Source organism: Monodelphis domestica, chromosome 6 (genome assembly GCF_027887165.1).
Source record: "Monodelphis domestica isolate mMonDom1 chromosome 6, mMonDom1.pri, whole genome shotgun sequence".
NCBI lineage: Eukaryota > Metazoa > Chordata > Mammalia > Didelphimorphia > Didelphidae > Monodelphis > Monodelphis domestica.
In genome coordinates this window covers 266,674,387-266,804,452 of record NC_077232.1, presented here as the reverse complement: position 1 = coordinate 266,804,452, position 130,066 = coordinate 266,674,387, and the positions used below count along the sequence as shown (strand labels likewise).

The 130,066-nt window shown below is 37.3% G+C and overlaps 1 protein-coding gene across 3 annotated transcripts; it reads right to left on the bottom strand.

Moving 5' to 3' along the window:
• Positions 1-9,760: 9,760 nt before the first annotated feature.
• Positions 9,761-95,744, bottom strand: KLHL8 (kelch like family member 8). 3 transcript variants are annotated; one of them, XM_007495925.3, is made up of 10 exons: positions 95,479-95,744; positions 52,557-52,917; positions 36,730-37,278; positions 33,710-33,896; positions 32,402-32,545; positions 31,028-31,139; positions 25,423-25,591; positions 24,831-24,990; positions 12,841-13,042; positions 9,761-11,737 (listed from the first exon to the last, which is right to left on the bottom strand). In XM_007495925.3, exons 2-10 carry the CDS (start codon positions 52,818-52,820, stop codon positions 11,614-11,616), a joined length of 1,911 nt encoding a protein of 636 aa, XP_007495987.2. In that variant the 5' UTR covers positions 52,821-52,917; positions 95,479-95,744; the 3' UTR covers positions 9,761-11,613. The 3 variants fall into 3 exon arrangements, with proteins under 3 accessions (XP_007495987.2, XP_007495988.2, XP_001370740.3); XM_007495926.3 differs by lacking the exon at positions 95,479-95,744 and adding an exon at positions 62,773-62,956; XM_001370703.5 differs by lacking the exon at positions 95,479-95,744 and adding an exon at positions 62,393-62,789.
• Between the last annotated feature and the right edge of the window lie 34,322 nt (positions 95,745-130,066).

The following is a 130,066-nucleotide window of genomic DNA, read 5'->3' as shown; positions in this document are numbered from 1 at the left end:
AAAATTTTAAAAATAAATGGAACAGAGTTCGATAAAGGAAACTCCATGACAGTTTTAACTGAATGTGAATAGAATGGAGATATCCATCCATCAAACAGAAGATAGCAAAATCAATCAGAAACCAAAAGTCCACACTATGGTATTTATAAGGAGCATTTGAAACAAAAAGATATACACAAAGGACTGGTGTAGAATATATTATGTTTCAGCTCAATAAAAAAGACAGGGGTAGCAAACATGATCTTAGACAAAACAAAAGCATTTATTACACATTTAGGGGCTATGTGCTGGGGATACAAATAAAAAAGTGGAAAATCTCATCTCAAAAACTTATATTCTGTAAGATTTAAATTAATATCCAACACTCCAAGAATTATATTTTATAGAGTTTATTAATAATCACTTCAAGTAGAAGAAACTAAAAGGAAATAGAAGTAAAAAAACTAATCTAACAAAATTAAAACCACGTGAGCAAGGTCTCCTGCCTCTCCCTCACTTCACCTCCACAGGGTGCTATCACCAAAAGAGAGAGAGAAGGCAAGGCTACACCAAACTTATATCTTGCCTATGTCAGCACATAATGTGAGAAGGAACATGGAATGCTGGGAATTGGACTTCTAGGTCCACTAGGACTTCTTAGGGTATAGAAAGTAATTACACAACCCCCCCCCTGTGATTCCCATGGGAAACAAGCATGTAGAAATCTCCCAGAATTCTATTCCTAGTTTCCCCATGGAATCAGTACACATAACCAACTTATGTCTCTAAAGATCTGTAACTAGAGGTATATATAATATTGCACTTTCTAAGGGGAAATTATAATAATTTGAGGATAAAAGGGAAATAAAAGAAAAAAGAACAAAACCAATGATTGCTAGTTGCGTTGACAAAAACCCAATTAGGGGCATTCCCCTTTAGCATAAGAGTGTACATAGAAAATAAATGTGTTCAACTCCCACAGTTCAATTTCACTACATCTCAAAGTTCATTCTGGATCTTTTGGTGCAGTGTGAGGTTTCCACAGGCATCTCTGTGGCACGTTCTCCAAACAGTTCACTTTCTGGATTAGAAGAAGTAGCAAGTTTCTTATCCTAAAATTACTCTCAAACAAGAAAATTTTTTATAAATCTAAAATTATATGACAATTATTCAATCCCACCCTGAGGAGGGTGTTGACCAACAGATGGATCACCCTGAGACATGGTTGAGTTAAGAGGTATGTGAATCAACTGTTAAAAGAAAGTAAAAATCATTTTAAAATTTAAATAATATATTAATATTAAATAGTATAATAAATTAATAGTATAAATTATTATATACTATTATAAATAATAGTATAAATTATAAAAAATAAATTAAATAGTATAATAATAAATTATTAATGCTAAATTATAATATACTAATATATAATAAAATGTGGTTATTATATATATATAATATATATATATTAATATATATATTATATATATATATAAATTAAATACTGTATAAAAATTCTGAGCAAGAATAAGCCCATAGCAGATCCTAGAATCAGGGCTCAATGAAGTGATTTATGTCCCATAAGCCTGTAGGACCATTGCAGCAATATGCACTTACCAAATCAGCAGCCAGGACTACACAAAATTGCCATACTATGAAAGATAGAAAAGGGACTAGATTTTAGCAGCAAATGGGAAATATCAATTCCTAGTCTGATTTTACTTTTGCTCTCAGGGATAACGGAGCCAAAATATCAGCTAGATTGAGTACTTTGTTTGAATCTGTCACAGGGAAATCCTGTGTCTGACATTGTCAAACAGCTGCTTCCTCAAACCCCAAAACAAATCCTCTATCTTGGCACAGATTCTCATCAATCCCACCAGGATTGATTGGTTTCCTTGACTTTGTGCTTCTTGGTTCTGTATAATGACTCTTTTGTGATCCCTTCTCCTGGAATTAGACACAATCATTAATCAAAGTCCCATTCTATTTACAATGAATGGCAGGTTTCCATGGTCTAAAGTTTTGGTTATGTTGTATTAGGTTATATTAGGGAATATTATAAAATATTATAAAATCAAAAAAACATTAATACTGGTAATATGTGCCTCAAGTACAAAAAATGAGAGAAAAAAGAAAACTCAAATATTCTATTGAATATACAAAGAAAAACAATAATGAAAATTTTTTTAAAAATCAAAAATATATAGTTTATAAACAGTGACACACTCTTACCTATGGAAAGGCAGAATACAAATGCTTCTCATTCAAAAATGTGATCAATTTCCTTTGTAACTTGGCTATGATCCACAGTGTGAGTGCAAATTATTTTTACCAAGTAACAGCTTTATAACAGTAGTATAACAGATAATGCACTTTGAAAGAAGTATCAAAATCCCCAAAAACCCAAGAGTCCATTTAATGACAATAGCAAACAAACCCATTATCATTAGGATTCACATGAGTTTCTATAGCCACTTGCTGGGTGACATTAAAAAACAACAACCAAAAAAACCTTTGAAGCTCATGGATACTTGTCACAAGTTCTTCAGATCTTTTTTTTTTCAACCTTGGCTGTGATATTTTTAATAAAGTCTATAACTGCCATCATTCCAAAATTTGGCAAATGAGCCCAGAAAAACACAAACCTCTGTACTGCTGATGAAAACCTTTTTGGGTCAAAAACATCATCAAGAATCTGGATCATTCTGGTGGAAGGGTAGAGTAAGCTGAAGAGTTACAAATATATTTTAAAAAAAAACCTGTCCAGGGGTAACCAAGACCCTTGGGAAATCCTCCCTCCTTTGGCATGAGACTGTAACCATCATAAAAGGCATGTCTTTATATGTCCCATCCATTGCAATTTTGAGGAAAGGAATACAATAGTGAATATCACTTCTGATGTCTCATCCATTATATTTTTATAAATGCAGAAGTGGGGAATACAACAGTACCAGTGAACTTAACTTCAACTACTAAATGAACCCTTACCTTTTGTTACAAGCAACTCAAAGGCAGGCAAATGATCAGTCAGAGGTAATGATGCTCCTAAATATCTAAAAAAGTCACTTCTGAAGATCCCTTAAAATCAATTAAAATTTTTAGGTCATTACATCCTCTAAAAGTTGTATATAGGTTGTAACCAGTTTGATGAAGTCCATTCATCATCATCTATGTGACAATTAACAAAGACAGAAAGGAACAAAAGGCCAGTTAAGCAACATGTGACCTCAATGGATCTGGTGACAAACCCAGCATTCATATCCATGGTTTTGCCATGGAAAATGGTTTATGCAAGTTGTTTATGGATTTTTAGAATTGTATTTTCTCTAGTCCAGTCATATGGGGAGGTACAAATAAAGACAATGTAACATAATATATAGCTAAATGGCCAAAACATAGGAGTTGAAAATGACATAGTGTACAGAAGATATTAGATCAATATGGGAACTTAAAAAACTGAATTAAATCATAAAACAATAAATGATTGGGGATATAGACTCTAAATGATCACCACCAACATGGAAATAGGTTCTGATCAAGGACACATGTAATACCCATTGAAATTGTGCATCGGCTGAAGGAAGGGTGGTGGGAGGGGAGGGAGGTAAATAATGTGATTCTTTTACCAAGGAATAATGTTCTAAATTGACTAAATAAATTTAAAAAAATAAAACGATTAGCAAATACAATATATGTGACAGGATACAGGCACTGATTCAAGAGTCTTTTTCTCCAATTCAAATAGCTGTGTTACAGAGACTTCACTATTTGGAGGAAAACAAACAAAAACAGCAATGGAGTCTGAAAATCTAAAAATCCATCTCCAGACTCTTTAAAATTCCTCCCTCTCCCCAGTATCCATCTAGATTCCTTTGGTCACACCTCTGGGGTTCTCCATACCTACACAGGATATAGTGTGGACAAATCTCATATTGGATGTGTTACAGAGACTGAGCAGGCCAAAATGGCAAGGGGGTATAAGGAGATGAATCTCCCCCCAGAATCTCAGGATTACTCTAATCTCAAGGACAAGTACACCCAGGAATGGTAGTAATAAAAGACACCCCAAAACTTTGAGATGTGCGAGCTCTATAATGCTCTTCCAGAATGGGAGCTGGTTGAGATAGGCAGGAAACTGGGCCATGCTTGCAATTCTACTTATTAAATTGGTTGCAAATCTACTTCCTTTTAGTAGGTAGCACTAGCCTAGGGTGTACTGGCTAAGAGTAAAGCCCTCACAAGGCTAGTAGATGGAGACACATCCCAATTGACCTTTAAATGGAGGGCATGCAAAAGGCTTTAGCCCAAGGCTGTTAGTGAAGGAAAACAAAAGCTTTCTATTTTAGGCATAGGGAAGGTAAAAACTCCTCAGAGCAGCTTAGCTGAGCTGGCCTGGGAGAGCAAAAAGGGTTTAAGCTACTACCATGCTTGAGACCCATGTGGGGGTTCAGGAAAGGCCTTAAAGAGAGAGCAAACATCTAGGAGTAAGATAAGGCTAAACTTTCTCAATTTATCCCACTGATTACTACCTTCTAATAACAAAAATAAATGAGCTGAAATTATTAACTTCCTCTACCACTCTGGGATTCTGAGCTGCAAGATGGTATCTTGTGGGGCGACAAGGTTGCTTCCCCCAGGTGAAAGGAGTCAGGAGGGTTAGAGGCTAATTGTTGCTAAAATAAAAACACACCTAGTTTACTAGGTTGCAGTAAGCAATGGCTATCCAGCTGTTAGTAATTAACTGTTAGTTACGTTAGTAATGTAAATTATAAATGGAGTTTCCTCCCCTGGCCAGTGTGCTCAAGAGAAATGGTGAGGACAGTGGCAGGCTCAGAAAGGATCCCCAGGCAGTGTCTGGTCAAACAGGGAGGCAGCAACAGCAGCAGTAGCAGCTGGAGCAGGAGCAGGAGCTCCTGAGAAGCCTGAGAAGCGGCTTATAAGTTTAATCACTATGTGAAGGGAGAAAAGAGGTTATTTTTTTTAAAGGTTTGTACTTGAATATTTAAGAGTAGTTGCCAGGAATTTAATTAATTCCAAAGAGATTTATTTACAAAATATAGAAAGAATGAAGAAGAAAATCAGAGAGAGGATAGGGTAAGATATCTAACCTAAGCACTAAGTAAATACTCCTGGCCCCTCCAGGCAGGGAGAATTAGTTTTAGCTGGCCTTGGCAAAGCTGAGGACCTGGGAAGTGTCTCTCAAGAGGATAGGTCTTTCCTGAAGCTGGTCTCTTCAGAGAAAAGCCAGCAGTTAAGAGTCAGCTTTTTCACTCACCATGTGTCAGTCCAGTCAGCAGATACTTCTGCCCCTCTTCACCAGCCTCAACTCAAAAGCATGAAGAATTGACTTCTCACATGAAGTAACTGCTCCTTTTAAAGACATTTTCTCTTGCATCACTTCCTGTGCCTTCCCCTAATTCTATGTCTACCAATCACAGTTGATGCTCTGCTCTAGGACTGCCCAGAAGGCAGTTGGTCAATTCTGATTTATCATCCACTATCGCACACATGGGTCACAAACCTCCTACTTCATGATTAAGTGGGATATTTGCACTTTTGGTGATTAGATCTAAATGGGCAGATCTTCATACTTAACTTTTAAGTACCGTGTTTACAGTTATGGGGATTAAATCTAAAAATAGTCAGGGGTTACAATTTAATTTTCATAATCAGGGGAGAGTTAAGTATTTTCATTGTTATAATCAATGCAGAATTAAATTTAATCTTCACAGCTATCTGATTCTTTTGAAAAACAGTAACTTATGTTTATTTATATCAAGGTAAAGAGAAATGAAGAGGACCAGGGAAAAGGAGTCCCTAAGCTTAATATTCTTGTTTCTCCACCCAAAAGCCTCTACAGGTCCTCATAGACTATCTTCATGGTTCTTTAGGCTACACTATCTCTACACTATCTCACTATACCAAACTAGCTAACTAACTACCCTGATCTATTTGTCCTTAAATTGTTGACAGACAAGTAAACAGTTTATCAGGATAAGATAGCTTTAACTCTGAAGAGTTCACCCTTGTAGGCCAGAGACCAAAGGCCAAGATAGCTGGGCTGTCCGCACTGGCATGTTTACTTGGTCTTGGCACCTCTCTCACACACTGACTGTGTAGTCAGGATCACTCAGGAACACAGAAGCTCACCAGATAAACAGGAGATGGGACCTGGAGACAGGGAAGGAAAGGATCTCAAAAAATCTCTGGATAGCAGGAAACACAGGAATCTCTAAGTTTCAGTGGGAAAAGGTAAGTCACTTTCTTCAGGAATAGACAAAATGGCCAATAAGAAGTAACCTCTCTGCTCTCCTTGGGTGTACAGGAACAATGGATATCCTACTCCCTTGGATTCTCCATTTTATCCTTTCCCCAGATTCTGAAACAGCTTTTTTCTCCCTTACAATGGAATTTTTTTCTTCTTTGGATTTTTGTGCCTCTTTTCCCAGTTGTCTAATTTTGCTTTTTTAATTTTATTTTTTTTTATTACTTTCTTTTGCCCATTTTTCTTTGGACTGTCTTATTTGATTTTTGAATTACTTTTTAAGTTTTTCCAGAGCTTGAGACCAATTCCCATTTTGGGGGAAGAAGTGGAGTTATATGGATCTCACTATCTCCTGTTGGTTCTTTGCTTTGCTCTTTGTCCCTATAGAAAATTTCGAAGGTTGTGTTTTTTTTTCCTGCTGTTTGCTCATTTTCCCAGTCTTCCTCCCCCTTCCCCCCCATGGAATTTTTTGAAAGTTGCTTACTACTTCTCTTCATCCACTGGTTTGCAAGGTTTTGCCCTGGAGCTAGGTCTTTAATGTGATAATGGAGGCTTGAAAGAGCCCAGTACTATGGACTTCTAGGTCTCACTGCAGACTGGTGCCAGGGCCTGGCATTCAAGGGGGTGAGTCTGAGATGCTCTTTTTCTGGTGTTGCCCTGTCCCAGGATCCCAAAGTTAGCCAATGCACAAAACCTAGCGAGGCAATTGGGGGTGTGGTGTATGCAGTTTTGTTTCCAGTTCCCCCTTATCCCATGAAAATCAACTCTCTGCCTACTTTTCAAATTGTGTTCAGCAAGAAAGCCCCCTCACCCCTTCTTTTTGTTAGTTTTTGAGTCCTGTAGTTTTGAAGTGCTTTTTAAGGATTGGTTTGGAAGTACAGTCAGACTGGTTTTGGCTTTAGCTACCACCAAGCTGCCATCTTGACTCCACCCCCATATCAGAGGTTTTAGCTGCAAGCAAGACCCATGTTCCTTATGGTACAAGAGTAAAAAAGATGGTAATGCATCTTCTTTAATGTGATTTCCATTAATAAAACCACATTCCTTTTGTATAATTGAAAATCTGTTACCCCAAAAAGAAAACTACATTTCCTGGGATCCCACTGACTTCCTGTCATTGCGTACTTCTTATAAACGGGATAAATTCTGTGGATGTGCCTGCTCTGGCCTCTCTCTTTGGCTTCCTGTCCCAAGCATGTGGTTTTAACTTGTATCCCTTTATTTCTAATGATCATTAAAAATCTCTTAAAATATAATATTTTATCATAGAGATTTAATTTTAATTTTTATACTTTCTGATGTTAAACCATTTTACTGTGTCAAGGACTCTAGTAGTGAGAACTTGCTTTTCTGAATCTTCAGTAGTGGTAGTTATAGTTGTAAAAGCAGTTTGCCAGGCAGCATCTTTCCAAGGATTGTTAACCTGGATAATAGTGAACAAGGGCTAAGCTAGAAATATGGCCAGTGGTCTGGGTGGCAGTGCTGTTTCCAGAGATCTCGGGCTCAGGATCTTGGGTACTCTGCTGGAATCTGAGTGAGGAGAATAATCAAAGTGGTGGTGACTGGCTTGACTCACCTGACCTCTGCTCTCTCCTGTCTCCTCTCAGGTGGCTTTGCCAGGTTAGCTAACTTGGTTTATCTCCTCTATTCTTATTCTACTTAATATTATTATTAGGATTTATTTTATGAGATGGCAAGGGTTTTTTGTGTCTTTCCTGGCATCCTGTAAAGGTTTGTTGAAGTATACTAAATATATCATTATTCCAGGGCTGTATAGCTCACTGGGGCAGGGTCAGGAGGTGAAAGGGGTGGAGGAATGACTGCTGAAACCAAAAAATGGAGACATGCTAATGCAGTGACTGCATCAGTACCTGAAAGGAATTCAACATCAGCAACATGGGTTTTTCCATTTGCTAGCTATGCACATAGATTGCCTCTAGAGGGCAGTGTTCTCCAGAACAAAACTACTGGGAAATCTAGACTTGACCAAGTGACAGTGATAAGTGTAACAAAAATGAGGAGAGTAAAGGAAAAGGGGGAGCACTAGGTTTGGGAGGTCACTATAAATAAAAATCACACGGGCCATAACTTCATTGTTTTGGCCTGAGGGCATTAGAAAACTTACAGAGGGGGCAGGTAGGTGGCTCAGGGGACTGAGAGTCAAGCCCAGAGATGGGAGGTCCTGGGTTCAAATGTGACCTCAGACACTTCCCAGCTGTGTGACCCTGGGCAAGTCACTTAACCCCCATTGCCTAGCCCTTACCACTCTTCTGCCTTGGATTTCAAGATGGAAGGTAAGAGTCTTAATAAAAAACAAAGCAAAACAAAAAACTACCAGAGCACAGAAAGGGTGTTTTGTTTTGTTTTTAAACCTTGTTTTTCATCAGAGCCAAATTCGTGTGACATTTTGCAGGGTTTCCCCCTTTGTGGAGCCGCTCTGAGCTATGCCAAATAGATGCTCCGATTCTTGGTGCTTTTCCACGGAGGGTGGACAATCTTGGATAATCCTGCGTTTGCCCTTGGACGTTTTTCTTGACCAACAGACTCATTGAACACTTCTTGGAGCCCCTCCAAAGGGCAAGGCCCCCGGGGGGTTCCGGAGGAACCGATGAAGATAGAGGAATAGCCCCCCCAGACCCTGCTCTCCAGGAGCTGACACTATAATGGGGGCTCCGGGTGAGTACCACTGGAGCTCCAAAGAGGGATGGATCACTCTGGGGGAGGCTCTAAGTCTGCGCTAGACTCTACAGGAAAGGGGGGACTTAGTTGACGTGGAGGAGGGGAGTCCATCCCGGGCACAGGGAGGGAGAAATCAAATGTATAAAAAGCACAAGCATAGCGAATCCAGGCTGTCTGAATGGAGAGGAGGAAAAGTTGGGGAATGTCTCCAGAAGGCGAGGGGCCTCATCAACTCAAAATTACATCGTTGACTATAAAAAGCACCATCTTGTAAGAGCATACCACCATCTAGCGTTTTACCTTCCATGTTCACATACTCTGAAAGACACTAAAATCTCCCCCCAACCTTTCCCTCCGCCTCACTTGCCCTATTCCTTTCATCGCCCTCCCCCCTCCATGCGTTCCCATCCTGGTCTCCTGGGGAGCCCATTCGCTCTGACACGGTCCCCTCCGGGCTGCTGCTCCCTCATCAGGGAGAGAAGCCGCTGCTTAAATGATGCTCTTGCAGCCCTTGCTTCACCGCTGGACTGCAGAATAGACTTCTCTACATTTAAGGGAAAGTGAACATCCCCATGCCCCTGGCTTCTGTCACTGTGACCTCATTCTGGGTCTTATGGATCATTCTATTGGTAATCTTCTGATCCTTGACAGGTACCACCGAGAACGGTCACATTCTTTGTTCTCTTCACAGGCATTCTATAGCACAGAGCTGTGGTGAAGGCACCCAAAGTTGGAGAGCAAAGGCTAGATCTCTTCTAGATAACTCGGTTAAAACCTGCAATTTACTGTTCATAACAATGGCTCCATACGCAACAAATCAAGCCAGCACGGACGTCAAAGGAAAGAACCATTGAAAATCAAGGTTTAATGAAAATTCACACATGCACACAGACAATTCGTTAGGACAGGTGGTTAGCAGTGCATCTGATAAGAAAAGAGCTACCAGACCGCATAATCCATGACAAATGAGTATCTGAAGGCAGATGAAGACCGCTGGGTGACAATCGGCTTCACAACAGCATGTCTAGATCCAGTTCTGGAAAGCCAGGCGGCCTGTGTTGGGACACCCGTTCAGGGCCTGCCTGTGAATGTCCTCTGAAAAGTCTTCCTGAGTACTGCTGTCTGTGCACGGGCGAGCAGAGACTTGCTCCAACTCTAGCTTTCCTCTTCCATGGCTATGGGGTCCCTGATACTCCTCAAAACTGGCCACACTGAGAAGCATGGAGTCATTTCTCCATGGCAAAGCGAAACTAGAAATCCCTTCAATCTATGACCTCTGGGAGAAATGACCTTTACCATACGCCACTGAAAATGGTGCTCTTTGGTGTTCTATTGCAATGAAAAGCTGAAGCTTCCACTTTAAGCTGAATGAGGAAAGTTGGAAACATTCCTCATAATATCTGGGGAAGCCTCTATGCTTAAGTAAAAGTGGGGTCTTTCCCCATAGCATCTAAATTTTATTAACCTGAAGATAGAAAATAGAATCTTTAATAAATATTTATGAACAAATAAATACATATTACTTAAGGGAGAAACCATCTTACAATGCAGGTTACTTTTATGAAAAGCTGTTAAGTCATTAGACATAATAGTTGGGCTCATGTTCTAGGTCAGTTCTTTATCACAAGAGCATGAAACATAACTGTCAGGAAAATGGTCAAACTCTTTACATTTATTAACATTTGTCTTATATTGGTTTCGTGATTATCCGCAAACTGGAGCTGGGGATGAAAGTTTGTTAAGAATGATTTCACTCCTTTAAGAACTAAAACCAGATATTATACCCAGGAAAGGGACCGTTCAACCAGCAGCCTGATGGACAGGAAATACTACACCTGAGTTTTTAGTCAAAAGTCTATCAAAAGGGACAGCAAAAAATGGCTTTCCTGGTTCTCTGCCTTTGGATATGATCTGAATGAGCTTCCTGGCTCATTCCTAAGATTTTCAACAGGATGTAATATCAAATAAGACAAATGTTCTCCTTACAATAAATGAGCTCCTTTTTTATTTACTGTAAAATAAATCCATTAAGCAGTAAAATTTTAAAATCAGAAGAGCAAAATCTTTAGCTTATTGTGACTGAGCTTTACACAACATTGCTACAAGTAAGCATTCTTTAAATGCAGTCTAGTGCACTTAGAATAGTGCAAAAATATTTTACTTTTGTAAACATTTGGGAGATTAAAACCATTCAGTAAAAAAAAAGGAAAGTAGAATTTTATTAGTGGAAATATCCTTCATTGAGAAAAAAATCACTACTGAAAGTATTCCAACTTTCTCTTTATAGACTGAAAAGTTGGGAGGATAAATCCATTGTCTAACTTTGAAAAAGAAATGATTGCAAATTACTCTGATATAACCTTAAAAATTACTTAGATTAAAAACAAGAGATCTCAGGCATTTTGGCACTTATTTTAAAATCATTTCTCTTCTGGAAACTTAAAGTTGGAACAATACCCCAATATTGCTCATAATTTTGTAAAAATGACAGTGTCAGCATCAGCCTAGTTGTGAAGATCCCTCCTGGAGCACATGTGAAGATGCATTTATTCAGAGCATCATCATCCAGTTAATATTTAAAGAAGCAGGTAGCTGTAGTTGTAGCCTATTCAAAGACGAGATGACACCAAAACTCTAGCTGGCTTTACTTTGGGGAAGGATAGAATTGTTGGTGGCTGGCATTCAAGTCACATACAGTCAACCACATTGCTGGATCCTTGGCCCACATCACGGATTTGAGAACTTAAACAGGAACACACAGCGACACCTGCTCCAGCCCTGCAATGAGACACTGATCCTACAAGCTCCCACCTGGAGATGTAAAGAAGAAATATTATCTTAACAAGCCTCATTTACCCCACTCTAAAGTAAGAATGATTTGATTACAGAAATCATAGGATTTAAAGATCATGTCATTCAACACCATCATTTTGGAGATTAAAAAACTCAGGTCTAAAAGAAATGGTAACTTTCCAAAGGTCTCGAACAATGTGAACTAGCGTCTTTTCCATCACACCAAAGAAAGAAGCCTTTAATGAGTGGCTAGTTTTGATCCATGATGAGCTCCAATACTTATAACTTCCATCCTTTCTGTCCCAACAACCCCTGGCTGGGGTTAACTTAACAGGCATTCTGAAGGGTTTCAGTTATAACGAATCATGAAGATATTTAAGATGTATTCAAAAGCTGACTCTAAGTAGCAAAGTGCTCATGGACCAGACTTATGGATATATTTCTAACATTTCACATGATTGATTTCTGAATCCTGAAGTTGGATTGGACTTACATTTTAAAAATTAGGCCTTGGTTATTGTGAAAAGCTGCAGTGAAGGGCAGACAAATTTTGAAAGGGTCTTTTGGAAACTCAAAGGCCTGACTTTCCATCTGAATAGGGCGGAGCCAAGGTTCCAGGTAGACAAAAGTTTTTTCCTTAGTCAGGATACATTTGCAAAATACTCTTCCTGAGCACCAGGCTGTACAACTGGACATTACTATTATGTTAATACTTGTTTGATTGACATCCCCAAACCCCAATCCTGAAGCCTATAATAAATCAGTGCAGTCTGCTCAGTCTCAGTCTCTCTGACTCTTCTCAGTGAGAAGAGATCTCTGTACCTCTGGCGTGTTTGTCTAACCTATGTCTCTCCTCCTTTCATCTTTAAACCCTTCACCCAGAGTCTCCCAGTTCTTGGCTTCCCTTCTAGGGATTAAAACCTACACGTGAACTTTTTGTGGGGGCGGGACCTCTACACATTCAAAAATACTTGTTAAACTATTGCTAGTGAAAGAAGAAGTTGTTTGAATGGGTTAGAAAGAATGCTTAAAACAAAAAACAAAAATCCTACAAATTTCAGATCACACACACACACACACACACACACACACACACACACACACACACAAATAAAAGTTACCTGTTCACCAATGGATCAAAGGCTTCCACAGTATTTAGGTATGCATTGCCATTATGACCACCAACTGCAAAAATTTTGCCCATCACTGTAGCAATCCCCACACCACCCCTAGGAGTAGTGAGCTCGGCTACATATTCCCATCTGTTGTTTCGAGGGTCAAACCGTTCAACTGAGCTGAGAGGAGAATTATCATCAAATCCGCCTATAAAGAGAAACATTCAAATGCTTTAACACGCTTGCTCATGATTAGAGCTGGATTCTGACTAGAGCCAATCAGTGCGGTTACACTGACAATTGCTAACACTGGCGAAAACGTACCGAGCATTTGCTCCGTGCTGGGCACCAAGCTGTGGGTATCAGTTATTACCTTACTCCATCCTCACAGCAACCCTGAGAGGCAGATGCTATTATTATCCTCCTTTTACAGATGAGGAAACTGAGTCAAAGAGTAAGTTAAGGGATCTGCCTGAGTGCATGAGGGAGGAAATGTGACCTCAGGTCTTCTCCACTGCAAGCCCTAAAACACCATTGAGATTAATAAGGAAAAACTCATGTCCTCCTATGAAACCAGTTAAATGAGGGGACACTACATTCTTATAGATTAGAGAATAATGGACTAGAAAGAGGTTACAGAATATTAGTCCAGGCTTTTGAAAAATTAAGGTTTCCCTCCTCTCTCAGGGATGCAATATTAAGATGAAGACTAAACGCAGTGAGAAGCCAGTGGCTTCTGAGTATCAGCCTGAAATCAGGAATACTAACGTTCGAAGTCAGAAGACCCTCGGATCTTTCTTCTAACATTTATTAGCTGTGTGACCATGGGTAAATACATTTCTTTGGGTCCTCATCTGTAAAATGGGACAACTATTGTATCTATTTTTTTCAACCTCACAGGATTGTGTTAATAAATGTAATGCACTCTGTAAACTTTAAACTGCGGTATGTCAGTTTAATTTTCTCTTAACACCAAAACCAAAATGGAGATAAAAAAAAACATATTTTGTTCTGTTCTGCATATCTTAGAAGAAAAATGTATAGCAGTTTTTACCCGAATACAAATACTAACATGGAAATGGGTTCGAATCAAGGACAGATGTGATACCCAGTGGAATCGTGCAAAAATGATCTTTGTTTCCAAGGAATAATGTTTGAAAATGACCAAATAAAATAATGTTCAAATTGAAAAAACAAAAAACAAAAAAATGTATAGCAGTTTTTTAAAGTCTAAGAAATTCCCACAAATTCATTTAAAAGTTAATAATTTAAGTTTCCTTCCTTAATCCTGAATAAGCTTGGTTGGTGAACATACCCATGATTAAATAAATGACAATTTTTGACCAGCCTGCAGTCTTTATACAACATATCCTGACGGATGGACAATTAATGGATGGACATTGCAAAGGGTGAAATGTTAGAAAACAGGAACAATTCTCTCCCCTTCCAACAAAAACAAATTTCCACATTCTTCTTTTTAAGCTCCATTTCAAAATGAAACCTAGTTCTCTTGTGACTAACTCTTCCCAGTAAATGATTTTTTCAGACTAGGAAAGTAGTAACACTATACAAAAATTGATAATTAACTTTTAGCAACAGTCAATTAATAGCTTTGGGCATAAATTTAATTATTACTTTTCAATTGTGTTTCATTAAGCACTTTTGGGGTTTACTTTTAATGTCTTTCTTGAGGTGACAAAGTTTAGTTTGGAAGCATAAATAACCTGACAATAATTAAGAGGACAGTGTGATAAAAAAGAAAGAACTCTGCCATTTCAGAATTTAGGCCATTCACATTTGAGGTTATAATTGTTAGGGTTGGGTTTTCCTCCATTTAATTCAATAATGTTTTCTTGTCTTGCTTCTTTTGTCAGGTATTTGGAACCACGATTTCTTATTGCTTATAGAATAAACTTGATCTCAGATTCTCTACTCTCTCTTGTTTTTCTTTGCTCTATCCCAAATCATGACTTGATTTCAGATAATCTTTTTTCTTTTACTTATTCATTCTTCCCTCACTGAAATAAAGATATAGTTTGGATTCCTTCTTGTCCCAGTCCCTCAATGCATCCTCTTAACATTCCTATGTGGTACCTTTTTTTTTTTTAAACCCTTACCCTGTCTTCATAGGAGAACAACAAGAGCAAGGCAAACAGGATTACATGACTTGTCCAGGGTCACACAGCTAGGAAGTGTATGAAGCCATTTTTGAACCCAGGACCTCTAGACTCCAGGCATGGCTCTCTATTTATTGTGTTCATTTAACTAATCCTTCAGGGTGTTTCTTTCCCATTCTAAACTGCTCTAAATCTAGCTTCCCATTCACAGAATTATGCATTCTAGAGAACAAAGGCCTGGTTGGCTCCATTCACTTGTTAACTTCTTTTGTTTTATATGTATTTTAAGGGCCTTTTTCTGGTAAGCCTGACTTCCTGAACTCAAACTTAATGAAGGAAGCAATGTCACCATGGAGACACTCCTTCCCCAAGTGAAAGGGCTTAGTCCTACTCCGTGCACTTACATTTAGTATTTGCTCATCATCAATATATGCTTCCTTTGGACTTGGGCTTCTAACTATCCTGGGGCCCAATCAACCCTCTCTAATAAGGCGTATGTATCCTATTTAGATGGAATACTATATTGTGTTGTAAAAAATAATGATGAAGTAAAAATTATGAAAGATATGGATAAACTTATAAGAAGTGAAGATTTATAAGATGTAAAGTGAGCAGAACCAGAAGAACAATTTATACTATAGCATCAATAGAATTAAAATAATTTTGAATATGCTTTTAAACTAATGAAAAAATATATGAACAGAATAATTTATGTAACAATACTATCAAAATCTGAAAGCTGTAAGAAGATCAATGATAATGCCATTCGTTAGAGAAACAACAGATTTAAAGGTATGGAATGAGATTATATAATTATACATTTTTGTGTATAAATTTACTGGGGGAATTTGTTTTGCTTAAATTACCTATCTGTTACCAAAAAAAAAAAATTTCCCCACTAGTTTTTTGGATTTGAAAAAAATAGATTTGTTCTTTTTTTTTTTAAGTAGAGATGAGGAAAGAGGTACTACAAAAGCAACATGTTGAATGAACTTTCTTTTCTTTTTTTAAAACCCTTATCTTCTACTGAGAATGGATACTCATCATAAGTTCTAAGGAAGAAGAGTGGTAAGGGCTAGGCAATGGGAGTTAAGGGACTTGCCCAGGGTGTTAGGAATTATTTGAGTTCAAATTTGAACCCAGGATCTCCTGTCTCTAGATCTGGCTCTCAATCCACTCAGCCACCCAGCTGCCCCTGCCCTCAATATATTTTAGATATGAGACTTCTATCTGAGAAACTGAGAAAGTTTCCTGAAAATTTCTGCTTTCTTTCTAATCCTGGCTACATTAGTTTTAGTTGTACAAACCCTTTTAATTTATCCATTTTACATTTCACAGTTCTTTCTCTTATTTATTCATCAATAGGTAATGTTATTTGTTCTAATTTGTTTATAATTTCTTTTATCCCTAAGACCTTTATTCAATCTGATCATACTTTGGTAAGTGGTGCAAGATATTGACTTATAGCTAGTTTCTGCAAAACTGCTTTCCCATTTTCTCAACAATTTTTACCAAATAATGAATTTTTATCCCAAAAGCTTAGTTCTTTACTTTTGTCAAATAAGGTTACTATAATCTTTTACTCCTGTTTGCTTTATGTTTTGCTTCACTGGTCAACCTATCTATTTCTTGAGCGATTACCAGATAGTTTTGACAATTACTGCCCTTCCATGAACAATTAATATTTCTCTGATTACTTAAATCTGACTATTTGTAGAAAAAGTGTTTTATAATCATATTCATGTAGTTCCTGGGTTTCTTAATTTTTTTTCTTAGAAAGCTCATTTATGGTCTATTTAATTTTTTTCTAAAATGGTTTTATTTAAATATTCTATTTTCTTCTGTTAGTCTAGGCAATATATATTTTAGTAAGTATTCTTCCATTTCACTTAAATGGTTAATTTTTTTGGCATATGATTGGGTAAAATAACAGTTTTACTTTGTTACAAAGGACCTCTATAAACAGCAATCTGTAAAAACAAATCAACAAAACTGAAAGGTTTTAAAAAAACTCTGTGGTGGTATCTTTCCCTAGAATTATTAGAACTGAATGCATTGTTTAGGGTTAAACTCATAGTTATATTTATTTATCTTTCCTATATTTCATTTTAAAATTAGATTTTATTTTCAATTAGATTAACAAGGAAAATATACTTTTTATTCATCTCCTTTCACCTCACTGAGAAAAACAAAATTCCTATTACAAATATAGTCAAGCAAAACAAATTCTTGCGCTGGCCAAACTTAAAACGATGTACATATATGTATACACACAGTGTACAATTTGTACACATTCATGCACACACACATATGTGTATGTATGTATCTTGTATGTATCGATCTCCACTTGGGGTGGTAGTGGTGACATGTTTCATGACTAGTCCTCAGGAATCTAAGTTGGTCATTACATTTCTCAGAGTAGGAAATGGCAAGCCAATCCAGTATCTTTGCCATAGAAACCCTAAATGAGGTCATAAGTCCGATATGACCGAAATAACTAAACAAGAGATCTAGGAAATTTTCATTTATATTTCTTAAAATAGTGTCAAGGCATTTTAAAAACAAAATCATGTTTTTTCCAGAGAGTCTAATGATTTAAAATGATTTCTCTTTGATCTGCTTTCTAGTCCAGCTGTTATATAGCATAAATCTTATACTTTCTTCAATTTTCTTCTATTTTTCCAATGTTTGTGGTTTTCTCAGTTATTGATTTCAGATTCCAGAGAAGCTCTTACTGCTTACTACTTTCTTTTCTATTTATCCTCTTTCCAATACTTTCCTTCAGAAGTTTAATTTTTTTTAAAAATCTCTTTCCTGTATTAATATGATCCTTTTAGGATTTTTTTTCTCCCCTTGGGAGTCCTTGTTTGTAATGAGGCAACTAGGTGGCAAAGCAGATGAAACTCTGGTCCTAAAGTCAGGAAGATAGGAGTTCAAATCCAAATTTAGATTGTATGGATTTGTTCCTTAATCTCTTTGCCTCAGTTGCCTCAACTGTGACCTGAAGATAATAATAATACCTACCTATCTCCCAGAGATATTGGGATGATCAAATGGGATATTTGCAAAGTAGCCACTATATAAATGACAAATTATTCTCCTTAGTGTTAGCATTGTAAAATGGAGATTTGAACCCTAGACTTCAATCTCCAGAAGTCTTTGGTATTTCCCTGAATTCCCTATAATCTCACCTCAGTCTCCACCTGGGCGAGATCACAATGAGTATTTAACTGGCTCTCTGTCTCACACGTGGCTGCTTGGCCATTTGCAAGATGTAGTAAGTTAGTTATGAATGAGCTAATCAGCCCATGGCATGTGTTTTTCTTATTTTTTATTTCTTTATTCCTTGATTTCTAATAATCTTTAATAAACCTCATAAAATAGAATACTTTTATTCCTAGAGACTAAATTTAATTTTTATAACATGAATAATATTAATAGGATTATTAATGTTAATAATCATTATATTAATAGTTTAATTAGTAATAATAACAATAATGATAATTGTCAGTTATTATCTCCTCCTAGTCTGGATTTTTAGGAATCTCTAGATCTACAACACTGTTTTCAAACTGGTCAATGTCTTCTTTGGATTATCCCTCTCATCTTTGGGTCCCTTTATTGGGACTTTGGGCCAGGTCCAAGTTCTACCCTCTGCTGCCCTTTGGGGTGTTCAGGTTAGCTCTGCTGAGTTTTGGCTTATGTCACCTCAGTTCCCTGTGCTGACCTCTATCTCCTGGGTTTAGGAGTCCCTGGATCTTTGAGGCTTTAAGGCCCTCCATGTCATCTCAGGACAGAGTGCTAGGGACCCTGGAGCCTCTAGGCAGCTGGGTTATCCAGCTCTGAGCACTGTGGTGCCATTCTGATAATTCCTACTGACTCTGTAGGTCTCTCTTCTGGATTTTCAACCACTATAAGTAAAGATTACAACACAACATGGTTTTTGCAAGAAAAAGCAAGAGAGGGAATTTTGAATGAACTGCCAATTAACCAGAGGGAGATAAGATTCCAATAGAATCTGGTCAGGAGGCAGTTGAGAAGCCCAGCAGATGGAACTGGGTCACTTCTTCCTTGCTGACAGTTGGGAAAAGGCTGATAGATAAACTTGCTCCTGATCCATGATTGCTTATTGACCGAATACTAAGATTTGGAGCTTAACTCTGAAGAACCGTTGTCAGTTTTGTTATCAATACCTCCTCATGGAGAAAATAACCTTATTTCCTGAACACCTTGTGAAAATCTTTCAATCAACAAGAACCCCTTAGAGATTAGGGAAACCTGATTCCCCTCTTACCTCCTCCATTTCCCTTATTTCCTCTAACTTAAGAATAAAACCCCTTTAGTAAAGACCTAAACTGTGAGACTAGTCCTTGGAGAAACTCTTAAATCTTACCAGACTGAGAAAATCCATTGAAATCAGTTGAGAAAGAGACAGGAAGTGGTGTGGGGGGAAGGAGTGCAAAGCCCAGCCTTTGTCCTAGCTGGCTTCCTGTGTCCCAGTCTTATTACTGTAAATTTTCTAGTAATAGCATCTATTACGCCACCTTGGAAGCTATATGGGGAACGGGTAGAAATTCTCTACTGTTGTTGTCGCCAGGCACTGAGCCTTACAGGCTGGGATATTTGTTTGCTGATGATGGTCCCTGATTTCCTTGCAGATTCCTTTCTTATATGCCTATGGACTTCCGTGTAGTTCTAGGGTGGAAGAAGCCACTACACTTTCTCATTTGATTTCTTGAGTAATATATAAACTATTCAGTTTGGTACAAATTTCAGATGGGTTCTGGGCAATCTAGTTCAGGCAGCTGTTGTGAGCCCCACAGACCAGCACCTCCCCCAGGATCCCTCGCCTGACTCTTTCCAGAATGCTGAGGCCAGTGACAATTCTCTGGGTCATTACTCTGGTTCTGAGTAACATATCCTTTTTATATACTGTTTTTATTTGCCATATCAAAATCACTATTCATACTTTTGCGTATTTTACTCTGTATGACTTATCCCTTGAATTATTCATAGTTTTGGGAAATAAAGTTTTGGCCAATAAGTAGTGAGTTTGCTGGGTCAAAGGGTATATAACAAGTTAAGTGCCTTTGTCTAGTCTAGTTCCCAATTATATTCCCCAAAGTTTGAAACAATTCACACCTCCACCCACAATCTATTAGGGTGCTTGTCTTCCCACAGATGCTACAAGCTAAAGACGCTCACCTAAAGTGTTTTAATAGCTTCCCAAAGCCCCTCTGCTTCAAGTGCCTCACCACTCCGGTCCATCCTAAATACTGCAATTTAATTAGTTTTTCTCACAAACAGACCTGACCACTTTACTCTCCTCAATCAACGCCAGGGACTTCCTACTGCCATTAAGGTAAAAAAAAGAAGCTCCTCTGTTTGGCTCTGAAAGACCGATACAACTTGGCTATCCTTCCAACCTCATTAGACATTACTCTCCCTCCATACTCTGTGATCCGAGGAAACTTCTTCACATAACACTTAACTTCTGTACATGTGCCTTTGTGCTGGCCATCCTGCATCCTTGGAATGCACCTGTCCTTAACCTCAGTTTTATAGAGTTCCCTCTTGAAGACAAAGGTTAAGGGGGCAGCTGGGTAGCTCAATGGATTGAGAGCCAGGCCTAGAGATGGGAGGTACTAGGTTCAAATATGACCTCAGACACTTCCCAGCTGTGTGACCCTGGGCAAGTCACTTAACCCCCATTGCCTAGCCCTTACTACTCTTCTGCTTTGGAACCAATACACAGTATTGATTCTAAGATGGAAGGTAAAGGTTTAAAAAAAAAAGACAAAGGTTGAAGGGGTAGCTAGAGTCAGACCTGGAAACGAAAGGTCCTGCATTCAAATCTGACCTCAGACACCTCCTGGCTATGTGATTCTGGGAAAATCACTTAACCTCATTGCCTGGCTCCTTTTTGCCCTTCTGTCTTAGAAGTGATATCGATTCTAAGAAATAAGAGTTAAAAAAAAAAAGACAGCTTAAACTCCATTTTTTACATAGTCTTTCCTACTAGTTAACCATTATCCACTTTGTATTTAACCACTTTGCATCTATTTTTGATTCTCTTACTATTTATACTATATATTTTTATATTTGTATTTCTCATCTCCATCAAAACATAAGCTCCTTGCAAATGTTTTATTGTTTGTACTCATAGCCCAAAGCCAGCACAGTATGCTTGAGTGACATATTCCCCCTCCAAAAAACCTTACATGTTTCAACAGAATGTAGGCTCACTGGAAAATGAGGGTGTGTCCCTCAGTTCGGGAATGGCTGAACAAATTGTGGTATATGATAGTGATGGGCTACTATTATGCTATAAGGAATGATGAATTGATGGATTTTAGGAACTAGACAGACCTTCACGAACTGATGTATAGTGAAATGAGTAGAACAGAGAACATTGTACACAGTAACTGAAATTCTGTGGGATGACTTAGCTACTAGCAGCAATGCAATGATCCAAGACAGTTCTGAGGGACTTATGAGAAATAACACTATCCACTCCGAGTGATTATATATAAAATGTGCATAACCCAGTAGAACTGCTTGTCTACTCCAGGAGGGTGGGAGGGAAAAGACATGAATTGTGTAACCATGGGGAAAAAAATTAAAAAGCAAGAAAGAATGTAAGCTCACAGCAGGCAGGTTGTTTCATTTCTTTGAATCCTAGCACCAAAAACTGTGCCTGGTGCCAAAAAGCCTGCTTTTTGTTTACCAACTCCTCATTGATCTTAGACATCAATGAGTTTCTTTCTACCTCAACCATTTCCCCTTTGCCCAACTGTATTGATTTTGTAAGTGAAATTATAATTGAAATTTTCTGCTTTGCTTTTTGTGAGCTCCTCTACCTTTGAGTTACAAGTTTTCCATCTAGTCATTTGTCAAAAGTTCTGCCTTCAAGTCTGATTTGCAGAATTAAAGTGGCATTCTATAATGCAGTCACATATTCTTTTGGGACTTGTGGTTGCACATAGTCTTAAACCAAGGTTCTGCCAAATTGCTTTCGTTTTCCAAGCTGTTCTTACCAGTTCAGGAGTCTCCTTTACTAAATTTCATGAGTTTATCAAACATGGCATTCTACTTTGTGATTGCTCTTTGTTTTTTCCTTTTAACTTGTACAAATAGTGTTGTGTAATGTTACTACTTTATGATATGGTAAGATCATTTTATTATTTTTTTTAAAACCTTTACTTTTTACCTTAGTAACAATACTAAATTTTCAGTGCCAAAGCAGAAAAGTGTTAAGGGCTAAGCAACAGGATTACAGTGATACAACAAGGAAGTATTTGAGGCTAGATTTGAACCCAGGATCTCTTGTCTCCAGGCCTTGGTGCTACTTATGTGTCCCATGTGATAATTGGATGGAATTATTTCCCTTGAAATCCTAGATTTTTTCATTTTCCAAACGTATTGCTATTTTGTCTAATTTGTAAAATATCACCCTGGTAATCTATTCTAGCATTAATCTTTTAATAAATTTAAGTAGTGTCGCTTTTCTCATACATGAGTAGTGACTCTCCTGATTATTTTCTTTTTTCTTTTAAAAAAATATTGAACACAAATGTTTATTTTGTGGATCTATTTAATAACCTATGACTTTATTACTTAAATTATTATTTATCTTGATTAGTTTCTTTATTGGCTTCATATTATTTGAAAATAGGGTTAATTTTGTCATCTTTTTAGGCCAATGTTTATACTTTTGATTTCTTTCACATTGTAATAGTGCCAGAACTATGTTTCTAGAGCTATGCTAAAAGTATCCAGGGGAGGAGCCATCCATTTATACTGAAAAGTGATTTTTTTTTTTTACTGCAAATAATTCTTGCTCTTTATTTTAGATAATCATCATGTTAAAGAAGTCTTTCATGCTGCTCTGTGACACAGACATCTTGTATATGTATTAATACAGTCATATTTTGTTTAAATGATTAGCTATACTCATTTTTCCCTAATGCTGAATCACCCTTGGAAATCTAATGTAAATTCCCTTTGGTCATAGAAGCTTTATTTCTACAGTACCTACTAGAGTATTTTTTTTTAAATTATAAATCTATATTTATGCTGGTCTAGAAATTCTGCTTTGACCTTTAGGTTAGGCATCAGAGTCATATTTATATCATTTTTTAGTAAGTCTGGCAGCATGACTTATTTATCAATTTTTAAAAATAATTTTTGAAAGCATAGGTTTTAACTTCTTTTAAAACCTCTATTAGAATTTACTTATATCTGTAGCATTTTTTTTTTTACTTTCACATTTAAATCTGGAGTTTTCTGATAGAATGGGGCATTTTGTTTTCTTTTAACATAAGGGTTTTCAGATCATTTACCCAACAAAATAACATTTCTTGGTTGTGCTGGGACTATTTCTAATCTTCTCACTGGCTGAGCCCTAAACTTTCCCTACCACCTTCTTGCCATCTTGTTCAGTCTTTCCTGATCAGTTTCCCTGATCAGAATGGATGAATAACAAGAAAACTGCTAAGAGCTGGGGATACCAAAAAACCCAACAACATACACTCCTCTTCTCAAGCTCACATTCTAATAGTAGAGACAAGACAGAACTGAAGCTTCAGCTGGAAAGGTCTCATGTTCCTTAAGAGAGCAACGGGCAAGACAGCCTACATGCAATATATCATCTTTAATGTTGTTTCCAGAGATATAACATATTGATTTATAATGTGAAACTACCTAAGAGTATGAAAGTTTTCTGGGTGGGCTGGGGTGGGACAGTCCCTGGGTAATTTGTAACAAAATTAAGACCCTGTAGGTCATTCCAGTTATTCACAAAAATAGTTCTAGCAGAGGATAGGCAACAAGGACAAGTTCTGAGGACATCTCAAGCTGAGTGAGCTGATGGTGGTTCTCTTGCCTTGTCTGTTCAGTGTTCACCAGCCCTTCTTCTTGAGTCTTTGGTGGTTGTGGGCATCATGCCAGCAGGGGCTTAACAGAAATCACGGGCACAGCTCTCTCCTTTGCATCTACCTCAGTGTTTTCTCTCTTCTAGAGCTAGGAAATTTCAGAGGGCAATTAGATTGGGTTTGTACCATCCTCCTGCCCCTTGGCATGGAAGCCTGGCTGTGTGGCACCAGGATGCTTCTTCTCTGCATGTTACAATTGGTCACCCCTTCCAGGAGACAGGTCAGGGGGATGCTTCTCTTCCTACCTTCCTGCCATTCAAGTGGTGAGTGCAGGAAATCCTCTTGGGTTGCCACTCAATCTAGAATGCTAATAGACACTCTAGCCAATGCTTGCAATGAAGGCTTCTATTGTCATCAGTTGGTCTTTCCCAAGGCCACTACTTTCTCAAAGTTTTTTACTTTTCATGGAATTATTTTCCATCTTTTCTTCTTGCTGCAATTTTAATTTGGGGAGGTAGAAAGGTGTGATAGAATGAATGACTTAGTCCCTCTGTCATGCTATAGGGTCTTTTGCCAATTCTAAAAGTCAATAATGTTTTATTTAGAGCTACAAGTTATATATACAACCACCAAATCAAGGAAAGCATGACTATATTTCTGTTAAGCTTGAAGTGGGTAAAAAGATGGTTCAGAAACATCATGTATGTAAAAATTCTATCTTCCTTAAGGCCCTCAACAGTTCTTTGGAAATGATTATCAGAAACCTAGGTCTTTGTATTTCTGAAATATTATTTGAATAAGGAAAATTGAATTTGTGTGATTACTATTTTTATGAAGAGAAAAAGCAAAGAAACAGTTCTAACTTGAAGGAAAAGAATAATCGAACCAACAGTTAGCTCCTCCCTATTTAGCTTAATAATATATACTGATAATTGTTTTGAAATATCATCATAACCCTTACTATGTGAAATTAAAATGTTAATTAGGAAAAGGATTCACTACTTACCTACAACATATAAGCAGCCATGAAGTTCACTAACACCATTGCCTGCTCTCCGCTGACCCATCTCTTTAACTTCTATCCATTTATCCAAATGGGGGTCATATCTCTCCACACTAGACAAAGAGGCCAGCCCATCATTGCCTCCCACAGCATAAACATAGTTCTAAATTTTAAAATAGAAATTAAGGCTAGCTTTTGAATTGATTCTACATATTGCCAATGATATACCTATGATGTATATTTAAGTAATTATTTTACAATATGGTATTATAAAGAGAAGACATGGCATTCAATATATAAGCACACAATCACTGATTTTATCTGACTGATTTGGAAAAACTGAAGAATTCCAAAGGACCAACAGGACAATGTACAAAATGCTTTTAACCTGGGAGAACAAGATCAAGCTTCTGGATCTAAAGGATTATCCAAGTTAACCATCTTAATGAGAAGTCCACTGCTACTAACATAACATATTTAATTGTAAATGCGTTAAAGACAAAATTTCATTTCAGTGCTTGTAATCATGAGATAAATTACTATTCAATTGGGCATAATGATAACAATTCAATAGAAAAGTCGAAAGATAACTTACTATTAGAGCTACTGAACCAACCCCTCCTCGTGGAGTATTCATTGGGGCCACTCCACTCCACTGATCAGATTCAATGTCATATCTCTCCACATTATTGAAGCATGTATTGTCATCTAACCCTCCTATTGCATAAATTGGACCTCCTAGAGAGGCTAAGGCAATTCCTCGCCTACAAAGGCAACAGAACATATCATAAGCACATGGGTATTTTCAGGAAGAAAGTAGAAAACAGTTTTTAAATAAGTGGTCAATGCATTAATTTTAAACATCCAGCTATTTTCCATCAATACTATTCCATTATTAATATTCAATATTAATATTTCATTATTAATGTCATCTCCATCATCATTTATAAACTCACTAATGCTACAAGATAGATGGTCATTCCAATATTAAACAATTTTTATTTAAGAGTTTTACTAAGATCATTACTTCCAATGACCATTTACTCCTATAAATGATGACATCTAAAACAAAGTAAGATAATGTTAAGAACCATTTAGATAGCACCTACTATCTATCTGCCAGGCACTGTGTTAAGTAGGCACTTTACAAATATTACCTCATCTCAGGCAACTAGGTAGGTAGGGAAATAGATGGGCCCCTGGTTGTCTAGGTAGATAAAGAGTATTAGGCCTAGAGTTTGGAGGCCATGGGTTCAAATCTGGCTCCAGACACTTTCTAGTTGTGTGACCTGGGCAAATTGTTTAACCCCAATTGCCCAACCTTTGCCACTCTTCTGTTTTAGAATTAATACTTAAGACAGAAGGTAAAGGTTTAAAACAAAAACAAAAAAATAAAAACCAGATATTACCTCATCGATTTCCCAACAATTCTACAAAGGTAAGTACTGTTATTATCCTCATTCTACAGTTAAGGAAACTGAGGCAAAGAAAATTTAAGCGACCTGCCCAAGGTCACATAGCTAGTAAGTGTCTAAATCTAGATTTGAATTCAGGTCTTCTTGACTTCAGGCCTAGTATTCTATCTATTTTTGCAATACCTAGCTTCCTAGAGTTCAATTCTAATAATAGAGGTTAAAGAAAAAAAAAAAGCTTTTAATTTTTGACTCTCAAAAGCATTAGAGAGCATATTATGAGATGAATAAGTCGAGAACATTTGTTAAGCACTTACTCTGCACCAGACACTGTGTAGAGTGCTGGGGATATAAACACAAGCAAACGAGGTAGACTCTGCCATCAAGGAGCTTACATTCTAATGAAGACAATACATAAAAGAGATTTGGAAGGGGAAGAATTACTTTGGAAGGGTGAATTACTTAAAAGATAATTAGGAAGTAAACTGGAAGCCTGGATCCAAGCAAATAAGGCAAAACGCTCATTTACCACATCAGGGTGGTTTCCAAGAGACCAAGTCCAAGTTTTTTCTGGGCTAATGGCTGGAGCACAAACAGCATGAAGATGGCCAGGAATTACAACAACCATCCTCTGCACAGTTCAAAACCTTTGTCAATGACTTCATGTGTATACTGATTTATTTAAATTAATCTCTAATTTGTCATGAAAGAATGACATGAAATCAATCAAAAAGATTCAAGGCACTGTGCTGTAATATATTTAGTTTACCTCAATTTTATTCCCTATTGAAGACTAACTATATTGGCATTTACCAACTTACGGCAATACTTTACCACCTGTGGAACCCAAACAATGCAGGGATATTGTGTCTAATTCTTGAACCCTTAAGAAAAACAACAATTGCCTATTACATTTATCACCCAGAAAATATGCAATACTATACTATGGAATAAGGAAGCATACTGGCTGTAAGTTGATGGGAGAGAAAGAAAGTGTGTGTGTGTGTACACTTACATATAAATACTTTTCTTTTGAGTTTGAAGAAACTAAAAAAAAAAAAACCCAAGTGAATGAAAAATGCCTGTTTGGCAGACTATGGCATGCAGTAAACAGACAACTTATAAAGCTCATTTCTCACTAAATAAAACTTTGTTAGACAATGAAAATGAACTAGTTGGGCCCAGGATTAAACAACAGTTGAAGGAAGACTGCCTTTAAGAAATTGCAAGATTTGTTTAATGACCTCCAATTCTCCCTGAATCAAAGGTACATTTTTAAAGCAATTCAATTAAATACATATTTATTGATTGCATATCATGGATCAAGTACTGTGTAAGTGTTTAGTGTACTTAATATCTGGGCCTTGTATAACCCAATTCAAATTGCTTGTAAGCTCCAGGAATGGGGAGGGAAGGGAAGGAAATAATTTGAATCATATAACTTTGGAAAACTTATGTGGAAATCTGTTATTACATGTAATTGGTAAAATAAAATATCTTTATGAATATAAAAATACAAAATATTGGGGCTTAAAATTTTTATATTATTTTTTAAGTTAATAACTTATTTTCTCTGCTTTAATGTATTGTACTTCATTCCTTGAAAGGAATGAAAAAAAGAAAACCAAAATCCTAGTAATAAATATTTGTAGGCAAGCAAAACAAATACCTTCATTGGTCCTCTGAAATTGTGGCTGGTTTTGGCATCAATCAAGCTTTCAAAATATTTGTTTTCATGATGTGGCTATTAATAAATGGTCAGTCTAGTTCCATCTATTTCACTTGTCTTCCTAGGTTTTTCTTAAACTTCCGTTGCCATTTCTGGAATAGCTTTGTCAATATTAGTCTATTACAGTAATAAACCATCATTTGCTCAGTTTTCCCTAGATCTTTTTAGTTTCTAGCTCTATGTTTATAAGAATAACTATAAATATTTTTGTACTTGTGGGTCCATTACTAATTTTCTTATTTCTTTTTGTTTCTTCATTAGTAATTGGTTTTCATGTTCCTTTCACAAATATAACATTAGCTATTTTACCGTTCAACAGTTTGGAAGGTTTTCTTTTGTTTGGATTTTTCCCCCTTGGAGTGTTGTTAATCTCTTTATTAGATTTTCTATTTTAATGCTTTAAAAAAATTGTCAGTTTTCTAGTTAGTTTTGCCTTTTTTTTTGTTATATACCAAAACAATATTGATCTGGACTGTTTCTCTCTCTTTTATTGATTGTTTGAGGTATACAATTCCCTCTAAGGACTACTTTGGTTGAATTCCACAAATTCAGATATGTTTTCTCATTGTTGTGCTTGTTTGTTTGTTTTTTTAAACCCTTACCTTTCATCTTGGAGTCAATACTGGAGTGGTAAGGGCTAGGCAATGGGGGTTAAGTGACTTGCCCAGGGTCACCCAGCTGGGAAGTGTCTGAGGCCAGATTTGAACCCAAGCCCTCCCTGTCTCTAGGCCTGCCTCTCAATCCACTGAGCCACCCAGCTGTCCCATGCTTAACCTTTAATAACAAAAGTGTCTATTGTTTCTATGATTTGTTATTTGATTCACCAGTTGTTGTTGTTTTTAACCCTGACCAAAGGCAGAAGAGTGGTAAGGACTAGGCAGTGGGGGTTAAGTGACTTGCCCAGGGTCACTCAGCTAGGAATTAGGCCAGATTTGAACCTAGGACTTCCCGTCTCTAGGCCTGGTTCTCAATCCACTGAGCTACGTAACTGCCCCTTGATTCACCAATTCTTTACAAATAAGTTATCCTTACTATTATAGTTTTACTATTTCTCCCTGTAACTTTTCCTTAAAGAGTTTTGATTCTATGCCATTTGGCACATGTATTGATAAATGATTTTAATTTATTGTCTATAGTACCATTCAACATTATCTCTTTCAATTAAGTCTAGTTTTACTATTGCCTTATTTAAGATTGTTTTTTGTTAAAAAAAAATGGGTGAGTTCATCTTATTCAGTTTTGAACTATAATTGTGGATTTCTCTTCAACCTATTCTCTTTATTTTTTTTATCTTTGCATTCTCTTCTTTAGGAAGAGGACAAGAGAAAAAGAGCAATATAATTTGTTTTTATTCTCCCTCTTACCCAAATCATAAATTCTTAACTTTCTTTTCCTGCAAATTCTCTTGTCCTGATTTTTCTCTGTTTTCTCACTCCATGAATATTAGGCCCATATTTGTCTTACTAGATGGGAGTGTGGTAGGACACTTTCTTTGAGCAAGTAATTTGTGTGATGTTGGAATTCATTGTTTTTTGAGGGTTTAGTGGAGTTACACTTATGAATCTATTTGGGTCTATAGTTCTTTTGGAGCTCATTTCATTTCTTTATCTGAGGTTTGAATTAGTTTTAATTTTGTTTCTTGTTCTGTTGATTTGGATATTTTGTATTTAATTTTCTTTTTAGTTTTTTGGTTTTGTTGGCAAAATATTTTCTAAAAATTTTTTATATCCTCTTCAAAACCCCCTTAAAATTTAGAAAAAACTTTGCCTTTCTTCTATTAATTATTTTCTATTTATTTTGAATATAGCTTGTTTGTACTTATTTATTTGTTTGTTATCTCCCCTCTTTGACTATGATGTACTTTAGGGCAGGAACTACCTATTTTGCCTTTGTATCACCAGCACTCAGCACAGTGTTTGATACATGGTAGATGCTTTAAATGCTTAATGACTCGAAGACCTAAAAGCTGTGATCAATGTAATGACCATAGAGATTTCTGGGAACTGAAGAAGCATACGAGTTAAGAATTCAATTGATTAAAAAAGCCAGTTTCAGAGGTATACCATCCCACAAACAATTTAATTCAATATTATTAGATGTTATGAGCTCTAATAATAAAAAGAGATAAGAGAATAAGCTATGGCATGGTTTTGGCCTTTCTCAAAGAACTGACAATCTTTTTTTTGGGAGGGGGGTGATGTGGAGGAGACATACCCACAAATAACTATGACACAAGGGAGAGTATGATAAATAGAAGGAATTGTCCACATGAAAAAGTAATGTCCCAAAGGATGTGGAAGAGGAGATAATTTTCATCTTAGAAGAAGAGAGGGCCCCTGAATAAGGCCTTGAAGAAAGAAAAGAACATGGAAGAGTACCTAAAAAATTTTGTGGGCAGTAGAGTTATTTTTCAATGGATGTTATGTGGAAAGATTTAAGAAATATCTCAAAATAAGGAAGAAAATAACAATTTTAAAGTGTTAGTATAAGAATAATAAATAATAAAATGTTGGTATAAGATAGTTGTACTGGATACCATTCTAACTACTTATCTAGTTGATATTGATGATCTAAACGCATATCTCTAGATAATTGCTTTTCTAAAAGACTTAAACATCTTTCCTTGGATTCATCAAGGTACCTTTAATGGTAGAGATACTGATGTTTCATAATGAAGATGGACATTGCAAAGGAGGACAACTCTACATACATTTTAAAACTGAGTTTAAAATTTTATTTTAAAAAGATAAATAAATAACCACAATAGGACTGGAATTTTATTCCATTTCTGGTTCTTAAAAAGAACTAAGAGGATATGACCAAGTACTACTTTGGTTTACCTACAAAGCATAGGAACGATGATTCATATTCTTTTTGTCTTCTCTTCAATAAAAGTAGTATAATACCAGATATTCAATAAATGATGACAGAATGTACTTAATAAGTTTTGCACATTTCTCAAAATAGAAAGGAACAAAAATATTTTTCCCTTTAGTAATATGAAGTAGATATATTATTTTTTTAATACCTTGTAGATCAAGAAATTCACATGAACCTACCTCTTAGTGTTCATTGATGCTTTCATAATCCACTTATTCGCAAGAGGATCAAACATCTCCATGCTGCCTAAATGTTCATTTCCATCATGTCCACCAACTGCATAGACTTTACCTATTAAGACAGAAATAGATTTCTTTGTGTTAATGAATTAATTTAACAAATGAGTTTTCACTTAACATTCTCGACACCAAAAAGTTGCCCAAAACAGTATTAGAGATAGAAATATTTTAACAACTGATAGCATCATTTTATCCATGATATTAGATGGTTAAGTACTAATGAAATATTATTCTAGTAAAACTTGGAGCATTTTCACTGGCTGTCCTCCCCATTTGGTAATCTCTTTCCTTATCTCTATAGCTCCTGACTTTCACTGAATATCAGCTAAAACTAACCTAAAAGAAGCTTTCCCAGCTTTCCTCAGCCTCAGTACCTTTCCTCTGAGATTATTCCCAATGTACCCTGTATAAAGCTTGTCAGAATAGATTTGCAAGTCTTCACTATCACACTTGAGAGAAGGGACCTTTTTTTTGCGTTCTTTGTATGCCTAGTATGTGCCTTGCACATAGTAGGTGCATAATAAAGTCTAGCTGACTGACTGAGAAATGAATAGACCATGGTGATTTATAGAAAAATATCAAAAAATGACTTGTAGGGGGCAGCTGGGTAGCTCAGTGGATTGAGAATCAGACCTAGAGACGGGAGGTCGTAGGTTCAAATCTGGCCTCAGACACTTCCCAGCTGTGTGACCCTGGGCAAGTCACTTAACCCCCATTGCCTAGCCCTTATCACTCTTCTGCCTATTGGCTCCAAGACAGAAGGTAAGGGTTTAAAAAAAAAATGACTTGTATTTTCTCCTTTTGTTACAATTCTGAAAAGAATTGTTAGCAACTAGGAAAAAAAAAAACCTTTCTAATCTTTGATGAATACAGAAGACACATTCACTACTCAAGTCTAATTTGTATTCATATTTAATGCTTTTCTAGAATCTATAAATAAACCAGAAGTATTTCACTTAGTTTTTAACTTAGGAATTGGCTTCATTTTTAGTGTAAAATACATCTCTGTACTATGGCTCTAATAACTGACTTTACTGAATATACATAGAGCACCTGGTGGTTCAAAGCACAATAATTTTTCATACTGATGAAGCTACCAGTTAGAAATTTTGCCTATTTACTGAGAAACCTCTAGTAATTACATGTATGCACACATTTATATGGGTATACATATATGTGCATACATAAAATGTATACTGTATACCTATATACATGTATGTAGTTGTCATTTTATATATCAATAGTTCTTATGGATCAAATATCTTCAGGTAGGATATAATAATGGAAAATTCTGATGTAAGCAATGTTACCAACCTCCCACTGATATTACACCCACATGCCGCCTCCGACTGTTCATTTCAGGTCCAAAGAACCAACTATTTTTGTTTATTGAATAGCATTCAATACTTCGAAATGGGTCACCTGATCCACCTCGACCACCTACACAGAAAAGTACACCTGAAAGAAGAGACAGATTAGTCATAGAATTGTCAAATAAGATAGAAATAGGTAAGGAAGGAGGATTTTAAAAAACTCTATCTCTGATAAAAATACAAGTTTTCAGAAAATTACGTGAAAAAAAGATCTTTCAGAATGTATTGAGTATAGTCACATTTGTAAAGCAAATGAAAAAGCAATCTAAGATTATTCTGGGCCTGAGTTACCACTTCCATTCAGACATCTAATTACAAGAATAAAACTAAGGATTTCATCAACAAAGCATAATTTACTCAGAGAGAAGTCAGTATTTTTAGCTATTTGGATCAACTTTTCAGACAGTAACTTTCATTCAAAAGTACCTACACTAAAAAGAAATATCCTCTACTTACTTAGCAAAAGTGATAGTATGCAATTTTTGGAGGCAATTGACAGTTCTTATCCATCCTAATTCCAAATGGGAAAGTTTTTTTAAAATAATACTTTGAGAGGAATGATGGCTATTTATAGAAGATTACTGATTTTATACTTTCCTTTACCAATATTGTTTATAATTTATGTTTAATTGAAACATTTTCAAAATGGTCATTCCATTAATTTGTTTTTAAATTCCCATTTAAAGTGATACCTAATGTAAGTAAAGCTTTTAATATTTTTTTATAATCTAGAAGACTACATTTTCAGTAATTTAAACTTTCCCATAGAGATCAGAGATTTAAAGCCTGAAAGACCTGTGGAGCTCATCTAACCCAACTCCCATTCACACTTTATGAATGTGGAAACAGAAAGAGATGATGTGCGTTTCCTAGATCACACAACTGGTAAATTGGAGATCTAGGACACAGATCCAGATTCCCTGACTTGAGGAGGGATGGAGGCTCTCCCAATTCTGCGTACTCCTCTGTAGAACACCTGCTGCCTTTATGTCTCAAGCTCCACATTCTAACTCTTTGTTCAACTGATAGAAGAGTTCTCAGGAAAATTCAGTCTAAACTTTATACAGAGAAGGCGGAGGATATGGTAAGTATTAATAGAAATATTTAGACATACTTAGTGGTGCTTAGATTAGGAAAATGTGTTCCAAATCATTTTGCAGAAAATTTAACACTACCAGCCCCGAAGTACATCAATGGCAATCACAGCCCTTCCATCAGCATTTGTTGATGTAAAGGGAAATTCAATTACCAGCAGTCTGCTTCCTCGGAGTGGTTCGAATGGAGTACTCAAAGTCAGGCACTGCCCTGCTGCTCAAGTGAAGGTGGTAATTTCTTGCTTCATCGAGTAAATCCCTACATTTTAGATTTTGCTTGACAATTTCTTCTTTTGCCACAACACCCATAAGAAAATCAATGGGCAACAATGGTAGTCGAACCTGATGGAATTGTGAATAGTTGCAGGTATTAAGTTGTTAAACTGATGTCAAATCCTAATTGGATAGCTGCGTCTACCTCAGAGTACCACCTCTAACTGCAATACTGAAACTACCTCTGCCACTGCCCCATTCCACTCGGACCCTGGGACTATCTGGTCTGCTGCCATTATTCCCTGAAATTTCTGAGGCCTTGCTCTCTGCTCCTGTATGAACCCAGTATCACCTGGCCTTTCCATTTGATATGAAACTGAACCCTCTCTTTAGGTGTTATCTTATCCATTTGGGATGCTCCCAATGGGAATGGGAGCTCCTTGAGAGCAGTCTCTATTTGTAACTCTATGTTTAGCACAGAGTAAACTACAAATACATGCCTTTCCATTTGTGGTGGATGGAAATTGTATCACCTATTTTTTATGCCTAAATTTGGGTGTCTCCTTGAGTCAAGTTGTCTGACATAGTTTATATCCCTTCTTAAAACTGATTTTAAAGTTGTTAGACCAATTGAAAATTTAAAGCTTGCTTTTTCCTTCTGCAAATTTATCTTAACTTAGTAAACATTTTTTGAGTACTATAAGTCAAAAGCTAATAGGTGGAGATAAGTTTGATAGGTAGAAAGATAGACAGATATGGGATAAAAGTGAAGATGATTGTTTTTAAGTGCTATGGAAGATAGGATAGGATAGAAGTCACTTTTTTCAAATGGAGAGATGCACACAAATAAGGGAAAGTCACTGGCATGCACCAGTGTATGAACAGGATCACAGAGGCTGAGTGGTAGCTAATTAAGTAGCAAAGACATATCGACTAGGTGGTACTGCCACTTCCTAAAGGCCACCTGATTAACTGCTATACTTTATGGTAGGGTTTTTTTTGTTTGTTTGTTTAGGTAAAAGTTTTAACCGTGAGTAGAAGGTAAACTTCTCACAAAACAGGGACAATCTCACTTTTCTATTTATATCTCCTATCTCCTCTGGCACAAATTTTTCCTGATCTCACTTCAAATGCTAATTCTCTCTTCCCTGGCTGCCTTGTATAAATTAGATATATATTTATTTGGTTCTACTGAAACACACATGCATGTTTATATCTATCTATGTATCTTCACAAGTTTTCTCCTCCTATTTCTTTGAAAGCAGGGATTACTTTATTTTGTCTTGATATCCTAGTGCCTAGCATATGGGTACTTAAAAGACTGCTAAATAACACACAGTAGGCACCTAATAAATGCTTACTGACAGATTTATTGCTATTAATGTGAATATGGAACAGCAAATCTAGTTTTTAAACCAACAAACCCAGAATTATAACAAAATATTTCCCTTCAAAGTTGACATACTAAAGGCTATATACTTATTCTTACCATTTGCTCAAAACACTTCTGGAATGTTTTCCAGATGTGGATTAATTTTATCACCTAATGGCATCCTTGTAAATATTCTTTGTTGTGGTAAATCTTTGTCTTTTTAAAACAATTGATTTTGAGAAATAGCAAAAAGACATTTAATGAAAAAAAGGTAAAAGGGGAGGGTTAAATACTTATATAGTACTTACTACATTATCAGGCATTGTGCTAAGCACTTTAAAGATATTATCTTGCCTGATCCTCACAATAATCCTTTTGGGTTGGGTGCTGTTATTTTTCAGTTGAAGTAACTGAGGCAAACAGAGATTAACTGACTTATTTGGAAGTGAGGGGTAATAGGATTAAGTGACTGAGGCCAAATTTAGACTCAGGTTTTAAATATAATAATAATAAGCTAGAAGACTGGAGTAGGTAATGCTATGTTTCATCCAAAAGAAAGTGACCAAAAAAGAAACTACTTTTCTTGAACAGGTTGTCCACTGACAGTGATGGCAATTCCAAAATAAGAGTTCCAGAAAATGTTTTAAGCATTGGGTTTAACTACATATCCTTTCTTTCTAAAATTACTAATTCACAGAACAAGTTTTACCTGAATGTATATTAGTTCATCTATCTATATTTTAAAATTAGTTCACAGCTTAAAAAAGAATAAACAGTAACAAAAAAGCTTGTCCATTTTTGTCTGCCCTAAAACTAGCTATATCTATCTTTCAAAAGTTCATAAAGACTATACATTTCCTTCCACTGGAATTTAAAAACCTTTTGAAAAATGTCATCTTGTACTAGAGAAATGGTATCCTGGAAGATAATTATCATCCATATGATAGCTAAATGCTTCTATTAAGAGCTCAAATGTTTAGGTGAGATGAGTGGTGCTTTAACACCACTTTAAAACATGCTTTAAAGTAGAATTTCTTATCTTACTAGGATCAACCAGAATTTTTTGTTGAGCAAAGCAATTCATCAAGATTTAGAAACTGCAATCATTATAACCATACTATAGTTCTATTAACTCAGAAAAGATTTGTGTTTTGTTATTTTAAATAGTTTTTATTTTTAGTTCTTTTAATTGCATTCAATCTGTGTAGATTCAATCTTCCAGACATGTAGGTTTTCATTCAAAACAACAGCCTTTTTTTTCCTATTAAAAGCTAAAAAAGTACATTTAGATTTTTAAAAATTAGTGGCTAGGATTTCTAGTCCTAGGCTTACAAGAACAGACTTCCATTTACAAATATATTAATTAGTAATGGCCACAGATGATGTGGAGAGATCCAATTTGTTGTAATATTTGTACATTTAGCAGTACACTAAATACTGCTAGTCAAAACCTTTTAAAGCATTATACTCTATCAATGACTATCAATATTTCTTCTCATAACATATTTTTTCCCCACCAGAGTAAATACACAACTATGCTTTCATAACTTTCTTCCTTCAATACAATCACATATCTCTGTTTCATCCTACCTGAGCAAGTATTTCATTCAACCACATCACATGATGCTGAGGATTGGCAAGAAGCCATTTGATGGCAGCACGGTAGACCTGCTTTTCATTCTCAATGTTTAGATCACTCGAGGACAAAAGTTTATAGAGATGCTGGGGTGAGACACTCACGAAATCTTCACACTCCACTACTTCAGCAAAATGTTCACAGGCATATCGGTCTGCCATGTCCATTAAGTCAATGCGGTTGTGACTCTCTGCAAAAGCTCGAACTGCCAGGCAATTGGAAGGGTGAAAATGTAACTTCATATATTCACAACAAGCTCTAGCCACCAGCTCTACCTGTAGAATACAGGCTGCATACAAAAGAGGCTGGACATTGTCAACTGTCAAAGTGAGCCGGGAAGAATAAACAAACTTCACCAAGTCTTCTATTGCATCACCATCAAAATCTCTGATCTCAATGAGTGACTGGTTGGATTCAGCCATTTCAGAAAGAAACATAGCTCTGAAGTAAGGAATAACACAAGCTAGTACCAGCTTATGGCAGGTGATCAGCTTTGAACCAACCTATTGGAAAAAAGGAAAAAAAATTAAAAAATAGTGTTAGTCTATGCTCCAGCTGGAACAAATACTGAATTTTGGGTATTTTCCTAAAGAGTAAATTACAGTTGTCCCTCACTATATCAGGGGTTGATATATATATAAATATAATTTTGCATTGTGGAATTTTCACTATATTGTGGGACTTTGTGGATTAATACTGTACTGTACACAATGGAATTTCAGTACACCAGGATTGCTTGCACAAGTTTGCTAAGGTGATGTTGTACACAGCACACTATTGGCTAATGAAATTAAAGGTGACCAACCACAGCATTGTATTCTGTATCCTGGGTGTTGATTGGCTCAGTGTTCATAAGAGTGTAAGAACAAGAGTGTGGAAAAGGTTTATAGGAGAGTGGGAAGGGTTTATAAAGCCTTTAAAAATATATAAATAACAAAATAAATATAATGCCTCTACTTTGCTGGTTTTTACCTACCGTGGAGGTTAGGTGAGGGATCATTGTATATGGTCCCTTACTTTAGAACGAAACCAATTGAAGACCAATTCTCACCCTCACCAAGTTTAGCCTCTTAGTAGCAAGAAATCAAGCAATTTTTTATCTTAAATGATGTTTTATTAACATTTCCAAATTGTTAATAAAACAGTAAAAAAAGAGCCCAGTTCCCATTTAGAGAATAAATTTTATTTTTTAATTTACATATAAAAAAATTGTGTGAATATGTTTTCTTCTGGTTAAGACTGCTTTCTAGTCCCCAAATGTATTTATTTATAAAGTTGTCTACTTCTTTCTCCTTGTGATTTATAACTATCATATAATTTTAAAAAACACAATCAAATGAGGGATTATTAAAGAATTTGAAGTTTGAAGAATAAATTGCATTTATTATTTTATAAAATAAAGTATTTCAATACATCTATGTGCTAGAATTTGGTCATTTCCCAGTTAATAGGTAGATTATTTTATTTTTCCTGCTGCTTTTAGTTCTGGGGGGAATTTTTTGTTACCACAAAAAGTGCTCCTATGAATATGGCTCCTATAAATTCTGGCATATGAGAGACCTTTCCATCTGACTTCTCTTGTATATCTGGTCAGCAGTGGAATCGAATTTCATAAATAGATCCTGCCACAACTGGACAACCTAGGATTTTAGATCTGAAAGGGACCTTATAGAGTAATCCAATTTAGCTCCTTTGTTCCACTGAGGCCCAGGGAGGTTATGAGGTCAAGGGTACTGCTTGTGTAATGTTTAGAAAGTAGACCTAAAATTACTGCTTATTGTGAAAGAGTAAAAACAAGTGAGAGCCCAATATTATTCACTATATTACATAATTACATAAACAAATATAAGATTTTGTATGTGGTATTATATTGCTTTCTAAGGGAACTGTGATTACAGTTCTTTCATGACCTATGTGATTTTAGGCAAGTCACTTCCCTTCTAAAGGCCTCTACTCCAGAGAAGAATCTGTGAAATGAAGGGGCTTGAGCAAAATGATTCCTAAGTATGGAACATAAAGGCATTTTGAAGTACCAGAAAATGTTGTATTCTATGCAGATCAGGAGGACAAACATAAAAGCTCAAGTACCCCCTCAAAAACCCTGTTAGAGATCTTGTCCTAGAAGTAGCAATGAGGAGCAGTCCTTATCAAAGGAAAGAAAAAATCTCCATCCCTTGATCTACTATGCTTCTCTACATCTCCAAACCTGTCCAAAGGTTGAAATGAAACTATTAGGGAAGTATACTTTTATAGAAGAGTATTTTATTAGCATTAATCATTTTGCTTAAGAATTTTTTGACATTAGTCTTTGGATATTTTTAACTTACAATATACTCAGTATTAAGAAAGAGGCAGTATTACTGCCATGACTCCTGCACCACTCTTGGGAGTTTGGAATGCCTGAATTCAAATTCTGCCTCTGATGTGTGCTTATGGGCAAATCAATGAAGTAGAGAGCCTCAGGTGACTCTAATAAAGCTTAATACATAGGTAACCCGTTCCGGTTAAGATGGCGGCTTAGAGAAAGCTGAAGTTCAGATCTCCGGAAAACCCTTCCCGACCGATCTCAAACTAGAAGCTCCTAAGGCGCCGAAATTCAAAACGATCAACAGCACAGACCCTGGGAACCCTCCTCCTGGACCTGGACCCGGTTCAAAAGGTACGGCTCCCCTTAAAAGCCAGAACCCGAGATCACTCGGACCTCAGGGGTAGGAGCGCAGAGTCCAAGGCTCCCGGAAGCGGCAGCTGTGCCGGGCTCAGAGAGCAGGGTCTGAGGAACAACAACCCTCAGGGTCTTCTACCCAAGTCCCAGTCCGGGTGAAAGTTACTGCCTGGGGCTTCCGCTGCAGAGAGCCTGTCGGTCCGGGTGAAAGTTACTGCCTGGGGCCTCCGCTGCAGAGAGCTGGTCAAAACAACAGCAACCCTCAGGGCGGGCAAGACAGCCTCACGGGCTGGATCCTGCTATCCAAGTCTCAGTGAAAGTCTGTGCTCTCGGAGCTTGGGGAAGCGGCAGCCCATCCCCCCGCAGGCCGACGAAACAGCCTCACGGCCAGGGATTCTGAAGGCAACTTCCGGAAATCGAGCCAGGGGGAGAGTGTGGCCTCGTGGTCCGACCCTTCCATTCCAGTTCCAGTGAGGCATATTCAGTTTAACCCAGGGAACGCTCATAGAACCAACATCTGCCCAGGACTAAAGCCTCTGATCACCAGACAAAGACAAGAAAAGCCAATCCTCCACGTTCAGAGATGACAAACTCCACAGAAGCACAGAAGCCCTAAAATACCAAGAAAAATAAGAAGAAAGGGGCGACTCTGGACACATTCTATGGAGCCAAAATACAAAATACAGAGCAGATAGAAGAAGATATACAAGAAAATTCTCCAAAATCTTCCAAAGGAAATAGAAACTCTCCACAAACACATGAAGAATTTGAATCAGAAAGGACCAAAAAGATGGAAGCCCTCTGGGAGGAAAAGTGGGAAATGATGCAAAAGAAATTCACGCATCTACAAAACCAGTTTGACCAAACTGTAAAAGAAAACCAGGCTTTAAAGCAAGAACTAATAAAGCAAAGCCAAAACACCAAGAAATTAGAAGAGAACATAAAATATCTCACCGACAAGGTGATAGATCTGGAAAACAGGGGGAGAAGAGAAAATTTAAGAATAATTGGACTCCCAAAAAAGCCAGAAATAAACACCAAACTGGACATGGTGATACAAGATATAATCAAAGAAAATTGCCCAGAGATTCTAGAACAAGGGGGCAATACAGCCACTGACAGAGCTCACAGAACACCTTCTACACTAAACCCCCAAAAGACAACTCCCAGGAATGTAATTGCCAAATTCCAAAGCTATCAAACAAAAGAAAAAATCCTACAGGAAGCCAGAAAAAGACAATTTAGATATAAAGGAATGCCAATCAGGGTCACACAAGACCTTGCAAGTTCTACGCTGAATGATCGTAAGGCATGGAACATGATCTTCAGAAAGGCAAGAGAGCTGGGTCTCCAACCAAGAATCAGCTACCCAGCAAAACTGACTATATACTTCCAAGGGAAAGTATGGGCATTCAACAAAATAGAAGACTTCCAACTTTTTGCAAAGAAAAGACCAGAGCTCTGTGGAAAGTTTGATACCGAAAATCAAAGAGCAAGGAATACCTGAAAAGGTAAATATTAAGGAAAGGGGAAAAATGTTATCTTCTTTTACTCAAACTCTCTTCTATAAGGACTACATTTATATCAACCTATGTATACTAATATGTGGGGAAAATGTAATGTATAAATAGGGGGTAAAGAAAGACCAAATAGAATAATGGTTCTCACACAAAGATTCACAGGGGAAGGGGAGGGGAAGAAAACTCCTATAAGAAGGAGAGGAAGAGGGGGGGGGGGGTTACTTAAACCTCAATCTCAGGGAAATCAACTCTGAGAGGGAAAAACATCCAGATCCATTGGGATCTTGAATTCTATCTTACCCAACAAGGGTAAGGAGAAGGGAAAACCAAGGGGGGGAGGGGGAGAGGGAGAACAAAAAGGGAGGGAAAGAGAGGGGGGAGGGGGAGGGAACAAAAAGGGAGGGACTAAAAAGGGAAACATCAAGGGAGGGGACAAGGGGGACTGATTCAAAGTAAATCACTGGACTAAAAGGTAGAGCCGAAGAAGAAAAGGTTAGAATTAGGGAAGGCAATCAAAATGCCAGGGAGTCCACAAATGACAATCATAACTTTGAACGTGAATGGGATGAACTCACCCATAAAACGTAGACGAATAGCTGAATGGATTAGAATCCAAAACCCTACCATATGTTGTCTTCAAGAAACACACATGAGGCGGGTTGACACCCACAAGGTCAAAATTAAAGGATGGAGTAAGACCTTCTGGGCCTCAACTGATAGAAAGAAGGCAGGAGTGGTAATCATGATATCTGATAAAGCCAATGCAAAAATAGACCTGATCAAAAGGGATAGGGAAGGTAATTATATTTTGTTAAAAGGGACTCTAGACAATGAGGAAATATCATTAATCAACATGTATGCACCAAATAATATAGCACCCAAATTTCTAATGGAGAAACTAGGAGAATTGAAGGAAGAAATAGACAATAAAACCATACTAGTGGGAGACTTAAACCAACCATTATCAAATTTAGATAAATCAAATCAAAAAATAAATAAGAAAGAGGTAAAAGAAGTGAATGAAATCTTAGAAAAATTAGAATTAATAGACATATGGAGAAAAATAAATAGGGATAAAAAGGAATACACCTTCTTCTCAGCACCACATGGCACATTCACAAAAATTGACCATACATTAGGTCACAGAAACATAGCACACAAATGCAAAAAAGCAGAAATAATGAATGCAGCCTTCTCAGATCACAAGGCAATAAAAATAATGATTAGTAATGGTACATGGAAAACCAAATCTAAAACCAATTGGAAATTAAACAATATGATACTCCAAAACCGTTTAGCTAAAGAAGAAATCATAGAAACAATTAATAATTTCATCAAGGAAAATGACAATGGCGAAACATCCTTTCAAACCTTTTGGGATGCAGCCAAAGCGGTAATCAGAGGCAAATTCATATCCCTGAAAGCTCATATTAACAAACAAGGGAGAGCAGAGATCAATCAATTGGAAATGCAATTGAAAAAACTCGAAAGCGATCAAATTAAAAACCCCCAGCAGAAAACCAAATTAGAAATCCTAAAAATTAAGGGAGAAATTAATAAAATCGAAAGTGATAGAACTATTGATTTAATAAATAAGACAAGAAGCTGGTACTTTGAAAAAACAAACAAAATAGACAAAGTACTGGTCAATCTAATTAAAAAAAGGAAGGAAGAAAAGCAAATTCACAGCATTAAAGATGAAAAGGGGGACAGCACCTCCAATGAGGAGGAAATTAAGGCAATCATTAGAAATTACTTTGCCCAATTATATGGCAATAAATACACCAATTTAGGAGAAATGGATGAATATATACAAAAATACAAACTGCCTAGACTAACAGAAGAGGAAATAGAATTCTTAAATAATCCCATATCAGAAATTGAAATCCATCAAGCCATCAAAGAACTTCCTAAGAAAAAATCCCCAGGGCCTGATGGATTCACCTGTGAATTCTATCAAACATTCAGAGAACAATTAACCCCAATACTATACAAACTATTTGACATAATAAGCAAAGAGGGAGTTCTACCAAACTCCTTTTACGACACAAACATGGTACTGATTCCAAAACCAGGCAGGTCAAAAACAGAGAAAGAAAACTATAGACCAATCTCCCTAATGAATATAGATGCAAAAATTTTAAATAGGATACTAGCAAAAAGACTCCAGCAAGTGATCAGAAGGATCATTCACCATGATCAAGTAGGATTCATACCAGGGATGCAGGGCTGGTTCAACATTAGGAAAACCATCCACATAATTGACCACATCAACAAGCAAACTAGCAAGAACCACATGATTATCTCAATAGATGCAGAAAAAGCCTTTGATAAAATACAACACCCATTCCTATTAAAAACACTAGAAAGCATAGGAATAGAAGGGTCATTCCTAAAAATAATAAACAGTATATATCTAAAACCAACAGCTAATATCATCTGCAATGGGGATAAACTAGATGCATTCCCAATAAGATCAGGAGTGAAACAAGGATGCCCATTATCACCTCTACTATTTGACATTGTACTAGAAACACTAGCAGTAGCAATTAGAGAAGATAAAGAAATTGAAGGCATCAGAATAGGCAAGGAGGAGACCAAGTTATCACTCTTTGCGGATGACATGATGGTCTACTTAAAGAATCCTAGAGATTCAACCAAAAAGCTAATTGAAATAATCAACAACTTTAGCAAAGTTGCAGGATACAAAATAAACCCACATAAATCATCAGCTTTTCTATATATCTCCAACACAGCTCAGCAGCAAGAACTAGAAAGAGAAATCCCATTCAAAATCACCTTAGACAAAATAAAATACCTAGGAATCTATCTCCCAAGACAAACACAGGAACTATATGAACACAACTACAAAACACTCGCCACACAACTAAAACTAGACTTGAACAATTGGAAAAACATTAACTGCTCATGGATAGGACGAGCCAATATAATAAAAATGACCATCCTACCCAAACTTATTTATCTATTTAGTGCCATACCCATTGAACTACCAAAATACTTCTTCACTGATTTAGAAAAAACCATAACAAAGTTCATTTGGAAGAACAAAAGATCAAGGATATCCAGGGAAATAATGAAAAAAAACACATATGATGGGGGCCTTGCAGTCCCAGACCTCAAACTATATTACAAAGCAGCAGTCATCAAAACAATTTGGTACTGGCTAAGAAACAGAAAGGAAGATCAGTGGAATAGACTGGGGGAAAACGACCTCAGCAAGACAGTATACGATAAACCCAAAGATCCCAGCTTTTGGGACAAAAATCCACTATTCGATAAAAACTGCTGGGAAAATTGGAAGACAGTGTGGGAGAGACTAGGAATAGATCAACACCTCACACCCTACACCAAGATAAATTCAAAATGGGTGAGTGACTTAAACATAAAGAAGGAAACCATAAGTAAATTGGGTAAACACAGAATAGTATACATGTCAGACCTTTGGGAGGGGAAAGGCTTTAAAACCAAGCAAGATATAGAAAGAATCACAAAATGTAAAATAAATAATTTTGACTACATCAAACTAAAAAGCTTTTGTACAAACAAAACCAATATAACTAAAATCAGAAGGGAAACAACAAATTGGGAAAAAATCTTCATAGAAACCTCTGACAAAGGTTTAATTACTCATATTTATAATGAGCTAAATCAATTGTACAAAAAATCAAGCCATTCTCCAATTGATAAATGGGCAAGGGAAATGGATAGGCATTTCTCAGATAAAGAAATCAAAACTATTAACAAGCACATGAAGAAGTGCTCCACATCTCTTATAATCAGAGAGATGCAAATCAAAACAACTCTGAGGTATCACCTCACACCTAGCAGATTGGCTAACATAACAGCAGAGGAAAGTAATGAATGCTGGAGGGGATGTGGCAAAGTAGGGACATTAATTCATTGCTGGTGGAGTTGTGAATTGGTCTAACCATTCTGTAGGGCAATTTGGAACTATGCCCAAAGGGCGACAAAAGAATATCTACCCTTTGACCCAGCCATAGCACTGCTGGGTCTGTATCCCAAAGAGATAATGGACACAAAGACTTGTACAAAAATATTCATAGCTGCGCTCTTTGTGGTGGCCCAAAACTGGAAAACGAGGGGATGCCCATCAATTGGGGAATGGCTGAACAAACTGTGGTATATGTTGGTGATGGAATACTATTGTGCTCAAAGGAATAATAAAGTGGAGAAGTTCCATGGAGACTGGAACAACCTCCAGGAAGTGATGCAGAGCGAGAGGAGCAGAACCAGGAGAACATTGTACACAGAGACTAATACACTGTGGTATAATCGAACGTAATGGACTTCTCCATTAGGGGCGGTGTAATGTCCCTGAACAACTTTCAGGGATCCAGGAGAAAAAAAAAACACCATTCATAAGCAAAGGATAAACTATGGGAGTGGAAACACCGAGAAAAAGCAACTGCCTGAATACAGAGGTTGAGGGGACATGACAGAGGATAGACTTTAAATGAACACTCTAATGCAAATACTATCAACAAAGCAATGGGTTCAAATCAAGAAAACATCTAATGCCCAGTGGACTTACGCGTCGGCTATGGGGGGTGGGGGGGAGGAAAAGAAAATGATCTATGTCTTTAACGAATAATGCTTGGAAATGATCAAATAAAATATATTAAAAAAAAAAAAAAAGAAACACAAACTGCAACAAGGAAAAAAAAATACATAGGTAACCCTGTACTAAATTAAAGACAGATTGTTGGTGTGGAAAAAAATCAGATCTATGATGAATGTTTCAAAGTGAATTTCTACATATATGTTTATAATAAAAACAGTAAAGAAACCAAAATAAGCCAAAAAAAATCAGCAACTGTGACAAAAATATTTTAAGGAAATTTCTTGGGATGGGGAGCAGGGGAAGGATTGAACTATCTACCTCCACAATTAAATGGTATGTGCTTAAAGCTCTCTGGCTACTGTAGAATCCCAGTTGACCCATTATATAGGTCTCCTTTTAGATACCATCTAAATCTCATATTGGTTTCAGGCCTGAGTGTTTTGATTGCTATCCACTTCCCTCCTTTAATCCAGGCATCAGGCCCTGAGGGGCTTCATATGGCTAGTTAAATATGGAATGAATTAAAGGTAGGGTGGTCCTTGCTAGTACATTCCTAAAGGAATTGATGCCTAGCATTAATTTGGCCAGAGATCACTAAACCTCAAGAGGATACAATGAAGGTAGGTGCAAGTAATGTTAAATTCAAAGTAATGAAAAAATATCAGAGGGTAAGAGAATCCCAGGATAAAAACTTCAAAAGAAGAGAATTAAGCATGTAGAATGCCAGAATATAAAACACATTTAACCAAAAGAAACCTGAAAATGGTTGGGAAGACCAATAAAAAAATCTAAAGAGATAACTGAATTTGAGAGGCAGCTAGGTGGTTCAGTGGATTGAGAGCCAAGACCTGAGATGGGAGATCCTGAATTCAAATCTAACTTCAGGAACTTCCTGGCTGTGTGACCCTTGGCAAGTCACTTAACCTTACAGCTCATCTGCCTTGGAACCAACACATAGCACTGATTCTAATATAGAAGATAAGGGCTTTTTTTTTTTAAAGATAAAGTGAATTTGGTGTTGTTTAGACCATTTGGTCTTGGCAAAGATCCTGGAGCAGTTTGCTATTTCCTTCTCCAGCTCATCTGAAAGATGAGGAAACTAAGACAAACATGGTTAAGAATTTGCAGTCACATAGCTGGCTAAGTGTTTTTTAGGCCAAATTTGATCCTACATCATCCTTACTCCAGAGTATTCACTTGTGCCATCTAGCTGCCCCACAAGTGAAATGAAAACTTCATGATTTAAAACTAAAATAGAAACTGTAATATAATTATAATAATAGGTTTACTCTTTAACTAGGTAAAATTTAAGAGAATAGTAAATATTTTGAAATATCAGCTATCAAAAAATAAAACAAAAAAAATAGCCAGACAAGGAAAACTGCATATAAAAAGACAATTTGAAAACAAAAAACTTGAATGCCATATTTTAAAGAATCATAACAAAAACTTGATAAGTAGTATTGGAATCAAATTTCAAGGTGAAAACTTAGAACCATAGGTCCTCAAAGAACCTCAAGTACCACCACCTATCTAACATACCTAGAAATATATTTTCAAGGTCTAAGTCTCAAAGAAATAATAAGTGGCCAGGAAGAGCTATCTTTTATTAAAGAACTGTAACCACTTAAGATTATTTATCAAATATTCAAAATGAAAGTAATAAAATGCAAACAAAGATAACCTACATTAGTAACTTACTCTGCAAACCTACAAGGAAAACAAAATGGAAGTTTAATAAAATTATGACTTCTAAATATCGCCACTGTTGAAAATGAATGTAGTATAGTTTTCAAAAAGTATATGCATTAGTGCATTCAAGGACTGAGTGAAAATCAGTCTTGGAATTAAGTCCCTCCTCAGATGCTTACTGTTTCTCTACTCAGCTTACTTTATCTCTCAGTCTCAGTTTCCTTATCTGTAAGACTGAGTTAATAATAGCACCAGTCTTATGGAATTGTTATGAAAACAAAATGAAATAATATTGTTAAAAAATCTTTTGCAAATCTTAAAGTGTGATATAAATGTTAGCATTATCATTATTAAATATTTACATTTTAAAAGAAGGAAAAAGAGACTGAATGGAATTCCATCAACTGAGGGTCAATGAGGAACAAAGAGTAGGAAAAAGCCATGCTTCCAAACTATTACACTATTCATATAACCTTTGATCCAAGAACACTGCTACTAGGCCTATGCTCCAAAGACACCAAAGAAAAAGGAAAAAGATCTACATTAAAAACAATATTTATAGCAGCTCTTCTTATGACAGTAAGGAACTGGAAATTGGGGAGAGACTCATCAGATAGGGAAATGTTGACCATGTTATGATATATGAATGTGATGTAATACGATTGTGCCATAAGAAATGAAGGAAATGGTTTGAAAACTTCTGGAAAGACTTATACAAACTGATAAAAGTGAAGTGAGTAGAACCAGAACAATTGACAACAATACTATAAAAGTAACAGCAATACTGTAAAGACAAAAGACTTAATAATTCTGATCTACACAATGACTCCACAGTTCCAAATAATCCATGATGAAAAATGTCTTACCTCTCCAGAAGGAAAAAAATACTTAGAAGGTAGGCTAAAAAGGTCTGTTTCCCCAGGGTGAGGGTGGAGCACAGAATAGATCTGTGATGGCAGCAGAGATCTCAGATGGCATGGGGGTATGACCAAGAATCACCTACCTAGCAAAACTGAAATAATCCTTCAGAGAAAAAAAAAGGGAAACTGAATTAAATAGAATACTTTTAAGTATTCCTTATGAGACTCAAGAGAAGCATAAAAAAGCAAAAAGAGAAATCATAAAGTTAAACTGTGTTCCTATACAAGAGTATGATATCTCTAATTCATAGAAGGACAGTTAGAAGGAATGTGGAGAACATTCTGAATGTGAGTTGACTATGATGGGATAATTAAAAGAATAAAATAGGGGGCCAGAAAGAGGGATGCACTGGGATTAGAAGAGAAGGGAAGAGCTCGGAGGATGGGGTAAATTATCTCACAAAAAAGAGGTGTGGAAGGAAGAGCTTCTACACTGGAGTTGTGGTAAATTGGTAGTGGACAATGCTTAATACTCTCATAGGAAAGAGTTCAAAGAGGAAATATAACATACACACTCAGCTGGGTACAGAAATCTATTTTACTCTACGTGGAAGTGGGGGGAGTAGATAAGAGAAGGTGGGATCTGATAAAAAAAGGTGGATTGGGGGAAGCAATGGTCAGAAAGAAACAATTTTGAGGAAAGACAAGGTGAAAGAAGAAAAAAAGGAGGATAAATTGGGGAAAAATAGGATGGGGGAAAATACACAATTATAATTGTGAACACATTTTAATGGAAAGTTTCTCTGATATATTTCTCAAATATAGAGACCTAAGTCAAATTTATAAGAATACAAAGTCATTCCCCAAATTATAAATGGCCAAAGGATAGAAACAAGCAGTTTTAAGATGAAGAAATCAAAGTTCTCTAGACATAAGAAAAAAATGCTCCAAAATCACTATTGATTAGAGAAAAGCAAATTAAAACACTTCTGAGGTACCACCCTCATACTTAACAGATTGGCTAATATGTCAGAAAAGGAAAATCAAATATGTTAAGAGGGGATGTGGGAAAACTGAGAAACTAATGCATTGTTGGTAGAGTTGTGAATGGATCCAACCATTCTGGAGAACAATTTGGAACTACGAACTGTGCATTCTCTTTGACTCAGCAATTCTACTACCTCATCTCTATCTCCATTCTCTGGGCCAAAAAAAAAAAAGGAAAAGAGGAAATTGAGGCGATGTCCATCAATTAAGGAATGTCTGAATAAGTTGTAGTTTATGATTGTAAAGGCGTACTATAAAAAATGACAAGCAGGATGATTTCAGAAAAAATGAATTGATGCATCTGAAGTGAGCAGAACCAGAAGAACATTATGCATAGTAACAGCAATATTGGACAATGATTGACTGTGAATGACTTGCCTATTGTTCAGCAATAAAATGATTCAAGACAATCTTGAAGGACTCATGATGAAAAATGCCATCCTTACAGGAAAACAATTGGTGGAATCTGAATGCAGACAGAACAAGGAATACTTTTAAATTTTGTTTTTCTTTCTTTTTATTAATTATTTTATTTTTTATTAATAACATGGAAATATATTTTGTGTGATAATACATGTATAAATCAGACTGAATTGCTTGTCAGCTCCAGGAGTGGGGAAGGAATGATGGAGGGAGACAAAATGGATCATGACTTTGGAAAATTTATGTGGAAATTTGATATTAAAATTTAATAAAGAAAAACACAAATATTTTCCATTTCCTCCTCAATTACATGGGGAAAAATATTCTTTTAATGTTTGGGCTTTTTTAAGTTCGAGTCAAATTCTCACTCTCTATCCCCAACTTAAATGGCAAGCAACCTGATACATGATACAGATTTACATGTGTAATGATGTAAAACTTTCCATTATTAGTCATTTTGTGAAAGAGAATTAGAACAATCAAAAGGAAATTAATAAAATGAATGTCTCAGCCTGCATTCAAACTCCATCAATTTTTTCTCTGGAGGCAGAAGGTGTTTTTCATGATGAGTCCTTGAGGACAACTGTATTGCTATGAAGTTGTCATTCATAAATATTCATATAATATTGCTCTTACTGTGTACAATGTTCTCACTTCATTTTGCATCAAGGTCTTTTCAGGTTTTCCTTAAATCATCCTTATAATTTCTTACTGCACAATAGTATTCCATCACAATCACATACCACAACTTTTTTAGCCATTCCCCAATTTATGGAAATCCTTTCAGTTTCCAATTCTTTGTCACCATAGAGTTGTACAAACAGGTCCTGTTTCCTTTTTAAAATCTTTTTGGGATGCAGACCTACTAGTGATATTACTGGATCAAAGAGAACGCACAGAATGGAACAGGACATAGTTCCAAATTGCTCTCCAGAATGCTTAGATCAGTTATATGGAAATATGTTTTGCATCTTTGCACATTTATAATATATCAAATTACATTGCCTTCTCAATGGGGGTAGAAGGAAGGGAAGGAGAAAATTTGGAATTAAAAAATTTTAAAATTAATATTAAAAATTGTTTGGAAAGAACATAGTTTAAAAAACTCTATAAAGTTTTTTAAAAATTAATCTTAAAAAATGAAAAATAACATTACTTTTCTTCACTCAATAGTGATCAATGGAAATTAAAGAGCAAGGAAGAAATTTTTCACTGAAGATCTAAAGTACAGTACAGACTTTTGTTCCTTTGTTCATAGTCCCCCATCAAGATGCCAACAGATCTCTATTACAGAATTGAAATACAAAATTCTGCTTGGATTTAAAGGCCTCTTTCAATTGGATCCTGCCTACCTTTCTAGATTCTTACATTTTATTCCACATATTCTGTACGTAACCAAGTGGCACTTTTCTGTGTGTAGGACATGCCATCATCTCCTAAATGTACATTTTTATTGGCTATCCCCTAAGTTTGGAATGCCATCTATTCTCTTTCATGCCTCTGGCTTCATTCAAATTTCAAGGAAAATCTCACCTTCTATAAAAAAACCTTTCCCAGTACCTTCCAGGCTGAGATTGCCTCTAATTTACTCTGAATGCATCTGATATGTACACAGCTGTTTGCATGTTTCCCTCCCAAGGTTAAACGGGAGCTCCTTGAAGACAGTGAGTTTTTGCCTCACTTTGTACCTCCAGTATTTAGCACAGGGACTGGCACATAGTAAGAGTTTATAAGCATTTGTTAATATAGCTTGAGATTTTTAATAGAAGCAGACAGCTTGACCAGCTGAAAGTTCACATTTACAATCTTTCTGATGAAAATTGAGATTACACCAATGATCACAATATAGTACAATGAACACCTAGACCCAATCGGAAATTCCTAGGGACATTAAAAATGAAGACACTCTGCAGTTTTGCTATAGTAATAAGAGAGTGTTTCCCTTTCAACAAATGCTTAAGTGCTTACTGTATGTAACAGACAGACAGAAAGATAAAAGGGACACAGTGAAGTTCACCTGGTCTTAAGAAACATATATCTATTAGGGAGGTAAAAACTACATAGATAAGTATAAATATGAGGGGAGTGGAAAGAGTAAAATATAGACCAAAGAAAGTGCTCCAGGAAAATCTGAAGAAAGAAAGAACACTTTAATTTGTGGAGAGCCAAGAGAAGCAATGACAGAACAGCAGAGGGGGGGAAAGGGTAAGCATCTAAAAGATAAATACAATCCCTCTTCTATATGATTTTAATTGATAATATAAGCAAGATTCAGTTTCTATTCATTACATTTATACTTGTAAAAAAACCCCACATTTTATGAAAATAAGAATGATGACTCGTGTTTAGATGGCATCTTTGGGAAAGAGCCTCTCTCATATTAGCTAAGCTGGTCTGCGTATGATGGACACACTGTCCATTGAAAGGTCTATACTCTGACATTTTGGCTTAGGGTGTTCTGCCTCATGCTAGTGGCTCGGTATATTGCTAAACTCCCCACCCACCGTGATTTGCACTTTCCCAGACCCCATCCCATCCCCAGTTGAAGTCTGTTGCTTGCTCTTCCCAGCTTGGTTGCAAGAAACTTATAATAGTAGTTCTATCCCAGGTGGTGCAAATATGCCTCCTCTCCTCAGAGTCCTGGAGTAGTAAAGAAAATATAAGATGAAGGAGTAGAAAAGAGAATGAATAGGCAGAAAAATCCAAAACTCTGAGGAATGGGTATTCTCTCCTGACATCAGTTTAAACATTTAGGGTCCCAAATGCTCATGGCAAATGATACTGCTCCACAAACCAAAAAACATGGAGTACAATTGACTGAGTCTTACCAGACTCACTAGGCTGGCATGGCTTTCATGAACCAAGGGTCATCTTGATAGCAAGATGAAGCATCAGACTAGGGCAGTGTAACAGGAAAAGTTTAAGACTGCCACATAACAAAAAGTAAAAGAATGGGAAAAAAATGCAATACTACCTTCAGTGTCACATCACAAAGTTCACCATCTTCATAAAATCGTAGGAGTGAACTGTGAAAATCTTTCCAAGCTTCATTGGCTTCAAATGTATAAGATTCTTCTCTATTACCATCAATATTTGAGGATATGTCCTCCTGCTGTCGGTGAGGTGGCTGCTGCTGCTGGTTTTTTCCTTTTATCAAATAAGTCTTAGGTGGTTCTGGGCACAAAGATTCTGAAGCCATTGTCAACATTTCTCTTTCAACATTGATTTGTTCACACATTTTCCACTGATTTTTAAAAGTTTTTTTTGGGGGTGAGGAGAAATAGAGCCCATTGATCTTCACATACTTTTCACGTTCAGTTCAATTTGCCACATCCCTATTAGTAGACAAAGAGGGGAAAAAAACCCATCATTAGTTACATTTTGCTTATTCCCTAGATCATGAAAATGCTTATTCTCTCTATCATGAAAATCAAAGGCAAAAAAATATTTCAAGTATCAGGGTAGAGGCTCAATACACTTCAGATACCAATTCCAAATGTATTTATATAATTAATTCTCATCAGAATTAGTCAAATTATCTTGAAGCACAATGAATTAGATGCTTGTGACATGTCAACTATCATTTGAAAGTCACTGTTCTTGATAAGAGCAAGGATGTTAAATTTAGGCTAGTCAGAGATCATCCTCAATAATTTTAAAAGATATTCTTAAAATATTTTTAAAAGACATTCATTTCATAAAAATAAATCTAGTTAAAAGAGATAGGGAAGGTAATTACATCCTGATAAAAGGCAGTATAGACAATGAGGAAATGCCTGTACTCAATATGTATGCACCAAATGGCATAGCATCCAAATTTCTAAAGGAGAAACTAGAGGACCTCAAGGATGAAATAGATGGAAAAACTATACTAGTGGGAGATCTGAACCTTCCTCTATCTGAACTAGATAAATCAAACCAAAAAATAAATAAGAAAGGGGTGAGAGAAGCGAATGAAATCTTAGAAAAACTAGAGTTAGTAGACATGTGGAGAAAAATAGGGACAAAAAGGAATACACCTTCTTTTCAGCAGCACATGGTACATTCACAAAAATTGACCATGTATTAGGGCACAAAAACATTGCAAACAAGTGCAAAAGGGCAAAAATAATGAATGCAACCTTCTCAGACCACAATGCAATGAAAATAATTAGTAAGGGTACATAGAGAGATAAATCAAAAATTAATTGGAAATTAAATAATATAATTCTCCAAAAGCAGCTAGTTAAAGAACGAATTGTAGAAACAATTAATAACTTCATTGAAGAAAATGACAATGGTGAGACATCCTTTCAAAACCTATGGGATGCAGCCAAAGCAGTACTCAGGGGGAAATTTAGATCCTTGAGTATATATATAAACAAATTAAGAAGGGCAGAGGCCAATGAATTGGGCATGCAAATTGAAAAACTAGAAAGTGAACAAATTAAAAATCCTCAGATTAAGACTAAATTGGAGATCCTAAAAATCAAAGGAGAAATTAATAAAATTGAAAGTCAAAGAACTATTGACTTAATAAATAACACTAGAAGCTGGTACTTTGAAAAAACAAATAAAATAGACAAAGTACTAGTCAGTCTAATTAAAAAAAGGAAAGAAAAAACCAAATTGACAGTATCCAAGATGAAAAGGGAGCCCTTACCTCTAATGAAGAAGAAATTAAGGCAATCATTAAAAACTACTATACCCAATTATATGGCAACAAATATGGCAATCTAGGTGATATGGGTGAATACTTACAAAAATATAAATTGCCTAGACTAAAAGAGGAAGAAATAAATTACCTAAACAACCCCATATCAGAAAAAGAAATTGAACAAGCCATCAAAGAACTCCCTAAGAAAAAATCCCCAGGTCCAGACGGATTCACAAATGAATTCTATCAAACATTCAAAGAACAGCTAACCCCAATACTACACAAACTATATGACAGAATAAGCCAAGAAGGGGTTCTACTAAATTCTTATTATGACACAAACATGGTACTAATTCCAAAGCCAGGCAGGCCAAAAACAGAGAAAGAAAATTATAGACCAATCTCCCTAATGAATATAGATGCAAAAATCTTAAATAGGATACTAGCAAAAAGACTCCAGCAAGTCATCACAAGGGTTATCCACTATGATCAGGTAGGATTCATACCAGGAATGCAAGGATGGTTCAATATAAGGAAAACCATCCACATAATTGACCATATTAACAAGCAAACTGACAAAAATCCCATGATTATCTCAATAGATGCAGAAAAAGCCTTTGATAAAATACAACACCCATTCCTATTGAAAACCCCAGAAAGTATAGGAATAGAAGGGCCTTTCCCAAAAATAATAAACAGGATGTATCTAAAACCATCAGCAAACATCATCTGCAATGGGGATAATCTAGAAGCCTTCCCAATAAGACCAGGAGTCAAACAAGGATGCCCATTATCACCTTTATTATTTAATATTGTACTAGAAACACTAACAGTAGCAATTAGAGAAGAAAAAGAAATTGAAGGTATTAAAATTGGCAATGAGGAGAGCAAGCTGTCACTCTTTGCAGATGATATGATGATTTACTTAAAGAATCCTAGCGAATCAACCAAAAAGCTAGTCAAAATAATCAACAACTTTAGCAAAGTGGCAGGATACAAAATAAACCCGCATAAGTCATCAGCATTTCTATATATCTCCAACTGTAACAGTTAAAAGAGTTGGTTGTCATAAACTGTTTCAGAATAAAGATTGGTTGACTTAAACTGTGACCGCAGAAATATGGTTTCAAGACATTGTCTTGAGTTTAATCAAATATAAAGTGGTTGCCAGGGAAAAATTCCCAAATATGAAGTCAGCTGGGTTTTTATGGAGATTTTAATTAATACAAATAAGGAATTAATGAAAGAGAGAGAATAAGAGGAAACAATGAGAAACGGGTTAGGCTGGCCTAACCCTGAGTTTAATTAAGTCCATTAATGAATTAGTGGACTGATTGATAAGTTTTATGGGGTAAAACTCCCATCTGATTGATAAGAAAACAGAGGTACAGAAAGACACATTGCTACTAACAAAGACAGCATTTAAATTTTTTTCGGCCTTGAAGTCCTTTATTCTTTCCACTCTAAACATGTTGCCTCCAGCTATCAAGAGAAAAGTATAGTGAATTTGATAAAAACTGCTGGGAAAATTGGAAGATGGTATGGGAGAGATAAAGTTTGGATCAATATCTCACACCCTATACCAAGATAAACTCAGAATTGGTGAATGACTTGAATATAAAGAAGGAAACTATAAGTAAGTTAGTTGAACCCAGAATAGTATACATGTCAGGTCTTTGGGAAATTTTGATTACGTTAAATTAAAAAGTTTTTGTACAAACAAAACCAATGTAACTAAAATTAGAAGGGAAGCAACAAATTGGGGAAAAAATCTTCACAACAAAAACCTCATAACAAAAACAAAAAGGTCTAATTACTCAAATTTATAGAGCTAAATCAATTGTACAAAAAAATCAAATGATAAATGGGCAAAGGCAAAGGACACGAATAGGCAATTTTCAGTCAAAGAAATCAAAACTATTAATAAGTACATTAAAAAGTGTTCTAATCTCTTATAATTATAGAGATGCAAATCAAAACAACTCTCAGGTATCACCTCACACCTAGCAGACTGACTAACATGACAGCAAAGGAAAGTAATAAATGCTGGAGGGGATGTGGCAAAGTTTGGACATTAATGCACTGCTGATAGAGTTGTGAATTGGTCTAACCATTCTGTAGGGCAATTTGGAACTATGCCCAAAGGGTGCTAAAAGACTGTCTGCCCTTTGACCCAGCCATAGCACTGCTGGGTTTATACCCCAAAGAGATAATAAGGAAAAAGACGTGTACAAAAATATTCATAGCTGTGCTCTTTGTGGTGGCAAAAAATTGGAAAATGAGGGGATGCCCTTCAATTGGGGAATGGCTGAACAAATTGTGCTATATGCTGGTGATGGAATACTACTGTGCTCAAAGGAAAAATAAAATGGAGGAATTCCATGTGAACTGGAACAACCTCCAGGAATTGATGCAAAGTGACAGGAGCAGAACAAGGAGAATACTATACACACAGACTGATACACTGTGGTACAATCGAATGTAATAGACTTCTCAATTAGTGGCAATGCAATGATCCTAAAGAACTTGGAGGGATTTACAAGAAAGAACACTATCCACATTCAGAGGAAAAACTGTGGGAGTAGAAACACAGAAGAAAAATAACTGCTCGATTACATGGGTCGAGGGGGATGTGACTGGGGATGTAGACTCTAAAAGAGCATCCTAGTGCAAACATCAACATCATGGAAATAGGTTCTGATCAAGGACACATGTAAAACCCAGTGGAATTGCACGTCAACTACAGGAAAGGTGGGGTGAGGGGAGGGAGGGAAAGAATATGATTCTTATAACTGAGGAATAATGTTCTAAATTGACTAAATAAAATTTTCTAAAAAAATTAAGCAAAACTGGTAAGCAATTGAAAAAAAATACTCAAAAAAAAAGAAAGAAAAAAGAAAAGAAAGGTATAGTGAATAAGGAATCAATCTTAGAGCCACAAGACTCAAGTTCAATTTCTGACAAATACTGTTTGGACATAAGTCACATGAACTCTCCAGGCTCTAAGCAACTCTCTTAAGAATATAAGTTAAATAAAAGGTGCCAAATTCCATGGAGGTAAAGGAAGTTTCCTCAGTGAAGTTCTCTATATTAATGTAGACATAGGTTCAGTTCCCTTTTTCTATACCTATTACTAGACAATATTTTCAAACAGAAAAGTTTCCATTTCCTTATATTTATATTCCTAGCTCTTAACAGTGTCTAATACAGAGTAAGCACATCATAAATACTTTATCTACAACCTTATCTTCTGTATATTCTAATACATCAGTATATATCATATAATTGGTACATATTCTTTATGGTCATTTTATAGGACTTTGATAAAGGAGGCAGGGTAAAGTAGTGGAAAGAACAGAGGATCCCAGAAATCAAGAGACCTGGATGTAAGACCCCTTAAGCAATCTACCAATCTACCAAAGTTATCATCTTTGAGTTTTGTTTTCTTCACCTAAAAGATGAAGACAATAAAAGGAAGGGCGAAGAGGAAGTAATCTGTAATACAAAGTTATTTTTTAAAATAAAAGATGTCAAAATTACTGAGATGCTCAAAAGATAAAGTTATAATTTTTTTACCTGATCAATTTCAGAAAATTACCAATCAGAAATGCTTCTCACAGACTACTGTTAACTGGCAAATTCGGAAAGTCTCATAATAAAACTCATGTTACTGAAAATTTGCATTATAAGGGTTTTCTTTTATCATATAGCAACTGATTGACCTGCCCCTTTGGCCCCAAGAGCAGTGGGATGTAGCTGGTAGCTTGGCTCTGCCCCACAAATGTAAGGGAAAGGAATGGAGCTCTGGAGTCTACTGAAGGAGCTTAATCCCCTTTCCTGGCCTTGCCCCTAAATGCAAGGGTGGATGAAGCATGGCACACAATGAGGAGTGGGCACTGGCACATGGGTGGGACATAGCACAAGTCCCTAAAAAGTTCAAAAAGGTTTTCCCCATCACTGTCCTAGCAACTTATCTCTAGGGAAATATGACCCTGGGCAAGTCACTTAACCCTAACTGCCTACTCCTTATTGCTTTTCTGCCTTGGAATTGATCCTGAGTATTGAATCTAAGTTTTGTTAGGGTAAGAATTTAATTAGCTTTTAATTAATTTAGTTAAAAGTAAGAATTTAGTCTAGAGAAAGAGTTTTGAATTTTACTTTGGCTCCTTTAAGCAGGGAAGAAAAGAGTTGTCTGTGGGAGAATTAAGAGAATTGCATGATAGGAAAGTTAGTCAGAGCACTGGTCACTCTGGAGCTTACTTGCTTGGAGCAGATATCTGGAGAGTTTTGCGTTAATCAATCTGTGAAGGTTTTTCGTGAGAGTTAACTTTGGAGAAATTGAGAAACATCTTTTGATCTGAAGATGATTAGTTAGAGTGAGGGATTTTTCTCCAAGAGGGAGAAAAGTGGCCAGAGGAGGTGCTGTTTCCTCTCCAGGAAGCAGTGTCAGTTTGAGGCACCTAGAAGAGACTGATCCTGTCATTTTTTGACAATTAGTTTGAGGAAGCTGATGATTTTTTTTTCTTAAACCCTTAACTTCCATCTTAGAATCAGTACTGTGCAATGGTTCTAAAGCAGAAGAGTGGTAAGGCCTGGGCAATGTGGGTCAAGTGACTTGCCCAGGGTCACATAGCTAGAAAGTGTCTGAGGCCAGATTTGAACCCTAGGACCTCCCATCTCTGGGCCTGGCTTTCAATCTACTGAGCCACCCAGCTGCCCCCTCATGAAATTTTTATAGATAATTTAAGAAGAATTATGTAATTTTAAGATCATCCATTAGAATAGCTTTAGTTAAATAGATTTAATCTTTAGATAGTAAGAATAGATCAGTGTAGGTTCACCACAGTGAACAAAGAAGCAATCCCTTGCAGGACAGAGGGGTTCTGGGTTATAGCTAGAAATCTTAGTGTTACATTTAATAGATCCTACTTTATTTCTACCTTTTATTCTGTCCCTGCACTTTCTCTTAATTACAAATAAATAGTTGAATTAAACTGCGTCCAGCAAATTCATCAACCACCTTATATTGAAGTTCCCTGACAGCATTAGCCTATCAATATCAACTGGCCATCAATACATCAATATACATAACAGTTTGATATAACAAAGTTCAGGTTTTGACTATAAAAGCTGAAATTTAACTTAGTTGATATTAAATCTAAAATTTTCAAATTTCAGTTAGATACATTAAAGAACATCTATTTGATCAATTATAGTATAAAGGGTGACCTAATTCACATAAACGCTTTAAGTTTCTAAAAGAGAAAAAAGAATTCTTTTTCATTCATCATATTTCCCATTTAAAACAACAATACTAAAAGTCAACTAGTTGTTAGCATTAACTAAATGCCTCTATAATACTTATCACAGAAAAGGGGAAGTTTATTTTCCCATAAGAGTTAATAATATAAAGCCTCCAGAATGAAAAAGGAAGCTTATGTGTCCTTTGTTATTGTGTTTTTCAAATACAGTAGCCTTAGAAAATAATGAGAAAATATCTCTCTATTAAGTCTGGATCAGTTGTGTGTCCTATACGAAAAATGCTATTAAATTATAGATGTTATACACTCAAAACATAACATTTCAATAGGAGAAAGAAAGCAGAGAGTAAATGTTCTATGTTACTTATTTAAACACCAGTCCAAGAAAGGGTGATGAAAAAAGAGAATTTTAACAAAATAGTCCTTTTAATTCTGTTAATAGAATAACACTGATATGTGAACTAAAGTCATTGGAATTCTGACAACTTACTATAAATACATTGTTTTCTCCTGAGGAAAAAAAATTCACAGTTCACATATTTACATAAGCCACTGGAAAATAAGCTATAGAGTTTTCTTTTAGGAAATATCACCTATGAAAGGGATAACAAGCATCAATACATCTTAAATGACTTTAGCTATATTAGAAACTATTTGGAGTATTCAAGAAATAAGAGATTAAAAACCTTTCACCTCATCTTGGTTCATTTAAACAGATTAATACAGAATAATGAAATTGAAGAACACAGACTCACTGTAACATAATAAAAAGATCATATTCAAGTAATGATACTATATGTATCTTTTTATATACTAGGTATTTTTAAATCTCTCATAAACAAGTCATCTTCAAAATAAATGACTCTTTGTGGTATGTCCAAAAAGAGAAAACCAAAATAAACTAAACCTACACTTGATTTTCCTTAAACAATTAAAAAAGTCCAAATTCATATACCTGTGTTTATACTTAATTATCATAATAATAATGACTTCTCTAAGTTTCTAATATCTATTAATCAATGATTTAGCTTGTAAAGCTCCCTGAGAATGTAAACAAATCTTCCCTCAAAAAATTCAGTATTCAGGATACATGTTTATCAGATGCTGAGATATTTAATTGCTTTAAATGTTCAGGATGTCACTAAAGATAACAGGCACTTGGGAATTTTTATGGTGGAATCCCTTTATAGCAATATTCATAGCAATTAGTATATGTATTTTTAAATGCAAATTTTAAAGCATGCTTTGTGTAAACTGTAAAATATTGCATTACAAGCAGTTATTACATCAGATTCTTTGTCCAGCTAAAGGAAAAGAAGAGAGACCTACAGTCTGGAAAGGTATCCAAAGAAGCTACTCTGGAGGGCTGCCCATACTCTTGCCTATAGCTGGGACAAGAAGAGGGAAAGAGGAAAAGTATACATACAACATATTGATAAAAAAAAAAGAAATTGACAAATGTTAAACAAATCAACATAAATGATGGTAAAACAATGAAAAAATTCTGAGCCAAGAAAATGATTTGTTAAACTTTTCAAATAATTACTTTTAAAATGTAGTTCTTTAACAAGATAGGCTAATAAAAATGGTGAAGGGCTCAAATGTTTTATTAAAAGGCATTTAATTTAGAACTATAAGGAGGAATCAGAGAGAAGCCAAATACTCAAGGCTGGACAAACCTCTAATTATCACAATGAAAAAACAAACAAAAAACTACAGAGAAAAAAATATACTCCTAACTTAACTAACAAGAAAATATTGGGAGGGGAGAGGATTTTATTCTCATGAAGTCATAAAATCCACTGTTAGGAAACTGATAAACAAGTGTTTACTACTATCTACAAAAGCATTGGAAATTTACCTTCTATCACTGGAGTTTGAGACAATTAAAAAAATATTTTACTAAATGTATTTCGATATTATTGCTGTTACAATCCTATGTATTTTGCACATTTTAAAACATTCTGAAAAGGAGTCTGGCAAGCTCCACCAAATTACCAAAGGGATTTATAACACAAAAAGCATTAAGAACCCGTATTCTATCAGGAGAGATATGTGCACATATAATTGTGCACGAAATAAATGAAAGGTTAACTTTTTTTGGTAGGAAGAAATTGAGAAAGTTCATAGTTTGTACTATTTTCTGTATGAGGGGCATGTGATGTGCAGAAATTTTAACTACACTATGGCTTAAAAGCAGCAGTTACCTACATTAGGAGATAGCTGTAAGGACCAAAAGGGATAATATGGTAATGCTCTTTGAAAATTTTAAGTGCCATATAAATGTTAGCTCTAATCATACCAATTCAACGATCATTCCTAAGCCAGTGATTGTGAGATCCTTTTATCCACACTAAGCTCTCCAGCTCTCCTGCCCTTTGGTATCATACTGCATACTGGAAATTTTGAACTGGAAGACCTTAAATTCATTATGTCCAAAACGGAACTCATTCTCTTTCTACCTAAACCCTTTCTTCTCCCTAACCTTCTTATTCCCTTTGGGGACACCCCTAGTCCCTCAGACTTGAAAACATTCAATCTTCACCTCTCACCACCTCCCATATACAATCTGTTGTTAAGTTCCATTTCTTCTATCTTTCCAACCTCTCAGACCTATGCCCTCTTCTGTCTCGGCACGACCAGCACCTCTCCGATTGTCATCAGAATTACTTCATCGGACTTGAGGGCCTCTCCCCATTACAGTCCATTCTCTAATCGGTGCCCTTGCCCAAGTGCCAACCCCTTGCCCCGCCCCCACCCGGTCCCTCTAATTTTCTCTCAGTCCTTCACCGAGGACCCTCCCCACCTCCCCCAAAGTTTGCACTGTGTCCTCTGGGGGTAGAGGTACCCCGACGGCTCGGCACAAAAGGGATCAAGACAGGAAGGGCCCTCCCCCCGTTCCCCTCCCCCCACCTCCACTCGTGGCAACGAAAGAAAGCAGAGTTAAGTTCCTCTCAGTCGGGCCCCAGTCGGGCCTCGAGGCCGCTCGTAGTTGCAGTCTGAGGACTCCGCGCCCTGGAGGTGCTCTCACACTAGCGACCTACAGCTCTGCTTCTCCCAACATCTGACAGGCACGGGAGGCCGGACTCTAGGACGTCCGACCCGCGCAGCCATCCGGGCTGAGGTGGCTAAGGAGGCAGCGGCCCTGCCCGAGGCGGTCTCAGAACGCTCCTCCTCCCCAAAGAGCAGCGCGGTGGGGGTTCGTGGGTCTACCCTCAGGTCACAGCGAGGTGCACAAGGTGGATAATGGGGGAAGAGGTACTAAGAGCTTAGAAAACCATCAGTCTAGTTACCTAGCTTTTTCTGAAATGGGTCCAACCCCCTCCTCCTCCCCGCTTCCTGCGCTCTTCCACGAGACGCCGAGGCGCCGGCTGCCCCAGCTCACGCCCTCAATCGCTCCCTCCGGAGCTTCCTTACTCTGGAGGGCTCCAGCAGGGTTCCAACAGGGACTTAGAGCGCGCCCGGGAGCTCCGCCCCGCATTGGTCTACATGCGCAGGCAGGTCGGCTTGGACAGAGAGGACACTGGGAAGTGTAGTTCAGCCTGTTCTCTTCCCTCTCCCTGGACTCCCAATTTGGCATTTTGTGGCCAGAGGCATGTGCTGAGAGTCCAATTGCAGATGCGTATAGTAGCTACCCATGCAGTTGTTGGATCAGGATCATGGATATAGATAAAACTGATAGATATCTTCAAAGCTGAGCAGTCCACCCCTCTCATTAACTTATAAACATACACATCTACATATATGTATAGAGATATACATATTCTCCATCCTTATTTATATCTATATCCTATTTCTATGTGTGTATGTGCATATATGTTGTGAGTCCAGGGGCAGATAACAGCAACAAAAATAAAATTGTTCTTCAAGGAAGGTAAATAACAGAGAGAGTTTATGTACATAAATATCACTATTTTTATTAGAGAAAACACCTCATCTGTGTCAGTCACTGTGTTAAATTGGGGAGTCAAGAAGAAAAAAAAAAGTCCTTACCTTCAAGAAATTCAAAATCTTGGAGAAACAACATGTTGTTACATGTTAAATTATGTGTGTCAACTAGGATTTTTGGGAACCCCAAATTTTCCCATCCCCTGAGAACTCACCTATTTTAGACTGAAAAATAGACCTTAATGGTCCCGATTCAGGGTGGGACAAGTAGATCTAATAAAATGTTAAGTACCCTTTTGCTCTGGTAGTTTCTCCCATTGTATCAAAGTCCTCTCCCAGGTAGTTCTGCCCTTGGCTGAACCTTTCTCTTTTGTGTTCATTGTAAAACATTAGCCTGTCTCTGATAATCCTGTCTTGGACTTTTCATTTCCTTATAGCTTTGTAATGCCAATCAATCATACTTCCCCTGCCCTTAGTTCCTCAAAAGGTATATGTTTCCCAAGTTCTATTGTTCTTTGGAGAATCTTCTAGTGCCCCAGGGTTTTTGTAGTTTTTGGTGCTTGGCTCTGTGATAGCAGCTATCACTTTCCTGATTAAAGATTTGGTTTTATCTGACTCCTTTAGTAGTTCTGTGTTTTCCCAAGTTGACAAAGTATAAAATTGTATAGACATAGATTTTGATATTTTGATTCTGATTGTGATTTTTTTTTCTTTCTTCCAAAAGTTTAACTTTCTTCCATTTTTTTCTTTATGTTTTTGGGGTTTTTTTCCCCCTCTCCTTTTGATAATTGACTCATACACTCCCATAACTCAACCACACATCCTGAGTTGACCTGGGTGTTTCTAAACACCCACTTAGGGGTGGGGGTGGGGGTTGTATTTTATTTATTTTTTTTTTAAACCCTTACCTTCTGTCTTGGAGCCAGCAGTATTGGCTCCAAGGCAGAAGAGTGGTAAGGGCTAGGTAATAGGGGTTAAGTGACGTGCCCAGGGTCACACAGCTGGGAAGTGTCTGAGGCCAGACTTGAACCTAGGACCTCCCATCTCTAGGCCTGACTCTCAATCCACTGAGCTACTTAGCTGCCCCCGGAGTTGTATTTTTAAAAAATTCAAGATTAAAAAAAAATTTTTCTAGAAAGATCTTCAAGGAAAGAAGCTTGCTAACTCCTAAAATCCAGAGAATGAACTATTGCAGAAAGATACCGGAAAACCTATACTACATCAAGAAGATCCAGAATGAACTTTGGGTGTGGTTGATTGAACTGAAAGTTGATTGAACATTTATTTGAATGTGTACTCTTATGCCAAAAGGGGATTGCCCCCTAATTGGTTTTTGTCAATGTGCTCAGCAAACATTGATTTTTCTGTCTCTCTCTTCTATTCCCCTCTTCTAACTATTGTAGTTTCCTCTTAGAAGTGAAAATTTTGTATGTACCTGCAGTTAGAAAATTTAGAGGTGCAGGATGATTATGTTTAGTGATCAAATGGGGAGACTAGTTCCCCAATCACCATCAGGGGGAATTGTGAATTTTAGATTTTCTTCACCCTGACTAGTTTTTTAAATCCTAACAAACAAGAATGTCTACAACCCTACTTAAGGATTAAGTGTTGAGGAGGATGGCCCAAGACAGATATGTGCTAGCAAGTGACGATTAAGAAACAACTGATAGACCCCCTGGGCGTCAAGCTTAAGCTACCATTGGTACATGTGAGACTCAGGAAATAATGTAAAAAAGGGTCTATATATTTCACGTAACTTCCTCTCTCCAGCCTCTTTCATGGAGACAGGGCTCTGGCTCTTTGGCAGGATGTTGCTCTGGTTCTCTTATGGAGACATGGCTCTCCCTCTGTCTCTCGCTCCTGGAGATTTGGTTTATGTTGGCAACATGGGAGTGCTGGGCGGCATTTGGCCTCTTGGGTCTTGGGGTCTTGTCCTGAGCATGCTAGGTGAGTGAGTTTAGGCTGATTCCTTTTCCTTTACCTTCTTGGGTACACTATCTTCTTAGGAAGCCCCTAATCTTCTGAGAAGGCCTCATGGCTGAGTTCTCTGAACTTCCCTTGGCTTAGGTTAGGACAGAGAAATCTTATACCCCTTTCTCTCTCTCTTCTTAATTCCTTCCCTCTTTATTAATTAAACCACCATAAAATTCCCAAACTGACCTGAATATTTTTATTAGGATTTGAATTAATCCCTGGTGACCACTAGTATAATTATATTCAGTCAAAAACCCCTAAATTTACCCCTTACAAAATTTAAGTATACAAAAATATATTTATTGTAAATATGCTCAGGTCCCACTCTTTGAGAGTCAGGAAATCCTGCTCCATTGGCCTCAAGAACCATCAGGATAGCGGTGGAGTAAAGATGGCAGCCTAGAAGGAGCAGATGTTCAGACCTCTGAATACCCTTCCTTACCAATCACAAACCAAATGTTCCAAGGGGATTGAAAATCAAGCCTAACAACAAGACAGAGCCAAGGAACCCTCCTGCTGGACTCAATTCAAAAGGTATGCCCCCATCCCCCAAAAGCTGGAATCTGAGAACACTCAGTTTTAAGGGGAAGGCAAAAGGAAGGTCCGAGGACCCATCCCCACTCCCACCCAGAGCACTGAGCCTCCAGCAGCAGCGGGGACCTCTGAGCGGGCAAAGATGCTGGTCTGGAGGGTATACCTTGGGGGCAGGGCTGTGCAAAGTTCAGAGCATCGAACACAGATGGTGGGGAAGGAGCTAGAGAGGGAGCATAGACCTAGCAGCCTGGCCAGAGCTGTGGAGATCCTCCAATATTTGCTCTAGCCGTCCAGGAGGCTTTGGCCTCAGAACACACCCAGCCCAACCCAGCTGAACTTAATCCCATCAAAAGTTCTCAGAACTCAGGGAAGCCCAGACTCCACATCCTTCCCTCATTGACTGCTGAACTATAATCCAATCAAAAGCCTCCAGAGGTCAGGGGAGCTCAAATTCCAACACTCCTCCCCCCAGAGACTGCACTGAGAGATCTGACAAAGCTCCAAGAGGGGAGACTGACAGAAGCCCCCAAAACCAAAAAAAATGAGAGGAGTAAGAGCCCAGAAAAATACAGGGAGTAAAAAGAGGGTGAATTTGAGCAAACAACAGAAAAAGAAGAAAGAAACTATAATAGACAGCTTCTATACAGCGAACAGAACAGAGGGGGGCGGGGGGGGGATCAGCAAACGATAAATCAGAAATCCCAGTGAATTAGATACAGGCTGTGGAACAACTCAAAAAACAATTAAGAGAGACTGAAGACAATTGGGAAAAGAACTTAAAAACTATGATAAGTCATCTGGAAACAAAGGCACTTGAACTAAAACAAGAAAATAGTGTCTTGAAAGCCAAAATCAACCAGCTGGAAAATGAGGTAAAAGAGATGAAAGACGAGGCAAAGAAGATGAAAGATGACCTCCATAGAAAATCAGACCAGAAAGAGAAGGATGACCAAAAAGCCAGGGATGAAATCCAGGCTCTAAGAACCAGAATACAACAACTAGAATTAAGTGACCTCACAAAGCAGCAGGACACTATAAAACAAAACCAAAAGAATGAAAAAATTGAGGAAAATATGAAACATCTCATTCACAAAACAGAGGATTTAGAAAATTTGTTCAGCCATTCCCCAACTGAAGGGCATCCCCTCATTTTCCAATTTTTTGCAACCACAAAGAGCACAGCTATGAATATTCTTGTACAAGTCTTTTCCCTTATTATCTCTTTGGGGTACAAACCCAGCAGTGCTATGGCTGGATCAAAGGGCAGAAAGTCTTTTATCGCCCTTTGGGCATAGTTCCAAATTGCCCTACAGAATGGTTGGATCAATTTACAACTCCACCAAAAATAAATTAATGTCCCCACTTTGCCACATCCCCTAGAGCATTCATTACTTTCCTTTGCTGTCATGTTGACCAATCTGCTAGGTGTGAGGTGATACCTCAGAGTTGTTTTTATTTGCATCTATCTGATTATATGAGATTTAGAGCACTTTTTCATGTGCTTATTAATAGTCTTGATTTCTTTAACTGAAAACTGTCTATCCAAGTCCCTTGCCCATTTTTCAATTGGATAATGGCTTGATTTTTTTTGTACAACTGGTTTAACTCTTTATAAATTTGAGTAATTAGACTTTTGTCAAAGGTTTTTGTTATGAAGATTGTTTCCCAATTTGTTGCTTCCCTTCTAATTTTAGTTACATTGGTTTTGTTTGTACAAAACCTTTTTAATTTGATATAGTCAAAATTATTTTACATTTTGTGACTCTTTCTAAGTCTTGCTTGGTTTTAAAATATTTCCCTTCCCAAAGGTCTGACATGTATACTATTCTGTGTTCACCTAATTTACTTATAGTTTCCTTCTTTATATTCAAGTCATTCACCCATTCTGAGTTTATCTTGGTGTAGGGTGTGAGGTGTTGATCCAAACCGAATCTCTCCCATACTGTCTTCCAATTTTCCCAGCAGTTTTTATTAAATAGTGGATTTTTGTCCCCAAAGCTGGGGTGTTTGGGTTTGTCATAGACTGTCTTGCTGAGGTCGTTTACCCCAAGTCTATTCCACTGATCCTCCTTTCTCTCTCTTAGCCAGTACCAAATTGTTTTGATGACCGCTGCTTTGTAATATAGTTTGAGATCTGGAACTGCAAGGTCACCTTCCTTTGTATTTTTTTTCATTATTTCCCTGGATATCCTTGATCTTTTGTTCTTCCAAATCTACTTTGTTATGGTTTTCTCTAATTCAGTAAAAAAGGTTTTTGGAAGTTCAATGGGTATGGCACTAAATAGATAGATAAGTTTGGGTAGGATGGTCATTTTTATTATGTTAGCTCTTCCCACCCATGAGCAAGCAATATTTTTCCAATTGTTTAGATCTAGTTTTAATTGTGTGGAGAGTGTTTTGTAGCTATATTCATAGAGTTCCTGTGTTTGTCTCGATAGATAGATTCCTAGGTATTTTATATTGTGTCTGGTGACTTTAAATGGAATTTCCCTTTCTAATTCTTGCTGCTGAACTGGGTTGGAGATATATAGAAATGCTGATGACTTATGTGGATTTATTTTGTATCCTGCAAATTCGCTAAAGTTGTTGATTATTTCGACTAGCTTTTTAGTTGATTCTCTAGGATTCTTTAAGTAAATTATCATATCATCCGCAAAGAGTGACAGCTTGGTCTCCTCATTGCCAATTTTAATACCTTCAATTTCTTTTCCTTCTCTAATTGCTACTGTTAGTTTTTCTAGTATAATATTAAATAATAAAGCTGATAGTGGGCATCCTTGTTTTACTCCTGATCTTATTGGGAAGGCTTTGAGTTTATCCCCATTGCAGATGATATTTACTGATAGTTTTAGATATATACTGTTTATTATTTTTAGGAAAGGCCATTCTATTCTTATACTTTCTGGAGTTTTCAATAGGAATGGGTGTTGTATTTTGTCAAAGGCTTTTTCTACATCTATTGAGATAATCATGGGATTTTTGTCGGTTTGCTTGTTAATATAGTCAATTATGTGGATGGTTTTCCTAATATTGAACCATCCTTGCTATGCTGGTATGAATCCTACCTGATCATAGTGGATAACCCTTGTGATGACTTGCTGGAGTCTTTTTGCTAGTATCCTATTTAAGATTTTTGCATCTATATTCATTAGGGAGATTGGCCTATAGTTTTCTTTCTCTGTTTTTAACCTGCCTGGCTTTAGGATCAGTACCACGTTTGTGTCATAATAAGAATTTGGTAGAACCCCTTCTTAGCTTATTCTGTCAAATACTTTGTATAATATTGGGATTAGTTGTTCTTTGAATGTGTGATATAATTCATTTGTGAATCCATCTGGACCTGGGGATTTTTTCTTAGGGAGTTCTTTGATGGCTGTTCAATTTCTTTTTCTGATATGGGGTTGTTTAGGTAATTTATTTCTTCCTCTTTTAGTCTAGGCAATTTATATTTTTGTAAGTATGCACACATATCACCCAAATTGCAATATTTGTTGCCATATTATTGGGCATAGTAGTTCTTAAAGATTGCCTTAATTTCCTCTTCATTGGAGGTGAGGTCTCCCTTTTCATCTTGGATAATGTCAATTTGGTTTTTTTCTTTCCTTTTTTTAATTAGATTGACTAGTACTTTGTCTATTTTATTTGTTTTTTCAAAGTACCAGCTTCTAGTGTTATTTATTAGTCAACAGTTCTTTGACTTTCAATTTTATTGATTTCTCCTTTGATTTTTAGGATCTCCAATTTAGTCTTAATCTGAGGATTTTTAATTTGTTCACTTTCTAGTTTTTCAATTTGCATGCCCAATTTATTGGCCTCTGCCCTTCTTAATTTGTTTATATATATATAATAAAAGATATAAATTTCCCCTTGAATACTGCTTTGGCTGCATCCCATAGGTTTTGAAAGGATGTCTCATCATTGTCATTTTCTTCAATGAAGTTATTGTTTCTACGATTTGTTCTTTAACTAGCTGGTTTTGGAGAATCATATTGCTTAATTTCCAACTAATTTTTGATTTACCTCTCCGTGTACCCTTACTAATTATTATTTTCATTGCATTGTGGTCTGAGAAGGTTGCATTTATTATTTCTACCCTTTTGCTCTTGTTTGCAATGTTTTTATGCCCTAATACATGGTCAAATTTTCTGAATGTTCCATGTGCTGCTGAAAAGAAGGTGTATTTCTTTTTGTCCCTATTTATTTTTCTCCACATGTCTACTAACTCTAATTTTTCTAAGATTTCATTTGCTTCTCTCACCCCTTTCTTATTTATTTTTTGGTTTGATTTATCTAGTTCAGATAGAGGAAGGTTCAGATCTCCCACTAGTATAGTTTTTCTATCTATTTCATCCTTGAGGTCCTCTAGTTTCTCCGTTAGAAATTTGGATGCTATGCCATTTGGTGCATACATATTGAGTACAGGCATTTCCTCATTGTCTATACTGCCTTTTATCAGGATGTAGTTACCTTCCCTATCTCTTTTAACTAGATTTATTTTTACTTTGTCTTTGTCAGCTATCATGATTGTGACTCCTGCCTTCTTTTTATCAGTCGATGCCCAATAGATTTGGCTCCATCCTCTTACTTTTGCTCTATGCGTATCTACCTTCCTCATGTGTGTTGTTGCAGACAGCATATGTTAGGGTTTTGGATTCTAATCCACTCTGCTATTTATTTGCATTTTATGGGTGAGTTCATTCCATTCACATTGAGAGTTATGATTACTAGCTGTGTATTTTCCAGCATTTTGATTTCTACTCCTTGTCCTGTCTTTTCTTCTTTCACTCTTTCCTTCTACACAATGTTTGTTTATAATCAGTCCCCCTTGTTCCCACCCTTATTTTACTTCCCTTTGTACCCCCCTACCTTCTTATTCCCTCCCTTATTTTCCACTGTAGTCTTTTAAAAATCCCCCCCCCTATACTGCCTTCCTCCCCACAAGTCCCTTTTTACCCTTCTACTACCCTATAGGACACAAATCTGTTCTCTGCCCCAGTGGATTTGATTGTTCTTCCCTCTTTGGGTCAGTTTCAAAGCACATAAGAGTTGAGTATTTCTTATCTCCATCCTCTTTACCCTACCAGTGTATCGATGTTCTCCCCCCTCCTGCCATGAGCTACTTTGTGACATATCAATTTACCCCCATTTGTTTCTTTTCCCATTTCTTTTAGTATTAACCTCTTTTTTTTTTTAGCTCTGGTTGTATTTCTCTCTCTCTCTCTATATATATATATATACATATATATATATATGTATATGTATACATACATACATATGCATATGTATTTATGCATGCATATATCTATATACCTATTTATGTCTTGTCCTTTCATCCTATACAGTTTGTCACTGTTCCCTCTAAGTGTAATTCTTTTAGCTGCCCAGATGATAGCAACAGTTTTTAAGAGTTACCAATGACCTCCTTTCTTATAGGGATACATTTCATTTTAACTTATTGAGTCTCTTAAATTTTTTTTTTGCTGTTGTTTTGTTTTGTTTTTCTTTTCCCACTCTTTTTTAATTACCCTTTGATGATTCTCTTGAGTTCTGTGCTTGGGCATCAAATTTTCTGTTCAGGTCTGGTCTTTTCTTTACGAATGCTTGGAATTCTTCTATTGTGTTGAATAATACTTCCCCCTGTAAGAATATAGTCAGTTTTGATGGGTATTTGATTCTTGGTTGTGGACCTAGTTCCCTTGCTTTCTGGAATATCATATTCCATGCCTTTCGGTCCTTCAGTGTGGGTGCAGCTAGATCCTGTGTTATCCTCACTGTGGTTCCATGGTATCTGAATGACTTCTTCTTGGCAGCTTGTAATATCTTTTCTTTGGTCTGATAGTTCTTGAATTTGGCTATAACATTCTTGGGTGTTGTCAGTTGGGGATTAAGTACAGGAGGTGATCTGTGGATTCTTTCAATCTCCACTTTCCCCTCTTGTTGTAGGATATCGGGGCAGTTTTCCTGAATAATTTCCTGTAGTATTATGTCCAGGATTTTTCTTTTGTCATGGTCTTCTGGTAGACCAATGAGTCTTAATTTGTCTCTTCTCGAACAATTTTCTAAATTTTCTGTTTTGTAAATGAGATGCTTCATATTTTCCTCAATTTTTACATTATTTTGGTTTTGTTTTATAGTGTCCTGCTGCCTTGTGAGGTCACTTAATTCCAATTGTTGTATTCTGATTCTTACAGTCTGGGTTTCATCCCTGGCTTTTTGGTCATCCTTTTCATTCTGGTCTTATTTTGTTTGAAGGTCATCTTTCATCCTCTTTACCTCGTCTTTCATCTCTTTTGCTTCATTTTCCAGCTGGTTGACTTTGGCTTTCAAGACACTATTTTCTTGTTTTAGTTCAAGTGCCTCTGTTTCCAGATGACTTATCATAGTTTTTAAGTTCTTTTCCCAATTGTCTTCAGTCTCTCTTAATTGTTTTTTGAGTTGTTCCACAGCCTGTATCTAATTCACTGGGATTTCTGATTTATCATTTGCTGATCCCCCCCACCCCCCTCTGTTCTGTTCGCTGTATAGAAGCTGTCTATTATAGTTTCTTTCTTCTTTTTCTGTTGTTTGCTCAAATTCACCCTCTTTTTACTCCCTGTATTTGTCTGGGCTCTTGCTCCTCTCATTTTTTTGGTTTTGGGGGCTTCTGTCAGTCTCCCCTCTTGGAGCTTTAATAGGAGATCTCTTGGTGTAGTCTCTGATCGAGGTTTTTGATTGGATTATTGTCCAGCAGTTAAAGAGGATGGGTGTGGAGCCTGGGCTTCCCTGAGTTCTGGAGACTTTTGATGGGATTAAGTTCAGCTTAGTTGGGCTGGGTGTGCTCTGAGTCCAAAACTTCCTGGAAGGCTGGAGCAAATATGGAGGATCTCCACAGCTCTGGCCAGGCTGCTAGGTCTATGCTCCCTCTCTAGCTCCTTCTCCGCCATCTGTGCTGGATGCTCTGAACTTGGCACTGCCGTGCTTGCAAGATAAGCCCTCTACAACAGCACCTTTGCCCACCTAGAAGTTCCCGCTGCCGCTGGAGTCTCAGTGCTCTGGGTGGGAGGGGGGATGGGTCCTGAGACGTTCCTTCTGTCTTCCCCTTAAACACAAGTGTTCTTGGATTCTGGCTTGGGGGGGGGGATACTTTTTGAATTAGGTCCCGCAGGAGAGTTCCTTGGCTCTGTCTTGTTGTTAAGTTTGTTTTTCAGTCCCCTGGGAGCATTCAGTTTGTGATCGGTTAGGAAGGGTATTCAGAGGTCTGAATTTCTGCTCCTTCTAGGCTACCATCTTGACCTCATCAGCATTTGTATATATCTCCAACCCATTTCAGCCGCAAGAATTAGAAAGAGAAATTCCATTTAAAATCACCCAAGACAATATAAAACACTTAGGAATCTATCTGCCAAGACAAACACAGGAACTCTATGAACACAACTACAAAACACTCTCCACTCAATTAACACTAGTTCTAAACAATTGGAAAAACATTGATTACTCATGAGTTGAATGAACTAACATAATAAAAATGACAATCCTACCCAAATTAATTTACTTATTTAGTGCCATACCTATTGAACAACCAAAAAACTTTTTTTACTGAATTAGAGAAAAATATAACAAAGTAGATTTGGAAGAACAAAAAATCAAGGATATACAGGGAAATCATGAAAAAAAAATGCAAAGGAAGGAGAACTTGCAGTACCAGATCTCAAACTATATTATAAAGCAGCAGTCATCAAAACAATTTGTTACTGGCTAAGAGAAAAAAATGAGGATCAGTGGAATAGATATGGGGTAAATGACCTCAGCAAGACAGTCTATGACAAACCCAAAGACACCAGCCTTTGGTACAAAAATCCACTATTTGATAAAAATTGCTGGGAAAATTGGAAGACAGTATGGGAGAGATTAGGTTTGGATCAACATCTCACACCTTACACCAAGATAAACTCAGAATGGGTGAATGATTTGAATATAAAGAAGGAAACTATAAGCAAATTAGGCGAACACAGAATAGTATACTTGTCAGATCTTTGGCAATGAAAATACTTTAAAACCAAGCAAGAGCTAGACAACATCACAAAAATGGAAAATCAATAATTTTGACTACATCAAATTAAAAAGTTTTTGTACGAACAAAACTAATGCATCCAAAATTAGAAGGGAAGCAACAAATTGGGAAACAATCTTTATAACAAAAACCTCTGACAAAGGTCTAATTACTCAAAACTTATAAAGAACCAAACCAGTTGTACAAAAAAGTCAAGCCATTCTCTAATTGAAAAATGGGCAAGGGACATGAATAGGTAATTTTCAGTTAACGAAATCAAAACTATTAATAAGCACATGAAAAAGAGATCTAAATCTCTTATAATCAGAGAGTTGCAAATCAAAACAACTCTGAGGTATCACCTCACACCTAGCAGATTGGCTAACATGACAGCAAAGGAAAATAATGAATGCTGTAGGGGATGTGGCAAAGTTGGGACATTAATTCACTGCTGGTGGAGTTGTGAACTGAGCCAACCATTCTGGAAGGCAATTTGGAACTATGCTGAAAGGGTGCTAAAAGGCTGTCTGCCCTTTAATAAAGCTTAGCATTTCTGGGTTTGTACCCCAAAGAGTTAATAAGGAAAAAGACATGTATAAAGATATTCATAGCTGCGCTCTTTGTGGTGGCCAAAAATTGGAAAAATAGGGGATGTCCTTCAATTGTGGAATGGCTGAACAAATTGTGGTATATGTTGGTGATGGAATACTATTGTGCACAAAGGAATAATAAAGTGGAGGAATTCCATGGGGACTGGAACAACCTTCAGCAATTGATGCAGAGTGAGAGAAGCAGAACCAGGAAAACATTGTACACAGAGACTGATACACTGTGGTACAATAGAATGTAATGGACTTCTCCATTATTGGCAGTGCAATGACCCTGAACAACTTGGAGGAACCTAGGAGGAAAACCACTATCCACATCCAGAGGAAACACAGTGGGAGTAAAAACACGGAAGAAAAACAACTGCTTGAATACATGGGTTGAAGGGTGTAGCAGTCCACACCTAGCTGTGGACAAGGGAGACAGAATGTACAGAGTGGCTTAGAAGAGAGCATGCTCAGTCTTGCGCATGGCTAATAAAGCCTTTGACCCTTGATCCCAGCTTCCCCCAGGTTAGGCATGAAATTTAGATCCCTTTGTCTTATCCATGCTGGGATAAACCACACCTATACCTTGCCATTGGGTGATTTACAATTACCCAATGGCAATACACTATGTAATTCATCAATATGTATTGGGTACATTTGCATGTCAAAGACAAAGGAGCCACAGCAGTCACCTCCCTCTCTTGGATCTCACCTCTCACCTATGTCTGTCTTTGCTGGAGAGGCCAAGCTCCATATTTAATTTCTTTCCTTCTCTATCTCTCTAACCTGGGACCTGGACCCAGGACATTGGGCCAGGCACTTTCTTTTCCAATGCTAATACCTAGCTCTTTCTAATTCATCCTATTACCTGCACCCTAGTCTCTCAGCCATAAGGTTTAGGCTTGGCAAATAGTCTGAGGAACCTAGGCTGATCTCTCAGCTAGCTATATCATTTCTCATGACCTGTGTGGTGTTAAATTTGGGACTACTGGATGGTTCTTGTCCTTTGAGATGTTCAGTGGTCGGAGTTCTGCTGTGGCTCAATCAAAATCAATACGGCTTGGTTTCTGAGTCAATTCTTCCATCTCCTGGCTCCGTCACGCCCCCCACAGAATTTCAAACTACTATCCTTTCTCTCTGTTTTCTTGTGGCACTCGCAGGTGAGGCCACAAAGTGATTTTGTTGGCGATGTAGACTCTAAATGAACATCCTAGTGTAAACAACAACATAGAAATAGGTTCTGATCAAGGACACAAGTAATACCCAATGAAATTGTGTGTTGGTGGCGGGAAGAGTGGGTGGAGGGAAGGGAGGGAAATAATGTGATTATTGTAACCAAAGAATACTGTTCTTAATTGATGAAATAAATTAATTCAAATGGAAAAAAAATTAAAAAATAAAAGAATCCATCAGGATAGCTTGAAAGTTTATGATGTCTGTTTTCTCTAGTGCCATCAAGTCAAGAACTACTTTGTTCCCCCATTGCTAGGGACCTGTGACTAGCATTTTGATGAACTCCAGAGTCCTCAGTTCCATTTAACTGCTTAATATCAACTAGTTTTATAAAGGGATATCAACTATAAAGATTTAGGTAGGAAAAAACTCCAAGCATTTCTCCTACTGCCTTAGATTCATACTTTCTCCTACACTCCCTTAAGATCTCTATTCCACATCTTCTTTGGACTGAGAAGAAACTCATCCTCTAGAATATCCATTTTAGGAAAGCATGTAGACCAACCATGCTCACTCTTTCATTTCTGTTCCAGTTCCACTCTTGACTTTCCAAGCCTTCTCCAAAACACAAACTCAAAGAGGACAACAATTTCAAAGCAGCTACATGTGAAGGCTCAAAGGAAAATATAAAATGGTTTAAAGCAGAATTGGTTAAGTGGAAGCTAATAACTCCCTGAGACATCAAGAAACAATCCAACAAAATCAGAAAAAAAGAAAAAAAAAGAAAATGTGAAATATCTTACTGGAAAAACAACTAACCTGGACAGTAGATCCAGGTCAGTTAATTTAAGAATTGTACCAACAAAAAGCCATAATAAAAAAAAAAAAGGATCATGGACATCATATCAAGAAATTATTAAGGAAAACTACACCAATATTCTTGAACAAGAGGACAAAATAGAAATTGAATAAATCTACAAATCATCTTCTGAAAGAGATCTCAAAATGAAAACTCCTAGGGATATTATAGCCAAATTCAAAACCTCTGAGACCAAGAAGAAAATACTGCTTCAAAAAGAAATCAAAATATAATAGCCACAGACAGGATTAATCAGGATTTCAAGCTTCATTATAAAAGTGTTGGAAGGTTTAGAATATGATATTTGAGAAAGCAAAGTAGCTAGGATCACAATCCAGAATTAACTATACATCGAAACTAAGTATAGGCATAATTCCATATCTTGGGGGTTAGGGGCATTCATGTCCCTACAATCTGAAAAATTAGAGTAATAATTTTTCATCCTACCTTTTTTTTTAAATCCTTACCTTCCATCTTGGAATCAATTCTATGTATTGGCTCCAAGGCAGAAGAATGGTAAGGGCTAGGCAATGGGGTTTAAGTGACTTGCCCTGGGTCACACAGCTAGGAAGTATCTGAGGCCAGATTTGAACCCAGGGCCTCTCATCTCTAGACCTGACTCTCAATTCACTGAGCCACCCAGCTGCCCCCTCATCCTACCTATAAGAGACGACTGATTTTTTTCTTTGATGGGGTGTTTCTAGTACCTCATTGTAAATTTTGAGTTAAGTGTGCATATCTGAGTTTCTAAACTTTTTCTTTGTTATCTGTTGACCTTTCTGTCTCATCTGTGGCTTCTGCAAATGTTCCCACAAATTCCTACTTAATTTCTTATTCCAACCCATGTTATATCAAAACTGTGATGAGGAAGGTTGCAATGTGAAAGAGATACTCATATATTTATAATTTCATATAAGTATAATTCTTCAGGGGAAAATGGAAATTTAATGAAATAGTGAACTTTCAAATATTCCTGATGAAAAAAAATTTTCAAATGCAATACTCAAGAGAAGCATAAAAAGGTAAACAGGAAAGAGAAAACATAAGGGATTCAATAAAGTAAAGCTGTTTTTATACCTACACAAGAGAATGATTTGTTTATGGAACTTCCAAGTTCACTCCTGTCCCTTGAGAGCTTGCCTTAAGGGAAGTTCAAGACTGACCTTGTCTTAGACTGAACAATAAACCTTACCTTAAATAGAATTAGTAGATAAAATCAAACCCTATGTATCCTTTTATCTTAGAAATTTCTCCCATTGTATAGGAGGCCTCTCCTCCTTCCCTTGGGTCCATTGTAATCTAATCAATTGAATTTTCCAGTCCTTTATTCCCAAAAGGTATATAAGATCCAAACTTCTTTAGCTCTGTGTAATTAGTATCTGTCCCCCAGAAACTGTAATTCCTAGCATACCACTTTCCTCCTCACATTTTGTGCTGATTTAGGGATGATATAAGTTTTGGGTAGCTCCACCTCACTTTCTCCCTCTTCCCCTAAGCTCTTTTTGTGAAGGTGATGTGAGATGAAAGGCAGAAGAGAACTCAATCATGTGGTCTTATTTTTGTTAGATAATTAGGTTTTTATTCCCTTTACTTCAAATTATTCAGATTATTAATAAACTTTATATAACTAATACTTGGAGTTATGGGACATTAATTTAAATCTTACATTTATAGTGACCAGAAGTGTGGAGTTTAGAAACCTTAATTCTCTCTAAGTTGGTAGAACAATTTTTTTTAGTAGACAAAAAGACAGATTAGTTTTAAAAGCCTCTGCCACCCTTGTTGCTCCTCCTCCTCTTTCTCGCACCACTGCTGTTGTTGTCACTGCTGCCTGCTGCTGTTGCTGTGAGCCTGCCACCATGTCTCTTGAACACATAATCTGGGGATCTTTGCAAGCCACTTTCTATGAGGCTGGTAAAGTATAAAACCCACTTTCCCTTGCATTGCTAATAGTTGAGTACTTGCTGATGCCTTGGAAGCCCAGGTGTTTTTTTTTTAATCAACAATTAGCCTCTAAACCTCCTGACTCCTTTCACCTGGGGGAAGCAACTCTGTATCCCCACAAGATGTAATCTCACAGCCCGGAATCCTGGAGTATTGGAGGAAGTTAATAATTTCAGCTCAGTTTTTGTTGTTGTTGTTATTAGAAGGTATTAAGTATTGGGCTAAATTGAGAAAGTTTAGCCTTACTTGCTCCTAAATGTTTTCTATCCCTTAAAGGCCTTTCCTAAACCCCCACATTTCTAAAGCCCTGGGGTCTAGGCACCCCTCAGTGAACCCAGCAATCCCACTTGGTAGCACGTGTTCCCTGGCATTTTTACCCCTGGGGGGAGAGAAAGGAAGAAAACTCTTCCAAACCTCTTCACTTTACTCCTAGCCAGTACATACTAGGCTAGTGCCACCTACTAAAAGGAAGTAGATTTGCAACCAATTTAATAAGTAGAATTGCAAGCATTGCCCAGTTTCCTGCTTATCTCAAACAGCTCCCATTCTGGGAGAGCATTACAGAGCTCACACAGCTCAAAGTTTTGGGATGTCTTTCCTTACTACTGTTCCTGGGTGCACTTATCCTTGTGATTAGTTTAAGTAATCCTGAGTTTCAGGGAGAAATTCATCTCGCTACACCTTCTTGCCATTTTGGACTGCTCAGTCTCTGCAACACACCCAATATGGGGTTCATCCACCCTATCCCCAGTGTGGGTATGGGGATCTGCAGAGGCATGACCAAAGGAATATAAATGGATGATGATACTGAGGAGGGGAATGAACCTTAAAGAGTCTGGAGCTGAATTTTTAGCTTTTTCAGACTCCATTGCTAACTGTTTCAGTTTATTCCCCTCCAAATAGTGAAGAAATCTCTGTAATACAGCTATTGGAATTAGAGAAAAGGACTCTTGAATTTGGTGCCTGTATCCTGTTCACATATATTGTATTTGTTGATTGTTTTAAAATTTAATTTTGTTTTTAAGTTTATATATTAATCTAATCTCTACTATTCTGTTACACTGTCATTTGTAATAAGAAAAGGAAGGTTTTCGTAGGGGGTGTGGCACCCCTGGATGACTCCTGAGAGGGAGTATTTCCCATGATGTCTAGTGGCTTCTGGATGGTTTTTATATTTGTATTCTACCCTTCCACCAGATTGATCTTGATTCTTGGTGATGTTTTTGACCCAAAAGGTTTTTTATCAACAGTACAGCAGTACAGGCTCTCTTGCCAAATTTTGGAATGATGGCAGTAATAGACTTTGTTAAAATCATCTCAGCAAAGGTTGAAAGATTGGCTATATCTGGAGAACTTGTGACAAGTGTATATGAGCTTCAAAGTTTTTTTTTTTAATGTCAAGCAGCAAGTGACTATAGAGACTCATGTGAATCCAAGTGATAGAAGGTTTATTTGCTATTGTCATTAAATGGACTCCTGTGATTTTGGGGACTTTGGTACTTCTTTGAATATGCATTGGCTGTTCTACTACTGTTTTATAAAGCTGTTACTTGGTGAAAATCATTTGCACTCACATTGTGGACCATGGCCAAGTTAAAAAGGAAATGGATCTCATTTTGGGGTGAGAAACCTTTGTATTCTGCCTCTCCTTGGGTAACACAATGTGTCACTGATTGTATTTTTGATTAAAATTTTTTTTCATTGTTTTTCTTTTGTATGTGCAATAGAGTACCTGAGTTTTCTTTTTTCTCTCATTTTTGTACTTGAAGCACGTTACCAGTATTAATGGTTTTTTGATTTTGCACTAATATCAAATTACAATATCCATTAGCCCTAATATTAATGCAGTCAAAAACTTTAGACTATGGAAACCTGCCATTGATTGTTAAATAGTATGGAACTTTGATTAATGATTGTGTCTGATTCCAAGAGAAGGCATCACAAAAGAGTCATTATACAGTGCCAAGAAACACAAGGTCAAGGAAACCAACCAATCCTGGTGGGGTTGATGAAAATTTATTCCAAGACAGAGGACTTTTTTTGGAATTCAATGAAGTAGCTGTTTAACAATGTCAGACACAGGATTTCCCTGTCCTAGATTCAGACAAAGCACCTCAGTCTAGCTGATATTTTGGCTCCACTATCTGTGAGTGTAGCAGTCCACACCTAGCTATGGACAAGGGAAACAGTTAGAATACACAGAGTGGCTTAGAAGAGAGTATGCTCAATCTTGGCTAGGAAAGCCTCTGACCCTTGATCCCAGCTTCCCCCAGGTTAGGTGGGAAAACTAGTTTCTTTGTGTTCACTTGGCTAAGAAAAACCACACCTATACCTTGTCGTTAACCAATGATAATCATCCTTATGTATTGTGTATATTTGCATATCAAAGAGATTAAAAAGAGAGCCACAGCAGTCTCCTCCCTCTCTTGGATCTTAGCTCTCACTGATGTCTGTCTTTGCTGTTTAATTCCTTTCCTCTATCTCTCTCACCTGGACCTGGGCCTTCGGCCAAGCACTTTCTTTTCTCTATCATGTCTGCGACCTGTGTGGTATTAATTTTGGATCACTGGATGATTGATGCCTTGTGTTGTCCAGATAGATCGGAGTTCTGCTGTGGCTCCATTGTAATCAATTCGGCCTGGTTTCTGACTCATTTCTGCCATCTCATATCTGTAACTTGGTTCCGCCATGCCCCTCACGGAATCCTAAACTACTATCCTTTCTCTATCTTTCTTACCTTGTGGCTTCTCGCTGGCTAGAGGTTACAGTGAGAGCAAAAGTAAAATCAGATGGAATGATATTTTCCATTTGCTGCAAAAATCTAGTTCCTTTTCTGCCTATCACAGGGTGGCAATTTTCTCTAGTCTTGGCTTCTGATTGGAGACATATATCACTTTATTGTGCTCTGATTCTAGGACCTGTTATGGGCTTATTTTTGCTTACTCAGAATTTTTATATACTATTTAATTTTGATTTTTTTCTTTTCTTCTATTTTTTTATGTTTTTTTTTTTACTTCCTTTTAACAACTGATTCACAGTCATGTATCCCTGGATGATCTGTGTGTTTGTCAACACTCTCCTCAGGGGGAATTATATAATTGTCACATAATTTTAGATTTATCAATACTTTTCTTATTTGAGAGTAATTTTAGAATAAGAAAATTGCTACCTCCCCAAATCCAGAAAGGGAATTATTTGGAGACAGCACCATAAAGATGCCTACAGAAACCTCATACTGTACCAAAAGATCCAGAATTAATTTTGGGATATAGTGAAATTAAACTTGAATATATTTATTTTGAATGCCAAAGGGGACTGTTCACTAATTGACTTTTTGTCAATGTGTCTAGCTAACATTGGTTTTCTTCTCTTTCTCTTTTATTTCCCTTTTACCCCCGAATTATCATAATTTCCCCTTAGAAAGTGCAATATTGTATGTACTTCTAGTTAAAGATCTTTAGAGATGTAAGTTGGTTTGTGTACTGATTCCATGGAGAAACTAGGCAGGTAAATCTGGGAGATTTCTATATGCTCTTTTCCCATGGGAATCATGGGGGTGGGGGAGGATTGTGTAATTAGAATCTCTTCCTCAGAAACTCCAATTCACAGCATCCCACTTTCCTCCTCTCATTATATGCTGACATAGGAATGATATAAGTTTTGTGTAGCCCCGTCTCATTCTTTCTCTTCCTCTGATTGTATTTTGTGAAGGTTGTGTGAGGTGAAAGGCAGGAGAGAACTCACTCACATGGTCTTATTTTTGTTAGATAATTAGGTTTTTATTTACTTTACTTCAAGTGATTATCATTAAACTTTATAAAATTAATACTTGGAGGTATTAGACATTAATTTAAATCTTATAGCTCCTTTGAAAATCCCCTTGAGTGGGGCTTTTCCCCCAGGAGACATTGTTCCCAGAGTCCCAGAGCTTTGACTCTAGGTAGTATCTCGCACTTGACTTTGTCTAGTGACCAAATCTGAGCATTGTCTTCCTTGTCCTTTCTAACTACTTTGGGGTTCTGTGTTTTTCAAGGTTGACAATACTTGACAAAACTCAAAATTTTATCACATTAGAGAGCAGTTAGAAATATACACAGAGAGAGGGTAATATAGTAAGATGACTATGATGGAATGACATACAAAAATAAATGGAGAAAGGATTGCCCTGGGAGAAGAGAGAAGAAATAGAATGGGGGAAATTATCTCACATGAAAAGGTACAAAAAATATTACAGTGGTGGGGGATGTGGGGGGTTGTGATAGTGAATAATACTTGAACCCTATTCTCATCAGTGGCTCAAAGAGGAAAGACTAGCCACACTCAATTCATTATAGAAATCTATCTATAGATAAGGGAAGACTTTGTCATCAAATGGGAAATAGAAAGCATTAAAGACATAAAATTGATGATTTTGATTATATAAAATTTAAGTTTTTGCCCAATGCAACCAAGATTAGAAAGAAAACAGAAAACTTTGGGAAATTTTTACAGCAATTATCTTTGATAAAGGACTTATTTCAGGAAGATGCAAGACCAATGGTGGGGAAAAAAGGCAGAAGAAATCCAGTGCTTTGCTGATACAAAAAACTACAATTTTTCAGTGCTCTCAATACTGTCTATGGGCCATTAAGACCCACCACCACTCCCTTGCTATCCTCTGACGGTGACACTCTCATAAAAGATAAAAAAGGCATCAGCAACAGGTGGAAAGAACACTTCAGTCAGCTTCTCAACCAACCCTCTTCAGTTGACCAAAGCGCCCTTGACCAGATCCCCCAAAACCGCACCATTGAACAACTTGACATCCCTCCTTCAATAGAGGAAGTCCAAAAAGCCATTAAACAAATGAGTGCAGGCAAGGCACCCGGTAAAGACGGGATCCCAACCGAGGTGTACAAGACCTTAAATGGAAAGGCGCTCCAGGCATTCCACATAGTGGTGACCAGCATATGGGAAGAGGAAGACATGCCCCCAGAACTCAGAGATGCTTCCATCATAGCCCTGTACAAGAACAAAGGCACATGAGCAGCCTGTGACAACTACAGAGGCATCTCACTACTCTCCACTGCTGGAAAGATCCTCACCCGTGTTATATTCAACAGACTCCTGTCATCTGTTTCAGAGCAGAACCTGCCTGAATCACAATGTGGCTTCCGACCAGATTGTAGCACCATCGACATGGTCTTCACAGTGAGGCAAATGCAGGAAAAATGCCTTGAGCCGAACCTGAGTCTCTACATTGTCTTCATAGACCTGACAAAGGCGTTTGACACAGTGAACAGGGAAGCATTGTGGGTGATCTTCAGCAAGCTCGGTTGCCCAGCAAAATTCATCAAACTGATCCAGCTCTTTCATGTCGACATGACAGGGGAAGTCCTATCTGGTGGAGAGACTTCCAATCGCTTCAACATCTCCAATGGCGTGAAACAAGGCTGTGTCCTCGCTCCGGTACTATTCAATCTATTTTTCACCCAGGTATTACGACATGCTGTGATGGATCTAGACCTGGGCGTCTACATCAAATACCGACTGAATGGCTCACTATTCGACTTTCACTGCCTGACTGCAAAAACAAAGACAACAGAGAGACTCATCCTGGAAGCTCTCTTCTCAGATGACTATGCTCTCATGGCCCACCAAGAAAATCATCTCCAAACCATTGTGGACAGGTTCTCTACAGCAACAAAACTATTTGGCCTGACTATCAGCCTCAGCAAAACAGAGGTGCTGTTCCAACCTGCACCAGGGAGGCCAACTAACCAGCCATGCATTACAATCAATGGCACGCAGCTTTCTAACATCAACACTTTCAAGTACCTGGGCAGCACCATCGCCAATGATGGGTCCCTAGACCACGAGATTAATGTTAGGATCCAAAAGGCCAGCCAGGCACTCGGGCGGCTGCGCTCCAAAGTCCTCCAACACAGAGGTGTAAGCACTGCGACGAAGCTCAAAGTGTACAACACAGTGGTCCTCAGCTCGCTCCTGTACGGTTGTGAGACATGGACACTGTACCGGAAGCATATGAAACAGCTGGAGCAATTCCACCAACATTCTCTCCAGTCAATCATGAGGATCTGATGGCAGGACCGTATCACCAACCAGGAAGTCCTCGACAGAGCCAACTCTACCAGCATCGAAGTAATGATCCTCAAAACCCAACTACGATGGTCTGGACACGTCATCCGCATGGACCCACAGCGAATACCAAGACAGGTATTCTATGGTGAACTGTCAGCTGGACTCAGGAAACAAGGTCGACCAAAGAAAAGATTCAAGGATCAGCTAAAGTCAAACTTGAAGTGGGCTGGCATTACACCAAAGCAACTAGAACTTGCTGCCTCTGTCAGAAGCAGCTGATGAACCCACATTAACCATGCTGCCACCACCTTTGAAGATGAACGACATCGACGTCTTGTCGTTGCACGCATGAATGCCGACACCAAGCCACTACCACACCTCCCGTAACAACTGGTGTCCCATGCCCCATGTGCCACAAACTTTGTGTCTCAGTCTTTGGACTTCAAAGCCACATGAGTGTAAATCAATAGATGATAATACACAAAGACAATTGTCATTCCCGGTCACTGAGAGACTACCACTTTACTAGAGGACTTAGTAAAATTTATGTATCATTCACCAATTGAAGAATCATACAAGTCACTCCCCAATTGATAAATGGTTAAAGAATATGAACAGGCAATTTTCAGAAGAAAAAATCAATGCTACCTACAGTTGTATGGAAAAGGTGCTCTAATTCTCTCTTGATTTGAGATATGCAAATTAAAATAGATCTGAGCTACCACCTTACACCTATCAAATTGGCTTATATGTCAGAAAAACAAAATGTCAAATGTTGGAGGGGATGTGGGAAAATTGGGATACTCATAGAGTGTAACTTGAAGCAGACCTTCCTTCCCAGGCTGAGTTCCTCCAGTGTACTGGAAGTTCTTTATGCACACCTTGTCTCTTGGGTATAGGTTATGGAGAAATCTAGAGGTCCTGCTTGTACTGCAGCTCTAGACTCATGGAGTTCTTGCAATTTGAGGTGTAATTCCAAAAGTGACCTGGAAGCTCCAGTGACTAAGAGGCAATCATAATATATGTCCCAACCCTGTAGGTGCCATGGGTAAGGTCCAGCATGACTTGCGACTCCAGAGGTTTGCAGATGCTTTGCATCTGATAGCTGCTCCACCATCTCCAGGCCTGGTGTTTATTTTTATACCCATTTTCTTGGCACACAGATACATTACCCAACACACATGTTCAAAAAGAGTTAATTGGAAAAGTGATACATTAACTTTTAACAAATCGCTTGATTAACATTCTATAGTCTTGTATTGTGATTACAGACAGCATAAAGGTTCTACACAAGATAAATGATTTCATCACAGGTGGCTTAATTTTCTCACTACCCTGTGAGGAGTTTTAAGCTTACAAACAATCAAGGAAAATTAGTTATTACTTTTAATAAAAAGTAATAATCAATCAAAAGTTCTTAAAAGACAATTCAACAATCATATCATTGAGGTTGAGAGGTACTGGGAACACAATTCAGCTTTAATATTAGACTGGTCATTTCTCAGGGTTTACTAGGGAGTTTCCCACTGGTGAGTTAGTGGTTTGTGAAGCTGAGTCACTGAGGCATGTTGAAGCTTAGTGTACCTGTACATTTTGTATGGGCCTTTATGATTGATTTGTGTGTTGGCTTTATGAGAATAAGTTTCTGTGAGTGGGAAAGTTCTGCACTTGGCCTGTAGCTGAGATTTTACTGAGGATTATGTACCTAAGTAAAAGTTAACCCATGGTAGTCTTTTGGGATTGGGTTTGACGGTCTGATCTTTTGGAGAATTAGGGTACAGGCATTTTGCTCTTGCATTATTCCTTCTGAGACTAGGGGTTATAATAATCATGTCAATTCCATAGGTAAGGGACATTGATGAGAGAGGTAATGCAAGGGGGACTGAGAGGGCAATCACATCTTGCCAAGGGCCACTCTGTGGCTTCCTTAGCTACCACACGTGACTCTGTCAATGCGTTGTGGCCTGATGGTTCCCAGCATGTAGGGTCATTTTTTTTTTTGGAGGAGAGGGAGAATGGACTAGAATAACACATTAAAACATCAGGGTCTGGGAAATTGAAGGTTTCACCTCCCAACTCCAGAGCCCTTTCCCTCCATCACACCATCATAAAGATCCTTGACTCTTCCTCTGGGGTCCCCCACAGTGAGGGGGGTTCCCGCAATGAGTACAGTGAGGACAAACCCCCATATTGAATATTTGGGTGTGATTTATGATTTGCCTCATTTGAATTACTATTTCTATATGAGTTCCTGTCCTTGTTATTATTCCAATTATTGTATTCCTCTAGCTTCTATTTTTATTTTTCTGATTCCTCTTCCTATAGTTCATAATTACACGACCCACTTTTCACAAAAATAGCACATTGGTGGTTGCTTTGTGGATTCCTATAAAGGGGCTATGGCCTCTCCCTGTTTTGCAATTGCTTTTTCAACTTTTTCAGTTAATGCATTTTTCTCTTCATTAATCTCTCCATTAAGTCAGTGTTCTCTTCATCTTTCTTTTCATGTCCAACAAAAATGTAAACTGCAACTCATTTAAATTGCTTTAGATTCATATTAGCCCAGTTTGGACAATCATAAAATAGTTATTTACCACCTTACAATTGTTTTTATAACTCCTGATTTGTCTAACATCTCTCTCCCCAGAAAGATCTAGTTCTATGTATCTGCTTCCCAGCTCAATAAACCTAACCATACACTGAGAGAGATTTTTATTATTTTTTCTTTAGAAGTTCAAATTTAGTCCACATGGTTCTGTCAGAGTAAACCCTCATTGCTTTTAGTAATACATTTCTAGCCTGACAGAGTTGTAAGTAATCTTCCTCTAAATTTGGGTCCCATTCAGGATTTTCATTTGACCAATGCATTGGTCCCTCTCCTCTGGAGCAAGCAGTGCCTTGGTCTCATCCTATACGCAATTTTCTTCACACACTAGCTCTCCCACATCACATCTCAGGAGCCAATCAGAGTTCCTTAATTTGCCTGGCACCAGCAAGGGCGGGTAGTGCCTGTGGGATCAGTTTCTCATCTTGTTGGTTTCAGCTTCCTTTCTCTTAAGGTTTGTCTATACTTGCACATCTCAATGGTAAAGGATCTTCAGGTCCCTGGTTGATGATGTCAGACAAAGCAACATAATGGGGAGGGAAATTCCCTCCCCAAAAGAACCAGGAGAATATTATACACAGTAACAGAAATATTGTGCAATGATCAATGGTGAATGACTTAGCTATTCTCTGTGATACAGTAATCTAAGACATGATGAAAAATACTATCCATTTCCAAAGAAAGAACTGATAGTCTGAATATAGATTAAAATATACTATTTTCACTTTATTTTCTTTGCGTTTTTTTTTAATGTGTCTTCTACAACATGACCAATATGGAAAAATGTTTTGTATGAGATTCCATGTATTAATCTATATAAAATTGCCTGTTGTCTCAGGGAAGGGAAAGAGGAAGAAGAGAATTTAGAATTCAAAATTTCAGAAAATGAAAGATAAAAATTGCTCTTATATGTAATTAAAAAAAAATATTGCCAAAAAAGCCAAGGACTTTCTCAGGGATCATATGGTTTCAATGGGGAGAACACTCTGAGGCTGTTTCTCTTACCATATAGTTTTTCACCAGATTCAATTAAAGAATCACTGAGTTAAACCAAACAAAAGACACCCTCTGTTGCCTGGTCTATTGTAATACCTTGCTCATGGGTTCACCAGCCACAAGCTGCACACTTCACTCCAATCCTTCCTCTTCTCCACTATCATTGATCTGTTTAAAGCAAAAATCTCATCATGCCACACATATGCCACCCTCAAACCACATTCAATAAACCCCAGGGGTTCCCTATTACCCTATTACCTCCAGAATCTTCTTGTATTTGAATGTCATAACCTGGCCCACCTCTACTATTCCGAATCATTTCATACCTTATTGTGATTCACATTCTTTAGGATCCAGCAACACTAGCCTATTTGCTACTCCTTTCACCGAACCCTATAACTCTTAGTCTAGGCATTTCTACCAACTGCCCCCCCATGTCTGGAATTCTCTTTCTTCTCATCTCTGCCTCTTGGTTTAGCTTGCTTTTTTCAAATCTTAGGTAAACTCCAAACTTCTACAAGGAGAATTTCCCCATTCCCTTTAGTGTTACATCCTTTCCTCTAGTATTCCCCCATTTTGTACAGAATTGTTTACAGGCTTTCCCTCTGCTTTGCATGATAAGGTGCTTAGTGCCTGTCATATGTTTGGTGCTTAAAAAATACCTGCCAGTGATTTGAATGAGGCAAAAGAGGAAATTGCTCAAGTTGAAAGGACCTGTCTGAATGCCTATAAAGTCAATCAGAGTCCCCTCTCTAAATACCTTAACTGACTATAACTAGTTATAGAATGTCCAAGCATGTACCACAATCTCTCTTTCCTTACACATCATGAAAATTCTCTCAGAAGTAAGTTTCCTTGGGGGCAGCTGAGGGGCTCAGTGGATTGAGAGTCAGGTCTAGAGATGGGAGGTCCTAGGTTCAAATCTGGCCTCAGACACTTCCCAGCTGGATGACCCTGGGCAAGTCACTTAACCCCCATTGCCAAGGCCTTATTGCTCTTCTGCCTTGGAGCCAATACACAGTATTAACTCCAATTCGTAAGGTAAGGGTTTAAAAAAACAAAACAAAAATGTTTCCTCATGTCAATTTGTAATCTGGATGACTCCAAAGTCTATGTCAATTTGGGATCTAGTAACCCCAAGTTCAATAAGCTTGAAAACTGGAAATCTCAAGCTTGTCCTTGTTCCCCTGAGAAACCACCTTGAAGGGGACCTCAGACTAAGTTTCAGACTGAATAATAGACCCTAAGGTAAATGATAATGCCAGTTAGGTGAGGCTAAGTATTCTTTTTGTTTTAGTAGTCTTCCCCATTGTATCAGAGATCCTTCCCAAGAAGATCAACCCCTGAGCAGGGACCATCCTTTCAGTGTCCATGACACCCTAGTCTCTGACTATGGTTCCTTTCCCAAGCCTGATTGTATCCTGTCAGTGTAATTTGAACACTCCCATTTCTTTGTAACCATGGTAATGTCAATCAATCATATTTCCCTGTCCCTCAGTTCCCCAAAAGGTATATAAGTTCCCCAAATTCTATGGTGCTTTGGAGCTGTCAAATAATGTGGTGGCACTCCCAGGGACACAGTAGCCAGTGTAGCCAGAGCTTTGGACTCTGTGTGGGTTTTGAGTGTGTGACTCTGTGAGAAGACCTAATGAAGAGACCGTATCCCTTTCCTGATCAAAGACATGGTTTTTCTGACTATTTAATAGCTCTGAGTTTTGTTTCTTTTTTAAAACTAAAAACTGATCTATTGTAATGGTTGCACCCTGGAAATTTACCTAAAGAAAGGAAATTCAAAAATCAGGCTGCAGTGCCTAGCTTTTTACTTTTCAAAAAGTAAAACCCATAAAGATTTCTCACCAAACCCCAAACCCCAAGATTATTAAAGAAAAGTTTAAAATGACCTTCAAATCAGAATAGTTATTCACCCCTATCTCTTTACCTTTTTACTCTTATTTAGCCTGTGACTCCAAAAACTGCCCTAAACCTCTCTTTTGCCTAAGGCAAAAGATGATTTCAAAGAGGAATTTGTTTGTTCAGTTTAAAATGTTCATGGTTTTCTTACCATTTAAATGCAAAACTTTTCCCCAAATATTTCTTGTCCATTTACAACAATGCAATGACTAGTGACTTTCTTTGCTCTAGAATACACATACACGTTAAACAGAAAAAAATCTTTTCTCTAGAAATAAATAGCAGCTTAACAGAAATATAAAATTATAGCACTCAAATCAAAGTGTTAATACCTAGAATAAATGCATTTTATTACCAACATCATTAAAAATTAACCGCTGTTGCTAGGTAATATTTTGCACATTAACCATACCAAACCTGGGAAGAAAAGACTAGAATTTAAAGTTATGAATTCTGGACCTCCTTTGGTCTCCTGCTGGATATTCCCACATCCAGATTGCAATTCATGTAATTTCAGCTTTGTGGAGGAATTAACTGTTAACACAATTTTAGGCCTTTGGGCTAACATTCAAATCATAAGCATTTAAGGTTATTAGAGAAACCTCCATCTAAAAACACATCACAGATACAATATAGGCAAAACTTCACAGAAAATTGAGAAGAAATCCAGAACTTAAGTTCTTAAGCTTCTATGAGAAGCTTTTTTTTACAAAGACTTACCACCATTTAAACCTTAAGCAATGGTATTTCAAGTCTTGAAGAAATGTTCTCTATTTTAATTGATTCAAAGTAGTTTCCAAAACTTCGATTGAACTTAGGCTCCAACACTCCAACTCAGCTTCCCATTTAAAGTTTTCAGCCAGCCATTCACACAGATATTTTCTCACTTCTATTAACTTTCTCATTGAACTATATTTTGTGAAAGGGAATTTTTATTCCCTTTGCCTATTTTAAGTTAATCAGTCAAGAACTTAAAGTATCCCTACTTAACACTTAGTAAGTCACTAATAAACAAAATCCATGCCCAAACAGGCCACAAGCACTGCCCCTATCCCTCTACCCCCCAAAAATTGGAAGGCTGTGATTGATTCCTGAGTTGTGATGAGGAGAGCTGATGGGTGGAGGAAACTGTATAAGTGGGACCCTGAGAGAGATTGAGGTTCTTCATTGCTTGCCTCATTCATTGCTTGGTGGATTTGTGAGCTCTCTTTATGCTTGGCGCATACTTGAGCTCTTCCTTCTTTAGCCTAGGGAGCATGAGCTCTGGTGGAATTCTTGGTGGTCTTGGTCTCATGTTCTAGGAGGTTTTCAGTATCTTTGGCTCTTTGGATTTTGTCTTCCTGATCCGGACTTTGGAATCTGGTAAGATTCACATTTAGAGTCTCGTTCTCAGTCTAGAGGCACTAGGATTAGTTCTTGGGGTATTTTTAGGTAGGTAATGTTTTCTACCTCCTTCCTATGTTTTCTCTTTAATATCTCTACCTTGTTGTAAATAAAGCTGCTAACAGCCTACTGATTCATAGTTTAACTAACTTTTATAAATGGCGACCACAACAATTTTTTTTAACCATTATTATCTTTGTCAAACCAACTTTTTAATTATTACACCTTCCTCACTCTTACTTCTAGTAGGGACCCTGCTTCACTCAAATACACAAACACAAAGACACACATACCAAACCAAAAACCTAGCCAAGTGTAGAGATTGCAGTCAGATTGAACTGGACTTCACTATGACCAAAAAGAAAAACTGCTCAGTGTCTGAGTTAGGCAACTATAGTCAACCTTATGCATATTTATAGTCCAAAAATTCTCCATGCAAGACTTGGTTCTTTCCCCAGCAGCCTGACTAAGACCCCTGGGCCAGCTTCACAGAATTGTGAATGCCCCTCTGCATAACCCTACTAAAAGGACTCTGGGTTCCCCCCAGTGGCCTCTATGAGGCCCTGGGTACCCTAACAACACCCAGGCAGGCTCTGGGTCTCACGGGCACCACTCACATACCATGGTGCCCATTTACCTTCTGATTAAAGAGTAGCTCACGTTCCCAAACAAACGAGATCAAGTCCTTTATCTAAGAGTGTCCACTTAGTTAGCCACACTTCTAACTGACCTCCTGACTTGACCCTAAATGGGTCCTGTGGGTACCTCATGTCCATTTAGCAGTCCATTTAGCAGGCAGCTTAGGCAGCTACAACTTTGGATCTTGGTGGGATCTCTAAATGTTAAACTGGAAGAAATGCAGAGCTATTAAATAGTCAGAAAAACCATGTCTTTGATCAGGAAAGGGATATGGTCTCTTCATTAGGTCTTCTCACAGAGTCACACACTCAAAACCCACACAGAGTCCAAAGCTCTGGCTACACTGGCTACTGTGTCCCTGGGAGTGCCACCACATTATTTGACAGCTCCAAAGCACCATAGAATTTGGGGAACTTATATACCTTTTGGGGAACTGAGGGACAGGGAAATATGATTGATTGACATTACCATGGTTACAAAGAAATGGGAGTGTTCAAATTACACTGACAGGATACAATCAGGCTTGGGAAAGGAACCATAGTCAGAGACTAGGGTGTCATGGACACTGAAAGGATGGTCCCTGCTCAGGGGTTGATCTTCTTGGGAAGGATCTCTGATACAATGGGGAAGACTACTAAAACAAAAAGAATACTTAGCCTCACCTAACTGGTATTATCATTTACCTTAGGGTCTATTATTCAATCTGAAACTAGTAGTTTGAGATTCCCTTCAAGGTGGATCCTCAGAGGAACAGGGACAAGCTTGGGGTCTCTAACTTTTAAGCTGACTGAACTTGGGGTTGCTAGATCCCAAATTGACATAGACTTTGGGGTCCCCCAGATTACAAATTGATACTTGTATCCTCTAAGGGAAGCACTGTGTATATATACCAGATCCCTTTTACATACATGTAGAGTAAATATAAGATTATTTCATGATTTTGTTTCCCTAAGTTACCCAGCCTCTACCTCTCACCTGCCTGAGTGATTTAATATTTTATGAGGAAAGGGTTTATGAGAGTTTTGTTTCAAACTAATTTATTAATTTTAATTTAATCATTTACTCAATGCCTGACACAGAGGATAAAGGAACAGAAACTGTTTATGTGTAAACTCTGACTTTGTGAGACGTACATTGGCAAGTTGGGTCCCCAGAGGTCAGCAACTACTTTAGATTCCAGAAGTAACCCTTGTGGTCCACATTTCTTACAGTTCATTCTCTGCCTGGATATATTTCTGACACTCCAAACTTTTGTTACCCTGACTGAGTTACTTTTTCATGCAGAATTTTCTTCTAGCAATTCTGAGAAACTTATGACAAAGAATATTATTCACCTCCAGAGAAAGAACTGTTGGAATAAGAATGCAGATGAAAGTGTGCAGTGGAAATTGAGGGGACCTTGGAAATTTCAGAGTTCATAATCTCTTACCACTAAAATAATATGACCAGGGAAATGCATCACTTAAAATATAATGCTTTATTGAGAGAGAAAAATGTGTGTGGGGGGACACTATCTCAGGTTATTGACTGTAAGTTTAAAAATTAATATCCAATACTCCAAGTATTATATTTTTACAAGATTTTATTAATAATCACTTGAAGTAGAGGAAAGTGATAGCCTTAGTAAAGAAAAGCTTCCCAGACCACACAAGTGAGAGAAGAGAGAGAGGCAGAGTTACATACAACTTTATAGATACAACATAAGGATGTAACGTGGAGATGAAGGGAAAGGGATTCTGGGAGATGAAGTCCAGGGGTACAAGATTCTAATTACAGATGACCCAAGACAGATGCCCAACCCACCAAGGATTTACAGAAAAAATGGGGGAAACTGTCCCAAGCCATTGACCCAAGACAAATGTCTCTAAATTAACAGAAAAATCCCTTACTTATAGGAGAATTCTGATGCAATTAAGACTTTCTGAAGGGATTACAACATTTTTAAGATAGTTGGAGAATATTGAATAGCTTTACAATGAACACATTCAAACTAATTAACATTTTAAAGAAATGATCAGGAAGTTGGAGACAGATACAAAGAGGAGTTCAAATTGGATGGTTTAGGAGTAGATGATGTTATCATTCCAGCCATTGGGTTTTTTTTAAACCCTTCCCTTCTGGCTTGGAATTAATCCTGTGTATTGGTTCCGAGGCAGAAGAGTGGTAAGGTTAGACAATGGGGGTCAAGTGACTTGCCCAGAGTCACAACAGCTAGGAAGTGTCTGAGACCAGACTTGAACCTTGGAAATCTCTTCTCTAGGTCTGATTCTCAATCCACTGAGCTACCCAGCTGCCCCCATTCATTGGGTTTTATACCACTGGAGACTTCTAAGTCAAAAGGGCACTCAAGATTGGTACTTGAAATTTGATCATGGGTACTTCTGGATCCAAGACCATCAGCTAGGGATTCCTATCCTAGGAAAATTTCCAGACAAACACTCACTTAAGGCTTTAAAGCCTTTGTAAGGGTGGGGGAAGCAGCTTTTACTAACTTTTTTGGGGGAGATATTAATAACCATTAATAACTTGAGAATAACACACTAATTTCTCACTCCACACAAAAGAATAAAATTTTTCACTTGTTTATTTGGGTACATTTTGGGGTTTTGATTTTATAAGATACTAGTCACTGACAAAAATGAACACTATGGAAATATGTTTCACATGATAATTCATGTATAACCCAGGTTGAATTGCTTGCCAGATCTGGGATGGGGGAGGAAAGGGAGGAGAGAGACAGAGAGAAAGAGAGAGAGAGAGAGACAACTTGGATTCTGTAACTTCAGAAAACATATGTGGAAATTCATTTTTAGTTGTAATTGGCAAAATAAATACATTAAAAAAATTTTCCTCTAATTCCTGGGGCTGTCTCACTTTGAAATCTCTCTCCCTGCCATATTGGTCCTACCACTAGTGAATTCCTACCCAAGTGATTCAATTCTGGGATTGAACTCAACCTGGCCATGCTTCGTTCATCTCCTAGCAGTACTTCTGAAGCTCTAGACTTCACCATCATGATTCTATTAGGGTTCCTTCTAGACCCACAACCTATCACCTCACTCCCATTTTCAGTTCCCTTTTGTGAGTAACTTTTCCTCATTAAAACATAAGCTCATTGAAGGCAGGGGCTACCTTGTATTTATATCCCTGGCACCTATTCTAGTATATAATAAGTGTTTAATAAAATGTATTTTTCCCCACCAGAGTGTTTCCTATAAATAGTCAGCTAATAAGATGTTTGGCAAAATAATTTGCTCAAAAGGCATAGCAAGAACAGTAATTTACAAAACATTTTCTCCATAATTTCTCTTCTACATCATATAAAAACAGGGAAGAATAGGCACAAACAGAATATAATGGCAGCATATATGTATGACAAAGGCAACTCACAAGTCCTATCACTGAAGATCCTGAGATCCTTTCCCTTCTTGGAATCATCTGCTCTTTTCTACAGCTTGACTTTAGCTCCTTGAGGTTACTTCCTCCCTTGAGTCTTTTTAACGGGTGTAGGTCTAGAATGTGGATCTTTGTGTCCCAACTGCATGCAATGTCTCCTACTGGTAGAAGTTCTCCATTCAAAGCTATGAGGTCAATGTAGGTAGAAAGGAGGAAAAAAAAGTCCCAGTTTCTCTCACTGAAATTCATCAAGGATTTAGCTATTTAAAGACCCCAGAGTCATGACTATTTCCTTTGCTCAGCCAATCCCAAACCATTCTTCTCTTGACCCAACAGAGAAGCATATGTACCTCACAAAGGGATGAGGGCATAAATGGATCTTTGAGTTTGTTTAACACTTCATTAACACAGAGGCAACTAGAGAGCACAATTGATGGATCTGGCTTCAGGAAGTCTGAGTTCAATTTTGACCTTGGATAGTTATACTAACTATGTGAATCTAGGCAATTCACATATTTGTCTAGGTTTTATTATTATATTCTTGTCCTTCTGTGACTACTGAAGGGTGAGAATTCTACCATTTTTCTCTTACACGTAAATAAATCTATAATGTTTATAATTTCAAGAAAGCAGGTGCTTAAACCATGGCCAAAGCCAAAACTTTTCTAAAAAAATCATTACATAGTATGAGTTATGGGAAGACATAAAACATCCATTTTCCAGTAAATGCATGAGCCTAGTAATATAATGAACTGATGGGGGAGGTAGTTAGGAAGAATGAGACTATAGGGGGAAAAACTCCACAAAATTTTATTAAGAAAAAAAGAGGAACTAAATATTAGGATATCACAGTAATGAGGGAATGGAAGAAAACATTTAAATGTTAACTCTGTGCCTAGCACTGTGCTAACTAACCTCTGAAAATACAAGCAAGGAGGACAATCCCTATTTATGTAAAAGAAGCTTACATAAAAATGAGAGAAAACTTATGAAGAGAGGTGGTAAAGGTGGCAAGTTTGGATAATGACCAGAAAGAGGCAGGCGAAGTTTTATGGGGAAGGGAAGGTCAACTATGAGAGCACAGGATCTCTGGGGCAAAGTCCAAGATTAAATGGTAGGAGGAGAATGACCAGAATATAGATTATATGGAAATAACTAGGAAGTGGCATTGTAGCCTAATTCAGGGAAGTTCATACAGATGATACAGATATTAGGATGTTATTTTCTATATTTGCTCACTATAATAACTTCACTCTATTTCAGGATCAGACCTCTCTATTGTACCAATCAATTTTAACACATACTATTAGATACACACACACACACACACACACATATGTATGTATGTATATATATATCTTTAATTATTCTGTTTGCAAACTTGGAAAAATTAAACTTTAATTTTCAAGGAACTGATTTTTCTTCCAGAATTCAGGGGTATGTGGAACCTATACCAGGTCAGGAAGCCAATAGTCAAATTTTAAATGTTAACTGAATTTACACCCTGAAAATCTGCAAATGCTATAATTAGGTTCTGATTTATTGTTTTGTTAACTGTCTAGACCAGGGGAAGGCAAACTATATCCTGAGGGCCAAATCTTGCCTCTGCCAGTTTTTTTGGAGGGCAGGTAAGCTAAGTATGGTTTTTACATTTTAAAATACAATAAAACTTTATTTTTAAAATGTAAAAACCATGCTGAACTTGTGGCGTTCAAAAACAGAGGTAAATAGACAGGCTATATTTGTCGTGTGCACCATAGCATATCTACCCGTCTACATTTAAGGAAGCGATGGAGAAAATGTTAATAATGTAGATTATACTTTAAAAGTATGTCATGTGCACATTCCTCCCTGCTACCCCCATGGAGACAATTGTTAAATATTTGCCAGCAAACCTCAGCTTGGGTTTTACTCTATTTACAAAAATTAATGTCACTTAATTTTTCAGAAGTTGTTTTCATGATTTCAAGCTTTTTAGGTCATATTTTTATATTAAGAAAAGAAGCAAATCAACATTCCAAGGTTTCTTTCTTCATTGGGATTTTTCAAATTTCAAATATCAAAAGGTCCTGAGAATTACTGTTGAATCACAGAATTTTAGAGGTCAAAGGAACCCTATTTAGAATCACAAAAGATAAAGCAACTCCAAAAGCCTTGAAAACTTAGAATATAATGTTATGAGAACCAAAATGTACTGTATTACAACTAAAAATTAAAACTAGACAAAACTAAGTATGATCTGATAGGGCAAAAATTTGACCTTGAATGAAATAAATTTCCAAGCATTCCTGGTGAAAAGATCATAGCTGAGTAGAAAATTTCGAGTCAAGAGAGTCCTGATGAGTGAGCAATTTGAAGATATGATATAAAAATGAAATGTTTACTATTCAAAAATGGAATGTTTACTAGACTTGTAGTATTGAGATATATATATATATATAGATATAGATATAGACTCTTATTTATCTAATCTAAAACCTATATAAGTAACTATAGCACTATGTCTTTAGATATCCAGACATGTAAAGGGTGAAATCATGTTTGAGACTGAAAAAAATCAAAATTTAAGTGGTTGCCAAGGGAAATCCCAAATAATAAAATACCCAAGTCAGCTGCCAAATTTTATGGTGATTTAATTGATATAGTAGAGAAGATTTTAAGAAGAATGAGGAAGGAAGGGGCTAGTACTTGAAAATGTTTCTTAATTTTGTTATCACCCTACACTAGGGAAGACTGAAGAGGAGGAAGGGTTGGGTAGGCAAGGAGAGTTAGAGATGCATTACTAGAATATCCTTATGTTCCAATAAGGGCAATAAAACAAACTATGGGTCCACTGAACTTCAGTGACTTGGGGAGGATAGAAATAAAAATGCTTTGTATAGGAGCCTAAATAAGATGTGATTGTGAGGACACTGGACCTGAGTAGAAATAAGATATGACTGGATGTACACTGGAGGAATAAAAGGCAAGAGGGAGACATATTAGATATGGGAAACTGGGGTAGGCAATGATTCAATTCTACCATTTTACTAGTAATAAACATAATGTGGGAAGTGAACAGGATCCAATACAGACCAGCCAATATACCAACCATACTGAACTGACAAAGTGAAAACTTGGAGGATGAAACAGTGCTCCAGGTCCCAAACATCCTTGACCAATTTTACAGTGTCACTATGAGAGGTCACCAGCGTTACAGAAGTGGGGTTAACTGCTAGCTCCCACTGGGAGTAGCTGATGGGGCAATCTAGCCACCTGAATTATATACTACTTGGAACTCCTGGGTTCTTACAGATGGTTAAGAGGTGCCTAAGTATCCTAAGTAATAAGTCCTGACCCTAAAGCCACTAAATGCCATTTGCCCAAAAGACAATAATGAAAAAGAAATAAATGTTTATCAAGACAAATAGTAAAAGGAAATTATGTGGATTATGGTAAATGACAGTATATATAGGAAATTAAATAAGGTATTTGTCTTGGGAGCAACATGAAATCTGAACCTAAAAAAAGGAAAATCTACTGATCTAATCTGTTTTTTGATGGTACTGAAAGTCAAAGGGCATGTTGGTGGGTAAAGGCAGCATTCCCTACATGTCTGAAGCTCCAAGGGCTCCCATTAACCCTTCAATAGTTTGTTCTTCTATCCCATACCTCTCATGAATTTACATTTTCTCTCATTTTCTCCAAAGTTCATATTTCTTTAGCACTCTCATCCCAAGTTCAGAAGTCTCTCAGGCAAACAAGAGTTATGTCTTCCTCTGTCCCCCAAGAAATAATTCCAAGCTGCCTTTCCTCAGGGTTATTATATTCTCTAAATATGAGTAAAGAACAGTAAATAATCAAATCATTCTTGTGTAACTGACTCCATTGTGTTAGCTCTGTTGATTGTGATATATTGAAATGCAGCAGGTAAGGAAAGGAGAGTTTCTCCAGTAGGTGAAAAGTGAACCAAGTAACTAATTGGATAAACACATATTTACATAATAGACTAGACCAGTGATGGTGAACCTATGGAATGTGTGCCAAAGATGGCACACAGAGTGCTCTCTGTGGGCATAAGCACCACGCCCAAAGTTCATTACTAAAAAGGCAGAGGTACTCCAGCAGAGCTGCTACCTTCCCCCTCTCCACCATGCCTGACAACATTTTTTCACATCACCCAACCCTCTGCCCAGCAACCCAATAAGAGCGCTTTCTCTCTCCCCTGGGTGGGTTAAAGGGTGGGACAGGGTATGACTAGCACTTGGTGGGGGATGAGACACAGCACTTGATCTCTGGGGGGCAGGACATGACATGTGGTCTTTAAAAGGTTCACCATTACTGGACTAGACTATTGTGGAGTCTGAATATCAATCAGAGAGGAGCAGAGCTGGGGATAGGTAGCCCCTTCTTTTAGTAATACAGAGTCTGTTTCCCAGTATTTTTCAATCTGGAATAAGACAAAGAAGCAAAGCTCCAAGCCAATAACAAGTTTATTGAGAGAGATCTGTCTCTCTGCAGAGCTGGATCATTAGATATTCCTCCCAACCTAAAGACAATTAAATGAATGCTTTTCCTTGTATATATATATATATATATATATATATATATATATATATATATATATATATATACATATGTATATCTTACAAAGTCTCTTAGTATCTTGTCAAAACATCTCTTCTATCCAGAGATCAGATATCTCTTCTATCAAGTCCAGATAGTTTTCTATCTATACGTGGTCCCTTTTTATCTGTGTTTCTTGATTGTCATAAGAGGTTCAAGGTCACCACTACTCCTCCTTATGTATCCTATATGATAATGACCCATGATCAACAGGTCAGCAAAGGTTCAAGATCTCTACCACTGGACATGCCTTATGTGGTTGGTCGGCCTTCCTCTTTTCTTGATCATGACACCCAATTACAAAATACTAGCTTATATAGAGTTACAGTAAAAAGAGGAAGTAGTTAGATTTACTGTGTAGTTTTAAAATTTTCACTCTAAAATGTAATTACTAGACTTCTATTAATCTTAGAATAATTCTGTTAATCACTAATCAATCATTGTCTGAGATTAATTACTTCCTGATTAATTCACTTATTGATTGTGGTAACTGGGGTCTTATTTAAAAGAGTCAGGGATTCTCATTCTTTTTAGCCACAATGCTCCAGGATGAGCATTTCTTTTTTTTTTGTTTTTTGTCATATTTTATGCTATTATGACATTTTCTTATCATTTAACTCACTCAACTCTCCAAGATGAGACTTTGGAACATAATTCTGTCCTGTTTGGAATTGTCCTACCTCTGACAATGAAATTTCTGATAAAGAAAGTTCTACAAATTTCCCCCTTTTAATATAGAGAGTACAGGAATATGCTATAAAAGACATCTTGTTTAAGACATTCATTGATAAGAACTAAGGTTTAAGCTTTTTGCTTTTTTTTTCCCAGAGCATTATGGCAAAAGGTTACAAATTCTAGTGAGAATCTTTGGAAGTTTAATTTTTTTCTTATCTGCAATAGAAAAAAGTAGAATAGAGTTCATGTGCACATTGTATCTCTTCTCCCTTAGTAACATCACTTACATTCTTCTATTCTCATTTATACCAAATAGACATAAAGTAATTTGGAGAAGGAACAAAAAAACTGGATACATTAGGAAAGGTTTTTTATAGGAAGAATCATTCGAACTGAGCCTTGAAATGTGGAAGGGATTTCAAAAGGTGGAGCTAAGGTAGAAGAGCATTTGAGCCTTAGGGGTGAGCCTGTGGAAAAGAAAACAGATGGGAATTAAGATGCCCTAAGAGGGGAGAATCAAAGAGAGCAATGGATACAATGTGAGGGATAATAATGTATAGAAAACCTGGAATGAGAAGTTAAAGTCAATTGGGGAAGGGCTTTAAATGTCAAATAGAGAAGTTTGAATTTTATTTCAGCGGCTTATTGGAGAAATCAAGGCTTGATTTCATTGAGCAACATGGTAAAGATTAGTGTCTCTCTGGATCTTAATTCCAATTTCTCTTGTTTTGTTGAGAGAAGTCACTCAGGTTCATAACCTCAGACTCATCCTTGACTCTGCCTTCAGAAATAATTGCTCATATCTAGGAAGTTTCCATGTCTTTTCACTTTGCCCTTTGTGATGTTGCTCCTTTAGCACCTGGCACACATCTTTCTTGAATATATCTATGCAAACCAAGAGAAAGAGTCTATTGCCACCAGAGGGGGCTCATGCTCTACCTTTCTCTTTCTATTGCCAAAAGGTCAATCAATGCACATGACCTCTACTAACACTGATTTTTATATACTCCCAGAATTCAGTATTAGTTAATACTGGTGAGATATAATCATTAATAAGTTCCACACCTTTAAAATTAGTTTAATTTTAATTACATTTAGTAATTTAAAATTAATTTGATTATTTATCTCCATTAATATATTCTTTTGTTTGTCTATACCAGTGATGACAAACCAGAGATGGGAGTGCCAGATTCTGCCCCATCCCACCCCCCAGACTAAGTGCTGGGCCCCTGGGGCCCCCCAGATGGAAGGGAGGAAGTACTCCCATTGGGCTGGTGGACAGCTGGGTGGGTGAAGTGAGGAATGTCCTCCCACAGCATGGAGAGGGGGAGGGGAACAGCTCCACCCCAAGTCCCTCTAACTTTCTAGTAATGAACTCTGGCAGGTGACTACAGGCATGCCCATGGAGAGGGCTCTGCATGCCACTTTTTCCATGAGGGCCATAGGTTTGCCATCACTGGTCTATACCATTATCTCCTTATCCCATGATTAAGCAAATAATCCTTCAAACTCCTTCCCCCTAAAGCCCTGGACAGGTACAGAGTTGAAGAAAGGAAAGTCTATTAGCCATACCTGAAAATGTATGTCTTTTTTCTACATTTTAAGTTTATCACCTCTGTCAGGAGATAATGATATGGTTCTTGATTCTTCTAAACTTATAGTTTATTATTAAGTTGATTAGTTTTTGAAAGTTATTGTTTTTTTCTATAATGTCATTAAAATGTTTTTGGTGCTGTTCATTTTTGTCTACATCACTTCAGAGATCTTTTCAGTTTTCTCTGAAATTGTCCTTTTCATCATCAATGATGGTACAATAACATTCCATTGATTTATATACTATAATTTATTTAGCAATTTCCTTACAAGAGGAAATCTCTTCAGTTTTCAAAGTTTAGCTACCACAAAAAGAGCTGCTAGTAATATTTTACACATGTATATACTTTTCATTTTAAAAAATAGCCAACTAAGAGCATATACACAATTTGGTCATTTGAGGTGTAGTTTCAAGTTATTTTATAGAATGGCTAGAACAATTCACAATGATTGTAATAATGAACCTGTTTTCTCACATTCCCTTCAACATTTATCATTTTTCTCTTTTCTCATTTTTGCTAGTTTGAAGAGTGTGTATGGAGATTCAAAGTTGCTTTCATTTTAATTTGTCTATACTTTATTTAGTCTTATGGTTTGGGTTAAATAAAATCATCACTTGGGATTTTATAAGAAATTGATACACAGGAAGCTTGTGTGAGGGCTTGCTGGGCCCTTTTCAGAAGTATTTATCCACCTTTCACTCAACCTTGGAACCTGTGGCTCCAAGAAGCTATATCATGTACAATGACCATACTTCAGTAAAACCATCTCAGCAAATGCTGAACCAGGTTGAGGGTTACTGAGAGTTAAGGGAATATCTACTCCAAGGATGTGAAAATGGACTTTCTAATTTAAAAAAAATTGCAAATCATTTTAGCAGCATCACAGAAATTTTGCTGTTTTGTTCCATTATAATTTTCTTTCACATATTATTTGTTTTTTCTTTGACACATTCATTATTTAATATTTTATTGTTGTCTCTACTTGGGTCTGTGTCTTTTGTTTATGATCCTTGAACCAATGACTTACTGTGTTATGGTTTATAAAAAAGATATACTGACTACTTCTTCCTTTTTACATTGACTTGTAACATCTCTGTCAGTTTTTTAAAACATTCATTATGGTGCTGAAAAACACATATTCTTTAGGGGTCACATTTAGACAATACCAATAAGACTATTTCTTAGCTATAATTTTGTTCACTTCTATTTTCTCTTATCTTTCTTTAAGATTTATCCAAAATTAAGAGAACTATAGGGTAAAATAGAAATGGAAAGAAACACCTCCTGAAAGAGATTCCAAAAGGATAACTCTCAGGAATATCTTAGCCAAATTTCAGAACATCTAGGTCAAGGGGAAAATATTACAAACAACCAAAAAGAAATAATTCAAATATCATGGAGCCATAGTCAGGATAATACAAGATTTAACAGATTCTACATTAAAGGACTGGAAGTCCTAGAATAGGATATCCCAGAGGGTAAAGAAGCCAAAACTTTTTAAAACTTATTTATTTAGTTAATTAATTTAGAATATTTTTCCATAGTTACATGAATCATGTTCTTTTCCTCCCCTCCTCTCACCCCCTTCCTGTAGCCAATGAGAAATTCCACTGGGTTTTACAGATGTCATTGATCAAGAACTATTTCCATATTATTAATATTTACATTAGGGTGATCATTTAGAGTCTACATCCCCAATCATGTCCCCATTGACCCATGTGATCAAACAGTTGTTTTTCTTCTGTTTCTACTCCCACAGTTCTTTCTTTGGAGGTGGATAGTGTTCTTTCTCATCAGTCCCTTAGAATTGTCCTGGATCTTTGCATTCCTACTAGTAGAGAAGTCCATTACGTTCAATTGTACCATTTGATTGTACCATAGTGTATCAGTCTCTGTGTACAATGTTCTCCTGGTTCTGCTCCTCTCACTCTGCATCAATTCCTAGAGGTTGTTCCAGTTCACATGGAATTCCTCCAGTTCATCATTCCTTTGAGCACAATAGTATTCCATCACCAACAGATACCACAATTTGTTCAGCCATTCCCCAGTTGAAGGACATCCTCTCATTTTCCAATTTTTCTTTGTCACCACGAAGAGCATGGTAACCAAGACTTCTACCAAGAATCACTTACCCAGCAAAACTGAGTATAATCCTTCAGGGGAAAAATGGATACTCAATGAAAAGGGGGATTTTCAAACATTCCTGATGAAAAGTCCAGAGCTAAATGGAAAACTTGGCTCTCAAATACGAGACTGAAGAGAAACATAAAAGGATAAACAGGAAAGAGAAATAAAAAGACATCCAATAAAGCTAAACTATATATATGATTACATGGGAAGATGATTCTTGTAACTTTGTTATTTGAGTTTAATATAATGAGATGATATAAAAAACAAAATTAAGGCATGAGAGAGAGGAATGCATTGCAAGGAGGGGGAAGAGAAAAATAGAATAGGGATAAATTATTATGCATAAAAGAGGCATGAAAGAGCTTTTACCATGGAGGGGAAGATGGAACTGGTGGGGAAGAAGGCATGTGAACCTTACTCTCATTGGACTTGGCTGAAAGAGGGAAGAACATATACAATCAATTGGGTATAGAAATTTTTTATACTATTGGAAAGTATGAGGGAAAGGGGATAAAAGGAAAGAGGTGGAATTGACAGAGAAGAGGGAAAATTGGGGGAACTAAACAGAGAAATAGGATGGAGAGTAATCATAATGGTGCAAAATTTTTTACACTAAGTCTCTGCAATAAAGCCCTTTTTTCAAATGCATACATATGAGTATCAAATGAGATAATATTTGTAAAAAGTGCTTAGCAAATAAATAGAAATTGCTTATTCTCCCCTTTTAAAGTCATAGACCTTTTTTGACAATCTGGTGAAGCCTATGGAGTTCTTTCAAAATAATATTTTTAAAATATAAATTCTATCAGTCATCAACAGAGGCTAGTAATTGTCAAATTTATCAAAGTTAATTAACACATTTAAAAAGTCTCGTATTTATTATGAAAAACAATTAAAACTTTGAAGTGCTATACCTCTAACTTTTATTTTTTTAAAAAGTAATATGGTTGTATAAACTAGTGGAATTGCTTGTTGTCTCCGGGAGTAGGGAGGGAAAGAACATGAATCCTGTAGCCATGGAAAAATATACTTAAAAATAAATAAATAAACAAAAGGATAATATAACAAAAAAAATTTTTTTAAGTAATGTGGCATTGTGGAATCATGATTGAGCTTAGAAGTCAGGAAGATCTGAATTGTAATCTACTCTGATGCTTACTAAATATATGTCTCTGGACTTAACTAAATTTCTGATTCAATTTCATCTATAGAAGAGGACAATTATATTTGTACTACCCTATTATGATATCATAAAACAAAGAAACAAAGAAACAGCTAAAATAAAGGACCAGAGAAGAATCTATTATGCTTCAGATGACATAAAAGAAGCAGGAATAGCAATCATGATCTCAGACAAAACAAAAGAAAAAAAATGTTGTTTTGTGCAGTTGTGTCCAACTCTTTGTGACCCTATTTGGGGTTTTCTTGGCAGAGATAATGGAATGGTTTTCCATTTTCTTTTCTAGCTCATTTTATGGATGAGGAAACTGAGGCAAACAGGGTTAAGTGACTTGCCCAGAGCCACACAGCTAGGAAATTCCTGAAGTTGTATTTGAATCCAGATCCTCCCAACTCCAGGTGTGGTGCTCTATCACTGAGCCCCAGTTGTCTTTCACTCTTATTACCTGTGTGTAGAACCATAAGACATTAGTGCTGTAAAACTCTAAGAGATTGCATCCAATTTTGTTGTTCCCAATTTTCTATATAATGTAGGTATGCTGACCAGACTTTGACAGTGATATTTCCTTTGGAACATCTTAAAATGGATATTCTAGTAAGTGATTATGTAATAGTGGTCAAGGTCTCATTTTTTAACAAAAAGGTGAATATATAAAATGCAGAGAAAAAAGTGCGAGAGAACACCACATTATTAACAATATTTTAAAGCCACTGGATGGATTTTTTTTTAAAAATAAACCCTTATCTTCCATCTTGGAGTCAATACTGTGTATTGGCTCCAAGGCAGAAGAGTGGTAAGGGCTAGGCAATGGGGGTCAAGTGACTTGCCCAGGGTCACATAGCTGGGAAGTGTCTGAGGCCAGATTTGAACCTAGGACCTCCTGTGCCTAGGCCTGGCTCTCAATCCACTGAGCCACCCAGCTGCCCCCCACTAGATGGAATTTTAAAGGAAAACAATTGCTCTTTTTAAAAGAAATAGGCAAAGACCAAAATATTACTTCCTATATACTTCTTTGATGTGCTCCTTATTTTTGGCAATTATATGGAATGTTTGAAAAATAAATCTCCTCATGCATAGATTAGTTGAATCTGTGTTTTATTTTTATTTTTAAAACCCACATGTGATAAAACAGATGGTTGTTTTAGTTGTCAGCATTGAGTATTAATTCACAGTGAATGCCAGACAAATAGGTCCAACAATTTTATGAAAATATAAATCTTTGTGCAAATACTTGGTTCACCAAAGTTATATAAACAGAATGGTCCCATTGCTTTTATTTACATTTATATATATATCAGAATGAGAGCGGTAAAGACCCATTTTCACCCAAGCCAAATTTACCTGGTAAACATTTACCAGGTCTTTAATCCCTTTCACAAAAACTAAAGGAAATAAAAATAATTTTGAAAGCATAGGTTTATATTAAAAAGCAAATTAACTATAATGTACATTTTTGTGTGTGTATATCTTTCTATCTAGACATAGGTAAGTATATGAATTTATGTTATCCATTTCACCCTCTAGAATGTAATTTTGTTTTTTCATCCCGAGTACTGAGCACACTGTAGGAACTTAATAAATATTTGTTGGTTGAATTACATATCATCAAAATGTAGTAGCAGGATTAAAGTAAAAATAAATGTTGATGGCCCAGGATGCTTTGGGATCTTAATCTCTGACCAAGCTTTAAGCTCTCCACAAAGCCTCCTTTTGCCATCTTCATGGCCATTGGAACAAATTGTTCTCATCTACTCATTCTGCCAAGGGAAGTCTTCATATGCTTGGGATGAACATTCTCTAATTCATTGACAGGTTTGATGCCTGCCAGTTACCCTCAACCTGTTTTAGCCCATCCATGCCAAGATAGTTTTGTTGGGGTGTGACCACTGTACATGCTACAGCTTTTTGGAGAGATTTGCATGCCAAATGGGCACCAAAGGTAGATGAGCATCCCTGAAGAAGTCTTGGCAAGCCTTCACACCAGAGGTGCTAGTCATCCTTGAACACATAAAAGTTATTAAGAAAGGTGCAAACAGGTGAATCTCCCCAGATCTTTGAAACTTGAAGACACTTCTAGATGAGTCATGTATATTCCAGCTCACTGCTGAAGGGCTTGGCACTTTGGAATGAAGCCTCAAACTCTGAAGTCTTTTGGTTCTCTCCCAAACAGCAATAAGGAGAGGAGAAGAGTTATACTGTTTAGAATATTGAACCAGCTTCTTTCTCTCTCTCTGTCTCTCTGCCTCTCTGTCTCTCTCTCTCTCCTCTCGCTCTCTCTCTTTCTCTGTCTCTGTCTCTGTCTCTGTCTCTCTCTCTCTCTCTCATTCTCTCTCACTCTCTCTTTCTCTCTGGTCTCTCTTTCTCTGGCTCTCTCTCTCTCTCTTCCTCCCTCCCTCTTTTTTCCATATGTAGCATGAAATCCCCTTTCTGAAATTTCCCAGCAGAAATGGCAACTGCCCATTTAGGTGGCCCTGGGTCAGGATCTAGAGGCCACAACAACTGATGCTTCTGCTTTTATAGTTAATGTGGCACTTTTCAGAAGACCACTACCAACCAGAAGGTGAGCCCAAGTCCTGATCTAGCTGATAAGAAGAGATAGACTTTTAGAGGAGTTGTTTGCATAGTTTAGATGGTTAAAGTGAAGAAGAAAAATCCATTTAATGTTTTCAATGTATCACATGCTTTGAAGCTACTACTATTCTGAATTCTATTTACATGGATGAATCTGGTCTCCAGAGTATGGTTTCTATGTCACCTTGGAGATTAAGGGTTAACCCTGAGGGGTTATAGTTGTTTTTCTAGTGCTCTTCAGCTCATGAAGTCCCACTGGTGTGATTTTTGTCATAATCATCAGTTGATATTAGACAGACAATTTGCTTTTAGAAATGAGTATTTACAACACATAGTAGTTAATGACCCCAGTAGCCCAGTGTCCAGTAAATTCGAGGATCCCAGCTATTGGTAGAACTCACTATTTGACAAAAACTGCTGGGAAAACAATAATGGGAGACACTAGGTAAGACCAACGTCTGAAATGATAAACCCATGATAATGAACCTATGCTACATGTGCCAAAAAGGGAATGCAGAGCTCTCTCTGTGGACTCATCTACAGTCAGTTTTTATTTTTATTTTTTTACTAGAAAGCCAGAGGGACTTTGGGAGGAACTGTTCCTCTCTCTCACTCTCTCCATGCACCTTGTTTCAACCAACCCTCTGCCCAGCAGCCCAATGGGAACACTTCATTTCTCCCTTGTCTGGGGTAAGATTCTGGGAGTTGGGCTCACATACAGCATGAGGGTGTGGTGCAGACCCTCCACAGCCTTTTGAGCCTTTTGCGTCTGTGGAGAAGGTGATTTCTGTGGTAGGATTGGAGAGGAGCTAGATTTGAGGGGAGTATAGCTCTCAGCAATGGTACATAGCTGGAAGAGAGCAGAGTTGGAGGAGAGCAGAGTGCTCAGGCCATTCTCCTCCCCTTCTCTACATGTGCCTCTCATTACCTACCCCCTTGCCCAACAGCTCAATAGGAGTGACTCCTCCTTCTCTTATCTGGAGCAAGAGGGTGTGTGGGGCAGGGTTCGGGAGTCAGTGGGGTGATGCACCCAGTCTCTGGAGGTGTATGGCATGGCTCTTGGTTGGGAAGGGTGGGCACAGAACTTGGTCTGGGGGCTGGGTTTGGGCCAGAGCCCAGCACTTGTTTGCCAACACTACTATAAACAAAGATAAAGTAAAAATGGATACTTGATCTAGAAATAAAGGGGAATACCATAAACAAATTAGGGGAACGTGGAAAAGTTTACTGGTAAGACTTATAGATAAGGGAAGAATTTATGACTAGACAAGACATAGAAAACATTATGAAAAATTAAGTGGAAATTTTTGATTACATTAAATTAAAGTTTCTGTACAAACAAAACCAAAGCAATCAAAATTACAAGGGAAACAACAAATGGGGGGTGGGGAGATTTATAGCAAGTGTCCCTGACAAAGGCCTCATTCTTACATTTAAAAAGAACTGAGTCAAATTCATATGAATACAAGTATTTTCCAATTGAAAACTAGTCAAAGGATATGAAAAGGCAGTTCTCAGAGGAAGAAATTAAACTATCTATAGTTATAGGAGGAAATGCTTCAAATCACTATTGATTTGAGAAATGCTCTGAGGGGGTAGCTGGGTGGCTCAGTGAATTGAGAGTCAGGCCTAGAGACAGGAGGTCCTAAGTTCAAATCTGACCTCAGACACTTCTTAACTGTGTGATCCTGGGCAAGTCACTTAAACCCCATTGCCTAGCCCTTACCACCCTTCTGCCTTGAAACTAATACACAGTACTGATTCCAAGATGGAAGGTAAGGGTTTAAAAAAAAAACAAAACCCAACAACTCTGAGATGTTACCTCATACCTATCAGAGTGGTTAGTATGACCAAAAAGGGAAATGATAAATTGAATGCAATGTGGGAAAATTGGGACACAAGTGCACTGTTGATGAAACTTTGAACTGCTATAACCATACTATAGAGCAATTTAGAACAAATACCCAAAGGACCACAAAACTATGCATTCCCTCTGACCCAGCAATACCACTGGAGTGGGTCTGTATCCCAAAGAGATCAAAGATAAGAAAGGACCTACCTGAACAAAAATAGTTTCTGTTACTATAGACATTGCTCTCCTGGTTCTGCTTACTTCACTTTGTATCAATTTATATAAGACTTTCCAGGTTTTTCTGAACTCATGTGGTTCATCATTTCCCATGGTACAACTGTTTTCCATTACAATAAACACATACTATAAGTAGAACCAGGAGAACATTGTATATAGTAATAGGAGTAGTGTAAGATGAGCAAATGTGAATGACTGGACTATAATCAACAAAACAAGGTTCCAAGATAACCCCAAGAGACTCATGTTAAAAAAAGTTATACACAGCAAAAGAAGGAACTATTGGAATCTGATTACAGAATAAAGCACACCATCCTTTACTTTATTTCCTTCATGAGTTTTTAAAAATTTTATATGTGATATGTCTTCAGTTACAACATGGGGAATATGGAAATAGATATTTCATGAAAGCATGGATAAAATGTATATCAGATTATTTACTGCTTTGGGGATGGGGAGGGAGAGAGGAAAGAGAAAGATTCGGAGTAGAAAAATGTCAGAAAAAATTTGTCAAAAATTGTTTCTACATATAAATAAAAAACAAAATTTAATTTAAAATCAGAAAAGAAAAATAAAATAAAATATAGGGAGAAAAAGAAATTAGTATCTACTCTAGGGATATAATAAAAGCTGTTGATACATATATTCCCCCTTAAACACTACATAGTATCCTACCTAGACATAGAATCCAGGGGAAGGTGGACTCAAATTCATAGAACTCTTACAGTAAAGGCACAATTCACAACTCCTAGAAGTACTTTTGCTGGAGCTATCAAGATATTCCCCTCAAGTATATAGTATAGCATTTTTTTTTTTTGCTTGGTTCTTTGTAGAGACTTGAATCTGTTTGTTCATTTCTTTCAGAATATCATCTACTTCTGATGCATACACTACGATCACCTCTTCTGGAATCATCACTGGAACAATAGTAGCTAATAATAATAATAGCTAACATGTACATAGTACTTACTAAGTATCAGGCACTGTGCTAAGCACTAGGCAAAAATCTCATTTGAGCCTCACAAGAACCCTGGAAGATAGATGCTATGATTATGCTCCTTTACAAATGGGAAAAGGGAGGTAGAGGTTAAGTGACTTGTCCATGGTCATATAGTTAGCAAATATTTTAGGTCAAATTTGAATTCAGGGCTTCCTGACTCTAGGCCAGTACTCTGGCCACTAGCTAAGTTTTCTTCTACCTAGCTGCCATAACAAAGAGACTCTGTAAAATTTAAAAATACTCTGGATTCTTTGAAGTTCTCAAAATCCTCCTCAAATTAAGTGGGAAGAGAGAGACTGAATCTGAGTTCAAGTCCTTGGAGACTCCCCTGGAACAGCTCTCCTTTGTGCTGGCAAATGCTTAAATCTCTTATGATATAAATTATAGACTATATTTCTTCAATCTTCCCAGGGCATGAGGAAGTTTCTTCATCCAAACTGAACATATTTCCTGTGCATTCAGTTTGATAAAGGACTTTTTCTCATTGACTCTAAATTACTTTATTGATTGTTAGTTTAAAGCTAATTTCGGCCAGATTATTTTCCTGTTTTCCCATGAATTTTTGTTGAGCACTATACTATGAATCCTTATCCTAGTAGCAAAGAGGGATGGTTAGACTGAATGGACACTATACTACTATATTCCTTTGCTTCTATATGCTGGGTACCTGATCTGTTCAAATAGAGACCAAACTCTCTATTTACTAGTACTATATAGCTTTGTAGATGAATCCTTTGTGTAGAGTGAGATGTTAAAATTATGAGAAAGCCTTCCTTTCTGTTTTTCTGTTATTTCCTTTGAGATTCTTGACTTTTTATTTCTCCAGAAGAATTTTTATTTTATTATTCTATCTAGAATTGTTTTTGGAAGCTTTACTGTTATGACACTAAATAAGTTAGATAGTTTTGCCAATTATACCATATTCATGTTCTACCCATAAACAATTAATATATTGCTAATTATTTAGGTCCAATTTTGTGTAAAGAGTAGTTTGTGGTATTTATATTGTTCCCATGTGTTTTTCAGTAAGTAGATCCTCCAAAATTGTATATGTTTCATTGAATTTCTCTGTCTCTTCCTGTTGTGTTTTTGGTCATATAAAAATGCTTATCATTTATATGCATTTATTTTGTATCCTGCTACTTTGTTTCAGTCATTACTTGTCTAGGAATGCTTGGCATGCTCCTGATCAAATCCTGTCCCCACCTTCTGTAGCTCACTCTAACCATCTCCCTATATAGACCTGGCCTGGACAAATGACTTACTGCAATTAAAAAAAAAGATTTTCATTTTATATCTGGTACATTTTTCTAGGTCTGTTTGATGGAATTAGGGGGAGGAGCAGAGTAGTAGAAGAGTTGCTTTATTTGTTCCTAATGCTCTCATCGTGACTCTGCCCTTCTCTAGGATTTCCCAAGAATCATCAGAAAATAGGGATCATTCTCTCTCTTTGACTAATTTTTTTTCTCCTGTTTCATTGATAATGTTAGTATTTCCAGAACTGTGCCAAATATAACTGGAGATGATGGACATTCATGTTCTATTCTTATATTTATTGGTAAGACTCTAGCTTGGAGCTTTTTATGACTTTTTTTTTTGGTTCATGATCTAATTTTAATTTTATTTTAAAATATTTTTCCATGTTTACCTGATTCATTTTCTTTTTCTCTCGACTCTTTCCTCCCCCCTCCCAGAGCTGACAAGCAATTCCACTGGGTTGTACAAATGTTATCACTTGGTACCTATTCTCAAATTATTCATTTTTGCTATAGAGCAATTTTTAAAAGCCTAAAACCCAAATCACATACCCATATATACATGTGATAAGTGATGTCATATGTTTTGCTTTTGCATTTCTACTCCCATAGTTCTTTTTCTCAACGTGGTTAGCTTTCTTTCCCATAAGTCCTTCAGGAATGTCCTGGCTTGTTGCATTGCTACTAGTAGCAAAGTCCATTAAATGCTCATTTCACTCTACATCAGTTTATGACATACTTTTTAAAAAGATCTCTCCACATCTATATTTTGTAGATTTTTTTTAAACCTTTACCTTTTGTCTTGGAATCAGTATTGGTTCCAAGGCAGAAGAGTGGTAAGGGCTAGGTAATGGGGGTTAAGTGACTTGCCCAGGGTCATACAGCTGAGAAATGTCTGGGGCCAGATGTGAACCTAGGACATTCCATCTCTAGACTTAGCTCTCAATCCACTGAGTACCCAGCTGCCCCCTATTTTGTAGATTTTTAAAGAATAAGTGAACTTTACATTTTTCAAAAGCTTTTAAACTATCTATTGAGATAATCACATGGGTTTTAATATTTTTGTTTTTAATATGATTATGTTCATTATTTTCCTCATGTTGAACCATTCATGTATCTCTGGCATAAATCCAACTTTGTAATAATGAATGATTTCTTGGATGAACTGAAGTCTTTTTTCCCCCTCTATTTTTAAAAAATTAAAACATTTAAAAATATTTTCCCACAGTTATATGATTCATTTTCTCTCTCTCCTCTCTTTCCTGCCCCCTCCCAGAGCTGACCAGCAATTCCACTTGGGTTATACATGTGTTTATCACTTGATACCTATTTCCGTATTCATTTTTGTAATAGAACAATCTTTTAAAACCAAAACCCCAAATCATATACCCATATAAGCAAGTGATAAATCATGTTTTTCTTCTGCGTTTCTTCTACTACAGTTCTTTCTCTCTGTCTTTCTCATAAATCCCTCAGGATTGCCCTGGATCATTGCATTGCGACTAGTAGTAAAGTTGATTACATTTGATTGTTCCATGATGTTTCCATTTCTGTGTACAATGTTCTGGTTCTGCTCATTTTCACATCAGTTCATGGAGATCTTTCCAGTTCATATAGAAATCAAGCAATTCATCATTCCTTATAAAACAATAATATTCCATCACCATCATATACCACAATTTGTTCAGCCATTCTCCAATCAAGGAACACCCCCTTATTTTCCAGTTGCTGTTTTTTTGCCATATAAAAATAGACTCAAATCCAGGACTTAAATCCCCAGAAGTCCATGCTCCACTTCCCCAGAATGCTTTGTAATCTCACTGAATTCTCACCTGGGACGAGAGCAAAATATTATTTAAAGGCTCTCTGCCATAGGTGGGGTCTCTTTTTTTTGCTCTTTTTACTTCCCCTTCGGAGCACACATGGCTCTCACCTAGCAGGCAAGATGTGAGTGGTCCTGAATAGGCTCTCTGGGCCTAGACATGTGCTTTTCTTACTTGTGTTTTCTTTATGTTTTAATCTTCAATAAACCTCATAAAAATATAATACTCCTTGCAGAGAGAAACTAATTTCTATCTTGCCTCAGTCTCCCCTAAATTTTAATCTTTACAGCCACCACAAAGAGATCAGCTATTAATATTTTTGTATCACTCTTTTTTATTATCTCTTTGGGGTACAAACCTAGTAGAGGTATTGCTGGATCAAAGGGCATGCATTCTTTTAATGTTGAAGTGTTTTTGACAAAATTATATTTAAAATTTTTAAAGTGCTATTAATGGTATTGGGCCATAGTTCTGTGTTTTATCCTTCTCTGGTTTAGGTATTAGCATTATATTTATCTCATAAAAAGACTCAGGTAGGGAACTTTCTTAACTTTTGAGAATAATTCATGTAATATTAGTACTGATTGTTTCTTAAAGGTTTGATAGAATTCCTGTTGTTCTGTTATCTTTACTGGTCTGTCATTTTAAATTATTTTCCTTGGGATTTTGAAGTGGAGTATAGAGCTAGAGAGTAAAATTAGAAGAGCCAGGCTTCCTCTTTGCTGAATCTGGCCTTCTACATGGATCCAGACAGTGGGCCTACCTCTGGATATTTTATTATACCATATTGATAATTAATTCCTTTCCCTCTTTGTTATGGTCTTGGTGTTTTAGAAATTTATCCTCACTGCCCTATAGAATCTCAGCATGTCTATGAAGAATTTCAAGGAAAAAAAAATTAGGTACAGAAGTAGAGGTAATAATAATGCCTTGCTCTCTACCAATCTCCTTCCTGGAACTCCCCAAAAGGAGGGATCATCTTTAAGAGATAGGATTTTTCCTATGGGGTATGAAAAAGAAAGCTAGGAAGTCATTTTGGAGGAGCTACCACACCATTAATTCAATTACCCTCTTCCTGTCTTTAGTCTGCTGTAAAAAACTATACTCCAGTAAATCTCTTTGGACACATAAATTTTGTGTGTGTACTTTCTCCTTCCCCCCTCTTTAGCATAGATAGTATAGGGTTGACACATCATCGTTCTTTTGAAGAGTCATCTGCTACCAGATGTAGGAATTAAGGGAGAAAGAAGAAACTCATTCAGTCTCCTCATTTAAACACTTCTTGGATTCATGCACCAAAAATCCTCATTTCAACTTGCTGAAGTGAGTAGTCCTTATTTAATTATTTCTAGTTAGTGATTTGACTCCATGGCATTTTGTCCCTAAGAAAGGAAAAAAGACAATTTTAGGGTTTCATACATAAGATTCTTATCTTATCTTAACTTTTGTTTGGCATTCTACTTTCATTGGCTTTAGTTCAAATTTGTTTTTGCATATTATCCTTTTTTTTTTAAAAATCAACTCTTACCTTCTATCTTAGAATCAATACTAAGTATTGGTTCCAAGACAGAAGAGCGGTAAGGATTAGGCAATGGGGTTAAGTGACTTGCCCAGGGTCACACAGCTAGGAAATGTCTGAGGCTAGATTTGAACACAGCACCTCCTATCTCTAGGCTTGTCTCTCTATCCCCTGAGCCACTTAGCTGCATCTATACTCTTTTTAAATTTAAATTTGTTTGCTACATTAAAAAACTCAGATAATCCCCTTCTTCCCATCCCCCATTTTGTCATTTGACAAAAAGATGTATGTTTATATAAAATTATGCCTAGCCTATTTTTATTTATCAATTCTTTCTCTGGAGGTGGACATACATAAGTCATTCTTCAAAAAATACTTTTACGGTAGTATATAGCATTCTCCTGGTTCATCTCACTCTTCAAAATTTCATGTAGGTTTTTCTAGGTAATTTTTAAAATTAACTCCATAATTATGTGAGGTAATTCCACCATTTTTCCTCTTCCTTATCCTCTGTCCCACGGCATTCTTCTTCCATTCTTCTTTAGAGCTCTTCCAAACAGAAGCACACCCAGACTCTCTGTCTAATTAAAGCTTAAAACCACTTCTAAAACCCTTGATGATAAAGTTCTGAGCGGTTATATGCATCTTCTTCCCATATCAAATATGAATGGTTTAACCTTTTTAACTCCCTTATGATTTCACATTCATTTTTTTTTAGACCCTTACCTTCCATCTTGGAATCAATACTGTGTATTGGTTCCATGGCAGAAGAGTGGTAAGGGCTAGGCAATGGGGGTCAAGTGACTTGCCCAGGGTCAGACAGCTGGGAAGTGTTTGAGGCCAGATTTGAACCTAGGACCTCCCATCTCCAGGACTGGCTCTCAATCCACTGAGCTACCTAGCTGTCCCCTTCACATTCATTTCTAACCTTTATCATCACCTTTTAAAACTATCTTGAATCCTATGTTTGGGTCGAATTTTCTATTTAGTTCTTATCTCATCAGGTACTTGAAAGTCCTTTATTCAACTGAATATCAATTGTAAGATTGTTTTGTTGGATAGATTATTTTTGGATGTAATTTTAGATCTATCTTTTAGAATATCATATTCTAATCCCTCCATTCCCTGATAGTGATGGCTGCTAAATATTGTGTTTTGCTTAATGTGGTTCTTCAGCTCATAGATTCTTCCTTTTTGGCTGCTTACAGTAGTTTCTTCTTGACCCGAGAGTTCTAGCTTTTGACTACCATTTTGGAATTTTCATTCTGAAGTTTCTTTCAGATGGTGGGTGATAGATTTCTTCAATTTCTACCTTGTTTTCTGGTTCTAAGATACCCCAGATGTTTTCCTTTATAATTTTTTGAAATATGATGTCTATGCTTTTTGTTGTTGTTTATGCATTTGAGGATTTTAGTCCTCTTAAATTATCTCTACTTGATTTATTTTCCAGGTCAGTTGCTTTACCTGAAAGATCATTCTTATCTTTTATTTTTTTTAGTCTTTTGACTTAATCTTATTATTTTTTGATGTCTCATGGAGTCAAACAAGGCTAAAGTACAGTTGATGACACTGTTGGTATCATATAATCACTAATCTTGCATTAAGATCATCTATAAAAAGTGGCTAAGCCTAGATTCAGTCTGTTTCAGTGCTGAGGTTGATAATTTAGATTATTATTTAACATTTACCATATTTTTCATAAAATTCATTAATTATTATAATTTAAAACTAACTAGTAGTAGTCTCTCTCGGTAACTAAGAATGACGATTGTCTCTGTGATGTAGATGTGTGTGCACAAAAACACTTGTGCGTGAAGGAGATTTAAGTGGAAAAGTTGATGCACAGAGACAGTCCCACTCTCTTGGCGTTGGAAGCCTGGGTCCAGTGGCATGAAAAATCGTTACACCTGGAGACTTCCCCTACTGCATTGGATGGCCGTGTTGTCCTTTGTGCTCCAACATGCCCTAAGCACTCCACAGTACTTTGCTGCGTCGCCCTCTCAGCCATTGAACCTTCTTATTGGTTTCTTCCGTCTGTTCAGCCGAAGCAGTCTTCACATGCTGGGTGAGCAACGCCCTAAAAAACTAACTAGACATTGTTTAAACCCAGAATGTCATTCTGACCTCCATAACTTTCCAAAAATGCCAAAGGTGGCTACAACAATTTGTGAGTTCCCTTAGTCCTGGATCTATCCAAAACATTCTTCTTGGGTTCTTATACTAAAATATGTAAATTGTTTGTTTTAAAAGGTTTGGACCAGTGCTGAACCTGGGTTTATCTGTTAACAGGCTGTAGGCCTAGATGATAGACCTCACCTGAAGTATGGTGGTTTCTTGATGATATAAAACAGTAAATTGGTTTATTTACTTTTCTTTAACTCTGGAAGGGATGGAGGACCAGGGAAAAGGTGACCCTAATCTCTTCCCTCTAAATTTCCTCCCCATATCTATGGACTCCTCACAGAATCATCTTCTTAATCTTGATGCTGCCTCAATTACATTCTCTGACTGTTTTAAAAAAACTCTAACTTCCTGATCTCACTGCTCCTCAAATTCAATATTTGATGAGTTATAGTTCATCAGTAGCAGACAGGGTGAAGAAACTGAGGCATTCACTCTCTTTGACTTGAGCCAAAATGGCTGTGGCCTTACTCTCATAGACAGGTCACTGGGTTCTGGTAGGGTTCTTCTTAGTTGGTTACAAAATCCCTTATGGCATCAGATCTCAGGAACTAAATTGAGGACTACAGTGAAGACAAGATGGACAGGATCTCTCACTCAATGACTCTATGGCTGGGTGACTGGATCACAAAAAAACAGGAACCAATGGCTTCCAAAGAAAGTCAGGTAACGTTCTTCTTGGTCAGATCAACAGCAAGAAGTGTTCTCTTCAAACTCCTTGAAGAGTTCCCCCAAAGGTTTCTGTGAATTTCCTTTTACATCTTCTTCACACTCTGGGATCTCTTTTAGTTCCATGCATATGCCAGCCCTTTTCTGCCCAGTCCTGAACCAGACTTTTGCAAAAGCTACTACCTGTCTTTTCTCTTTCTTACAATACCCATATCCGGTTTTGGGGTCCATCTAAACTTGTCAATTTGTCTTTACCTTTACCCAGGTTTTATTGCACATTTATATTTACTCATATCCATCTAAATCTACCTTGCTGAAGTTGTCCTCTTGGCAAAAATTGCTTAAATGAGTGTGTGCAGGTTCTCTTGTGTAAATCTGGCCTCTGCCACTGTCCATTTGACTGTTCACTGAAACTGCCCACTGCTGCTGGGTCCACACCACTATCTGATGCTACTCTATTGCCTTATGCCAGTATCCTGGTTCCCCCTGCCCCTGGCCATATGTGTCCCCTTATAGCAAGATCTAGAAAAGCCTCCCTGTGAAGGAACTAGATTCCTCATAGTAGGCTGAGTACAACCACTGGTACTGCCACTGCTGGGATTTAAATGACACACAATTGTCCTAGGTTAACTGTAGCTGTGGGAATTCCTGCTGCCTGTTCTGGGGTTCACTCCAAAGGGAAGCCTTACTCACCTCTCAGTGGAAGTCTTCAGGATTTACATTTCACAGGAGCAAGAGAGGAAACTCTCTTTCCTTTTCTATTTTAAACATTTTATTTTCTAATCCCTTAGGGACATTTTTGCTTACCTTCTGATCTGTTCCACCTCCATAACAGCTACTTTGCCCAAGATCTACCTGCCTTGTCCTCACTTTCCATATTCCCCTGATTATGGATACCTCCAGCACCCCAGTGCTATGAGCTACTCCCCTTGACTAAAGATTTCATTATTACTACTTTGGTAGTTTTATTTTATTTAGGTTGACAGTTACATGAAGTAGAACTGTAATAAAATTTGGAGTCTCAGTGCTCTAGGTGGGCTGGGGGAAGAGTCCTGGGACCTTCCTTCTGCCTTCCCCTTAAACCTGAATGTTCTTATATTCTGGCTTTTGAGGGGGCATACCTTTTAAGTTGAGTCCAGCAGGAGGGTTCCTTGGCTCTGTCTTGTTGTTAGGTTTGATTTTCAGTCCCCTAGGAGCATTTAGTTTGTGATTGGTAAGGAAGGGTTTTCAGAGGTCTGAACTTCTTCTCCTTCTAGGTCACCATTTTGACCCCTCCTTGGTCCTCTCTTTTCTTATCTAACATGAGGGGATGGGAATAGAGTATTTCTATGGTCTTTTCAGTTTTGATTCTAGACTTTTTCTTTTCTTTTTTAGAATATTTATCTTCTGTCTTAGTTTTGTGAAGATTAAATTTAACTCTCCCCTGATTATAACAATGAAATTAATTCTCTCCCTGGATTGTGAAGATTAAATTGTAACCCTTGCCTATTTTTTGGATTTAATCACCAAAGATGCAAACTCCTCATTTCACACATTAAGTGGGAGATCTGTGACTCATGGGTAAAATAGTGGGTGACGAATCAAAATCAACTGACTGTGCTAGGGCAGTCCTAAAAGTAAAAGCACCAACTCTGATTGTGAGATATAAAAATTAGTGGAAGTGACAAAAAAGAAAGTGCCATTAAAAGGGAGTGACAACTGCTTGAGTGCAGTTCGATTTGGAACTCTCACTTGGAGTGGAACCTCCTGTAAGAGAGTTCTACCGGGAGCTTTACTGGGAGTTCAACTTGGAACTCTTTCATGTGGAGTGGAACCTCCTGTGAGAGAGAGTTCTACTGGGAGTTTGACTTGGAGTGGAGGCGGATAAAGAATCTGCTGACTGGACTGACATGTGATGAGTGAAAAACTGACTTTTTTTTTTAAACCATTATCTTCCCTCTTGGAGTCAATACTGTATATTGGCTCCAAGGCAGAAGAGTGGTAAGGGCTAGGCAATGGAGGTCAAGTGACTTTCCCAGGGTCACACAGCTAGGAAGTGTCTGAGGCCAGATTTGAACCTAGGACCTCCCATCTATAGACCTGGTTCTCAATCCACTTAGCCACCCAGCTGCCCCCTAAAAACTGACTCTTAATTGCTGTTTTTTTTTTTTCCTGAAGAGACTGGCCTCAGGAAAGACTTATCCTCTTGAGAGACTTCTCAGTCCTTAGCTTTGCCGAAACTGGCTGAAATTAACCCTCCCTGCCCGGGGGGCTGAGAGTAAATTACATAGTGCTTAGGCTAGATATCTTAACCTACCCTCTCTCTGATTTTCTTCTTCATTTTCTCTATATTTTGTAAATAACTTGTAAAATAAATCTCTTTGGAATTAATTAAATTCCTGGAAACCACTCTTAAATAATCAAGTCCAACTCTTTAAAAAATAACCTCCTTCTCCCTCTCTCCCCTTACAGTATCAATTTTAAGACAGAAAGGCAGCAAGAGCTATGCAATTGAGATTAAATGACAGTTATGAAGTGTCTGGGGTCAGATTTGAAGCCATGTCCTCCTGTCTCTAGGCATGGTGCTCTATCCACTGTGCTAACTTAGCTGCCCTTATTTAGACATACTACAGAGGAAACCTTAACATAAATACAAGAAAGTATGAGGAGCTTAATTTGCCATTACTTTTGGAAATACTTTCATTTTAAAGGAGGACTTAACAACAATGATTCTCAAATTAACTAATCAATCAACAAATATTTTTAAGTTCCTATTATGTGCTAGATACTGTGCTAGATGTCCTGAAAAAAGACAAAAATTAAACAAACAATTCCTGACGTCATGGGGCTTGTATTCTTTCAACAAATATTTACAGAGCTATGGGTACTATAAAAATAAAATAGTTCACAGAACCACAGAATTTCTTATGTGGAAGGGGCCCAAGTGGCAATTGGGTTCACCCTTACATAGACTTATCCTTGTTCTAGGGGAGTTTAAGTGTGGTGGGCACCAGGTCCCCCCACTCCATGTACCCCCAATTCTTAGAGAGACCACAGGTCAAAGATTACATGAGGAATTCACCCTTGCAATGCTGGAGGCTGGACAAACAGGATATTCTGCCCCTAGCTCTGGATATTTTTACACTAGTTTTATGATAAGGGTCTTAGCACAGAGGGATACCTCATGTTTGTGTCACTTTTGATCCCAAACATCATTAGATGATGTTTTTTACTCATTTACTCACCTTTATGATCAGGATACCATAAATGATGTATGATTGTTTAAGCTCCCAGACCCAAAGGTATCTATTATGTCTTAATGATATTTGTAAAACCCAGTTGAATTGCGCATTGGCTACAGGAATGGGGAGGGTAGAGGGGAGGGAAGAACAGGAATCAGGTCACCACGGGAAAAATACTCTAAATGAATTAATTAAATAAAAAAAATGTTTTAATGTTCAAAACTGTAGTCTAGTTTAAGAATAAGTTTTATGAACCCAAGGCTAGGTCGATAGCCTCTTCCCTGTTCTATAAACCCAGTCTCCAGTTTCTTTCACAAACAACTCTTAGGCTTCTTTAATTTGCATTCTTAATCCCCTAACATTTTACTAACCCACCCTGTTCAATTTGCATTCAAAGGAGTGCCTGCCTAAGAGACCTGGTGGGCTAGAAGCTCTGGAAAACACCAAAGTGGTTTGTTAGAGGTAGTCATCTGCCCAGCATCCAGATTAACACCTGACTTCAACCCCTGACCATTTGCTAAAAAGGTTAATTTGGGGGATACCTGCTTCAGAAAGGCTGAAATATGATGATGTCAGGATGATGTCATTTAACCTGAAGGTTATATTTTCCTGTAAATAAGGGGTTTTCCTTTAAGTTGGGACTTTTTTGCTTTTTTTCTGGCTTTTTATTTCTCTCTTTTTCTCTCAATAAAGTGTTGCATTTCAAATGGCTTCTGGTTCCTTGAATAGTGGCTAAAGAGGCTGTACTTTAAAATTTTCAAGGTCCCCTTAATTTCCACTTTGGAGAAGAGCTGGATTTTAGGGTAGAGGTCCCCAAACTACAGCCTGAAGGCTACATTCAGCCCCCTGAGGCCATGTATCCGGCCCCCACTGCACTTCTGGAAGGGGCACCTCTTTCACTGGTGGTCAATGAGAGGAGCACTGTATGTGGCGGCACCTCAAAATGCAGCATCACTCACATATAGTCCTACTTCTGGTGACATGATCCTTTGCATGTGCAACAATTAAATTAGTTTCTCTACTAAAAGTATTATATTTTTATGAGGTTTATTAAAGATTATTAGAAATCAAGGATACAAAATAATAAACCACATGCCATGGCTGATTTAGCCAAATTTAGACACCACCACCACCCCTGCCCCGTCTTTCCCTCTCCCACCCCCCACCCCCACCATACACTTAGTTTACTCATTACATCCTTGCAATCTCTGAGTACAGGAAAAGAAAGCTTGAGAGGCAGAGAGCCCTTTAAATAATAAATTGTGTTCTTACACTCAGGTGAGGACTCAGGTGAGATTATAGGGAACTCTGGGAAGGACTTCTGGGGATTGAAGTCTGGGGTTCAAATCTCCATTTTTACACATGGCACCTTCTATTATGTGGCTGCACAATGGAAGACTGTCAGAATGGTGAGCAGAGATCTGAGGGAGGGGATTCCACACTGTGTATACTGCTGACCAATTAGGGTTAGGGTTAGGATTAGGTTTTTATAGTCTGGCCCTCCAATGGTCTGAGGGTCAGTGAGGGTCAGGCCCACTGTGTAAAAAGTTTAGGGACCCTTATTTTAGGGGATCATAGCTCTCATATCTAGAGGGGAGTAGAGCAGAGTGACTACACAGCTTGACTCTCTCCCCAGGCTTGACTACATCACCTGCCTCCCTGCCTAGCAGTCCAATGGGAGTGCTTCCTCTCTCTCCTGGGTGGAGTAAGGGGGTGGGACAAGGCACTCAATGGGGGAGGGGCACAGAATGGGGGGGTGCTTATACTCCATCTCTTAAAGGTTGTCCATCACTGGGATAGGAGATGGCATTTAATATAAACCTCAAAGGAAGTTAAGGAGGCTTTGAGGCGAGACTATGTAGGGAATATATAAGCAGAGGCTTGGCCAGGAGATAGAATGTTGACCACCAGAAATGGTAATTAGGGAGATTTGAAGACTAAAGCTACCAGAGTACCCTACTCTTCAAGGACTAAGGGAAAAGGTCTCTTTTCTTAAATTATTAAAATTTTGTTTGTTATTCCTTATATTTTTTCATATGAATTAAATTCCTTTAAGACACAGAGAAGGGAAGTCCTTATTTTGTCCCTATGCTTAAAATGAGCTAATCATAGGAGCTGGGTAGCAGGGTGTTACATCCATCCAAACATTTTTTTTATAGAATGATTATCACCAAATCTCAAGAACTTTTTACAGATTAGCAGACATGAAAGATATTATGTCATAACATAGTAATGAGGGTATTTTGTAATAGCTAGGGAGCTAACCTTGAAGTTAAAGAGACTTCGGTTCTAGTCCTACCTATAACACATACTAGCTGTGTTAATTAGGGCAAGTCATTTCATTTCTCAGTATTCTAGAAAATTTTCTAAGATTATAAATTGTGGATAAAGTGCTGGCATGCATTGGTCAAGGGAATTTCCTCCCCTGAGAGTTCCCAATTCTAGTGAAATTATAAATTCCTTTTACTTATATAGTGCTTTAAGCTTTCAAAGCAATTTGTATACATTATTTTTTGTGTGATATCCACAAGAGTCTTGTGAAGTAGGTCCTATTATTATCCTCATTTGATATTTGAGCAAACTAAGGCTGAATGGTTTAAATGACTTGTCCAGGGTCACCCAACTAGTAAGTGTCTGAGACAGGATTTGAACTTAGGCAAGGATGTGGTGGTAATTATTTAACAACCAGGTCCCCTCTGCAAATGTACACAAGATACACTTGTGTGGATGATAATTTATATTATTATATTTTCTTCATCATTTTCTGGAATCTAGACAATCAATAAATCTGAATTGTAGAATTTGCCAGTTTTCAAAGTGTAGAAGTTTGCTCTGAAAATGTAAACAGTCTAGCCTAGTTTAGAACTTTGGTGTCCCTAATTCCAAGCCCAACATACAATCCGCTGTATCACCCAGCCAATGTAATGCAAAGCAGATGAGCCTAAAAAAATAATGAATCCAATAAAAAAGGATTCTGTTTTCTTTGGAATACATCTGTCTTCAGGCAAGCTGTTGTGCACGTTTAAGGTCAATAGTAATGTAACAGTGAGAGCCAGCTATGTGTGGGTTCATGGACACATGGGTGGTCAATTGAGAACACCTCATTTCAAGTTCCACTTGGGGCCCTGGCCAAGTCACTTGACTTCTTGGTGCCTCAGACAACTCTCTTAAAGCTATTAGAAGAGATGTATTAGTAGATGGACTTTCCTTACTAGCAATTTGCCTTATGCCAGTGAAATCACAGCTTCAGTAAAAAACAAAACAAGACATAACAATGTTTGGATAATAGAGGATGACATGTAGACAAGGAGAAAATACTATCAGAACACTATTTCAAGGCTAAGAAGAATGTAAAAGGCTTTAGTTTCTATTTTTAGATCAGTACCATAGAACCATTTATTTCCCCCTGGAAATTGATGCATTAAGAGTTTGTACGGAAATGTACTTATTCCTTACCTTATTTATCATGCTATAAGTTTCCTCTTTTTTGCTACAGTTTACCACAAAAGCATGAGCTGTGGCTCCTAGTTTTCTGCATTCGGCAACTGTTTCTTCAATACCATGCTGCCAATGGAAAAAGATAGAAGGGGAAAGAAATAAACATTTATATAGCACCTACTATGTATCAAGTGCTAACCACTTTACAAATATGATCTAATTTGATCTCTAGAACAACCATATGAGGTAAGTACTGTTATTATCTCCTTTTTACAGTTGAGGAAATTGAGGCAAGCAGAGATTAAGTGATTTGCCTAGGGTCACACAGCTAGTAAGTGTCTGAGTCTGAATCTGAACTCAGGTCTTCCTGATTCCACCCTGGATAGAAGGCAAAATGCACTGGATAGGAATAGGAACAGAAAAAGGAAAGGGTTAAAACTGTTTACAAATTATCTTCTTTCCTGACCCTTAGTCTCTTGTATGACAGTAGTTCTTATGTAGAACTTTTCAATAAACAAACAAACAAACAAACAAACATCAAAACCTTTGGCAGAAATGTTGTAGTAAAATCCTCTAAATTTTTTTTTATTTTAATGCTTAATAACAAACAACATAAAGTTCATTTGAAATTAACTCAGAGCATTTCAGGACTCTTCACAGAACAATTTGAGAAATATATCAGGAGTGAATTATAGAGCCTAATCAACAGAGTAACCTTTCTACTTATTTATTCTTCCAGGAAATCTTATTTTAGGTCTAGAGTTTCAAATTGTATTCTTTGACTTGATGCTTTGTCTAAAAACCTTCAATACTAGCAATGCTTTCCTCTCTAAAATATCAAATAACAAAATAATACATATAAATACTTGTTATATGTTGTGATTTTTTCAATATTAATTTAAATTTCTCTTATTATTGTTTTAAAATTTCTGCCTTCTCTCTTCTTTGTCCTAAGAGTATTTTATAACCAATAGGTCTTCCAGGACTAGCAAACGCAAATAGGCATCAACAATATATTTAAATTTCAATATTCATATTCAATAAATCTTTATTAAATGCTTACTATGAGCCAGGTCTATGGCTAGTTGCCGGTGATTCAAAAAACAAAACAGTCCTTGCCCTCAAGAAGTTTATATTCTGTAGTATCCAGAATTTTAATCAATAAATAAAATGATGCCATTTCTCTGTGTATAACATCACATTAATAGGAGTATGTGATATATTAATAAAAAAGTGGTCTAAAACTCATGGATATATATAGAAAGCCCTCAAACAAGAAGCTGAGTCTCATACTAAGATGAATCTTCCTTCTGATTGAACTGACAGTACATCATTTGGACCTCCCCTGGCAGTCCTCATTGGTGGATATTTTAAAAGAGGAGGTGGACTTAGAGATCTCAACTCCTGCTCATTACTCCATCATAGGGAAAGGAAGGCTTATTCTTTATTTGGGTGGATCCCTACAGTTTCACTAAGTTAAGGAAAGGCGGTCCATCAACCTTTCTCTAGTACTTTAAGAAATGGAACATCAGTTTGTTTATGAAACCCAGCTTCCTCTAGCAATCTTTGGTTAAAAACATAAGTTGTCTCAATCAGTTTTTCACTGACTCTTCCCACTAGTATAGACTGGGTCACCCCAAATCTAGATGATATGTCTAGTAAATACAAAGAAGCATGTATTTGGAAGGTGAATTCTTGATTATACATAAAGAAAGAGTAGAGGTTTCCACTCTGCCTTAACAAACAATAAGAGTTTCTGCTCAGTTTAATGCCTTGTGGCCTGGGACTGATTACTTTACTGCTCAGCCAGACCCTTGAGGAACTACCTGACTTTCAGAAGCTGAAGTCTGAGGGAATGGATTCATAGAAATATTGCTAATAAATAATATAATTGAACATCTATTTTTCTCAACTCTAATGGGGGCCATACCAAAATAAGAGAGTACAAACAATTGTCAGTATAGGTGAGTTGGGTAATATAGGAATGCTTAACTTAGAAGGATTCCTATATGAGTTGAATCTTTAAGGAATATAATGGGGTTGAGACAAAGTTAAAGACTGAGTGGACTGCAGGTATTGGAATGCCTACGTGATGGTACAGAAATGAAGGATGTAATGTCAAATTTGGAGAGTAGTCAGTACTCCAGTTTCTCTAAAATGGAGAGTTTTAAAAGGAAAAAATATCAAATTAGTCCAGAAATGTGGAAGCCAGACTGTGTAGAGCTTTAAATGTTAGGCTGACTGGTACTCATTTCATTATAGAAACAATAGAGAATCTTAAACAGATCTTCCTCTTTGACATTCCCCACCCCCCTTCACTTATTTTTAATCTCTCCTTGTCCATTGGCTCATTTACTTCTGTCTACAAATATACCCATGACTTCCCCATCCTGAAAAAACCCTCACTTGATCCTTCCATCTCTGTTATTGTCCTATATGTCTTCTGCTCTTTGTAGTTAAACTCCTTTAAATCCTTCTACAGTAGATACCTTCACTTTCTACATATATTCTTTGAAATACATCCTTCTCCTGATAGTTCCCTAGCCAACAATTTCAAAAGAAAAAGAAAAAGACAGTTCAACACAAAGAACCAACCTGTATCAACACATCAATGACATTTGACAGGTATTCTAAACTCCTAGTTCCACATCTTCCTAAAGAAGCAGGAGACGTATTTTTTCAAATCTTCTCCAAAGCCAAGATTATTTGCCATTGTAATTATTTAGCATTCCACTTCTCTTTTTGTTCTTTCTATATATATTATTAAAACCCAGTAATGATATTAGTTCTTGGTTCTGTTTACTTCATTCTGGATCTGTTTGTATAGCTTTTACCATAATTTTCAAGAATGTACTTTTGGAGGGGGTGTATGGGGTGTTCAGGAGGGGTAGCACCTTGGTATGAAGGGCTTGTTGTGCCCTCTTAGGGCAGCTCTCCAGCCTCTGACCCCTACCTGACACCTAGCTCTCACTTGTGGCTCCCAGTAGCTGCTAGCATGTGGTAGTGGCCACACCCCGGCAACGGCTTCGACAGGCCGGCTAAACCTTGTGAGGGTAGCCATCGGGTCGTTGACCCCTGGTGAACCAGGGCTTTGCTCACCCAGCATGTGAAGACTGCTTCAGCAGAACAGACGGAAGAAACCAATAAGAAGGTTCAACGGCTGAGATGGCGACGCAGCAAAGCACTGTGGAGTGCTCAGGGCGTGTTGGAGCACAAAAGACAACATGGCCATCCAATGCAGCTGAGGAAGTCTCCAGGTGTAACGACTTTTTGTGCCACTGGACCCAGGCTTCCAACGCTGAGAGAGTGGGACTGTCTCTGTGCATCGACTTTTCCACTTAAATCTCTTTCACACACAAGTATCTTTGATCGTCATTCTCGGCTTCCGAGAGACTACTACTACTACTGCTTTTGGAGACTTATTCAAAGGTAGACTTGTTTTATAAATTGGAGAACATTCCCTGGAAGGTCGAAGGAAAGAAGCTTATCAAGTCTGGCAAAGTTCTGGATTTGAAGAAACACACAAGCAATGCTCCCTAGGCATTAACTAAATAATGATGGATAATGAATTGAAATCAGCATCAGAAAGGAGCTTACTGTATATGTTGAAAGCACAGGTTTGTTTTGAAATCACCCTGGTGCTTTTTAACCCTCAGTAAATTTGGCTTCTTTCTCCTGAGGTAACCATTTGTTCTTTCATGCATTCTTTGGTGGCTTTTACCAAGGCCTGTCTTGGACTTCCTTGGTGCCTTACTAGGATAATTTTATGTACTCTTCTCTCCATTTGTGTTCTCTTCTCAAAAAGAAAGAAGTAAAGTTCAATGAAAATTATGCTGGTTTTGTCCATGACCATAGGACTTATAATGGTTTCCCTTGGCATTTTTATGACCATGCCCGATTGGTCTATAAGTCAGCCTTAGAAAATGAATAAGCTGTTCCTATTTATAGGGTTGTAAAGTTAAGATCCCTGTTGAGTCAAAATTAAACCCATATAGAGATACTTTCCAGTCCTGGAGCTAACTTTATCTCATTGTCTTTTCTTGGAATCACATCAAACTGTAGTAGAGGGAAGTCTTTCATAAAGCCATAGTTAAATTGACCCCTTATGATCTGATGGTGGTCCATTTATTTCCACAAATCATCTCTATTTGGGGTTGAGGAGAGAATCTGCACTTATGCCCTTTCACCTTCTTTCCTGCCCTTATATCCAGAATCAATTATGAAGATTATCCTAAGCTTTCAGTGGGAAATCTACGGCCAGAATTACAGAATGGTCATATTAAAAGTTTTATTGATTCGGTGACCAGCAATCAGTGTTGGAGGAGGCTTTGTTGGATAATCTGCAGCTTTGTGCATTACCTCTGTAACAGGGTTGTTTGGTGATATGGAGGAGATAGAGAGAACGGAGTCTTCCCTCTCTCAAGGTGAAGACAAGGGATAGGAGGAGTTGATGTTCTGTGCCCCAGGAGGTAGAAGGAGGGTGAGATCAGTTATTCCCCTCTTCAGTCCTCTCCAGGTATGTCTCCTCATTAAACCTGCCTTTTACTCGCCTCTATTAACTATTCCTGAAGACAAACTTCTTCCCTTGGGGAAGAGAGAGCAATCAGTGCTCTCCCTGCTTCAGCTTCAC

Bases quoted from the DNA above. Each gene is read 5' to 3' on its own strand.
- KLHL8 (XM_007495925.3), bottom strand. From the start codon at position 52,820: ATGTGTGAACAAATCAATGTTGAAAGAGAAATGTTGACAATGGCTTCA. The intron at 32,546-33,709 runs GTAATTGAATTT...CTCTTCTTTCAG, and splicing joins TCCGAGGAAGCAGACTGCTG to GTGTACTTTTCTGTGTAGGT. The intron at 11,738-12,840 runs GTAACTTTTATT...TTACATCTCCAG, and splicing joins TTTGATCCATTGGTGAACAG to GTGGGAGCTTGTAGGATCAG.